Here is a 124,083-nt window from a genome sequence, read left to right on the forward strand (position 1 = left end):
AGACATAAAGCAACCAGTGAAAATAAGCAAGCAGAGCCATTTCAGGTAGAGTGGAGTGTGATGAAAATTGCCCCACAGTGTGACTGAGGGTTACTGGGGGTGTCCTCTCAAAGGAGATGACATTTGAGCTGAGCCTTGAGTGACAGGAAGGATGCAGCCATGGAAAGATCCCGGCACAGGGGAGCCCAGGCAGGAAGAACAAACAGCAAGGATGAAGGCCATGGGTCAGGTAGAGGTGGATGTGCAGTGTAATAATAGGGAAGAGCCCAGAGCGGCCCAGTGGCCCGAGTGAGGAAGCTAAGTGGAATGGGGATGAGGGAGAAGCCAGGTGTAGGGTCGTCCTAGGTTGATCTTTGTGGGACTTGGAGTTTTATCCTCAATGCACTGGGGAGCTGCTAGGCGGGAGGCAGTCATCCTAACCCTCCTTTGATGGGTTTTGTGACATGTAAAGTACATTGGGTACATCTATCCCATTCCCTGTTGCAGTAGCATCCACTAATAGCTGTGAGAATTTCCTGGGTGGTCAGCAGGCACCTTGCTGGAATTATGCCCCTTTCTGCAGGAGTGCACTCTGTAGGTCCATATGCCCCAGAGTATCTAGGAGCCTGGAGGAGGCAGGTTCCTATGGGGACATAGCTTCCTTCTGCCTTCCTGCTTCCCTTCTTTCCAGTGAGGGCAGCTTTTCAACCGCTCATGTGAATCTGGATTCCTGGCTCTGGTTCTGCTGCTAGAGACTAGGACCTAACCCACAGAGGTTCAGTGAAATGGTTAACACCAAGGCTGAACCCAACAATTCCATCCCTTCCCCTGGAACATTCCTGTCTTTACATCAGAAGTCATACATTCCAGGGAAACTGTAGTCTTGGCAGTCATGATGCTTGATCACGCTAGGAAACAGCCATCCATGCATCGATCCCGCACTCCTTGGCCTTTCTTTGTATAGGTTCTGTCGGGAGAGCCAAGACTGGCTAGTATCCTCCTTGTCCTACGGCAGTCACGTTGTAGATGGTGACTCAAGCCTGTGGGTCAGGAGAGCCCCCTGAGGTAGAAAGATGGGACTTCCCCAAAGGAGGTAAATGGGCTGTCATGCATAGGGAAGGTATTCTGAGCTCAGCTTTAACTTACAAGTGTCAATTGATGGGTTCTGGATGGTCCTATTAGATAGCTCTAGGCTTCTTTGGGTCTTGGTTTTCTTATCTGAGAAGTTCCTTCCATCACAAGAAAAAGGTCCACAATGCCTACAGAACACTCGAGGAGGAGCTCTAAGCCTGCAGGGACCATCCTCTGAGGCAACAGGCTTTGTCTTGGTCCAGAAACCCCAGTGACTCATTTCAGAATGTCTGTCATCCCCTCTTAGAGATGAGGACACTTGGTGTAAAGAGGAATTAAGAGTTGCCTAGGGTCAGAGTAGAGCAGGAGTGGGGCCCAGGTTCCATTGGCTTCACAGCAACTGAACTATTAAGCCTGAGAGACAAGGAAGGCACCATCACCTCTGTTTTGCTCTTCCTCAATGCTGTCTCCTCTCAGCTCCTTTTCTGCTGTGAAGCAGGTGAACCAAAGTGCAACTGCCAGTCAGCTTACCTGACCTCACAGCCTATCTTACCATGCTGAAGTGTGTGAGCCTATACAAGTAACTCAGCCCTTTTGTGCCTGGAGTTTCCATGTGTCAGAGCTTCTGGCAGCTGCCTGCCTCAAAGGGTTGCTGTGAAGATGAAGTGAGCTGATCTATACAAAGCATTTACAACTTGGCACAGTCCTTCTCGACTACAATTGCTTTTTTAATTACCATGACTTAGAATGATGTAACTTGTAACAATAAAACACTGGAGACAATGTAAGTAGTCAATAATAGGGAATCACTAAGTCAAGTAGGGTTTACCCATTTTAGTGGATAGCTTAGTAATTAAGATGGGGAGATTTTGGTGGAAAGGGAGATAAAGAGATTCAAAAACAAAATTGAAAGTCCAGAATTAGGCCAATGTGTATAGAATCAGCAGACGAATGACAACACAACTACAGAGTGACAGTAAAGGACAATGTCAGAGTAGATGTTTCCAGGGTAGGGGCGTGGTTCTGGAGGACAACTGCACACCCTATACCTGTTTCTGTCTCAGTGACTTCTCAGCAGTCATTCTTCATGCCCAGAACAGTGGCTATGCATACACACATCCAGTCCCCAACACAAGTGAGAAATGGGGACAGTGAAGCAGCTTGGAGTATGCACAGACTGTCAACAAAGCTACATGAATTCTGTGCTATCAATGACTTCAGGTGATCACAGCTTGGGTCAGAAGAGTTGTCCTTCTGGTGAAAAGTAGGTCATCCCTTTATTCTGGTGTTAATTCCAATGTGTTAGTCACTTTTTTATTGTTACAACAAAATACTGCCCCCTCCAAAAAAAAAAAACCACGTTTAAAAGGGTGGGTTTATTGACTCACAGTTTAAGGCGTTACATCAGAGCAGTGAGGCATGGCCGCAAGAGTGAGAGGCAACTCCCAACATAGTATTATCTATAGTCTAGAAACAGCTACTGAAGGCTGATGCTTAGCTTGCATTTTCCTTATTTAATCCAGGACCCTAGAACATGGCCTGCTGCCCTCTGCATTCAGGATGGGTCTTCCCTCCTAGTTAAACCTTTCTAGAAACATTCTCATACACACCCAGAGGTGTGTTTCCATGGTGATTCTAAATCCAGTCAGGTTGATTGGGAAGATTCGCCCTCACACTCAGATGGCCTCACTCTGAGACCATCACTGAAGGAAAATGAAGTTGAGGCAACAAGGCAACAACGTGAAGCTCCAATTTCCTTTGGAAAAAAAGGAAAACATGTTTTGTTGTCTCCCCCACAGTGCAATGGAAAAAATAAAATAACCAAGGGAAAAGTCACCCCACGCTTTCCTCAGAGCAGTGGGCTCTCCCCACTGTGGCACCATAAGGAAGTTGAAGGCTGAGTGAGCAAAACATGTTTTCCTTCAGCAGGACGCCTGTCGGAACAGTGGGAATCAATTATTGGGAAACAAAAATAAAACAAGCCTCAGTTGCAGTAAACACAACCTTCTTGCTGGGAGCAGGAAAACAAAGGCTGGGGTTGGGGTCAGTGTGGATGAGTGGGCAGGGGGAAGGAGGCAGGAGGCTGATCTTAGGGAGATCCTGGGTGAGACAGGTAACTTCTAGAGCAGTGATTCTCAACCTCCCTGATGCAGCCCTATAATTCAGTTCCCTATGTTATGGTGACCCCCAAACCATAAAATTATTTCATTCCTATTTCATAACTGCAGTTTTGCTACTGTTAAGAATTGTAACGTAAATACCTGATATACAGGATATTTGATATGCAACCCCAAAGGGGTCACGACCCACAGGTTGAGAACTGCAGTTCTAGATCTCAAGTTTACCTAATTGCAAATTCTCCTGTATACCTTACAGAATTAGGGACAAACATGCTATTTTGTTTACCATGTATATCCACCCATACCTGTGCACATGCCCACACAAACACGCGTGTGTATTCACACGCACAAACACATACACACCATCAAGTTAGAAAAAGCGGCATGTGGCTAAGACTTTTCAACCTAACTCATCACCTGCAGAGCTCTGTGCCTAATGGCAGTGGGGTCATTATTGTTCCTTCTTCCTAGCATGTGCAGTAGGTCTAGAAATGCCTCTACAGATGACAGTGTCTCCCAAAAGAAAAGACTGACATGGAACTTTGGCTGGTGTGTGGTAGGCCTGTGGCTCAGAACCCAGTGCCCCAAGCTATCCAGTGCTGTCTGAAGCTCCTACTGTGGGAATTTTCAGTGAGTTTCTGAACACAGATCCTGGTGGGGTTCATGAAAAAAGTTCCCTCCCCACACTCCTCAGGCAGAGTTTCTAAAGACACAAGATGATGACTGGACCAGTGCCTGGAGCTTTAATGATGTCTCCAGACAGGGCCCAGTTCATTTCTCTAAGTGTATGCTTTGTGAAAGGGAAGCACAGCAATTAATGACACCCGTGACAAGGGTTACATTTGCCTCTGCTGTCCTCCATGTATAAGCACACGATCACACGCATATAAGCTAATGAGGGTTTCACTAGAGTTGTTCTCACCATTGTTCCTGGCTGGCAGAGAAAGCTCACAGGCTCTCAAATGTATACATAAATCTGGGTTGTCCACTGGCTTATTAAAGTGCTCCCTTTTGAGCCACCGCTTCCTGGTGCACTGGGGAAGGTGACATTGCTACCTGTCTCCTGCAAACCCAGTCTTCAAGCAAATAGTTGACCCTGTGAAGACCTAAGTTCCCTGTCCCTGGGAGGATTCTGCCCTGGTGGCCATAACAAGTTCCTAGGCATGCTGCTGCCCCGGCTCTCTGCTGAGCATGCAGGATGTGCCTAGATCCTACCTCTAAGCATAATTACACATGTATCCAGTTATTGACCTTTGAGTTTTAATTTGGTGGCCACTTGAAGTTTCAGGGATATCCCTTAGGTCCCTGACTTTAGTGAACCCCACTGCTTCCCAGAATGAAGACTCTAATCCCAACCCAGAGACTCCTGCCTGGTGTAGCCTTGGAGTTTGTAGTTTAATCTTCCCAGTGTTGTGTGACAAAACTTTTACTGAGAAGATGCACACACATGTATACTCACCCCAGATAGGGAACCCACAACACACAAAAGATGTATGCCACCAAAGTCCAATTTGGTGAACCAATGCACTTTATTACCAGGAAATGGGTGAGGGGTCACTTACAGGAACAGAAATGAGTCAATCTGTACCACCAAAGCCCACCCCAGCACAGGTGATAGCTCACAAAGCTGGGAACTTAGAACATGCTGCACAGCCTGCAGGAAGCTCAGCAGGTTGGAGAGTGCCTTTTCCAGGTGCCTCAGTAGGTCTAAACCTCCTCCAGGCAGCTTGGCTGGTTTCTGCTTCTTCCAGGCAAGCTGGCCTCGTCTCAAGAGTCATCTTTGCAGCTTGGTTCAGAGACTCTCAGCTTTTATTGGTTACTCTGGCAGGGAGGGGCCTAGTGGGTCTGGTCAGTTTCAGGGACTTCCTGAAGTTATTTTGAGTGCTTTACCTTCCTACTTGAGGAATGTTCCCAAAGAACAGAATGTTCCAACCTTTGAGGAAAATGCTACACAACACCCAGAAAACTCTTCAAATAGGAAATGTGGATTCCTACATCAACTTGAGGGAGGGGACTGTGGCAGTGACCTTGTCAACCCTCATAATGCAAATCAACCTGTTCCTTTCTGTCTGCCCTCCACTCCCTGCTTGGTGGGAGGGTGAGGACAAAGGTGGGTACTGGTTTTCTTCTCTGAGTCTCAGAATATCCCTCTGAGCACAGTTCTTGGTGACCAGTTTGGGCCTAGAAGCCCATGTGCTGAAGACAGTCTGTAGCTTGCTCTATTGGGAGGTGGTGGGACCTCCAAGAGATGGGACCTATCAGGAGGTTTTCATGTCATTGAGAGTGTGCCCTTGTAGATAGAGGACACTTGGCTCTTCATTCCTTTCCCTCCCTGGCCATGAGGTGGTAGATGTTGCTCTGGCACACACTCCTGCCGTAACATTCCACAGGGCCAACATACCGTGGACCTGAACCACCAAATCATAAGCCCAGTCACCATCCTCCTTCTGAGTCAATTACCAGTGGTGGAAAGCTGACCTACACAGAAAACAACGGCCCTGCCTTCCAGAGCACAGTGGTGAGGATTTGCATGGCCTACAGAGAAAGGTCGTCAGCCCCTTCAGCAGATAGATGCCTGAGGTCAGATGTGTGACTTTCCTTTTAGTCAGCTTTAACAGATGCCACCATGGACACTTCCGCATGTGAGACACTGGCCTTGGGCTGGAAAGACAGTAGCAAGGGAACCTCAACCCTGTCTGCTAGGGCTGGCATTCTGAGGTGGACACAGGCCAGAGCCTGGTCTTTCTGTACCCCTTCCCAAAGCCTCATTCTCATAGTTCTGGCCACTCTGTGTCAACCACAGTCCAAAACTGTGAAGTGGAAAATTCCAGACACGAACAGTTCCTAGGTAAAATTAAGTAATTAATTAATGAAAAATGTATTGTGGTTCACTGTCATTGTTCTGTTGGATAAAATTAGTTGTGGTCACTCCTTTGTGTATGTGCCTAACGTGAAGATTTATCTCTATTGCAGGTGTGTGTAGGAAGAACGGTTTAGTATCGTGAGGTTTGGTGTTTTCTGTGAAAGCTCTTAGGGCCCAAGCTTCTGAGCAAAAGGTGAGTAAAGGGATGTGGTGCTTCAGAAAGGGGTGAGTATAAGGAAGGATGAGATGTGGGGTGATGGATGGGACAGAGTTGGAATGGTGTTGGGGAAGCATCCGGGAGGAGATGACCCTGGGCGCCTGGCACGTAGAGGGAACCATTCTATGTGAAAATTTAGGAAATAATTTTCCAAGGGATGGGGATAGCAGATACAAAGATCCTGGGGATGGAGGAGGCCGGCAGGACTGCAAAGAGAGGAGGCGGTCATGGCCTGAGCCTGGGGAGGAAGGGAATATGATGGGTCTCGTGCAGGGCCTTGGAGTATGGTGGGCAGACTATTCCCAAATCAGTCGTAGGGCTTTGAAAGGCAGTGAGTTCTGGCCGGCTGCACCAGGCAGGGAAAAGCCTGGGCTCTGGAGTAGTAAGTGACATGCTAGGGTCACAGAGTCACTGACTCTCACAATACAAGGTTTGTCATAGGTTTCTCCAGGGTTTGAATTCTGACAAAGTTCCAGAAAAATCACCTTTCAGGGTCAATAGTCTATGCTGAGCTGAATCTACCTGTACCCACAGAGAACTAGCTTGTCCTCCCTCCCTCCCTCCGTCCCCCTCCCTCCTCCCTCCTTCTTCCTCTTCTGCCTCTTCCCTTCCCCCTCTCTATCCTTCCGTTCTTCTCCCTCCCCTCCCCCTGTCCCTTCTTCCTTCTTGTTGGGATTGAACACAAACTTGTCAAGGGCTCTACCTCCTAGCCACACCCCCAGCCCTAATGCAAATCTGAATCCATCCTTTTCAGCTCCTTCTCTGGATCTTTCCATGGCTCCCAGAAATACTCCCCCACGCCCCAAAGCCCTACCCCACTTATCTCTATTTCCCCCTCTTCCTGCTCCTTGTCCCTTAGAGAGAGCAGGACCATCCACACATGGCGGTCCCATATCCTCACTGTCCCCTCTCCCACTGTGCTCTTTGTGATTACCCTTCAGTAGCAGCTGATGAGGCCTTGTCATACCCCAGCCCCCTTCACTGAGGTCCACCAGCCTCTGAAGTCTCTCAGCTGGGTCTTCCCCAAACACAGTGCTTACCACAGTGGGAGGAGGGAGAGGTTGGGGGCAGTTGGGATCAGTATTTATGAACAATATCTGCATGTGTGGCCTCTGTCAGTGCCCCCAGCAGACCCCTTGAGGTGGCCACCCTCTCATAAGAAGAGAAACTGAGTTCTTGCTCCAGGAACACAGCTAGCAAAGAGCCAGCGCTTGAAATAAGGAGCCCCATGTCAGCCCCACTGGCGTCTCCTGTGTCCCTCGGTTATCGTGTGGCCTGGCTTTAGCTTGTCCTAGCTCTGCCTTGACCTCGGAATGGCAGTGAGCCTGGAGAAGGGTGCCTGTGACTGACTCCCAGCCACTGTGTGAAGCTCTACCCCGAGACATTAGTAAGAAGCAGCTCCAAGCCAGGCCTGCCCTGGGAAGGGTTAATGTGGCCTCTTTGTCCCACAGTTGCCATGGGGACAGTTCCTGTCCTCCAGGAAGCAGGGAGAGCAGTTTCCTGTTTTGAAGAAGGCTTGAGTGCTGTTTTCCTCCAATAGGCCTGCCCAGAGAGGGACAGGAAGCCTAGGGCCTGGCTGCCCCTGCTGTGGGTGTGTGGTGGAGCCATGCCCACGCCTGGCCAGCCAGGAGGGGCGGTGTGTAGAAATGGAGCCTCGGGAAAAAGCCAACGTGGCCAACACCAGCACAAGGAAGAAAAAAAAAATGCCTGGCCGGAAGGGGGTGGCCACTTCCTCCACAGACCTTGAATCCCACCCAGTGATAAAAAAAAATCCCACCCAGTGATAAAAACTCCAAGCTGGACCTGCCCAGTCCCCAACCCCCTCCTGCCCAGAGCTCTGCCTGGAGATCAAGTAGAGGACCTACTGGACAAATGCTGAGGCTCTGCCTGCCCCTTGGGCCCCAATGCCTCTCGTATGCACACTGGATACTCCAGCGAAGGACCCCCCTTCCCATCTAGCCTGTTTGGTAGCCTTTCCTTGCAAGGTATCAAAACCTCCCCCCCTTCCCAGCATGTATTTGAGTCCCTATCACTGTAAGGCAGCACTTCTAGAGATCAGGTCTAACAGTTCCATGGTAGCCCTGCTTCTACGTCATGGGGGTCACCCCACTTCCCGGCATGCCCCTTCCTGACACACCAGCACCTCACAGTCATGTTGCTCCCTCCCCCAAACACTCCCGCTGCCCATCACTTGTAAGATAAAACCCCAGCTGTCTGGCACTGGAGTGCTTTTTTGGCGTGGCTCATGCTGTGGCCTCTCTGCCTTCCACTTCCATTTCCTAGGTGCTGGCTCCAGCCGGGGCCGTTACCTGGTGTGGCTACCCCACTCTACCTCCTAGGAAAAGCCATGTTGTGTGTAAAGCCCAGCCTAACGCTTCTTCCTCTCCTGCCCCTCAAACTCCATTCAGTCCCAGCTTTCAGCTCAACCCGAGTCACCAGTAGCTGATCCCAGCCTAAGCTGAGCACACCTTGAGTAAACCAGAGCCTGCAGAAGGTGCCACATTCCTCGTTGTTATTGTTCCATCGTACAGAGGTGAAAACTGAGGGCAGAGAGACAAAGGGACTTGGCCAGGTCCACAGAGCCCGTGGCTGTGGGGGCAGGGGGACTCCAAGTCTCCTGTTCCTCTCTGGGCCTAGATGAGCAAAGGGGTGAAGGGGTATCCCTTCCCCCGCTGAAACTTCTAGTGTACCCGCCAATATCTGCAGCACCAGAAGGAAGGGAGGCCTTGCTGAAACTGTCTCTGCTGGCGGTATCTGGCCTGCATTTGCCCTTTCTGGAGCTGAGAGGGCTGATGATTCCACAGCCTGCAGTTAGTGCAGCGGCTCTCACTGTTAATACTGTAACCCTTTAATGCAGCTCCTCATGCGTGGTGACCCCCAGCCGTAAAATTATTTTCACTGCTACTTCATACCTGTAATTTTTCTACTGTTATGAATCATAATGTAACTATCTGATATGTAGGATATCTAATACTCGACCCCTGTGAGAAGGTCGTTTGACAATCCCAAAGGGGTCGCAACCCACAGGTTGAGAACCACTGTGTTAGAGACTGTAGGGCCAGAGGAATTTCTATTTCATAGATACCTTTATTTCTGGTGACAAAAGGCATATCTCACAGAAAACCAGAAGCCCAGGGGGACCCTGCCATGGGACTAGGAGGTAGAGGAGGCTAGCAGTGGAGGCCTCCAGGGAAGGGCCTCTGTCTTGGCAGGAAATGAAGTTGATTGTCACCTCCTCTCAATGGGGACAGGAAGCAGAGCCCAGGCCAGGTCCTGTGTCTCCTGCTGGGGCTCCCATAGAGCCCTCTGCCTCCACCCCCAGCTCCACCCATTCTGATATTCAGAGGGTGCTCAACAAGTGCTCTTTTCTGTTCCCTGAGTGTTATGATTACAGTTCCTTCTTGTCTGTAAGCATTTATTAGACATCAATGATGTACTAGACATGTAAATGACCGTAGTCACTTACTGAGCACTGGATGGGGAAGCAGAGTGTCAGAATCAGGGTCCAAAGTCTCCTACTTACCAGCTAGCTGTGTGCCTTGGCTTCTGTGCTGTGACTGTCTCCTGGGTAACAAAAGGCTCTGAGTGCCTTCCTTTGGGGGTCACCGAAAGGCTTGCATCCGTCAATCTATACCAAGTATTTACAGAGTACACACAGCAATTACTCAGCAAATATTAGCTATTATGATTTTTCACTCAGGGAAACTGAGGCTCAGTATGTGGTCTGAGGTCGCCCAGAGGGTTCCTTTGCCTGTCTGGGAGGCTTGGAGATTGGTACTCCCCAATGTGTGGAAAGCCTGGTGTATGCTTATCTGTGGAGAATGGTCCCACCCTGCCTTAGCTTGGCACTATAGGGGCTGCAGGTGGTGACTTAGGCAGCTGGCCTTCAGAACTTGAGGTCTAGGCTGCCATTAACCTAGTCCTGTGCCGGGGTGTTAATAAGCCTCAGAATGTCCAAAGATGTAAAAAATGAAGACACTTGCTGCTGTGGAGAAGAGTGTGAGATGGGGATGGTGGGGCATTGAGGGGGAGAAGGGAGGCCCTGGGACCTTGAAGGGTCCAGTGAGGGAGCCTGGACTCAGAAGCCCAGGGAATCATCATGGCACAGTAGGGTCTGACGGCCACCTATTGTGGGGGATGGAGTTGTATGTTCACATTAGTGCCATGTCAGAGAGTGTCTGCTGCCTCAGTTACCCTGGAGCTCTGGTGGGCATGGAGTCCCCATAGCTTGCCCCAGGGCCAGGCTGGGTAGGCAGTCGGGTGTGTTTATAGGAGGCCAGGAGGGTGAGAGGGAGGGCCGGCCTAGGGTTCTGTCTCTGCTTCTGTCAGAGTGTCTTGAATGAAGCAGGCAGACAGCAAGTGGTGAGCATGAGCCTGGGAGCTCTACTAAGACCCAGCCCCACCCCAGGTCTGCAGCCTGGGTGCTCTCTGCCCAGTTTTCTCATCTGCACAGTGGGAGAGACACAGCTGGCCCTTTATGCTGCCATGGGAAGAAGCATGCAGGGTATGGACAGGTCCTCACAGAGCCATCAGCGCTAGTTACCTCTGCCGTGGCCTTCTCGCCTGGCGGGTACACTGGGTATCCACCCCAGGGTCTCCTATGTGAGCTCAGAGCTCACACCTGGCTGTTACTCAGATACTTCAGAGATATGAAGATGGCTCCTTTGGTGATATGAGGAGGCTCAGAAAGGAAGAGCCGGAGAGAGCAAGAAGAGACGCCTGCTGGGAAGAGTGAGCACCCTGCCTCTGTGGGTGTCTGCCTTCAAGGCATCACTGGTGGCCTGCCAAGCTGGTGGGGACAGGCTTGTGCCCTCACAAGGCAACTCAGGAGTGGCAGTCAATGTATGGGTGGGATTTAAGAACTGGCTGAAAACCTGAAAGCCGGGTGTGATGGTGCATGCTTTTAATGCCATCATTCAGGAGGCAGAGGCAGGTGGATCTCTGAGATCTAGGACAGCCTGGTCTACAGAGAGAAACCCTATCTCAAAAAACAAAACAAGAAAGAAGAGTTGACTAGACTATAAGGCTGAAGTCTCCATCTGTGAAATGGGGACACAATAACTAGGATTCTTGGCAAGACTGTACTCATTAAGGCTCAAACAATAGCCAAGATGATCATCACCCTGGGCAGGATGATTGCAAAGCCACAGACTCTGGGATTCATTTTCTCTTGTCAGGGAAAACAAAGGAGTTCAGGCTTTACCCTCACAGTCTATCACTCCACACCACCCTCTGCCTTCAGCTGAACAAGTTGAAGCCTGTGAGGCTTTGCCCACTGGCCTTGGGCCTGTGCTCACAGATCCACATCCAACAGTGTTGAGTTGGACTTAGCTAAGCAGAGCATCTAGGTATCTCCCTGCCCCCACCCTGAACCCCTTCTCACAAACCCCAGAGCAAAAGCAACACTAGAGACAGCTGAGTCACTGGAGCCTCTTTCTGCACTCCTGCTGAGGCTATGTGCTTGGTACTTTACTGCATATTCTAAAAAACAAGCTAACTTTTTTCTTTTTGCATCAAATATGGAAAAGATTTACCCACTCTTTCATCTTCACACATCTTCAAACTAGGTATCTCCTTACCCTCTCTACCATCAGCTCTGTCACCTCCCTCAAGTTGATTACTTCCATCTCCACCAGTCCATCAGCTCCACCATCTCCATCACTCATATCATCTTCACTGCCTCCATCACCTCGACCACCTCCACCATCTCAGCCAACCCCGTCACCATAAGGTCTCCATCACCTCCACCATCTCAGCCAACCCCATAACCATACTGTCTCCATCACCTCCACCATCTCAGCCAACCCTGTCACCATAAGGTCTCCATCACCTCCACCATCTCAGCCAACCCCATAACCATACTGTCTCCATCACCTCCACCATCTCAGCCAACCCCATCACCCATATTGTCTCTATCACCTCCACTACCTCCACCATCTCAGCCAACCCCATCACCATACTGTCTCCATCACCTCCACCATCTCAGCCAACCCCATCACCATACTGTTTCCATCACCTCCACCATCTCAGCCAACCCCATCACCCATACTGTCTCCATCACCTTGATCCAATCTACCACTTTTATCACATATACCCTCTCCATCACCCCAACCAACTCTACCACCCACCATTTCTGTCACCTCCACCATTACTTTAACTACTTCTACCATCTCTGCCTGTCTGTCACTACCAACTCCATCACTTGACCAAATATCTCCATCACCATCTGGAAAAACACCAAAAAAATCTCTGTCCTGTGTACCACCGCCGTCCTTTCCACCCTTTCATCATCTTGACTGTTTTACTGCCTCAACTCTGCAACTTCCATCACCTTTATGGTCTGTTTCATCTCCACTGCCTCTATCACCCCCAACTCCTTCACTTCTTGCCTGCTGATCCCCCTTCTCCGTTGTGCCACACACACGGAGGACCAGTCACCCGTCTTCACCAACAAGTCCACAAGCATTCCTGCCACCTGCACTGCCACCGCAGCCACTGTCTCTCCTGCTTCGCAGATACATTCTCTGTCTCCTTCACTTTTAAGATCATCTCTACCGCCCCCATCACCACCAACATCACCCCTATCACCAGCTAACCACGGTGCATGGATCCAAGTCTCCTAAGAACTTGTCTTAGTAACAAAATACAGTCAGGTATTTTCTTTGTTTAAAAAATTTATCATCTGTTTATTGTTAGCCTGTGGGGGGCGGGGGCAGGGTTGGGTGGGACTACAAACGAGCTATGGTGTACTAGTGGAGGCCAGAAGACAGCTTTTGGAGTCTGCCCTGTCCTTCCACCTTTACATGGGTTCCGGGGATTGGACTCCAGTTGCCAGGCTTACACAACAAGATCTCTATCCACTGAGCCATCTCGCTGACCTCAGCTATAAAATTTTATTCCAGAGTCGTAAGTATTTCTCTCCAAAACGCTGGAGGCTCAGGAGTCTGGTGTAGTGGCTCTGAGATGGAGAGGTCATTTGAAAGATTCATATTCACTTCTTAATTGTATAATTGGGGAAATTGAGGTCTAATCTAGGCCAAGCCCACAAACCTACTGGTTGGTCCTCCTCCAACATGCCTCATGCCTCCAGGTCTGCTTGAGTTATTTCCTTCACCTCTGCTGTGGTTGACCCCTCTCACTGGGAGCTTCTTCTGAGTTCCAGTCCCAAGTAACAGGGCTGTGTATGTCAGACAGGGTTCCCTCAGGGCAAAGGCATCTATGTGGCCATCAACCGGTCTTACTGAGGAGGTACTGGGCCCCTGTATTGTATGAATCAAGCCTCCTCAGCCATCAGATATCTCTTTCCAGCCACCTCGAAGAGGTGATGGTCAACTAGACAGTCATACTCTGTACCATTGGTTCTGACTTAGGCTTGCTCAGAAAGTCCTGGCAGTTGCTTTGATCCTGTGAGTCCGCTGAGGGCCCGGAAATGCGCATTTCACACACTCACGGTGGGTTCTGGCAGTGGAGAGCCTCAGCAGCTCTTCTTCACAGACAGGGTGCTTCACCATAGTGTTTGTCGTTTTAATTTGTCTTAAGTCCTGAACGAGCGCCCCTTCTGAGCTCCATGAGGACACGAACTTGTGGCTATCATGTTCCGTGTACAGCACAGCACCTAGCCCAGACTGAACATCCAAATCTGAAAATAAAGAGATAGATGGCTACTGTCTCTAAGCCTTGCACAGCTCTTTAGGTCTCCTTGATCATAGCCCCGGCCCCTTTAAGTGTGCGTGGGGACGCTGGGACCCTCGGTCTCTGACAGCACTGGAAAAAAAAAAAAAAAGAAAAGAAAAGGGAAAAAAAAAAGCCTTCCTCTCGGGAGCGGGAGGAAACATCTAGGAGGAGGCGGAGGCGCGGCCAGAGCCTGGAGCCCCGAGCTTGAGCGGACGCCCCGCCCAGCCCAAGCCCCGCGCCCAGCGCCCCTCGCCTTGCCGCGGAGTGCTGCGCCCGGGGCGGGCCGGGCCGGGGCGGGCGCGGGTGCGGTGGACTGGGCGGCAGTGGGACTCCGACAGACGGACCCGCACGGCACGCAGTGACCAGCCTCGGGCTCCTCGGTGGAAGATGCACAGAGCAGGTAAGAACCCGCGCCACCTTCCGCGCACTGGCGGCAGGAGCGGCAAGTGGAGCTTGTGGAATCGAGGGTCCCTTCTTTAGGAGCCCAAGAGTTGGGGTATCCTGTCCCTGGCACCCCGCCGTTGTCCTCCGAGGAAGGTCCCTTGGAAACAGAGGACAGCCCTCCCTCCAAAGAGACCTAGTCATACACCCTCCCCCCTCGGCTCCCCAGTCCTTCCTCTCTGTCCTCTGGGTCCCAGCAGGTCCTCGCTCGCCCTTTGGTGGCCGCGCCTGGTCCCCGGGCGCATCCACTATGCTTCCCCGACGCCAAAGTCTCTTCTGGTACTCTAGATCCGACACACCCCGCTCTACTATCAGACGCTGGGAGCTTTGTGGTTGAGCCTGGAAGCCCCCAGCCTCACCCCTCTTAAAACTCCCTGCCCCAGCTCCACTACCAGACCGAGGCCTGGAACCGAGAGGTTACTCCTTACCCAGGCGCATCGGGGCTCCCCCCCTCCCTCGCGTCCCATTCTGTGAATCAGACTTCACCAGGTCAGGGATTCCAAGAAACCCCAAAGTGTTCTCAAAGAAATTTAGCGATCTCTGTCGAGGAGTGCCATTTAGCAGATTGGGAAAGTGAGCCTCAGCCAGATGGGTGGTGCCTGGAATCTGAATTCCCAGCTGCGCGCCCGGGGAAGCCAGAAAGTTCTCAAAGCAGAGACTCTGCTAGAGAGTAATCCTTGCTAAGGAGACCCACCTGCTCCGAGCTGTGAATCCTGCTTTCTTTTGCTACTACCATTGTGCACAAGGGAAGCCCCCTCCCCACCCAGCACCCTGTCCAGTGCCACACTCCCAACACACATCCCCAAAGAAACAGGAAGCCACCATTTTGGCTGTCTTGGAACCATATCCTGCTGCTGTTTGTGGTGGTGGTGGTGGAGGTGGTGGTGGTGGTGGTGGTGGTGGTGGTGGTGGAGGTGGTGGAGGTGGTGGTGGTGGTGTGTGTGTGTGTTGGGGCTTTCTTCTTTTTTAAGATTGTTTTACTGAAAACAGTCATTGTCTTAGGAGCAAGGTACAGCTAGAGATACTGACTGGACTGGTCTTACAACAGACAGAGGAGTAGAGCAGCCAACACCCTGTGTCTGGGATTGGTGTTGCTGGGGGTACTGACACCTGGTAATTAATGTGGGTCACAGAATTGGGGGCCATGAGCAGGAGTTTCAGTTTATAGGAGTGGAGGGGACTGTAACAGAGTCCTGGCCTGACCACCCACTGCTCTCTGAGGAAGGTTGCCCTGTGTGGTACTGGTGCAGTTTGGACAGAGATAGGCTGGCTTTCCCTACCCTCCTAACAAAACCTCTTTGTAACAATGGCGAGAGCCAGCCCAGCTTCCCCACATTCTCCTGCAGGAGGCTGGAGCAGGCTCTCCTTCCCTAAGAGTCTAGAGGATAGAGGCAGTCAGAACAAATTTAGAGGTAGGTTTGGTTCCAGGAAGCCTTTTCAGTGGGCACGTCTAGATCTAGCTGCTCTGTAATGTGTTTCTGTAGACAGGATTCCCTTTTCAGTGTGGTAGTCTTCATGTGACTGGTGGATGTTGTGCCCCCCCCTCCCATCACCTGATCTCATAGCGCTAGGACTCTTGGGGCTGGACCTCAGAGCCACCATATGCTTACACGACCTTGAGCAAGTCCCTCAGTTTATCTGTCTGGCAAGTAAAGATCCATTCTGACTTGTTGCTATTAACTAACAATAAATTGAGCAGAACAGTGTCCATCATAGCAACCAACGAATACTAACTCATATTTCCCAGGAACTTACAATGAATTAGTTACAACTAAGATGCGTTCTTTCTGTCTGTTTAGTTAGTATCCAACTAACTAAATTGAGGAGTACTGACCTGTTCAGGGGCCGCCAAGGCAGGATTGAACACAGGCTGTTCAGTCTCAGAGCCTGTTTTTAAAAATCCAGGCCTGACTTGCTGATGCATAGGGATGCTTGCCTCTTGATTTTGTTGAGTGTTTTTTGTCTGTTAGTTTCCTTGAACTCACAATAGTCCCATGAAAAGGTGGATAGTTCTTCCTTTCCCCAAGAGGAAACTGTGGCTTCCAGAGGCAGGGAGATGTGTACCAGACCACACAGCTGTGTGTGGAAGGGCTTGTAACAGACCTCAGGTCTCTCCCTTCTCTGTCTCTCACTGTCTTCCTGGGAAGTGCCCTGTTGTGGATCACTGGACAAGCTTAACAGCAGCCTAATTAGAAACCAGCAGGATTAGCTTGGACTCTCCAGCAGGCACCTAGGAATGGATGTTAAATTAAGATGCATTGCAAGGTGAAATTGGGAGATAATTGCTCTTGTAACATATGGTCGAGAGTGCTCTTAGGGGAGTGGAGGGAGCGGCAGGTGAAACGGACTTGGGGATGGGAGTCAGACTGTCAAAAGATGTTGCAAGAAGCGCTCTGAATTGAAAGAACTGGAGAGATTAACTTTTTGGTTCAGTCCCTTCCCTCTACATGTGGAGAAACTGAGGCATGGGAAGGGGGAGGCTTGGCCAAGGTGACATCTCCAGTTAGTTAGTGACTTAGCCAGGAAGGGAGGTTAAGGCTCCTGGCTCCCTGTCCAGGGCTCCTTCCCAGACTTCATCTAACCTGACTCCTGTATGGTTGTGAGGAAGCAGCAAGCATGAATGTGTGAGTGACAGATATTTAATTAAAATAGAGAGAGAGAGAACATAGCAGCTAATACCAGGAGCGGGCTGCGAGTGATTTGTATCATCGAGCGCTATTGAAATAGTCTTCCTTCCTGTGCCCATCCCTTAGTTAGCATTTTGCCTAAAGGGTACTCTCTGCCTTCACACCATCCCCAGGTGTGGCAAATTACCAGGAGTCACCGCTTTTGGTGACTTGGATAGGGCTTATCACCTGTAGGGAGAGAGAAAGCGCCTAGGCACCCAAAAGGGTGCACCAGCCAGGTCCATGCTTGGCTCCACAAGCAGGAAGTCAAACTCAGCCCAGAGGAGCAATCCCAGCAATGGCTTCTCCTGTACCTCCCAGGCCCCAAAGCTCAGCACTGGGCTTATCCATGCCTCTGAGCTCTGCACACACTGTCACCTCTGCTTCACCAGCCAGGACGGAGGGCAAGAGCAAGCCAGGCTGTTCTCACATTCACCCTTGCATCCCTCTCGACCTCCTCAGTCCCTTTTGCTAGTCAGGGCGCCTGGGACCCCTCCTGGGTCCTGCTTCTCCCTGTCCACGACTTCCATCACACCCCACCATGTCCACCTGCACCAGGCCTGCCCTGAGGCCCAGATGCCATTGACATCTCTGCTAGGTGTGTGATGAGTAACTCACTTAGACTTGTGCACACTGAAATCCTGGGTCTCCCTTCTCAGCCCTGGCCATCTTGGTAAAGCTGCATGGCCTGGAAACTGTTCTCTCTTCCATACCGTGTCTGTTCCATGTGCACGTCCTCCCTCCCAATTCTGTTTCATGGTTGGAATCTGATTCCCTGTTGCCCCAGCCTGGTCCAGGTTCCATCACTACTGCCTGAGATACTGTAAGAGCCTCCTTAATAGACTCTCATGTGCCTCCCATCCATTTCAGTGTGTTTAACCTGCTTGTATAGCTCCTCATACTTAAGCCCTGCTGTTTGCCCTGTTCCTTAAGCCCTTGTGTAAAAGCCAGGGTATCCCTAAGCTTCATCTCTTGCCGCAACCCCACCTCCTGTTGTTCCCTTCCAAAAGTGCTGGCTTCCCTCCTGTCCCCTGGACACATTAGTGAGTCCCAGCTTCTCCCTTCTTTTCTACGTCTTTAATGTCCCCTCGGTGAGACCAGAGGGTTGTGTTGAAATGTCCAAGGAGTCTAGACGCGGAGCCCATACAGGATAGGAGAGAAGAGAAAATTGAGGGGCAACAGATTGGAGCCAGATAGTCACACTCTGGTCAGTACGCTGTGGTCAGACCCAGACCCTGCCTTTGGCACACACCTCACCTGACAAGCTGCTCCTAGTTTCTCTGCCTTAGTTTGCACGGATTTTTCCCTTCTCACTGACACTGGGGCTCCTGGGGACCCACTGTGGGAAAAGGAGAGACAGAGGGTTGGGTGGCTGCACTTGGACAGAGGAAACCTACGTTCTCCCCAGGGCTGCTCCGTACCCACTGAGTGACTTCACCCCAGCCAGCTGCCAGCGAGGGGCAAGACAAAGTGTCTTTGGTGCCGGCATCTCTTGATCTCTGAAGGGACACACAGAAGCGCCATGACTTCAGCACTGGTGCAGGAGCGATAGGCGCTGAGTGCTTGACATTCTTTGGGCTCCTGTGCGGAAGGCATTTTCTTGCAGGATCACGCCTCAGACCCTACCATAACCTTTCTCAAGGAACAGGCACCCACAGATCAATAGCTTGATTGGATGAAGGATGGTTTGGGAGTGGGGGCAACGCAGCCGGGTGACAGTCATTTTTCACAGCCTGTCCGTTCCTCAGTCATGTCTCTTGGTGCCCGTATGAAATGCCACCTGTTAAGGATGAGAAATGAGAGCCCCCATCCCCTGGGAATAAGTCATGCCAACATCTGACACTTGATGCTGTGAGCTGGTAGCTGCTATCAAGTAGTACACCAGGTAGGGCTGTGCCTCACCCCACAGCAACAGGCCTTCCTGTGTGAGCAGTTCCTCTCATGCAAGTGCCAGGCAAGATCTTATGTCTTCACAGCACCCCCAAGGGGAGCTACAAGCTGTCCCCATTTTACAGGTGGTAAAACCGAGGTTTAGCTCTACAGCTCCTAAGCAGTGAAGCCAGGGTTTGAACCCACCTTAGCTGTTACCTAACAGTGACTAATGGTCATCTTGTTAAACTATATGTATATATATTTTTTTCTAAAGTAGGAATCATCTGGGCTTGGTATCTCTGGTAGTTCTGACACTTGGTGTTGATGTGTATGAACTAGGGGTGGTTGGAGTTGGTGAAATTTGGTGAGGTCTTGATAGTGTTGTCTTTTTTCTCTCTTTCTTGCCTTCAGCCTCCTCCTCATCCCGTCATAGTAGCCTGCACTGGTGAGCAGACTACCTGTTAGACACTTTGGGGCATCACAGGGTCTGTGCAGTCTTAAATGTACCTCCCTGTACTGCAGATGATAGAGTTCTGACATTTGTGGGTTGTGATACTGCTGACTTTGGCTTCAGACACACTGACATTGATGTGTCCATGGGGCAGGGCCACAGAGTGGTCCAAATCAGAGCTTAGCTGCCACTACTGAGCCCCAGGCCAGTGGCTGGTGAATGGAGATGCCATTTCAAGGTCTTCTTGTGAAAGGAGAATGTCAACTTGCTCGGTCAAAATGACCATAGATGCTCCTTAATTTACATTGGAGTTACATTCCCATAAAGTCATCATAAGTTAGAAATACCCTGTCAGAAGTACATGTCACAAACTTAATCTCCCAGCCATGCTAGTTCAGTTGCGCTCAGAACCCCCACCTTTGCCTGCAGTTGGGTTGAATCATCCCCCACAAAACCTCTTTATACTCACAACCTGGGTGTCCAACGGAGCTCACTGGACACTGTGATGGAAGTGAGACACAGAGAGTTGTCTGAATTTTTTTTCAAACTATCGTAAAGTACAATTGTTAGGTTGAACTTCAACAAGTGTGTGTGTGTGTGTGTGTGTGTGTGTGTGTGTGTAAAACAGCCTCTAGTGTCATTCCTCAGCTGCCATCGACCTTGTCTTTTGAGTCAGAATCTCTCACTGGTGAAGAGCTTGACAAGTAGGCTATGCTGTCTGGACAATGAATCCTAGAAATCCACCTGTCTCTGCCTCCTCAGAGCTTCGATTCAAAGCTCACACTGCCAACATCTCTCCTTTTTTTAATGTGAACTCTGGGCATAGAACTTGGGTCTCCATGCTTGCATGGCAAACACTGTATCATCTGGGCTGCCTCCCCAGGCTCCCACTCTTCTGGAGACAGGTCTTATGTAACTGGCCTTGAACTCCTGATCTTTCTGCCTCTGTCTCTCAAGTTCTGAGATAACAGGCATGCCTACTGTGTCCTGTGATGTTTGGATATATGGAGCTGTGTAAAATATAGTGTGTTTTTTGTTGTTGCTGCTGCTGTTAGTTTGTTTTTGAGACAGGGTCTCACTAGGTAACCTTGTGGGCCTGGCTTTGAACTAACATATCTGCCTGCCTTTGAGCACTGGTATTAGATTAGATTGTGAAAGCGACTTTCACCTACTTTTATTTCACTTTGTTTTTTAAAATGTGGTTTCTCTGTGTTATCCAGGATGGATGCTGGACTCTTGAACTTAAATGATCTTCCTGCCTCAGGTTTTTTAGTAGGTGGGCTCTTGGGATGGGTCCCCATACCTGACATTTATTTTATAATATGTCTATAAGAAAATTAAAAATATGTATGGAGTTGGGCATGGTGTCACACTCCTGTAATATCAGATTAAGGAGACTGAGACAGGAGGATCATGAGTTTGAGATCAGCCTAGGCTACATATTAAGATTTTCACGTATATCACATACATGTATCATGTTTATCATATGTAATGACAGATGTGATGCTTGATTAGAACTGCGGTAGCTGCTAAAACACATAAGTGGGCTCAAAGGCTGAGGAAGAGGCTTGTTTGCTGAGGGAATTCCAGCCCTCTGCTGTGTCTTCTTCTGGGTCAGGAGCCAGCCTGACATCTGAAACTGCTGCCACACCTAGACCTCAGCAAGCATAGACTGAGGATGAAGCCTGTCTGGGGGCCGGGGGGACTCAAGCCCACTTGAATATACACTTCAGTTCTGAAGTGAAGGTATCAGCATGGAGTTACATGCCTGAAAAGTTCATTTTGTCGAAATATAGACTGAGGTGTGAGGACCAGGGAGGGAGATCTGGGAAACAGGCCCTACTAGTTGCTCAAGAGAGACACAGGACTTGAACCTCAGAAGCTGTGCCATTTGTCTGTTTCTTGTCTTAACACGTCCTACATCATTCTTAAAAACTTCCCAGGGCCTCACCTTCTTCCAGGGGCTCCCAATCATGACAGTTACTCCTGGCCAAGTCCTGATATGTGTGTGCTCTACACATCTTTTATCCACCAGTCTGCAGGCCTCAGTGTCCCTGAGGGACATAGCCTTTTGCAGCTACCCATGCTGTTATATACCATTTCCTTTCTTGCATGATATTTGGGGTGCTGACTGGACACTTTGAAAACATACAAACTTTCTCAGTTGAAGCTCCCAGCAGAGTCATGTGTCCTTGGTGTGTCATTCTTGGGAGGGATAAAATGATGGCAATTCAGCCATAGCATCCCAAAGAGCTACAGCCTCTCTGTTATTCTAACTCCCCAGCGGATTCTCTGCTGGAGCTGGTGAAAGCCTCTCATCTGTAGTGCTGGACACTTGGTTAGGGTGCTGATGAATACCAGCTCTGTCCAGTTCATCTTTTTCACATGGTGGCAGGACACACAGAGATCATTCAATAAGTAGTTTTTGGTGAATGAATGAGAAGATCTTGACACATTGTTCATGGCACTTGGGATTCTGTCCTCTGGTTCTTGTTAGCTGGACTGTGGAGGAAGCTCTGTTCCCCCACTCACAGAATGAACTGTTACTATTAGGTCAGGGGGTTTCTGGTTTTTTTCACAGGGTCTCTTGTAGCTCAGGCTGGCCTTGAACTCACTATGTTGCTGAGGATGGCCTTGAGCTTTTGATCCCCCAACCTCTACATCTCCAGTGCTGGCATTACAGGCTCATAGGGTGCTGGGCATAAAACTTAAGGCTTCTTGTACACTGGGTCAGCACTGTGTTACAGAGGCTTCGTCCTCAGCCCTGTTAAAGGATTTCGAGGATGTGGTAGAGGAGATGAAAGCCCAAGACAGGTTACAGAGCTGGGAGCGTTCCTCCATCCTCCGGTCACCAGGCTGTGTAAAAAGAGGCTGAGTAGAATTTAATTGTGTTGTTTTTTTTTCTTTTCTCTGTTTTTGCCCTTCAGATTCACCCAAACCACCAGTTGCTCCCAAGCCAAAGGTTACCACCAGTCCCTCTACGCCAGTAGCCAAGTTTCCCCGCTCACCCAGGCCTGACAGTTTCCCCAGTCCCAACTCCATGTCCAGGGGCCCCAAACCTCCCATCGCTCCTAAGCCCCGGCTGACTGGCCCCAGTGAGTATGGAGCTGGTGTGTACCTGAACAACAGCTTCAGCAAGTGCAGCAATGGGCGGCTGCTCTGCCAGGACCGGGGCCTGTATGATGGGCACCATTCCACCCTGAACTGCTCTGAGCTGGAGACCGATGCGGAATACATCATGGTCCCCAGGGCTCCACAGAGTGAGGATGCTCCCATGGATGGCGCTACTGGGGAGCAGGGCTTTGAGGAGGAAGTCCAGGAGCACGGTACAGAGCAGATGGAAACTGAGGGGGACATGGCAGTCCCAGGTGAAGAGGCACCAAGCAGAGACAGCGAGGAAGGCATGGGCCACACTCTGGAAGGTGAGGAAGACTGTGATCATGGTCCTGAGACAAACGAGACCCCGACACCCCCAGATGAAGGGGCACTCAGCAGAGAAAGTGAGGGAGGTGAGGAGGACTGTGACCGGGGCCCAGGAATGGAGGAGCAGTCCGTGAGTGAGGTGAAGGAGCACACATACAACCTTGATGACAGTGGCCCCTGGGATGAAGAGGAGCCCTTCCACAGAGAGAGTGTTCTCACACATGTCTGCTCTGAGTCCCCTGAAGCTCCGTGTTGGGAGCCAGGGCCCCCCGAGACTCCTGGAGAGGTAGAAGAGGATAATGAGGATGGATGTAACAGCACACAACCTGGGGAGCCCAACCCGGACACTGGACAGGACACAGAGGATACCATTGTGGGATCCCCTGAAAATGAGGAGGTGCCCCCAGAAGTCCAGGAGCAAGAGGTGGCAGCTGACAGCCCTGAGGTCTTTGAGGAGGACTGTGAAGATGCTGCAGAAGGAGGGGGCCAGGTAGACCAGGAGGAGCCACCTGGTTGCGATGAGGAAGCCGACAATAGAGAAACTGCACTACCCACCACGCAGGTGGGGGAGGACCCTGGAGAGGGTGGCGACCCTGTGCAGGAGGACCCTGCTGAAGAGAACTGCCAGATCATTCCCTTTGAGAGCGACAGCTTGGAGGAAGACTTTGCACCCACACTCACAGAAAGTCCCTATGAACTCTTCCCAACTGAGAGCACCTCCTTCTGCAATGGCATCTATTCTCTTTCCGAGTCATCCACGGGGCAGGAGCCAGTGTGTGGGATCTGCACAGAGGAGGTTCCTGGTACCCACCCTTCACTCAACCAGCAGGATTCCCTGCAGGATGGAGCTGGATGTGCGCCGCCTGTCCCTGATGTGGTGGTCATGCCAGAGGATGAGGATGCCATGGACGACGCACTCGACAGTCCCTACGTGATGGGGGTTGGCTTGCTGAACCTTGGAGAGGGAGCGCAGTCAGACACTCAGGCTGCGTCAGGCACTCGGAGTGGGTACAGTACATGGGAGGAAGGGGACTCTGAGGGTGGCCTGGCTCCTGTAGATAGGAAGAATATTGCCACAAGGGCCCGGCCCCACTCTGGGAAGGTGGCTGGTCATGTTCCAGAAACTGTTCTAGAAGAAACAGGACCAGAAGGCTGTTCATCAGCTGTGGGAACCAGAGACACCAGTGAGGAGGTGAAAAAGATGGGTATGTTGCCAGAGGGGAAGCCCCCTGAGTCTGGCCGGGCCTTGCCAGCCAAACCCAGAGCATTCACTCTGTACCCACGATCCTTCTCTGTGGAAGGCCGGGAGAGTCCCCTGTCCATGTTCCGGGAGCCAGAGGGGGCTGGGTTGGACAGCCACCGTGTGAGGAGGAAAGAAGACAACCTCTCTCTGCCAGGCGCCATTGGCTCTTCTGGAAGCTTCTCACAGCGCAGCCACCTGCCATCCAGTGGCACCTCCACGCCATCCTCCGTGGTTGACATCCCACCCCCTTTCGACCTGGCCTGCATCACGAAGAAACCCATCACTAAGAGCTCACCCTCACTCCTGATAGATGGCGACACCCTGGACAAGGCCTCCAAGAAGAAGAAGTCGTCCTTCAAGCGTCTCCTGGAGCTGACGTTCAGGAAGAAGGCAGAGAACAAGGTGCACATGGACATGAACATGTCGTCTTCCAGGTCCTCCTCCGAGTCCAGCTACCACGGCCCGGCCAGGGTCCTGGAACTCGACCGCAGAAGCCTCAGCAACTCCCCCCAGCTCAAGTGTCGCACCGGGAAGCTCCGGGCCTCTGACTCCCCTGCCTCCCTCATCTTCTACAGGGATGGCAAGAGAAAAGGCGTCCCCTTCAGTAGGACAGTGTCCAGGGTAGAGTCCTTCGAAGACCGCTCCCGGCCACCCTTCCTGCCCCTGCCACTCACCAAGCCGCGGTCCATTTCATTCCCCAACGCTGACACTTCGGACTATGAGAACATTCCAGCCATGAACTCGGACTATGAGAACATCCAGATCCCGCCTCGCAGGCCGACGCGGGCTGGAACTTTCACAAAGCTGTTTGAAGAGCAGAGCAGAGCCCTGTCTACTGCAAACGAAAATGATGGCTATGTGGACATGAGCAGCTTCAACGCCTTCGAGAGCAAGCAGCAGACTTCAGAGCAGGAAGCCGAGAGGTACGTGAGGGACAGGTCTTTTCTCAGAGTCTGGGCCTAACTGTCTGAGTCAGCTAAGGTACGGGAGCGGGATGGATATGCTTGGTAGGCCCTGCTTCTTTCTAGCTGTGTGACTTGGGGTGAGTGGCTCTACCTCTCTGGACAACTGTCATTTCACCTGTGAAATGGGGCTCATGTTTCGCACACTAGAGTGCTAGACTACAGTATAAAGCTGCTGATTATTAAGGAGACAGTTCTCATGTCTAAGGGAAATTGCTTTCACACACATACACACAAAGCAGCTAAGAGAGAAGGTTCTGGAAACTTGCCAAACTAAATATCTTTCACCATCAGGAAAATGCCCTAATTGATTGATACCTTCTTATTGTGTATACCTAGAACTAGAAAAGACAATTTATTTAAACTGTCCAAATAGCCCACAGTGCCTGGAGCTGAATTTCTAAACAGAAGTCTTGAATAGGTGCGTCTAGGCTGATTTAAAAAAGAAAAAAGAAAGAAAAAACACCGGATCACTTTGAAAGTGGGAGTGGAACACTCTGGAAATGGAGCAATAGTGGGTTTTCTGCCTCCTTTCCCTCCAGCCGAAAGCCCCTCCCTTACCTAGAGTGGCTGCAGCTCTAACAGGACACACTTCACCCTGTGTGCTTACGCCACTCTGGGGACAGCCATCAACTGTCCCCCAGGGCTCAGTTTAATAGAGGAGTCCCAGGCTTCTTTCTTGTGTGTGGGGCTAAACCAATCTGCCTGCCTGGTGACTGCTGCCAGGAATGTCTGGGGAGCTGTAAGGGAACCAGAAAGAGTCATGGCTGCTGCTGGCCTGGAGTAGACTGGGAAGGTTTACCACTTTGTTCCCAGGAGTATTCCATGTGGCTCCACATGGGCTCATCTTCTCCCAGGCTGAGTGAGGAGGGCTCTTTCAGTTCTTTCTGTGACTGGAGGTGAATGGCAGTAGACTCCAGCACTGGAGAGGTGCTGAGTTTAATGTAGACAGTGAGAGGGGTAGAGACTGGACCTGACTGGTTTGTTTCATTAATAATTATCACATGGCCCCAATTAGGTCCAGCCCTGTTTCCACCTCTTAGTACTGGTGAAAACAAGACCAAGTTTGAAATAGAAAATCTTCAGGCGTAATACGCAGTTGCCCAGCTAGCTGGTTCTTGACTTTCTCTAGCCCCTGGGAACTTACCGCTTCCCACATTCCCTTGCACCGTGAATAATAGAAAGTTTTGTTTTGATTTTTGTCTCTTTGTGTAGCCCTGACTGACCTAGAACTCACTATGTAGGTCAGGCTGGCCTCTAACTCAAGAGATCTGCCTGTCTCTGTCTCCTGGGTACTGGGATTAAAGGCGTACACCACCACTGCCTGTTTGTAACTGAGGCAAAAGCTGTGCCCCATTTCCTATCGCTACCCTGTTCACACCTTCTCTTCACTGGAGGCAGATAAGTTGGCTGCTTTCACCTTTGGGGTGACAGCCTTTCAAAGAGTAAGTCACACTTCTGTGGAATCACAATTGTATCGTTGAAGGAAGCTTCTGACACCACTGAGTTCTGCTATGGAAGAGAAAACCGAGGGTCTGAGAGGAAAAGGGATTTGCCTAAGATCTCACAACACGTTTGGGAAGCATCTACACTGGACTTCTTAACTCTTGACTTAAGAATTTGTAGTGAGCTATGCTAAGGGGAGCCAGGTTGTGTTGTGTAGAGCCCCACAGATAGCTCCTCCCCCTGTAGTGTGTCTAAATGATGCCCCATGGGGCTGTGCAGCGCACAGGCTCTTAGCCACATGCAAAGGCCATTGTCCTCTTCTGTTCTTTCTCCTCCCCCAGACATAAAAGGAAAGGTCCACAGTAGGGAGTAAAATATCCAAGAAATGCTAATGGTACTGGGTCTCGACTGTGCGCCGTGAGCCAGGCACTGCGCTGGCTGCTTTCCTTGTTGGCTTACATCTGGGGATGCAGCCAGGGCCTGGTCTGAAGGGTCTTGAACTATCATACTCTGAACTGCAGAAGCTCTCAAGCCTCTGTTCCACCAGGGACCTGACTGGGTGACTCTCAATGCCAGTCAGTCAGAGAGCTTAGTTCTCTTCCCTTCCTGTTGGGAGACAGATGAAAACAGGAGAAAATCCCTGCTCCAGGCACAGCAGGCCTGGACAGGTGAGAGGCCCAGGCTGGTGTGGGGCTTTTCCTGAATGGGGGTTGGGAGTGAGGCAGAGGGCACACAGAACACAGGTGCAGCTGGGTGCCTGGGGTTGGAGAGCAAATGAGGCAGGTCGAAGGGAGGCCCTTCCTCTGCCTTGTTTGGAGTGAGAGTCAGAAGGCAAGGTCGTTGCTGAGAGCTCTGAAGGAGATGATGGGCCGGACCCTCCCGAGATGCATCCTGACCAAGGTCCCGGGATGAGCCCTGTGCTTAGGAACTGGCTGTGTACCCCATTTGTCTCTATACAGAGGAAATTTTCTTGTTCAAGTCAGCTTATCTTCACCTATAAAAGGAGATAAAGAAAACTTGATGTGACTGTGTGGAGGCGTCGGGGTGTTGAGTAAATAGCAAGTACTAGGAAAATTAGATTTAAAAAACAAGTAAATTAGCTTAGGGGCAATCTGGCTTGAGATTGTTACTTGTGAGGCTGTGAACCTCAGGTGTGATTTCTGAATCAGGTCGAGGTTGGTCCTGGCCACTCTAGACTCGATTTACTACGGTCAGAGGAGTCAGGGCACCTGTTGCCTAGAACCAAAGCTGCTTTCCACTGAAAGTGTGTTCCTCCAAGAAACAGGGCTGACACTGGGCTGTGGTGGCACCATGCTTTTTATCCCAGAAGATGGATCTCTGTGAGTTCAAGGCCAGCCTGGTCTACAAAGTGAGTTCCAGGACAGGACAGACTCCAAAGCTACACAGAGAAATCCTGTCTCAAAAAAAGGAAGGAAGGAAGGAAGGAAGGAAGGAAGGAAGGAAGGAAGGAAGGAAGGAAGTTAGTTGACCTGGGGTTGACCTGGGTGTTTAGGATTAGGACATGGCTATAGACCTGAAGCTGGCCCGGACTGGGCCAGGGGCGATGAGGAAGTTTCCTCTTTGCAGTTGCTTCCTTCTAGCCCCAAGCACAAAGGGGACACTTGAGTAGAGAAGTAATAGGAGCCTCCTATTTTTTTCCCCCCGAGACAGGGTTTCTCTGTATTGTTTTGGAGGCTGTCCTAGAATTCTCTCTGTAGACCAGGCTGACCTCGAACTCACAGAGATCCGCCTGCCTCTGCCTCCTGAGTGCTGGGATTAAAGGCCTCCGAACACCCGGCTGTTTGCCAGCTCTTAATTTGAAATGTATCCCCAGTAGATACATTTTGTTTTCCTGAACAGACTCTCTTTCCAGCAGGATGCTGTGTGGCCTCAGTTGTCAGGAGTCTGTTGGAGACTTGCAGCTTTCCCACAGGACCTGTGGTTCACAGGCTGGGAACTGAGCTGGTTTTCTAGGGTGACATGGTACTTTTGAGCCTGGAAAAGAACTGTCCTTTGTTAAGTGACCAGTCTGAGATTATGGTCTCAGGTGCTTCCCATGCCAATGGAGGCTGATCTGACCCAACATGCATCATGGTCCCTTGTCCTAAACACCCCACTTCAGCCTGCCTGGTCTTCCTGCTTCTTATTTGGTCATGAGCTGGCTTCTTTTAGCCTTGTGCTTAGCACAGGTTGCTCCTCTGTGTCAACCTCAAGGTTTACTGTGGAAATATTCAAGGCACTAAAAAGCCCCAAGTTTGACAGTGACTGTCCTTGTGCCCACTCCCTAGGTCCTGCTGCATCCTTTCTGTAGTGTTGGCTGTCTCTTCTCCCTTTGTCCATCTGTCACACAGTGTTCTGCTTTGGGGATACTGACCATCCACACAGATACTGGCAAGTTGCTGCTGTGCATGTAGACTTCTCAGCCACGCCATCTTGTTTCTGTGGCCTTCCTGATGCTTGTCAGACTCATAACATTGAGTCTGAATCATGGTCAGGTGATCTGCAAGCATCTGCTGTTAAGTGGTGGATGTAGGATTTGAACTTGATTCCTGTCGACAATGTTTCTGCTCCTCCTGGTCCTGCATCAGTGTAGCCCCAAATAAACACACTGATGCTTACATTAATTAGAAACTGTTGGGCTAATGGCTCAGGCTTCTTACTGGCTAGCTCTCTCTTAATTATTAAACCATAACTATTAATCTATGTATTTCTACATGGCCTTATCTTACCAGATAACACTGACGTGTCTTATCTTCCCAGTAACTACATGGTATCTCCCCCGTGGTATCTCTCTGCCTCCTCTCCCTGGCATTCTCCTTGTCTGGAAGCCCTACCTGTATTTTCTGCCTGGCTACTAACCAATCAGTGTTTTATTCATCACCCAATAAGAAAAACATATATACAGAAGGACATTTCCCCTTCAGATTCCAGAGGTGCTGCATCTGCATCTGGGAGGGAGGATCAGGGTCCTTCCCTACGGGTGTGGCTGGTGCTCTCTCTCTCTTTCTCTGTCTGTCTGTCTGTCTGTCTGTCTGTCTCTGTCTCTGTCTGTCTCTCTGTCTGTCTGTCTCTCTCTCCCCACCCCCTTTCTGCCTATGTATGCCTTGGTGCTCAGGTCTCCTTTGCAAGGTCTTAGATTGGGGAATTTTGGCCATGGAGTGTAGTGCTATCTTCTCTGATGCTCCCAGGAAGGCCCAGGACTGCAGGTAACAGTACTAATCTAGAGCTGGGCAGCACTGTCTCTGACAACAGTACCAGGACCAGGGGTCATGATTCCATGATGACCCAGAGCCTGCTAATATGGTGATGGCCAGAGCCAGACTATATCTTGTTTCATGCAACTAGCCTGCACTCACCGGTCCCCACTTTCTGATGGGAAGACTGAGGCTTGCTGAACTGGATGTCCTCTGTCACATAGAGAGTAAGTGACCAAACCAGGATTGGAAGCCAGGCCTGACTCTCCATTCTGGGCTGTTTCTACTGCCGTTTGTTTTCCATGGTGAAAAGGCCACATTCTGGTGTTGCTAACCTGACACGTGCTGAGGGGCTCCCTGGAGAAAAGAGGGTGCTCCAGCTTCGTTCCCAATGCTACCCTTGCTCAGTGGTCTGGAGGACTCCAGACAATGCAGAGGAGAGATGTGCTTTCCTGTCTGGTGATGTGCTAATGATATGCCCAGACATCCTTCCTGGCTCTAGACCATGGTGGGGACCCTTGTCCTCTGGTGGCCACCTGTGCCTAAGGGACAACCAGGAGCTCTGGGCTTGGGTCCTGCTACCTGCGGGGATCTTCCCGATCACCAGGGGAGTTTTGGGAACAGGGTCTGTGTGTTTGGACATTCTGAGGGACAAGGCTCAATTCACCCTGATTCCCCTGCCACAGAGAGTGCCAGTCACACTCTAGTGGCAGGCAGGACCTTGCTGTGCTTCGTGTGGGCGAGGAGGCTTGGGACAAGCAGGGAGGGGCTGCCTTGATGGGTTAATGGGTGTCCATGTGAGAAGCAAGTTGTTTTTCACTAGATCCCATGATAAGTAATACGCAGGAGAAGGGTGGACCAAGGAAAAGGAGGAACTTGAAGAATAGCACAGAACAGTGAGATTTCCACATATGGACAGAGGACAGACAGGCAAGAACAATCAAGAAACATCAGACTCACTGGAAACAACTCATTTCTACTCAGAAGCAGCCTCAAGGCCTCTATTATGGAAAACACTCACCTTGATGGTAGACATGGTGAATGCAGAGAGGAGGCTGATGGAAAGGATTAAACTCAGATGTGTGCTTTCCCCGATGTCCAATTCCTATAGGGATTAGTGTGGTCACCCTACTACAAACACCTGTGGGACTCTAGTCCCTTCATCTCTCTCCAGGTTGTGGGGTAAAGCCACAGTGCCTGTGGTCTAGCTGGCAGAGGGACACTTGGAGGCCAGGAGATCCAGGAGGATATCAGTGTATCCAGTCCTGAAAGAGCAGCCTGTACCTGGGGCGACATCAGGTGACTCTTGGTAGAGGATCAGGATGGTGATGGACAGGGGAGGTCTGGGGGAAAGCAGAGCCTGGTCATGAGTCTGGAGGGCTGAGTGTGGCTGTGAGGTGGGGTGTCAGGTGTGTGGGACAGCTAGGGACGACTCTAAGACAGGCTGTACAACTGCGAGCACCTCGGCGCAGGAAAGCCAAGGCGAGCCTCACACAGGACAGTGCCACTTTGCTGGCGGGTGGGGCCTAGAGGAAAGAGACACTGCAGCTGTGTTAATCCAGGGCTGGTACTGTGGTCCCCTCACAAGAGATGAAGACGAAGCTCGATATGCTGTGGGAAGGGGAGGGTAGGAAAGGGACTCTGTCTCCGGGACATGTGCAGCCCCTCCTTCATCATCAGTCAATTCTGGTTTCCTGTAGATGGCTCCTGTCGTGTCCTCCTCTTCTCTTGTGAATCTCGGACAGTCTGTCCAGTACCAAATAAATGAGGCTTGGGTTTGTTTCCCATAAAAGACAGAGGAAGGAATCATAAGAGCTCAAGCCCTTTAACATGGAAGTTAAAAAAGAACAAGCCGAACAATAACCCTGAGGTTGCGGGAGGTGAGTCTGCAGGCCGACTGACCACGAAGTCTAGTGCAGAAGCCAGCAAGGCCTCTCCAGCCCCACCCAGCCATGCACCCCAGCATGCACTGCAGTAACTACAGACCACTTCCATCTTATATCCACAACCGGGGTTGCAGCCACTGCTGTTCCCTGTGTCCCGGTAAACAAAGGTGATTTGTAGCCTCAGTAAAAGTAGGCGAGAGTGGCGGCTTGGCCTCCTGCTGATGGCCCCATGGTGCTGAGAGCCATGTGGCAGGCCTTTGCATCTCCTAGCCTGGCGTACCTCAGCAGCCTTCCGCTATCATTATGTTTTTGACAAATGAACTCATGCAGCGCTTTCATTAAATTCCGTCGGAGGGACCTGGAACTGCCATAAAGATCATCAGAATCTCAAGACCAGCACGTGCGAGCACGCAGCCGTGTGGCTTGTTGAAATTGACTGATGAGAATATTCAGTTTTTAATTTTCTGACTTAAAATAAGACCATCTGCAGCTGTTTCTTTTAGCAATAATTTTTAATTAAATGCAATAAAATTTACAAGGAACGTCCCTAATAAGAAAATTGTGTCAGGAACACGCTTATTGGAACATCACTAGCGTGATATTAATCCCCTCCCCCTGACCATTTTTTTTCTCTATAATGTAGATGAAACCGTGATTGTTAATCACGACGTGATTTTCACTTCATAAAGTCAGGGCTTCCCTGTGGGAAGACGTGGGAATCATTCTAGCTAATAGCAGACAATTTCGTGGTAGGAGTCCGTTGGTAGAATGTGCAGAATGGTTGCCGTGACCAGCTGAGCCCCAGAGGAGGAAAGGGGCTTTGTTCCAGACTGTCTTTGTGTGACCCTCACTTGTCCCTACTTGCTCCATGGGACGAGCCTGTCCTGCACCAGGCCTATCCAGGAAGAAGCCACTGGTAGCTCGGGTATGCGTTCAGTGCCGTGCTGTTGCCACGACTGTTTGAGCTTTCAGGCAGCAGTGGGGAGACAGATTGGGACCTCACTTAGCAGAGCTGCTGCTGGCCCCCAGGAGAAGCAGGCCACAAATATGCATGCCATAGGCCAACAAGACCTTCCTAGCTTCTGAGAAAGAAAAAAGTGCTGTGCGCTAATTAGAGAGTGCTGTTGCCAGAGATGTTCCCAGCAATCAGGGAAGGCTTCTCTGAGGAGGTGATGCTTGAGGGGATACAGGGCAGTGGTCAGCTGTCCTCAAGGAAAGGGCACTCCAGGTGAAGGAACAGCAGGGATGGAGGACCTCCATCCTGAGATTGAGAAGGAAGGATGTTATCTGGACCCGGATGTGAGAAGCAGCAGGGAGAGTGGGGTTGGACAGACAGGACCTTGGATTTTTACCTGAGTGAGACATTTCTGCAGGGACATGAGGCTCTGCTGGCCTTTAGATTCGAGGTGACCCCTATGCATTCAAGGCTTGGCCCTCAACTTGCTGCTACTGGGAATGGTGTGGATTGTGTGTGTGTGTGTGTGTGTGTGTGTGTGTGCGCACGTGTGTGTGTACGCCCGTGCGTGCACGCGCTCACGCGCCCATGGTGGAAGTATACATGTGCCACGGCGTAGATACGGAGATCAAAGGACACCTTGGGTATCTCCTCACCTTCCATCTTGATAGGGACAGGGTCCTTCCTTGTTCACAGTCTGGCCTGTCAGCCTCCAGGGACTCCCCTGTCTCTGCTGCCTTCTTCCCTTCGGGGTGCTGGTATTACAGATGCCAGCACTACTGTATCCCCCTTTTACATGGGTTCCAAGGACCCAAACTTGGGTTGTCAGGCTTGCATGGTGAGTACTTATCCAGTGATGTCTGCCCAGCCCCAGTGGTGAGAATTGAAGTAGTGAGGCCAATAGGAGGTCTTCTCACACACAGGCTCTTCCTCTCTTTCCTCTTTTGTTCTCTGACCACAAGGTGAGTAGCTTTGCTCCACCTTGTACAAGGGCTGTGATTCCTGACTCACCATAGCAAAGGGGCCAATGAAGCATGAGTTAGACTTCCTGTGGTAGTTTGAAAGAAAATCGTCCCCAATGAGAATGGCACTATTGGGAGGTATGGTCTTGCTGGGGTAGGTGTGGTCTTGTTGGAGGAAGTGTGTCACTGTGGAGGCAGGTTTTGAGGTCTCATATATGCTCAAGTCATGCCCAGTACCTCAGACCACTTCCTGTTGCCTGCAAATCAGACTGTAGGAATCTCAGCTCTGTCTCCAGCACCATGTCTGCCTGCATGCTACCATATCATATGATGATTACATCATGATGATAATGGACTGAACCTTTGAAACTGTAAGCAAGCTACCTCAATTAAATGTTTTTCCTTTCTAAGAGTTGCCATGGTCATGGTGTCTCTTCACAGAAACAGAAATCCTAAGACACCTCCCAAAGCTGAGCCAGAGTAATTTCTGTCTTCAGAAATTGTTTCTCTCACTTGCCAATTACAGCAATGGAAGGCTGGCTCACAGAATCCAAAGCTGTCCCCATCATACTGACACTCAGGACTGTTTTACTGGGGATGTTCTGTTCAGTCAGGTTGACAGATCATTTGAAGCTACAGCAGAGCGTGTCTGCCAACCGGAGTGGATCTCTGCTCTCTGTAATGTGGACTGAAGCCTCGGGTCTGTCTTTGGCTGTGTTGTTTTGGCCTCAGGTGTCTCTTCTCCTGACTGCTCTGGAGTGAGTAGTTCTGAGTTGCTCTGAGTGACTTTATAAATGGTGTTGACTCAGCCACTCTGTCAGAGGAGGGGAAGGTGGTGAAAAAACTGGGAGGAGTCTGAAAAGGACTCTTCTGTAGGAAGCAGTTTCCTCTGTGAGCCGTGGAGAGCTAGGCAAGGCTTTAGAACAAGAGCGAGCCTACACAGTCAGTGTCCATGGAGAAACAGAAGCCTCCAAGAGAAGTGTCTGAATGACTGGGGGTTGAGGCATGGTGTCAAGGCCAGCTGATTCATCTTGTGTGGTATGATGGTGCTCTGTCCGACACAGCTGCATGCATGGCTCAGAGTGGTCCAGAACTCTGATTCTGGACTCCCTGGTGTAGAGGAACTCAGGGTGGCTGATGGAGTTTGATTGCCACTCGTGGCCCAATGGTGGTGGGCAGCACAGCCTGAGGAGAGAATGCACTCACATCGGCTCTGACCCTTCCTTTCATGGGACCGGAGCCCCACTTGTCCCTCCTGTTCTACTTCATCTCTGGGCTTCCAGAGTAGCTGTAGATGACACATGTCAAGCACTGTCTTGGGTTTCCAATGCCAGCCTGTGCTTTACAGGGGTACCTGCCGTACTTGTGAGCCTTGTAGAGCTCATGGTGCACCCTAACACTGTGGATGGCTCTGTATTAACTACCACCATGAGATACAGACTGTTTTGCATGTGTATGAACAGACGAGAAGTTGAGGCATGACATGGTCAAGTTAAGCAGCCAGAGTCACTTAGCTGATCCACAGTAGGGCCACAATCTTCCCCTGCAGTTCACAGCACCACACTCCTCCTTGTGTGGCAAGGACCCCACCCACTCCATGGGTGTCAATGCGTTCAACTTGTCCTGTTGGCAATAGCAGAGGAAGAAACTGAGGTTCTGCTAGTGGCAGGCTGTGTAAGGCAGCGAGTTCTGGAACCAGGACCAGAAGGGGCATGTCTAGAGGTCTAGGTTCCTCCCTCTTCCTGATTTACCTCCTCTGAAAGCTTGCCAGCTGGACCTGATGTTCATTTGCTTGGTGAAGGTAGGGAGCTGCAGTGGAGCTCCAGTCTTCAGAATGTCATCAGAATAAGGCAACTTACAACTACTGCACTCACTTGTTCCTATCTCTGGCAGAAGCTGAGGCTCAGTGTGTGCAGGTTCCTGGGTTCAAGTCCCAGTATAACCATCCCCCCAAATCCAAATACAGAGAGAGTAATTAACACCCACCATCACAGGGTTAAAGGCACAAGCTATGTGCAAAGCGACATTTCCTCAGAGTGGCTGGCCATGCTTGGGAAAAGCCCTTGGATAACCTATTACCCATGTCTTCTGTATCTTTCTACTTGGGGAAAGAGTGTCTGGCTCCTTGAGAATACCCAGAAGCCATGGCCTTTACAGGATGTAGGTGGCTCTGGGCCTAAGAGCCATGTCAGTTGTTGCAGAAAGTTTCCCTGGGCTTGGAGGCACAGCATGGGCCTCTAACCCTGTTCCTGTGGACGAATATCTTGGGCAGAGATTGTTTTCTGTGATGATGTGGCTGGTCTCCATGTAAACAGACCAGCTCTCCACATACACAGGGTTGGTCCAGAGCCCTGGCTAGAGCTCAGGGGGAATTTCTCCAGGTTAAGGCATGACCCAAGAATTTGAAATTCCAGACTTGCTTCCATGATCAATTAAGAAAACAAGTTACAAAACCCCAAGTCATGCCTTACAGTAATGCAGTAGAATCTACTCAAGGACCTTAGTGTAGGCAGAGTTTTCCCATCCCAGGAGCTGCTTCGGAATCACCATGCAGAGACTTATGTTTGGCCAATAGCTCAGGTTTATTACTAACTAGATCTTATATTTTTAGTTAATCTATATTCCTTATTTATGCTCTGCCATGTGGTGGTACCTTTATTAGCATGACACGTTCATCTCCTGCTCCTTCTGCACCTGGCTAGTGACTCCAGACTCTGCCCTTCTGTATCCCATCATTCCCAGTTTGGCTTTCCCGCCCAGCTTTATCCTGTTCAGCTATTGGCCATTCAGCATTGTTTATTAAGCCAATCACAGCGATGTATATTCACAGTGAACAGAAGGATTTTTCCACAGCATCTTAGTTTTTACTTTGATGTATTAGACATGTCCAGCTGGGCTATTCTGGGAGGTGATGAGCTCCCTGACTTGGTCAGGAATCAAGCAGAAAGCAAAAGATGTAGGAAGTCAGAGCATCATTGCCCTCCCCCCTCCATCCCTCCCTCCCCCTTCCCTCCCTCCCTCCCATACTAGGGATTGAATCCGGCGCTCACACATGCTAGGCAAGCACTCTGTTGCTGACATGAATCCCCAGCCCCCTTTTTTTCATCTAAGTTTTATTATTTAGTGTGTGTGTGTTGTATGTAAGAAACAGAGAGAGAGAGAGAGAGAGAGAGAGAGAGAGAGAGAGAGAGAGAGAGAGAGAGAGAGAGAGACTATGGAGCCAAGAGACAGTCTCTCAGTTCTCTTCTGCTACTGTAGGTCCTGGGGATTGAACTCATGTGGTCAGAATTGCAGAGCAAGTGCTTTTACTAGATGAGCACACTCCAAGTGCCCCTCTCCTGCCCTCCTTTCCTTTCAGTTTTTGAGATAAGATCTAAGTTGCATGGAAGAGCCTTGGACTCACTCTGTAGCCCAGGAAGACCAGTCCTCTTGTTCAGCTGCTGAGCATCTGGGACTACAGGCCTGCACCACCAGTTAGCAAGACCACACTGAATGGCCAGCGGGAGCGAGGGCTGCAGCACCGAAGTAGCTGCTAACAAGGGCTGTAGTCATGTGAACCTGTATATTGTGGGGCCGCCTGTGTGTTCCTTAGGGCCATGTAACTAGCTGAGCTCAAACCCTCTATGTCCTGTGTGTCCTTAGGTCGACTTACGTAACATCTCTGTGCCTCAATCTCTTCATTTGTGAAAAATGGAAAATGGTATTATCTTTGGAGTTGTTTTGAGGTTTGAACGCTTGCTGGGCGTTTCGAGAGTGTGGAAGCTGTGCTCTGTGCTCTCACTGCTGTGTCTGTGGGTGACACTCTTGGCAAACTGTTGTGACTCCTCCTGTGAGTTTGAGTAGCACAGCTGGAACACCCCATCTCATCTCAGAAGAGCAGGGTTGTCTTCCTTTAAGAAGAGCCACAAGCGGGGAGCACGGGGAGCACGTGTTTCCGTTATACTCACCAGGAATTCTTTCAGTGGCCTGCAGAGCCTGGCCTCCTGCCTTGTGTCTCTGCCTTGCATTCTGTTGGGGAGAACTCATAGGCGCAGCGGAGTGTAAGTCAGTGACAGGGGTATAATTCTCGCCTCGCCACCTGCTACAAGTGTGACAGCGAGGGTCAGCAGTGAGATGGCGCAGTGGGTGAGCACGGTGCTTGCGGCCAATCCCAGTGACCTCAGTTAGATCCCCAGAACCCACATGGTGGAACGGGAGAAACAACTCTCCAGGGTTGTTCTCTGACCTCCACACATGCCCTGTGACATGCGTCACCCAATAGTAAATAAATAAATAAATAAACTAAAAAAAGAGAGAATGAAAATAAAGTAATCCATGTGTAGGGGAAAGGCCATGCCCTGGCTGTGCCACCTACCGCTGTTTTAGCCGTCTTGAGTCACTGAGCTTCCTGGTAGTCCCAGTGTCCTGAGCCCATTTCATAGGTGAGAAAAGCAAGTCTCTGAGCTATCCCGTGGTGGAGAAGGCAGATGGGCAGACTGAATGCCCACAGCACTGAGCCATCCATCCCCTCTTTTTGCCCTGGGTTGTCTGAGTTACCTTTGCCATGGGGATGAGCAGAGGGTGGCCCAGGGACTTCCTTTCATGACTCTCAGACCTGGATAGTAAACCTAGAATGCTCAGAAAGTTGGAACCTTTGGGTGGCAGCACATCCCCGTGCACCTTACAGTTTGCAAAGCATGTCCACGTTACTCAGTTCTGCTGGCTCTGTGAGTCCTTGCTCAGGATTCCAGGGAGGTGCAAGCAGGGACAGACAGAGGACATTAGAGCCAGGAGTCTGTTTCTTATGGCAGGCTTCGGTTAGCAGCTCTCCCAGAATACCTCAGGCTCCTCACTGGACATGGGGTGACAGAAGCAACTGGGCTCTGTGGGGAAACTAGGGTTTGGTATGTGGATTAACAATATTGGTACAATTGTGCCTATGAAGAGGGACCCGAAGAAGTGAGGGTTACATAAGACTCCACAGGAGACAGCAGGAAGGACCTGAAGCTTCTGGAGTTCGGAGCAGGGTCACACTGCTTACAGGGGGCAGCCCTGGACTGAGAGCACAGGGCTGCAAGGCCCTGTGCCATGTGTCTTGACACTGGTTTCTGAGCAAGAACAGACCCTGGCTCTGACCTAGGGTGTGCAGGCCTCAGCCACACCTGGAACTGTCCTGGGTGGTCATGGAAGACAGAAGGATGATGTCAGTGCTGGGAGTGTCTGATCATGCCCCCTGAGGGAAGCCCCTCACAGATGATGCTCCATCTGGTTTCCAAGGAGGTCCCTGTTCCAAAGGCAAACTTCCTTGCTGGCCAGAGACCAGAGGTCAAGGCCAGTTCAGAGCTGCAGAGTGAGTCAGTCAAGTCTTGGGATCAAGAGTTCAGGCAGCTGCTTACTTTCTGCAATGAAGAGCCTTGACCCTCTGAAGGCCCCCACCTTTATTAAAGGATGTGACGAGGAGAACACAGAGCTACTCTGTGACCTGTCAGCATCCTTGCACACAGGAGTCTGAGGCCAGAGAGGGGAGAGAGCTGGGCTGCTCTGTAAATGCAGAGGGGAGGTGGGACAGCAGGGCGATGCATGGAGTTTGCCATCTGAAAGGGGGGTTTGGTCACTCCACAGGGGGCACACAGTCCTTTCCTCTCCTCCCCTAGGTTCTCATCCTGCCCACCTGTGTGTTCACGGAGTCTCTTCCCTACCCACCACTGATAGCTCATTCCTGTGTCCTTGGTATTCTCTGAGGAGGGTTTGGGGTCCATTTGGTACTAGGTTAAAGACCTTCACATCAACTGGTGTATTCTGAAGGCTGTATTGTGAGAGGCTTATGTCATCCCAGAGGGACACATCCTATACCTGTCAGACTTTGACCCCAAGTCTCTTGCCAAACATCAGTCCTCCCCTGGTGGGTTCAGTCTGCAGGAAGGGACAGTTGTAAATGCCTGATGGCATTCACTCAGCCAAAATCAGCCATGTTGCATGTCCTGAGAAGGGTGGGGAGTCCGAAGACTGTTCCTTCTGCAAGCACCTGCTGAAGCAGGATAGAGGAGCCACTTGGCAGAAAAGGCTGGCAGAGGCAGGGGGACAGGAAGAGGACCCAGGCTGGCGACCAGCCTGTGAGCCAGGTCCCTGGAAGCAAGGTGCAAGGAGAAGCAGAAGAAAACGGGCTTAGAGCGGGGATCTGGCACTCCTGGTGTGGGGAGCCGAGGCTAGGGTTGCAGCTGCAGTCCAGAGCGTTTCACTGCAGGCTCTGCCCTGAAAAGACAGGAAGCTGTGGCACTGAGGGCTCTTTATGCCTCCTGCAAGAACAGATCTGACCCTTTTCCTTGCTCTGCACCCTGGGCAGGGAAAGTGGTCAGGCATGAAGGAATGTATTCCTAGAGGCATCCCCAGACTTCCTACTGGCATTTGAGCTACTCCCAGGGCACTTGAGAATCTGGTGAGACTGATGGTGAGGTTTTGCAAATGTGAGGAGCACCAGTGTGCATGAGGACAGATGCCCAGTGGCAGATTGTCCCATGCAGGGACAGACTGGGGAAACAGAGAGCCCCAGCTCAAGGCCTGCCTGGAGGAGGAGAGGCTGGGGATGCCCAACATGTCACCTGCCAGACCTACCCCAGCGTCCACTACCTTCTGCCCTTCTGTATAGAATGATTGACTTGTCCTGGCCTTTTCCAGCCTCCGCAGGAACACGAGTGATTAACTATGAGCCTTTCAACCCCCGACAGTTGCAGAAAGTGGAGGGCCGAGGAAGACAATGTCCTCAGAGCCTGGGGCCTGGCGGGCCTCCCAGTTATCCCAGGAGAGGGGACTGCTCACCCCAAGGCTGCCTCATCAAGTTGCATTTAACCCACAGTGCCTTGGTGACAGGCATGTATTAGCCTTCTTTGAGTGGGCCAATTAGAGCTAATGGCTGGGGGCAGGGTGGTGCTGAAGGGGTCTTGGCCTCAGAACCAGCCTTTTCCTGCATTTTGTAGCCTCCCCTGAGTCTTAACCTTCGTCCCGCCTGCCCCTTTGCTCTGAAGGCCTGCTGCTTTTCATTCATGTGCAGCCCATGCCCCTGAAATGGAGGCAGTGATTTTCTGAAGTGACCAATTATCATCATTCATAAGGTGTTATTTCTGGTCCACTATTTGGTTTTAGGCTGAGAAACTTGGGTCTCCCTCTGAGAGGCAGGATTGGCCCTGTTTTACATCAAGACACTGCAGCTCTCTGCTGCTTGTCCAGTAACCCTTCCTGCTCGGCCCCACTCCCTCAATTCTGTTTTCCAATTTACACAATGGAGTGTTTGGCCGTGTAGCCCTAAGGGCCATGCTGACTGAGTCTTGGGTGGCACACTTTCTTCCAGTTGCTGCAGCTTACCACCTTTAATGGCTTAAAACAGTGTTCATTTCCCTCTCTTGGTTCTGTAGCTGGGAAACCATGTGGCTTAGCTGGGTACACTGCATAGGGTCTCTCACTGGACTGGTGTCAAGGTGTCAGAGAGCAGAGCATGGATTCTGGGATTACAGATGTGAGCCACCAGGTCAAGTAAATTCTCAGTTTTAAAGACCTGTGGTTGGTCTGGCCTATCCAACTGTGTGGGTCCCAGAGGAGCCTCTACTGCTATACCACTGAGGCCAAAGATTCACATCCAGCTTTAGAGGAAAATATAACAGTCTAAAAGGTCTCTCTTTGTACTGGTCTCCCTGCATCAAGACTCATCTGAATCCTGTTATTTAAGTCACGAAGACCAGGCCCACGTGAGCTGCTGGGCCTAAGCCATGCTGGACCTAATTCCTGTCTCCCAAAGGGAGTGATGGCCAGTCACCGATGTTTTAGTTCAAACAAAGAGAATGTGGAAGACAGTGTGGTCAGATGGTCCAGGTGTAGTCAAACTTTTACGTGAGATTCCCGATCCTGCACCCCACCCCAAACGGTGGGGAGCAGCCTCCCATGAACCCAATCCTGCTTCACCTCTGCAACCAGTGTTAGCTCTAAGCAGACTGCTCACAGGCTGTCTTGTCCTGGGACAGTTTGCTTGCTCCGTGTCAAATGGCCCTAACTTCACTGACACACAGAGAAAGAATGCAGGCAGAGGGGAATCGGATGTTTGATTTGTAGAGGTTTTGTTGTACCAAGGAGGCCTGCCTTTCCAGGACCTCCCCTCCTGCTCAATACTGGAGTGGGAAGCACAGACCTCGGGGATATTCTATGTTACTTCCTAACTGGCCAGAAGAATTCATCATACTGAGTCTTGGTCTCTTTGGTGAGGAAATGACCATGTGACTGTGGAACTTGAGGGCACCCCATGAGGACCAGATGTGACAGTCACAGAGGGGAGGGCATCTGTGGACCCGATATTGCTTACTGTTAGTGGCTATGGCTTGGGCCCTGAGATGCTATCTGAGTCCTGGGAGGCTGGTTGCTATGAGGACAGGTCCTCCTCTGGAGCATCCTGTGATAATCTGATTAACATCAAGATGTGGAGGAGTGGGCATAGATAGCCCAAGGCCACGGCTGAGATAGTCCAGTAGGGGTGAGGCACCAAGTCAGCCCATTTGGTGCAGAAAACATTTGAAATGCTTTATAATAGGTCATGTGTAGACTGGCAAGATGGCTCAGTAGGTAAAGGCAGTTGTGTGTAAACCTGATGCCCAAAGTTTAATCCCAGATCCTGTAAGGTAGGTGATGAGAATTGCCTCCCAGAGTTGTCCTCTGACCTCTGTATGTCCATGTGTATGCCATGGAGCTCACACCATGAAGCTGTACAACCCTACTTCTTAGGTATATACATCCTTTCCCTTTTTTTCTAGACACTATTGGAGGCACACTGGATATTCTTTCTGGAGCCGACCCTGTCCCTATAGAACTCCTTCTTCAATAGGCCACATAGTTCTGCCCCGCTCTTTTTAGAGACTGCATGGAGTCTAGCATCTCCTTAACTACCCATGGCTATCAACTTGTTTCCAGGCTTACACTGTCTTAAAACACCTCCATTAAAGTTTTCCAGCGTATTTGTACACATTTAAAAGTATGTTTGGATTGGGACTGGTGGTTACTAGGGGAAGCTGGGACATGGATCACAAGTCCTGCCTGGGCTACAGAGTGAGTTAAGGCCAGCCTGAGCTACAGAGTAGGGAATTGCCTCAGAACTTTAAATGAAACAAATTTTAAAAACCCTAAAGGGACTGAGGATGTAGTGTCTCAGGGATGGATGTTTTACCTAGCATTTCTGAAGCACTGGATTCTGCCCCCAATACCTAGCAAAGTGTATTTGGAGCTGAACATGAAAAGCAACTACACCCACCATGAGTTCTTGTAGAGTATGATACATGGGACATTTAACATGGTCATGGCTGTGCCATGCACCCAGGGTCTTCACTTGTTTATTTCACTCGACTCTTTTGCCCACCAGAGTTAGTGAACTCACCACGACTGCCGTTCTTGCTTGTCAGCTTGACACATCTGGGAAGAGGGAAGCTTAGCTGAAAAATCATCCCCAATAGATTGGTCTATGAGACATTTTGTTGACTGCTAATAAAGGACAAGGGCCCTGCCCACTGGGCTGTATAAGGAAGTACACTGAGCAGAAGCAGCTTTTCTCCGTGGCCCTGCTTCTGTTCCTGCCTCCAGACTCCTGTCTTGGATTCCCTCCTTGGCTTCCCTCAGTGATAAAATAAAATAAACCCTTTCATCTCCAAGTTGTTTTTGGTCTGAGTGTTTTATCACAGCCACGGAAAGGCAAACTAGGACACTTTCTGAGTTAGCAAACATTCTGCAGAGACTGACTGTAGTGAGTTTTGCAGACGAATCAGCAATGGGTAACTGCATAAGGCAAGGATACACACAGTTTCTTCCAGTAAAGGCTCCACTTATGCTGGTGCCCCATAAAATTCTAATGGGGCTAAAAAGTTTCTCCCTGGTTATATCATGAGTGTCCTAACATGGCATATCCCTCCTGTGTCTGAGGCCATGCGGGTGTGAACAGTGCATACTGCTGCCCAGAGCACAATGCTTAGAGTGGCATCTGTGGCTACCTCCTGGTTTGTATGTTTTCTGGACTGTCAGAGTGAAATTCTACAAGTTGGCTGTGGCACAGTGCCATGACAACCAGCATAGCCTCGGGTACGCACTGAGTAATGCATTTCCTAGAACTCATGCACACATTTTCGTGACCCTTTGCCAAGTTCAGCTTAGTGCCAGGTTTTCTCACATCTCATGTCTTCATATAGATGTGGTTTTGCTATTCTTCAGAGCACTCAAGTGAGCCTCTGCCTGTCCTGTGCTTGGGCGGTCTCCACAAGCGAGACAGCGGCTGAAGGTGACCCACGTTGACATGTTGCTTCTTGGACCGATGACAAGAGATCACCCGAAGCTCAGTTGGGGCCTCCTGGGGCCTTCGTTTGCTACACAAAGATCACTCATATGCAGAAAGACAGGGTGGACCTTGGTGGCTCGCACCTTTAATCCCAGCACTGGGGAGGCAGAAGCAGGTGGGTCTCTGTGTGTTCAAGGCCAGCCTAGTCTACAAAGCAAGTTATAGATTAGACAGGGCTACATATTAAGACCATGTGTCCCCACCCACAAAGAGAAATGAAAGAAAAAGAAGAAAAAGACAATGACGACAGGGGAATTGTCACTGTGAGGCACGACCACGTGTGTGCCAGGTGGCCGGTCTCCATTTCTGGGCTGCCTCTGTTACCGCAGGGTTGGCGTGTGCTTAAGGATGCCAAGGCTGCTGGATTAAACCCTGCCCTGCCTTGGCTTGTGTGGAATCATGGGAGACTGGTGAGCAGAGATGGATTGTGTGAATAATTCATAATTTAGAGACACAGAAAGGATGCAGGAAGGAGATAAGCAGGCTTAGTTAAGGGGCGAGCTTTCTTAAAGATAAGATTTCAGAAAGATAGGAGAAAAGTCACACCAAAGGACATGGCTAGAACTGTCCTTCCCCCTTAGCTAAGAAGGGCACTCATGGGGGAGGAGTACTGAGAGCAATGCTGTCCTGGGCCAGATCAAGGGACCCCTCTTCCCACATGCTCATGCCTGGTGTGGGGGTTAGAGGTTCCCTGCTTAGTCCTCCAGGGTGCCAGGCTCCGGAGCATGCTTTCTACAGCCCTCCTTGGAAGAGCACCAATGACGCTGAAAGCCAGATGTCTGCTCAGGCCTCTGCTCCGCAGGGTGCTCAGCTGAGAGCTAGCGTGGGGCGTGCTTTTGTCTAGGGGGTCTCTGCTCCAGCTGCAGTTTTGTGGGACCTGGGGGACTGTAGCTACACACTCGAGGGCAACAAGCCAGGTTGTCCTCAGAGCAACCCATGGTATTCCCAGCTAGACCCTCCACCCCTATGGCAAGGCCCCAGAACTCAGGATGGCATCCCCAGCCTTGACTATCTGACCCCTGGCAGAACAACAGCCCTGGACTGGAATGGCTTTCCTGAGCGACAGGAATGTGTGAGCCCTGTCCCACCCCAGAAACAGAAGCAAGCTTGAAGGCAGAGGCTTTAGCTGCTGTACAACCCCTCAAACCTGTGAGGATATACCCTCCCTTCCTAAGCTACTCTTCCAAGGAGGGGGGCTGGGGCAGGGGGCTCTAGAGCCACCCTGAAGGCTTTCCTCACTCGTCCATTCTTCAGCCTCTCTGCACCCCTCAGTCTCTCAGAACCAAGCAGTGGACATCATCTCGTTCCTTTGCACACCCCGAGCATCTACGTCAATGTCTCCCTAAGGCTATACTTTGAACCAAGAGCCTGGGTTCCCTTCTGTGTGTCCCACACTCCCCAAAATGCACAGCAGGCCCATAGCTTTGCAAGCTCTACTATCCTCTTTGGTCTGTGGCAGTGGGTGTATTCTCATGTCACCATTCCCTGCTAGACCATAAACTCCTCAGGCAGAGATCTGCCTTCTTTCCTTTAGACTCTCAGGTGCCTTGCCTGTTGAACACTGTGTTGGAGGCAGGGGGTGGATGTCAAAGTCGGATTCCTCCATCCATGGGGCAGTGGGCTGATTGCTCCTGCAATGCCCTGGGTCAATTCCCCACACACACACACACACTGTGCATACAGAAAACAGGGCACTGTGTGTGTGTGTGTGTGTGTGTGTGTGTGTGTGTGTGTGTGTGTATGGTATATTTATCAAACAAAGCTTCATGCTCCTTTTTAATTTGAAAATCCCGAGAGTTGAATACTTGGTACTTCTTCAAGAATGAGAGTCTAAATTGGTGACTTTCCTTCTTGGGTTTCACAGCTCACTTGATTGGTTTTCTTATTGTTTTAGTCTGTGGCCCTGGATGACGGGAGGGGTCTTTGTGCCAAACTTATCCCAGGACTTGGCCACAGCAGAACCCCATAAATAGGGAGCTGAACTGCACTGTGCACAGCAACATGGTGCCTGGGTCCCCACAGCTTGGAAAGCATCCTTTGTATTTATTCATGGGGGTTTCCCTGGCAGGCTTGCCATACTGAGCTCAGGAACCCACTGTGCTGGTGCTGTGCTCTTTGCTTATATGCATTGAAACCTAGTATCCTCTGATGGGGGAAGTCCTGTGTATATGTCAATAAAGCACTGTTGGCCAATAGGGAAACAAGATAGGTGGGACTAGGAATCAAGGAGGACTCTGGATAGGAGAAACACAGGAAGTCAAGATGTAACTGCTATAGGGATAATCTTTTGAGCTATAACCCTTGCTGGTAGCCTTTCGGGTGGTGCTCAGAGTGCAGGGCTGTCTTACTTTTAGCCTGTTGGTTGGCATCCTGTGGCCACTGAGTGTCTCAGAGTTTCTGCTTTCATGTTTGAGGACTGTAAAGAGAAGACTTTTTCTTGAGAGAAGCCTTCCCGCCAGCCTGATTCCAGAGCCGCATGAGTCCCAAATAAACAAACAGGAGGCTATATTAATTATGAAGCTGTTGGCCTTGCTTGTTTCTTACTGGCTAACTCTGACTTAAGTGTTTATCCCATAATTGTTAATCTAAGTATTTCTCTTACCGGAGAAATTTCCGGGCTTCTTATCCCTATGGCAGTTGCTTCCCTATTGGCCAACAGTGCTTTATTGACATATACACAGGCCTTCCGCCATCAGTCTCCTCTCTAGACGACCTCCTGGGGGGCGATGCTGAGTTCCCCACTACCAACTGTCCTCTGCCTGGGACTCTGCAGCAGGCCTGGCCTGCAGAATACCACCCACCAGCCATGTAGCCCTGTTTGCTGGGAAGCCAGGCTCTGGTCCTTCTGCCATCCCCCAAAGTAGCAGTCTGATGATCAGAGGGAACAGAAACCCAGAAGTGGGTCTATCCCTATCTGCATGTGTGCAAAAGACATTCTAACTTCCTGTCTTCACAGCAGCCCCTGCCAGACAGCCAGAGAAGCTGGGGCCCAGAAAAGAGATGTAGGTTGCCCAGTTCAGGGAGCAGGATTTGAACCTAGTCCCCTGGTCTGTCCAGGTATAGCACTCCTTAATTCTTAATATGCCTTTGGAAAAGATCTATCAAAGATATTCGTTTCCAGACCCCACCATGAACACTGGCTCCCTGGATCTGGTGTGTGACTCAGAAATCTGTATTTGCAATAGACCTTCTCAGTATTCTCTGTCACTCCCAGAGAGATCCCCCTGCTGTAGGTAACTTCCTTAACTAGATTCAAAGTCACGTCATTCAATGCACCCTGTTGCTCACTCTGAGAATCTGGGAGGGAAGCATCCCGGGTGCTTGGGTGACATTCCTGTATCTATGGAAGCTCCCCTTGGAGACAGCTAAACGCTGTAGGGAGGTGCAGGCTGTTGTTAGGCAAGCAGGATTTATATGGCTTGTCGATAGTTTACAGGCTGTGTAACTTGGGTCTGAGAGTTTCCTGTTTCTGTGAGTTTTCTCATCTGTGAGAGGAAGGCTCTCGGGGAGCAGGGTTGGCAGTATGAATGAGGAGTGACACAGAGACCCAGATTGTCCCCAGGAGGCTGATGTGTATTGGTCTCTGTCTCTTAGGAATTCTTGACTGAGGACTGAGTCTGGCCAGATGCCATAGCCTGTGACCCACATCTCGTAACGTTCTTTGCTGAAGCAAGGGTGTCCTCCTCAGTTGTGGAGAGGCAGCAGGACAATGTCCTAAGTACAGGTTTCCTGGGCACAGTAGATACCAGAAAAGTCCTTACTTCTTCCAGAATGGCCTGGAGCTTCCAGGTCTGTCTGGTTTTTTTTTTTTTTGTTTGTTTGTTTTTGTTGTTGTTGTTTTGTTTTGCTTTCCTGTCCCTCAGACACCCAGTTCAGAATCCCCCTGTTTCCCCACCCAATCTCTTGCCCCTTCCTTCCATTGGAAGATTGTGAAGGCAGAAGGACTGTGTAGTTGTGTCCTGTGGAGGGGCTGGATTACAGGCTAAGTTTGGTCCAGCTGCACTCTGCTGGATATGCCTTCCCTTCCATCCTCTGCTCCAGGGGTTTGAATGGAGAGGAGGAAGTGGTTGGCCTGGAGACTGAGTGCAGCATGTGGTGCTGGGCCCGAGGCTCAGCTCGCTGGATGTTTCACCTCCAAACAGCCCAGTTCTTCAGCATGGCGGGGATTAACTCTTGTTCTCCACACACAGGACAGTTGCCATTGTAATTTTATACAGCGGTTCCTCTTCCATCCCCAAAAGGTTCTAGAGGTTTCTTCATACGAGGAGGTTTAGGAAGAGGTGAAGAGGTTGATAGAAGAGATTCTACTAACTGCAGCAGGGATTTATCAGGACAGAGGCTCAGAGGCACAGGGGTGCCTGATGGCAGGCTTTTACCAGAGAGCCTGGTAAAGGTTTTGGTCCCATGGTGTCACTTAGGACAGAGTGCAGAGATGTGCTGTGGTCCGGTTGACAGCTGGAAATCTGCCTGAAGACATCTCCTGTTCACATCCCAGATTTCTGAGAGAGGGTGTCCAAGCCTGGGGCTGAGGGTTCTGCAGACAGAAGACAGATGTGGCAGGATAAGGCATATCTGGGGAAGTGGCAGCCCACTGCGCAGAGGGGGATATGGGCTGAAGCGGGTCTGGGGAAGTGGTGTCCAGAGGGTAAAAGAGGGTGGGGATGGGACCGGGCTTGAGGTGGGAAGCCAGGGCCATCATCCCTTTGTCCATGTTCAGGCACCTTTCTGTCAGGGAAGCTCTCCCGACTCATGCTTTGGGCTCGTTCACACAGCTTTCTCTTGAGTCATTCGCCAGGACTGAACTGGTTTTCTCAGATGGACCTGGGTGTGTGGTGTGATCCTCAGAGCGAGGAGAATGTTTCGCGTGGGATTTGGGGTCCTCCTAGTTGGGTGGAAAGATGGGACCAGGCAGCAAGGCTGGGGGGAGGGGCAGGGCTCTTGGGTTCTGTTTTTCAGCTCATTGCCTTTCTTCTAGCACTTTCTTTCATCACCAGCCAGAGTGCTCTCTATGGGATGGGTGGTTTCCCCAGCCTTGCATTGTCATGGTCTGTCCTGGGTGTGTGGGGCGAGGACCCTGCCAGCTGGCACATTGGCTGAATTCTCAGAACCCATATTTCAAAGTAATTACTGACCAAAAAAGCAGCTTAGCCACACAGTTCATAACTACTTCCAGATGCCCAGCCTTGGGAGTCCCAGGAACGCTCCCAGGATTCCTTTGGGTATAGGGAGAGTGACCCAACATTGTCTGGGTGCTGTTCTGGGTGCTGTCCAGGGTGCCCTGGGGCTCAGGCAGAGAATAGGAGTTACCTGTCACAGGAGGCAGCTTCTAGCTGGTCTGTGTCCTGGTTTAGTTTATGCTGGCCTCTCTGACTCATCTCACTCCTTGTTGGGGACGATGGCGCCTGTAGTTTATTCCAGCTAGGAGAATCAGCAGAAATGCCATGTATGAAGGTGTTCAAAAGTTGTAAAGTACCATGCAATTCCTAGACTGTAAGGAATCTTGTTTGGGTCTAAGAGAAGTCAAAGAGGAGCAGACTTAGAGAACTACCTCAAATCCATATCATGTCATTGGTGACATAGGAATCAGCCCATGTTCAACCCACAGAGTCACAGGAGTAATGACACCAAGCAGGTGAGTGGTGGCCAGAACTAGAGCCTAGGAGCTCTCTAGGGCCCTGTATTCACAGGGTACTCAAGAGGACTCAAGCTGGGCAGGGAAGGCGAGGTTGGTGGTTGGTTTGAGGATTCTGGCCGTACCTACACACCAGCACATAGACCTGAGCTTTCTCCCAGCTTTCCTGCACATGTCCCATTAGCTCCTGGTATTGCAAGGCAGGGCAGGGGCTCCAGGCTCCAGGCTCCAGGCTCCATTAGAGGTAGAAGCAGAGGAACAGAGCAGGGAAATGTAGTTGTCCAAGGTCACTGGGTGAGTACAGCAAAGAGCCTCCCCCGACTAACCCAGTCCATGAGCTTCTCTGAGGTTAGAGGTCCATCCTCAGATAAATGAATCTCTAGAGGAAGATGGCCTGGAGACCCAAGTCTATGATGAACAGAGCTCGCACTTAACACTTAAAACCCGAAATTCTAGCGAGCACCAAGCCCTTGACTAACTCCTCATGGTGACCCAGTAAGCAAGGCAGGCAAGTGCTGACACCGCCGAGGTGGGGAAGCTTGCCCAAGATCACATGCCTAGAACATGGTAGAAACCAGGCTTTGGACACACAGTTGGGCTATCCCCACAGTGGTCTAAGCTGTTGCTGTCCCCTGCCAGAGGTCACAGCTGCAGGCAGTGTAAACACAACACCAGAGCATATAGAGTTGGGCGGTATTTGTCTGGTTCCCTGGATAGGCCTGGGATGAGGAGTGGCCATCTGGAGCCCCAGCCAGCCATTGTGTGCTGGACTCTGTCAGGCAGCTGGGTGTAGCCCCAGGGCTGCCAGGCTAGTCCCCAGGGAGGAAGTGTCAGTGTTTACAGGAAATGCAGGACAAGGCCTGGGAGGTGGAGGAGGGGAAGGTAGCCAGCCACCCTGAGCTCTGGAGGTACATTTGGGCCCTGCTGCGGCCCAGGGTGGGGTGCCTCTCTTTCATATCAAGGACAAGACTTTTTATTGTTCTGGGAGTAAAAGTCCACCTCCCAAACAGCCCAGCCCCTCTCCCACACCTCTTGCTTCCAAGAGGACAGTGCCCTAGTTTCTCAGAGAGCACCCATGTCTCACTCCCACGGTGGACCCTCCTGGGAGCTATGATCTGCCATCTGTGCCCCTGGTGTTGTATCTTGCCTTCCTCGCCTGTTTAGGGGGCAGCAAGGCGAGGCCAGCTCTGTGTAACCCCAGCACCTGAGGGTTGAGGTTGTCTTCATGCCCCAGAAGTTCCCTAAGATGGGTATGAGTGTGGAAACTTTCTTTAAAAAAAATGAAACAAAACAAAAAATCCCCGAAAACCTAAAACAGGCCCAGTGGCTGTTACACACAGGCTTTCCTAAAACCCGATGTAAATGCCACAATGCCTTAGCTGCTGGGACATACCCAGTGCTGTATTGTAAGAGAAATGACGCTGGGAATGGCGGTCAGAACAGAGTGCTTGCCTAAGCATTCAGGAAACCCCGGGTTAGAACCCTAACAGAGCACGATGACAAAGTCCTGTAATACTAGCACTGGGTGGAGGCAGGAGGATCAGAAATTCAAGGCCATCCTTAGCTACTAAGCAAGTTTAAGGCCAGCCTGGGCAATATGATAGCCTCTCTAAAGTCAAAAGTAATGTTAAAAGAGGAAAACAAGCATCATGTTTGAAGCCAGACTTGAATTTAGCTCTGGCGACTTAGTTTCCCACACTCCGTTCATGTCCCTCTTCTTTCCTGAACCCACAGCGCTGTGCCCCACCTGGACCTCAGCCAGCCTCCAACCTGTTCCCTTTGTAGCTGCTCTCCAGGTTTCCAGACTCAGAGTGCTAGAACATAGTGTTACCATGGAAACCAAGGCTGCCTTTTAGGGTTCTTAGTTTTGTTAATGAAAGAATTTAGAAATAAATTCAAAAGGAAGTCCAAGGATAATTTTACTAGAGTTTAGGATAAAAACACAGCATAGGTGACATGGGGATCCTGTAACTGCCAAAGAGAGATGGAGAAGTCATGTCATTCAAGGTAGACATGGGACAGTAGTAAACAGTATGTTAAGAAAAGGAAAAAACACTCCTGTGAGTGGAAGCGGGCTGAGGAGGGAGACCTCCCAAACAAACCCACAGGATGTGTGGTCTTTTAATACGGCCCGCCCACTTCCCTTCCAGTTTGTGTTTTGTGGACTTGGTTTTGCACATGCTCTGTTCCTTAGATGATGCCAGAGTAAGGAAGGGCATCCAGTCTTCCTCGGCAAACTACCTCTTCCACGTCCTAATCTTGATTTGGATTTTTGTTTGTTTTGCTTTGTTTTTTGTTGTTGTTCCTATTCTGTCACAGGGTCCAGAATTTAACAGGATCAGTGAGTGTCCAGGACACATCCTCCCTTGGCTACAGAGGCAGGGGCCTGAATTGCACACAGTCCCTCCCTCCCCCTCGCCAGCATCTCATCCCAGCTGGACTGGGTACTCTCCTTTCTGTGCCTTTAGTTGCTCTCCTCGGGAGTGTCCTCCTTTGATTAAGCCAGGCTTTTACTAGGCATCACATCCCCCTAGTCATTCCTGGACCAGGTATTGGGGGAGGGGCGGGGGATGAGGGGGTGCTCTCCTGAGCTGCAGCTTCACTTTGCTGTCTGCTCCCCAGGAGGCCCTGAGTTCGGGGTGCAGCTTATTTGCCTATGCAGTGGGTGCAGGAGTATCTGGGGGCACAGTGCAGGAAGCTGTGTGCTGCCATGAGTTGGTTAAAGTTAACAGGTATCTATGGAGCATCTGGTGGGTGCAGGGGACTGTGGGATTTGAACACCAGGCACTAGCAAGACAGATTTCAGAGCCTTTGTGAGAAGGAAGGCTGAAAGAACCTAAGAATGCTCTGCGTGAGGGTTACTGTGGAACTCAGGCCTGCTGAGAGGAGTAGAATTTGGCAGATCAGGGAGAGGTGATTGGTAGGTTTAAAGTTTTTGCCACGTGGTGGGTTACTGTAAAGAAAGGGATAACTCAAAACAAGCTAACCTGCAGCACCTGGTCCCATGAGCTGGGCAGTGCTCAAGTTAATCAGCATAATCTGGGGAAGGAGGGTTACCTGGAGGAGGTGGTGAGCTAGACCTGGTGGGTGGGAGGAGTTGGGTCAGCAAACAGTTCCCAAGGTCTGGTCACCATTCTCAGGGGCAGAACAATAAGTCTTAGGACAAGAGCTTGTGCCCTGCTGAAGTCACCTTACCAACTGGGCTGGGCCCGAGTATCAACATATTCAGGCTTGCTGGGTCAGTGTGGTAGACCCACGTCTACGAGGCCACGCGACAGCCACGTGCGGCTCTGTGTTCGTGCGTGTCAGACCCATGCCCAGGTAGATGCCCTCTTTGTGCCAGTTGTTTTGTGGATGCTGTGCACCTCCTGGGTTGTCATATCTCGCAGGATGGGCAACCTACCTAGGGCATCGTCTCTTGTCCAAGACAGAAGAGACAACAATTGGCCATGAGAAGGGGCGTGGGCCTGACTGCAAGTCATCTGCACCACTTACATCTGACAGGTAGCTAGCAGGGCGCTGGCACCGTGCAGCAGGGGCCTGGCATGGAGCAGCCAGGGCAGATGAGTGCCCTGAACAGAGCCTTAGTGTCCCCAGATGTCAGATGGGAGGGCTCTGCTGCGGGGAGGACTTTGACAGGGGAGGGCTCTAAAAAGGAAGTCTCTGAGGAGGGGACGGTTCAATGAGGGGAGGACCCTGAGAGGGAAGGAGGGCTCTAAGGGGTCTCTGAAGTCATGCCCTCCCTTGAGATTCAGCTCACCCTCTCATGAGTGCTTTTCACCTGAAACATTTTTATGCAGCTCTGGCTAGATAGGCATATTTAAAAGATGTGCAAATCAACATCGTTAAATCATGTTGGAATTTATTTTTGAAGATTCCTTTTATATATATGTAATGTCATCATTTATTAAAGATTAGTGTATATATACATCCTGAGATGCTGTAGTTGTTTATTTTTACATAAGGTTTAATCTTGGCTGCCTGGCACAGGTCACCTGGTACCTGGGAGTACTCAGAATGCAGTTCTTCCCTGTCCCAGACTTCTGCTTGCTTTATTGGCAGGCTGTGATGATGCAGGAAGTCATCACATGTTGTGACTATGTGTTTCTCTTATAAAGCTGTTTCAGCCAATGGCCAGGCAGAATGTACCTAGGCGGGAATTCCAAACAAAGATAGAGAGAAGGAAGTAGGGTTGGAGAGACACATGTAGCCACTGGGAAAGCAAGATGCCAGGGTATCACCAGTAAGCTACAACTACGTGGTGATACACAGATTAATAGAAATGAGTTAATTTATAAGAGAGAGCTAGCCAGTAAGAAGCCTAAGCCATTGACCAAACAATTATAACCCATATTAAGCCTCAGAATGGTTATTTCATAAATGCCTGTGGGGACCTCATGGGCAGAGAGAAACCAGTCCAGTGGGACAGAGAAAATCCTCCTGCCTACATCTGGCGACCAATGTGGGGCACATACATAAAGCCTTAAAAAAAGCTTAATAGGGGCTTCTAGACCCACAAAAAAAAAAAAAAAAGAAGAAAGTCGAGTGCAGCTTCTTGGTAGCTGCAGTTTTTCAGAAGACTCTTTGCTGGTGGCAATAAGATGTGCAATTCCTGTAAGATATGGCTTCTTCCTGCTGTGGCATTAGGGCTTGAGCTGAACATGGTAGATTCCTGCCGCAGTGCACAGAGACATCTCCAGGTCGCACAGCACACTGCATGGCAGATTTAGCTTTTACTCAGACAAAAAAGGTTTTTGGGCAGAGTTGTGCACACTGCTTCCCAGAGCTGGTGGTGAACGTACCTCCACCATGTTGGAAGGCCGAGGGAGGCAGAGACAGCATCCAGGGCTGCCACCACCATGCCACTTAGCATTTTCAAAATGCTCCTGATCAAAAAAGGATTACAGATATACAATAGGACAGATACAGACAGAAAAGACCTCTAAACGGGTCACAGTATGTTTCAATGATGTACATAGGCTTGGGAGAGAGAGAGAAAAGGGTAGAGGTACTCACAGATTAAAGGAGTAATTTAAGATAATAAAATGAGGTCCTTAAAAAATAAGTAAAGTAATATAAGCTGTGTAAAGGTGGAAAATATACTGGGAGTCTGGGTTATGCATATTATTGTGATTTCTTTTAATTTTTGACTGCAGAAAGACATTTGATTCTGGAGGCTGCTAAGCTAAGATATATATATCTTAAACATTTCTTGACTTAAAAATTTGAGTCTAAGGATATGTTGTTTTGGAAAAGAGGTTCTGTTTTGGTTTCCACAGACAGTGAGAACCTGTGGATTCCTTCCATGTTAATGTGATTTGATAGAACAAGACCCCTGAAAGGTCTCTGTGAACCCTAAAAGTATTTTATCCAACAAACAACAGAAAGCGGTTTGGAGAAAACTACACCCAAATTCCCAAAATGATTGTTTGTAAATGTTTGTTTTTATTTAAATTGGGGTTGGTTATAAATGGTTAATGTTCACAGTCAATCTCTTTCTAAAAAGCGGAGATATAATATAGAAATAAACACTTTACATTAGTATAGATTTTGGTTAATTCATGCAAATTTAAGGTCAATTTTGTTATATGTATGTATATTTCTACTCTTGTTTGAGGTATTATTGTGTTTATGCAGCTCATTTAAAAATGCAATGTATAATTAAAATATAGATTAATAGTCATCTATAATTATGTTAGTTTTTCTAGATATACAAGATATATTTTATATGGATAGGTATTCTTCAAAACCTTCCAAAGACCCCAGAAGGATATAACATTATCTAAGTAAACAGGAAGTGCATTGTAAGCAACTTTCAAAACTCTAGAATTGACAGCGACATCTTGTTGCCTGAATAGTCACCCAAAGTCCTTTTGTAACGCTGGGGGAGCCATCTTCAGCCTGTAGTATCTGACAGACTTTTCAGTGAAGCGGGAATTTTGAAGTTTGTGCTGACAAAGTTCATCAATTGCTTTCTTCTGTGTCCTGTAGAATGTCTGGCAGTTTCCTCTGTGAAGTGGGAGCCCTAAAGGAATGTGTTGTGGGGGAGGGGTGGGCTTTCTGGCCTCCACAGTGACCCAATAGCCACCCCTCTCCTGGCTCCTAGAGGCTTCAGATGCTGTGCAGTGTCCTTCCATCTCAGACCACAGGATCCTCTCCAGCTGCCAGAGCAAGAGGAATAGCTCACACCCTTCCTGCTTCTTTGTGCTTGGATTATTCTAAAATGATAGACTAGTGTGTCTGTATTTCCTCCTGCTTTGGTTCGGGGCCAGTGGCGAAAGCTGGGCAGGACAGCAGGACCTCCAGGCTCCCAGTTTGAGCACTGGGAAGGCAAATCCTTAACAGGTGTTCCCTGCCTCTGTATCTGATTTATGCAAGGTGTTCCCCTGCCTCTGAATCTGGTCCATGCAAGGTATTCCCCTGCTTCTGTATCTGTTCCATGCCAGATGTTCCCTGCTTCTGTATCTGAAGTTTAGAAAGGTGAGTAGGCTCTGTGGGAGGGCAGGAATTTATCCATGGAGATGTAGCTCCACAGAAGCAACACTCCCCGAGAGCCCCAGAAGAAGCAATGAGAACCTCTTGGACAGTGCCTAGTTCACAACACCTCCCAGCTTGCTCCTCACTCTATGCCTGGTGGAGGGGCTGAAGAGTCAGGTCAGTTAACTGGACGAGGACAGTCACCAAACACAAGTCTGCTGGGCAAACTGCCATGGGGGACATAGAAAGACATCACATACCCCTGATGCCTCTCTTAATGGTGCCGATGACTGTTATAGAAACATGTAACTACAGTCACATAACCTGACACAACACCACAGGAGAAATTGTCTGTTGTCTTACGATGGAGGAAACAAGGGCCCAGAGAGGGTAAGCAGCCCACACAATGTCACCTAGCAAGCTGGCAGCAAAGGGTGGGAGGGAGTAGGGGACTAGATGCCAGTCTGTCAGTGTAAGAGCTCTGTCTGCCTCATGGTTTATCTGGTTACCCTGAAGCAGAATGAAATAGACATTCTCTGAGCCGTTCATGTCTGCACATCTCTGCTGCCAATACTCATACAAACCCTGGGTTGGGAGTATCATTACCATTCCCATTTTACAGACTAGGAAACTGGGGTCCTCCAGCTGCTAAGTGGCAGAATCAGGTCAGGCCTGAGGCAGGAACAGTCTATAGCATGTGCTGTGACCTCCACCCTAGGCATCTAGTCCCACTGGAGAAGAGAAGAGTCCGCTCCAAGAGGCTTTCATTCTGCAGCATGGACCTTAACAGGTGCTGCTGATGCTGAGAGCACTGTGGCTGGCCGCATCTCTATGGATAAACACGGTCTCCCACTGAGCCAACTTAGAGGCCAGGCCCAGGTACCAACAGTACAGCCGCTTAAGGATCTGAAATGGATGCCCCATCTACCGCCCACAACAGGAACCTGAGCTAAATGTGTCTGTCAGTTTTCATCACTGGAACAAAACACCTGAGTGAATCTCCTTACATAGAAAAGGTTTGTTTTAGCTCACAATTTTGGAACTTTCATCCATCATCAGTTGGGCCCATTGAGTTGAGCCTGTGGTGGAACTTCCATACACACGATGGCAGACCCAAGCTGCTCCCTTCACAATCAGAGACAGAGGGGAAACAGGAGGGAGAGGAAGAGGGTGCCAGGGTCCCATTGTCTTCTTCAAGAGGACATCCCATCCCCATTAGGGTAACTCCATTTCTCCTGGACTCTTCTCCTAAAAGTTACAGCACCACCAGCTATGGTTGTACACGTCTTTAATCCCATCTCTTGAGAGGCAGAGGCAGGTGGATCTCTGTGAGTTCGAGGCTAGCCTGGTCTACAAAGTGAGTTTGAGGATATCCAGGACTACACAGAGAAACCCTGTCTCCAGGAAAAAACGTTCCAGCACCTTCTAGTAGCACCAGCCTGGGAGCCCTAGGCCTCTGGGGACACTTATCTGATGAGGTCAGAGGGTGCTGTTTGCCCAGGCTGAAGCCCACGGCATGGCTGGATCAGCAAACTCACAGCTCTGACTTGTGGATTGTTCTAGAATGTTACCTCTTTAGATCAGTCTGTCATTTTGTGAGTTCTGTAGAACTTTAAAACATTTTATGTTACCAGACTTTGAGCCTCATCAATTATCTAAAAATAAAACTTTAATGGCCACAATCATGATTGCCCTCCCACCTTGACCAAAAGAGGCTGCAGGATTTGAATGGGGTAACAGAAGGCTGAGCTGGGCCCAATGGTCAGAAAATTCCTGGGAAATCCCTTTAATGTGAAAGACCAACCACGATAAGCGTTTTCCAGGATGGAAAGGAACCTGGAAATGTATGCAAAACCATGAGAAGATAGTCCTGTGGTCCCTAAAAATTTGTAACAGAGTTGACATGTGCCTGGCAGTCTCACAAGTATATGTTCACCTAGAGAAAACACACACAGCTGCTTCAGAACTGGTATACCAGCACTCCCAGACGCCTTAGTAACAATGGCACAGTCCAGAGATTTCAGATTATGGTCTGTCTATTTGATGGAATATTATTTAGCCATGCAAAGGAATGAAGTGTTGATGTCTACAATAGCGTGAGTGGAGCCTCAGTGCACCTCACTAAGTGAGAAAAGCCAGACAAAAGTCCTCATATTGTGGATCCCATTGACATGAGGTTTAAAATAGAGAAAGTAGGCTAGAGGTTGCCAGGACCTCCTGCACACAGTTAAAGGGCATGGGGGGTGATGAAAATTTCATCTCACTAGACATGGTGGCAGGTGAGTAGCCCTCTGAGCACACTAAAAAGCACTGAGTCGTGCTTGGTGCAAGGGTAAAATTCATGGTCTGTGAGTCACGGCTCAGAAGAGCTTTCCTAAGTGGAAAACAATCCCTCCAACCTCTAGTGCTGTGTTGGAGATGTCACAGGTCAGGGAGCAAGACGGCTTGTTTTTACTTAGCAAGAAATGGAAACCGAGTTTTTTAAAAAGCCGCTCCTTGGAGCTCTTTCTGGGAAATGCTACAAGGCTATCTACCCTTTGGCTGACCCCAGATGTAAGGGGTGTTCTCCCCAGGAGGGACAGAGCAGAGTTCTCTGCAGATGGGAGGCATGATCAACCCAGCATGTTCCGTCCACCCTCCATCTCCATTATACAGATGGAAACTGAAGCCCAGCATGGCAGTCACAAAGCTGAGTGTGCCCCGACTTGATGGCGAGCCCACCTCAAGACTCTTTCCACCTCATCTGATTCCCTCTGTGCTTAGTCCCACTCAGAGCAGCAGGAGGCGACAGATCTCAGTGGCTTGTTTGAGGGGGCAGGACACAGAGAAATTTGTTCTCCATAAAAGAGGCGACTTGGGCAGGCCCTAGAGGGATTGTCTACATGCTGAGAAAGTGTTGTCCTCTGGGGGGGGGGGCATGGACAGACATACGGTGACGGGGGATGGACAGTGGTCAGAAGTGAAGGCCAAATGTTTGGAAATCCCAGTTTTATCCCCCTCCCTCTGTTCTGGCCTCTCCTTGGCTCTCCCAGCTGTTCTGCTAATTGCAATCATCACATTTGCTAGCTGTGTCTATCTCAATTTTTCCAGCCTGCAGAGTACTCTGCCTCAGCCCCCTCCCCTCCCTGACAGGCTGGCCTCAGTCACGCTTGTCCAGCTCCAGCTGGGGTGGACTGTGGGCTCAAGCTCACACTAGCAGTTCCCAAGAGGGAATGCTCTCTGATAAGTTACGAGGCCCTTTAGACTGTGTTGTTGGAGATGGAAGTTAATGGTCAGAGTTGGAGAGCGTTTGTGGCCCGGAGGAGACATGTCTTTTTACGACTCCAGGCTGCTGGAAAGGCTCCGGGCTCATTTGTCGGGTCGATTAAGGTAACAGCTCTGGGCAGCTTGTCATGCTCTCTTTAAGCCTGAAATGACACAGAGGAAGGATACAGCTTGGAAGTTAGAAGCCAGCTCTTCACAGGCTAAGAAGGACTCCTCTCATGCTAGAAACCCGCCATCTTTTCTCCCTGGTGCTCCTGTGTGACCCTACAGTGCCTGTGGACCCCAGCCTGACACACTACAAACAAGTCGTGTGCAGCTTTCTGTCACTGTAATCAAACACCTGACAAACACCTCAAGGAGGGAAAGGGTGACTGTGGCTCATGCTTTCAGTCTGTCATGGAGGGGAGGGTGTCATGTAACAGCTCATGACAGCTCAGAATTCCCCAGGCTGGCAGCAGTCTCCCCCTCTGTCCCCCCAGGCCTCCAGGCTCTGTCATGGAGCTGCCCGCATCCACGGTGGTTCTAGTTCTATGCAGATCCTCTCTGGAAGGCTTCAGACACAACCAACAGTGTGTGCTGCAAATCTCCTAGGCCTTTCCAAGCCCAATCCATCAGACAATGAGGCTGATCTCACCTTGAGTGACTCACCCAAGGTCTCAGGGAGACGCCCCTCTTCCTGATGCGTGGGTTCCAGGCCTCTCAGTCACTGAACTTGACCCGACCACCCGACCTTCCTACACCGTTCCACCCAGCATTGAGTTACTCTAGAGATGGGAGCCACCTAGAGCGCCACACCAGAGAGCAGATGAGGTGGCGGCCAGTGCGGGGAGTGGACCTGCAGCGGTTTCTTTATTCTAACGGGCTAGGTTGATCAAGGCATCCATCTGCAGCTGCCAGGCTGTGGGGATGGCATCCTAGCATTGGTGAGTGTCCCCACTCCGCTGAGGACCTTGTGCAGTTTCTTCATTAGTCCTCAGAACCCCTGAACCCCTGCATCACCTCCCACCCTTTTTGAGGCTGAAAATAGAAAAACAAGATACAGAAGGGAGTAACTTGCTTGAAGTGGTAGAGCCAGGGCTCCAGACAAGCTGGCAGCTGTTCATTCCACACCCCCTCTCATGTGTTACCATGTGTGTGGAGGCCAGAACTCAGCGAGGGTGTCTTCTCTCTCTCTCTTTTTATTTTTTTCACATAGGGTAGCCAAAGCTGGGCTGGAACTTGCTATGTAGACCAGGATGGTCTTCAGTTCAAAAGACCCACCTGCCTCTGCCCCCTGGGTGCTGTGATTAAGGTGCACACCACCACCTTGGCCCCTGGGTCTTCCTCTATTGCTCTCTATGTTAGTTCTTTTTCAACACAGGTTCTTTCACTAGACATGAAACGTGTCCACTTGGCCAGGCTGGCTGGCCAGTAAGCGCCAGGGTTGCCTGTCTTTGCCACCACCCCATCTTTCCAGTGCTGGCTTGTGGATGTGTGCCACTGTGCCCAGCTTTTACCTGGGTGCTGGGGACCCGAGCTCAGGCCTTCATGCTTGCATGGCAGACACTTTACCCACCGCCCCCCAGCTCTGGCCACTGTCTTAGTCAGCATGATCGTGAGGGACAGGCTGAGCTGTGGGAGCCAGTCTAAACAATGTCAGGACGCTTACAGAGTGTTCAGCAAAGGGCAGTGTGACCAAAGTGGATTTCAAGGTCCCTCTCACCAGTGGGTGAAAAACAGACAGGTGGGCAGTGAGGATGGAATCAGATGTCTCAGACCTTGAGGCAGGAGGTGGTCTGGCCCACGGGTGGTGTGATGGAGGCACTCGTGGACTCAGGGAACCTGTGGAGAGGTGAATGTGGGAGGGACTTGAAGCCTGTGCAGCTGGCTGGAAACTTTCCCCTCTTCCCCAGTATGTTCTACAAAAGGCCCGCCCTTGCCCTATGCTTCTTTATGAGGGTCCAGAAGCTCTGCTGACCACTCCTGTTGATGACCAGTGGTCCTGGGCAGGCATAACACGTTCCTGCTAGGCAGCCATAGCCACTTCTCTAAGAGGAAGTGCCTCAGACTCCCTGCCACCTACTTGAGGGACAGATACAAACAGTTACATCAGGTGGCTCTGAAAGGCCAGGTCTGGGCTCAGCCACATTGCTGTGTGTGCTTTCTTATGCCACTGTCACCCACAGTGACAGATACAGAGAGACTCCAACATATAACAGACTTAGTCTGGCATATTTTTTTTTTCTATGCCATAGCAGGAAGCTCAGAGCTTGCGGCAAGAGACGCTCTCTGCTGTCATAGTTCAAAAGAAGAGGCCCACATCTAATATTTTGAAATGAAGTACAGAAAGTCTGACCTGTTGGGAGGAAGCCTCGGTTTAGCTTGCTTTGGTCTTAGCCTGACAGGGACCTGGGCTTGTCTTTGGCAGCACATGTGAAGGAACCAGGGCCACAGAGAGCCTGGCTTGTCTTATGAACTGAAGGGGAGTTGCTGTGACCAGGCTGGGGAAGGGAGTGTGCACTGTTCATTAGGGGCTTGTGAAATGGGCCGGACAAGCAACTCTAACCCTCTCCCTTGCTCTGCTTAGCGCCTACACGGAGCCCTACAAGGTCTGTCCCATCTCAGCGGCTCCCAGAGAGGACCTCACATCAGACGAAGAACAAGGAAGCTCAGAGGAGGAGGATGGTGCTTCAAGAGACTCCAGCCTCACACACAAGGTAGGGCACCCTCAGGTGAGGGGCTGGCGAAAGGTTCGGGCAGAGGTGTGGAAATGGAGAGAATGGGAAAGACTGTCCCCCGACCCCCTGCTGTAGCCACCTCTCAGTCACCAGGTAGTGGTTGGAGACACTTCCTGTGTATGGGGAAGTTTAGGGCCTCCCAAAGTCATTGTGGGTGCTGCGTGCTCTGAATCACAGACCCAGATTCTAGTGTGTCAGGGCCTCGGTTTCCTCGCCTGTGAGGTGTGAATCAGGAGCACGGGGAGAGTGTTGTTGACCAAAAACAGAGCCTAGGGCACTGGCTGGTTTTGCCTCCTGAGCAGCAAGCCTTTGGCAGGAGGAAGTGATAGAGAAGCTGTTTGGAAGGGACACAGAGTGACCCTGTCCTGGTGGAGACCAGAGCTACTCATGACTTGGCACATCAGTGTAGATGGAAGCAAAGCCACTTTCCACCAAGTGATCGCAGTGGCTGCACCTGCCCTCTGTGCCACACTCGAGTCTTCCCAGGCCCCCTAGGAACCACGAACTTGGACTTGGATGTCTGCAGGAGCCATGATTGTCTAGCCACCTTTCCCAGAAGCCTTTCCTGCATCTGTCTCCCCTTTCTTCCCACCATCCCCAGTGGCCAGAGAAGATGGTACTGTAGAAGCTGTGCTCTCACCAAGCTTCTGGAAAGCGAACTGTCTTTCATTTTGTAGCCAGGCTTTGGCTTTAAAAAAAATCCACTTGTGTCTCTGAACAGTTTCCCCGAAGTTACCAACCAAACTGTGTAGGGTCCCCGAGAAGGAGTATTCCATACTGTCTCACTGCCCTGCCTCCTCCTGCCCTGCTGCTTTTGTTAAGGCCCTCCTGCTTTCCCCTCCATCACCCTGGCCATCAACAGGTCCTCCCAGTCCCTCCCGTCTTCGTACTTCTCCTCCTGCTCCTTCCCTGCCTCTGTCTGTCCTCCTGCTGCTGAGCTGCAGTGTGGTCCCGGAGGGGACACATAACTAGCACTGCCAACTCCCTCCATGCTTTACAGTTGAAGACAGGCTCAGAGTGATCAAGACTGGCCCAAGTCACACTGCTGGTAGTTGAAGGACTTGGGGACCCAAACAGAAGCCTGGCTGGTTAGCATCTTTCTCGGTCCACACCTTCTTCTCCCTAAAAGAATTCCCCAGTCAGGCTTTTGGCTTTCCAAGGTACCTCTGGTATCGTGGGGGTCCCGAAGCAGAAAGAGACCAATGATAAGGATTTGGAACTGGTAGCTGTCACTCAGGCCACTTGCTGCTCCTCCTCTAGCTATGTCACCTTGGCCCATCAACTTCCGCATCTCTAAAATGGGAATGTTGCTGGAGCTATAGGAGGGTCCCCCAAATAGATATGAGAGTGTGACCACAGACCATGGTGGGGACAGGGGTGCAGTTGTCATCTGAATCCAAGAAACAAGGAGGAAAGAGGGTCAGAAGAGGGAAGAACAGGGAAGAGAGGTACAGGAGGAGAGAGAGGGGATGGAGGATAGGAAGACAGAGGGGCTGGCCTGCTTGGGACCACTGTGAAACAGTGAAATCCCAAGGCCCTGGGCATTGATGGGCACTGAAGGCAGGAAGCAGGGCAACATGTGACCAAGAGTTGGTTCAAACCCAGCACTGCCACTTGCCAGCTAGATGACTGACAACTTCTTAACTGCTGTGTCCCTTAGTTTCCTGTCCATGAATTTGAACTAACCATTGTGGCTGCTGCAGTGTGGCTACACAGGCGGGGCTGGTTAGAACACAGAGGTCAGAGCTCAGGAGTGTGACACTGTGGATCAGGACAGTTAAGACAGTGACAGTTGCCAAGGTCAAGTGACCCCTGGCTGATCTGGCTGGGGTTATACCAGGTAGAGCCAATGGGCAGCCGAGGCCGGGCCGAGTCAGCCAGGAGCATCCTGTTATTCTGAGAGCTGAAGGGCTGGGCTCTTTCAGAAGCCCTCTTCCCTCTGCAGAACCTCCTCATCTGCGAGCATCCCGACCTTCGGCTGCTGTGGTTTGTGAGGCTTACGGGATGATGCACCAGAGTGTTAATCACCTTTAAAACCAGGCTTTCCTGGATTGGTGAAATGGCCTGGTGGATAATTTCCTCGTCAGACTGTTGGATCCTTGGTTCCCATGTAAACACAGTGGCATGCATCCATAACCCCAGTATCAGGGCCAGGCAGCAGAGACAGCCTGGCTTTCAGCGAGAGAGTCCGTCTCACAAACAAGGTGGAGAGTGACCAGGAAGATACTCAGGGTTGACTTCTGACCTCTGCTCACAAGTACGCACATGCAGCCATGGAGCACATGTGTACACAGGAAGGACAGACAAACAATTGAACACATTTCCCTTGCACAACACGTCGATAGCATCACTACAGACAGGAGTCAGTGCCCTGAGGTCCTGAACCAAACCCCTCTCCCACTCTCATAGGACTCTCAGAGACCTGTTCCTCATTCTCCCATGTCCATCACTCTGAATGGCAATAGCATGTACTGTTTGCAGGACTACTTTTGCAGAAATTGGATCAAATTGTCAGGATCTTGAAATGGCTCATTTGATTTTTTTTCTATAGTACCTCAGAGGACTTCCCCCTGAATCACACATTTTCCTTACTGCATAGTATTCCACTATTCAGATGTGCTGGCCCTCTCTGGCCACCGCACTGCAGGGACATTTACAGCGTCTGATTTGTTTGCTATTCTCTTGACAGCATCATGGTAACTTGCTCTCTCACCTCCTCATACCCAAGGGCAGGATTTTTCTGGGTTGGGGTATGACTCAGGGTGCTTGTCTCCTGTGCTCGAGGCCCTCGGGTCCATCCCCAGCACCACAAACAAAATGCTTTCCTTTGGGGAAGCTCTCATGAGCTAAACATGTGCCTGATCTCCACACATGCTGCTGTGCTGCCCCCAGAGTCCATGCAGCCCACTCCGGCCACCTCCAAGTTCCCGAAGGCAAGATAGAAACAGACCTCCCAGCCCTGACTCCCTCTGAAGAGACGTGAACAAGCAGTTAGTAGGAGCTCCTGTGGAGGTCCTAGGAACGGTTTGGGAGTACAGTGGTGAGCTCCTTGCTTTCCAGATGTTTGGAGGCAGGAGCAGGACAGGAAGCCACGTTCAACTGGTCCACCCCCGTGTCTGGCCTCACCCTCTCTTACTCAGACACACAAAGGGTGTAGGTTGAAGGAAAGGAGGAGAGAGGAAGAAAGGAAAAGCGAGAAGGGCTTAAAAATAGCTCTGCTGTAAAAGGCATTCAGAGGCCACAGGCTGGCGCACCCCTCCTGCCCAACAATGAGTGTGCTTTGTAGGCTAATGGGGACTTTTCAGGCAAAATACCAGCTCCCAGGAGACCAGTGCCCAGCCAGTAGCCGGCGCCTCCCCACTCCTCCTCCCCACTCCTCCTCCCCACACCTCCTCCCCACAGGCTACATCTAGCCACACTTCTCCTCAGGCTAGGTCCACAGGCCCTCTCCTGCCCACTCCTCGGCTCCTGCCAGGCTGACCTTGGCCCCAGCCCTTCTGTTTGTAATTTCACCTTTACACCTTCCCCACGTTCATGGCCAGTTGAACCTGGTGTGTTCCCATAAGTCCTCACATAGACTTGGAGCTCAGGTGCGCACCTGCTGGGTACTTACTCCTGCACGTGGCACCGTCAGCCCCCACTCATTGTCCTCACTCACCGTCCTCTACCACAGCATGCTTAGTGAACGCTCTGCACTTGCTGGCTGCCAGCACCCTGCCCAAGGCTGACTGGTGGCGGCCTGGGGGAGCTTCCCGCTACTTAGTTCTGTAAGACATGAACCAGGTAAACCGTGGTATCGGGACAGGAGCTCCTGGGTAGCGATTTGGCGTCTTTAGGGAGAAGGGAGAAACTTGATTTTTTTTCCTTTCTTTCAGTTTAAGGAAAGTGTTATGATACAAGGCACAACACCAATCATATTCATTTATGTGTGTGGTGCTAGGGACTGAATCCAGGGCCCTGCACCTGCTGGCCGCGTCCTCTGCCTCTGGGCTGTGTCCCCCAGGCTTAGCCTCCTAAGCATGTATAGTGGGCTAAGTGCACCTGTCTGTGTAGCTTCCCCACCATTCATTTGCAGAGCTTCTGCACCTTCCCAAACAGATACTCCTTCCTCATTAGATTCTCCTTCTCCAGCCCCTGGCTCACACTCCACTGCTTACTTTCGACGTGATTTTACCCTCTAGGATCCGTGAATGTGAGGAGTGGACGGTGCTGCCTCTTGTGACTACTAGCCTGGCTTTTTTTCACAGGGTCCAACCATGTGATAGGTCCTCAGAAGTCTAGCTAGACTACCTTCCGTCTGTACAATGGGTGGCTTCTGCCTTCTGAGCCACCTGTGATGCAGCTGTGAACAGTCTCTCATAGCCCTGGAGTCAGAGTCTGTATCCAGAAGTGGGATTGCTCCACTGTGTGATAATTCTGTTTTTGCTTTTCATTCAGTTTTTTTTTTTTTGCATCTTCTTGCATTCCCACCTACGGTGCAGAGGATTCCAGTCTCATTCCTGAAGAAGGGAGCCTCTGAGCGCCACTTGATGCCGTAGGCCTATGGAGAGGCGTGGTCAGAACACGTGGTGCTAGGGAAGGAGATGTTCAGGGTCTCCCCGAAGTCCTCACGTGTGCCCATCTCCCTGGCCTCCACATGCACTCTGTACACCCCCACCCCTCTCTGATCCAGGCCTTGTCTCCTGGACCACACAAGCCCCCTTGCTCAGTGCCAGTCCCCAGCCTTTGGAGGTCCTCTCCCATGGGCTTCACTGGCACTGTCCAGTCCCCTTTCATTTCTCCAGCTGTCCTCCTTTGTCCCTGTATATATGGGACGTTTCCCAAATCCTGGTCCCAATCCAGTGCCTTCTTGCACCCTGTGTCCTTAACTTCACAGCCTTCCAGACCCGCAGCTGTGGAGACACAGCACATCACAAACTGAGCTCACTCCCTGCCCACCGGCTCTCTCTTTCTCTCATGTTTCTCGTGTGAATGGTAAAGGTTGACTCCTGGCGTGTCACGTTGTCATTACTTTGTCCCAGCTACATACCAAATAAAGTCAAGCAGTGCCCAGCCTTTGACCGGGCACAGTGAGGATACAGAACCAAGTGCTGCCTGCCCTGCAGCCACCCCGGGACCTTTGCACTTGCCATTTCCTCCACTTTCTGCCCTCTGTGCAAAACGTCACCTCCTGCTGTTCTTGCTGCAGCATTCCTGCCCATTTCCTGATCCCGGAATTGTGTCCCTGTATCTCCATTCACGTGTGTGAATTTGGCCTTTCCCTGTTAGAGCAGCCCCAGGAGGGCAGGTACCACGTGGCCTGGTACGTAAGAAGCAGTTGGTATCTTTAGATAAACAGATGAGTAACTGAATACATTAGCCTCCTTCCCTGCACTTGATGAAGGCACGCCTCTAAGCATGACAAGTTATAGAGGGAAGGTGCCAAATAGCTCCCTCCATTCAGCTGCTGAGGCTAGGATCTCTTGGCTCCCAGGAACCTGTAAGGAGGATATGGCCCATGCTACAGCAACAGGGACACTATTAGGCAGTGTGGGCAAGGGGTAAGGTGCTTAGTTTTGAGGATCCAGGAGGAGTCCTGGGGTCCAGAGGTTTGTGTGAGTCACATACCAGTGTCGAGCTTAGAGGCAGACAAGGCAGGGATCTGGGCACTAGGATGCTGAAGTTCCCCTACCTAGTGGCCCCAGGGGTTTGTTTGAGCCTCAGGTCCCTTCTTCCTGGTGTTGAATAGAGGTCTACTTAGTACTCGGTGTTCATAGGAAGCACCCAAAACCCCTAAGTGCCTCTTAAACAACCAGCACCCCAGATCCCACCCCAGGCCTCAGTCAGATGGCACAATGCCATGATGCCAGCTGTCCCTGTGCATTCTCTGAAGACCAGCCTCGGCAGCACCCTCTGCCCTGGGAGATGCCAGTGAAGATGCTAATGGGATTCCCAGCCTCAGTGGAGCTGGAGAACACCACCCATTTCCCCCCTTGACAACTTTTAACTAAGCTTGGCATGCCCATCTTACCAACTTGTCCATGTGAGGTATCTCCCAATCCAGCAATGGCTCTGTGAGGTACGATAGTAGGGTCAGCCCTGGTGCTATGTGTGTGCTGAGCATAACTGGGGAGTGTTTGAGTCTTGAGTTAGGGTATGCAGGTGGTAGAGGAGTGGGGGTGGGGTGGGAGTAGGGGGAGGAGCTGTCCTTGTGAGAGAGTGGATCATGGTTACATGAGGTCTTGGTTACAGCTTCTATTGCTATGTAGCAAAAGCAACTTGGGGAGGGAAGCATTTATTTCCATTTACAGCTCACAGTACATCACCCAGGGAAGTCCAGGCAGGAACCTGGAGGCAGAAGCTAATACAGAAGACATGGAGGATGCTGCTTACTGGCTTGTTCCCCATGACTTGCTCAGCCTGCTTTGTTATACAACCCAAGACCACCAGCCCAGGGATGGCATCACCCACAGTAGGCTGAGCCCTCCTACAACACTCATTAATCAAGAAAATGTACCACTGGCTTACCCACAGGCCAATATGCTATGGATGTTTTCTCAATTGAAGCTCCCCCTTCCCAAATGACTCTAGCTTGTGTCAAGTTGATATAGAACTAGCCAGCATGCATGGGAAGGTGAACAGGTGATCTTGCAGTCCAGACATGTACTGGCTTTTGAAGTCATGATGAACCTTCTAGAGCCTAAGTGAGATGTAAGGACAAGGCAGCTGTGACCGGGCTCCTCCTGCTGCCTGCATGCGAGCTTGCAAGTTAGTCACAGCTGCTGCTGTCCTGGATGCCAGAAGGTGGCACACTGGAAGGAGAATTTAGAAGCTCTTGTTTCATAATCATGCTAACAACATTTAACACGGGGCTGGAGAGATGGCTCAGAGGTTAAGAGCACTGGCTGCTCTTCCAGAGGTCCTGAGTTCAATTCCCAGCAACCACATGGTGGCTCACAACCATCTATAATGAGATCTGGTGCCCTCTTCTGGTGTATAGACATACAAGCTGGCAGAATACTGTATACATAAAAACAAATCCTAAAAAATAAAAACAAAACATTTAACCTGAGGCTTACCCTCTTAGTGTCCATTCTGTGATGAAGGAGTACAGAAAATATGGGAGACACACAATGGAATATGGGGTGGCAAGATGGCTCAGCAGGTAAGAGCACTTGCTGCCAAGCCCTGGGTGGAAAGAGAAAATTGTCTCCCCCAGTTGTTTGACCTACACACACACACACACACACACACACACACACACACACACACACACACACACACACTGGAATATTATTCAGTCTTTAAGAAGGAAATCCTGCTGCTTCTAGGAATGGATGAGTCAGAGGACATTTGGCCTCTGGCACAGAAGGGCCATTCTGCAGGATTCCACTTATACGTGGCATCTTGTCCAGCTTGTGGAAGTGGCGAGTAGAAGGCAGTTTCCCAAGGGCTGGGTAAAGGAGAGGTGGCAGCTGCAGCTTGATTAGTGTAGGCATCACTGACCCTGGAGAGTCTTGTGTCTCCCAAAAAGGCACTGAAGCCCAACCAGAGCTCACTTCAGTGTCTTCAACAGCTCAGAGGTGACATCTGGAGTAAAGAGAGGTCAGGTCGTCGCTACCTTGGGCACAGAGTTCCAAGACAGCACTTTGCCAATATAGGTCCATCACAAACCACAGCCAGGCCCAGAGCTCCCTCCCAGAGTTTGCAGGCGGCCTCCTCCCTCCCTCTCCACTGGGTCATAGGAAGCTATGCTGTCCCTTCTCCTTCACTGCCCTGCAGGCCCTTGTTCCTCTTCAACATCCCTATCCCTCTCCATGTGACACCAGAACATCAGTAGGGAAGACCAGCAAGTCATTTCCCTAGTGTCTCTCTGAATTTTCTATTATATTGAAGGCTTTGCTGCCAGATCCAACTCTCAGGGAGGACCATGATGTCCCAGAGCAGGAATGCTGGGGAACTTGGGGACAGAAACTCCTGGAGTCATCTGGCTGCCTGAGCATTGTCCCTTGTCAGGCATGACCTTGAAACATTTCTGAAGCCCCATGACAGACCCTCCACTTGCTGAAGACCTGCGGAATGTCCACAGATATGTGCTCTTTGTGCTCTGGGTGTGGCTGTCGTGTGCCTGACCAGGTTGTCATGAGAAAGTTCAGGGCAGGTGCCTCTTTGCTGCTATACCTCACCTGGGCCTTAATGTCAGCATCATGGGGGTCCTTGGGATGTTGAGGGGAAGCTTGTATTGTTTCTGGACATACCTGGGCCATCTGAAGAGACAGGTTCCCGCCGGGGCTCCCTAGCCTGTGTCACAATATAATGCCAGTCAGGCTCTCCTTCTGGAGTTCTGTGCTCTCTAGAAGGACATGTCTGTTGTATCTTATGCCATTCCTGTGGAAAAACCTCTAGCATAGCACCTCCCTCTTAATAACGGAGGCCCCCATGAATCTTGTTGTCATGGGCTGTTTCCTATCCTTACTTACACATCAGAATGTAAAACTTGAGGGCATTTTAAGGCATAGGCTACTGCTAGGGACCAGTTGGATGAGCATTTGCCTAGATTTGATTCCTAGTACCACATAAGCCAGATGTGGTGTCACACACCTGTAATCCCAGCACTGGGGAGGTGGAGGTAGGGGGGGTCAGAAGTTCAATGTCGTCTTCAACTGCATAATGAGTTTGAGGCCAGCCTGGGCTACAAGACCGTCTTGTAATTCCATCTTGCAATTCACTTAAAAATAGCAATGCTCTGCCAGGCAGTGGTGGCACTGGGGAGGCAGAGGCAGGAGGATCTCTGTAAGTTTGAGACCAGCCTGGTCTACAAAGTTACACAGAGAAACCCTGTCTCAACCCCCCCCCCCCCCAAAAGGAAAGTTTATGACTTACTGTCTGTTCTGTGAGTCAAGAGAACAGAAGCCAGTGTGAAGAAAAGTGGCTGGATTTACGTCTTTCTCGGTGCTAGTTGCATCTGCTGAGGGAAAGGTGACTAGGCTTGCCTGGCTCCCACCACGCTTGTTCACTGCTATCATAGTCCTGACTAGCTTCAGGGAGGCGCTTCCAGGCTCCCACAGGCGGCAGATTAGGAAAAGGAGGATCCAAGGGCTCTTAATGCTCCCTGCTCTGACAGCTGCAGAAACCAAGGTATAGAGACAGAGCCGGCACTCTGAACTCTTCCTAGGACCTGCTGTTTAATGAGATTCCCTGGTGGAAGGACAGACCCTGAGTATCTGAGCCTGATAGCGGCTGATTTGTCTGGGAGTGGGGAGAAAGGATAGTTCTAGCCGGTCCTGGGCAGGGGTCGGCAGCTGTCTTGTGTCAACACTCACAGTCGGACTATGGGCAATGCCGTGTGAAGGCCCTCATGCCCCAATCCGATGCTCTTGGGGAGGAACCCTGTTCCCAGAAGCGTGTCTCTTGACACTGCCTTCAGCCTCCAAGTTCACTTCCTGGTTAAATAAACATCTGTGTTAAATGGCCCAGTTGGGCCCCACCCAAAGGTGGCTTCGGAGGAGAAGCTGGGGCACTGAGTCTGGCAGGCCTCCCCAGTGAAGACACATCCATCATCGTGGACTGCTGAAGCAGAGTGGCCTGTGTGTCCCACCCTGAGTCTGCCCGTCTGGCAGGAGGGACGTGCAGACCCGTCCGTGCCAGGGCCCTCCCAGAAGTCTGTCCCCGATGCTCTGAGATCCTAACAATGGTGATGACGACAACTTCAAAAGTCTGGGACGAGTGAAACCGCTTCCATCCATCACCGTGTCCCTGCAGTGAGGGGTACACACCTTGTTTTTCATATGACGCAACCAAGGCGTGACCATGGTCCATGATCACATGGTTGCCCACAGTCTTGGGGAAGAACCAGGCACTAGTCTCCACAGCTCTGTGGCGGCCACCCTGAAGGTCAGGGATTAGAAGCTGAGTCTAAGGACACTAGCCTGGTCAATCCTGGAATTCCAGTCCCAGTCAGGTGCCACACAGGAACACTTGCCGCCTAGAGTGAACACAGGTGATTACAGTTCGCTGAGTACAGATGGTCCCCCACTTACAGAGTAGTGGACTGACCCGAGGTGTTTTGACTTTACAATGGACTTATTGGGACATCAAAAGCATTATTTTGTTCAGTTTTGTTGGAAACAGTGTCTCCCTATGTTTCCCAGGCTGGCCCCAAACTCCTAGGCTCAAGCAATCTTCTTCTTCTGATTAGGACTACAGGTACCTGCTACTACACCTGGCTTAAATACATCCTGACTTAACCATATCCTGGACTTAAGGTGGGCTTACTAGATACAACCTGGGTGTCAGAAAAACATGTGTGCTTAGCCATGCTGGCTCTTTGTCAGGGTGTTTACACTGGAGCTGAGCCTACGATAGAATCTTGGTTATGCAAAGGATAGGATTCATTGGTGCCTCAGTTTCCACATCTGTAAAAGGAGATGACTGAAGTAGCTGGATTCAGGGAGTTAACCAGTGTACATAGGTCAGAGTTGTGCTTAGCCATTCCTGAGTATCCCTGCCTGGGAGCTCGTCTGCCATTCAGTATATATCATTGTCCCTGTTGAGGCTCAGAGAGGAGAAATAATGCCCACAGCACAAGGGCCTGAAGAGGCAGGGCCCAGGATTTGAATCCAGGTCTTCTAACACCAGAACAGTGGCTCTCAACACTGTGTGTGTGTGACAGGTGAATTATTGCCGTGGGGAGATTGAAGTCAGTTTGACTCTCTGTCCTCATTTTATAAGGGACACATGACAGCTTTAAGTCTCTTGCCTACAAAATACCTCTGTCTGTGGATGTTTTGCTGTGGTTCCCCTAGGCTGTGTGTGGAGCCCTGCCCTGACTAGGGCATCCTCCCTTGTGAGGGTTTCCCACCTGCTGGATGATGTTGGAGTATCTGCCTTGTAAGCCCCACACTGGTTCTGCAGATGCAGATTGGATGTGGGTCCGTTGGGTTCCCATAGGAGGGAAGAGGGGATCAAGGACCAGAGGCTTCCTGGGGTCTCTTAGCTCTCTCTCTGTCTTCACACTCCAGCTGGAGGCTACTGTGTGCCACAGAAAGGAGACTGACCTAGGCCAACCTCTTCCCTGATAGGATGACGGCCGCGACTTAAACTTCCAGGAAGTCATTAGGGACCAGCAGCTGGGGAAAGGCTGTGTTTATTTGGCACCTAATCTATGCCAGACACCGTATCTGATTTTATCAGCATGGGATGTCTGTCTGCCTGGCAGTGTCTGAAGATATTTAAGGTGTCACTCGGGATTGGGGTATTGCTGTCTTCCTGCAGACAGAAGCCATGCCATTGTTAATTATCCAAAGACACATAGGAAAGTGCCTATGGCAAAAACCAGCGCCATGACCCAAGACCAGACAATGACTGCTGGTGTTCTCTAGGTTAGGAGCTGTGATGATTAATACTGTGGACCGTACAGGGTCTAGAATCACCTAGAGATAGAGACAAACTTGTCAGGGAGTTTCTAGATTGGGCTAATTGAGTTGGGAAGACCCACTCTAGCTACAAGAGCCATTATCCCATGGTCTCATGTCTTGGACTGAATAAAAAGGAGAAAGTGAGCTGAACTCCAGCACTCTTCTCTCTCTCCTCCTTGGCCATAGATACAATGTGACCAGCTGTTGTGTGTCCCCCACAATGGTGGACTGACTCCTTGAACTATGAGCCAAAATAAACCCTTTCTTCTTAAGTTGCTCTTGTCAGGCATTTTGTGACAGCAATGAGAAAAGTAACAGATGCATGTAGATACTATGCGAGGTTGTGACCACTGAACAGAGCCCTGAAAGAGTCAGAAAGTGGGGTGGGAACATGTAGGGAAAGACACTGCAAGAATGGGGAAATTGTGCAGGGACCCCCAACCAAGAGGGCATCACCAGGACAAATGTGTGGGATTGGTGGGCTTTTCTTGTATTTCAGTGAAAAGACAGGCGCAGGTGCTTGTGTTAGATACTTGCGTTGCTGTGTGTTTTACAGAAACGAAACTGAAGCCCAAAGGAATTGGGTGTCCTATTCAATGAGCGAGAGCCAGAGGCAGGAAGCCACTCAGCTGTGGAACTGTGTGTTAACTGTACACTGTGTCTGCTGTAGGCAGGCCTCTAGTCTCTCACTTGCTGATTCAACAAGGGGTCCCTGGGATTAGAAGGAGCGTTTATAGGCTGCTCTGTCTGCACAGGGGAAACTGAGGCTTGCTCCTAGAAAGCCACCTGTATAGGATTGTCCCCAAGGGCAGGAGTGGTACTGAAACTGGAAGCCAGGGCCCTAGCTGAGTGAGCTCTACCTCTCCATGCCACCTGTCTCCAGCCACACCTGTGTGTTCCCTATAGTCACTCTCTGCTTCATCTTTTTGCCTCTGGACCAATTGTCAGCCACATCAACCGTTACTGGTAGGCATCAGGTTGGGGGACACATGGTGGAACTTGTGGCAGAAGCCCTTGGCATCTGTCCCCATCCTTCCTTCCTGTTTGTGGACAGTCAGTGTGTTCCCACATCCCCTGGATGCAGAAGCCAGAGCTTGGCGGGCTAAACAGCTTCCCTGCTGCAGGTCAGCAACAGAGAGAATGAGTTCCCACCATCACTTACTGGCTCTCCTGTTCAGTCTTTCACACAGAGGGGCTGCTATATGCCAAGCACTAGTCAGAGGTGGAGATAACTCACGGTCCTTTCCTTCAGGAGAGACAGAACCATCTCTCATGGGTAGCAGCAACAAGAGGAGAGGGCCCAGAAAACACCCTCTTGTGAAGTGGTACCTTAGGCTCCATGGAGGAGGCCAAGCCATGGCTGAGTCCTGTGGCTTCTTTTCTTTGAGGTGCTGGGAACAAAGCTCAGACACATAACTCAGTCCTTGACTTGTTGAACCAGGGTCTCATTATGCAACCCAGACTGGTCTGGGGCTCATGGTCCTCCTGCCTCTGTCTCCTGAGTGGCAGGCTTGTAGGTGTGCACCACTGTGCCCAGCTACTATGGCTGAATCTTAAGCATGTTTGGGAGCTGGGCGGAGAGAAGAGGAAGAGTGTATGCAAAACTGGGCAAAAGAGGACTCACTGGTACAGACACAACAGGTCATCAGGACCGGTGGGATGGCGAGCTGGATGCCAAGGTCATGCCACCATGATAGGGACGTTTATTGAGCACTGTGTCGGGTACTATGCAGGGCATCTGTCTGGCAGCCTTCTGGGGTAGATACTCCTCATACCCACAGGTATAGATGAGGAAGCCGAGGTTCGGTGAGGATAAGTCACTTGCTGAAGGTCATACTGGTCGTGACAAACACACAGCCCCACCTCTGACAGCATGGTCATTTTCAGGGCTGCCTTCTTAGCCGCTTACTCTGCTTTTCACTGTCGTCCTCCCCACAGGTTGAGGGACAGTCCAGAGCCCTTGTCATCGCTCAGGAGCTGCTGTCTTCAGAGAAAGCGTGAGTGCTCCAGAAGCTGCCCATGGCTTGTACACAAAGCCTTGCCCCTCCCGGCTTGTCCAGAAGGGAGTTAATGCAGCACCATCCCTCTTTCCTTCCACAGATATGTGCAGATGCTGCAGCACTTAAGCCTGGTGAGTTCATCATTTTGATTGTCTCTAACTAATTGTTCGTTTACGGGGCTGGACTCGGAGAGGCAGAAATCAAGGAGCAGACAGGGGTGACTACATTAACAGGCTTGGTGGCTGAGTCTCTGAGCCAGGCTTTTCAGGGAAGTCTAGTCTGCTGATGGATGTACTTGGCAGGATGACTTCCTGCCTGGGTGGGGTGGGAGCTCTGGCAGGGGGCACTGGGAGGGGGGTTGGTGATAGATGGGGATACGTGGAGCAGTCTGTGTGTTTATTTCTGTGGTGCTGGGGATAGAACCTAGGGCTTGTAGCATGCCAGGTGAGCGTTCCACCACAGCCATGCCCAAACTCCATGCATGTACCCTATATTTGGGTCCTTATATGGATTATGATGTGTCTGCACAGTGACGGTTGCTCAGGGAATCGAGAGGCTTTCTTAGTCACCTTGGTCTCCTCCTCCCTAGGAGATCTCTGGTGACAGGTGAAGGAAGAAATCATTGAGGGTACAGGGGAATGGCCATGATTATGGAGAATCTGGGAGGGCTTCCCTAAGGAGGTGGCTGCGATTCAGACTGAGTCACAGGGAGGGTTGCATGAAGCAAAGATGAGGGAACTGGGTGTTTAGGCCATATGGCAGCTCTCCCATGTCCCTAAGGGTTCCCAGCTCCATAGCAGTTCAGCTCTGATACTTGATTCCTTGGCTTTATCTGTTTAGACCACATAGAATGTCAGAACCACCAGTGGTCACTGGTGGGCATTTGGCAGGAAGTAACTGGGTCCAGGTCACACAGTGATGGAGCCAAGGCAGACATGCATTTCCTAACACGTATCCACTATTGTCATGTATGATCCACTCCTCAGAGCAGAAGACCAGAGGGCCATCTCCCAGTGTCCTGCCCCAAACCAGGCCTCCGGGTGAACCAGTTAGAGATCATGCTGCTGTGGTGTCCCTGTGTGAGCAGGGAACAGCCAGGTCTCTGAGTAGAGGACAGAACAGTCCTCTGGTTTAGCAGGGACAGCTGTTTGGGATTCCAATTCTGTGTGTGTGTGTGTGTGTGTGTGTGTGTGTGTGTGTGTGTGTGTGTGTGTGTGTGTGTGTGTGTGTTGTTAAAGCTGAAGTTCCCAGGGCTGAAGTGTCCCAGTCTTCCTCCCTTTGCTCTGAAAGTGACTCAGCATGGTGGACAAGAATGGACCCCTGAATTCTGCTCCCTCACTGGCTGGCTCCTGCCTGATAGCCAGCCCCACATGGGCTGGGCGCTCTTGATTAGTGAGACATCAGTGTGAGTTTGCAGTGCTTTCTGCTAGGTGGCGAGAGGCTAAAGCTGCTGGCAATCCACTGTGCCATCCTGGGCAGGGGAGAGCCAGTAAATCAGTTCAGTTGCTTCCTGGAAGTGTTCTGCTGAGCAATGATCACATCAGAGCCGTGTGCACAGAGGTGGCAGAAGCCTTGTCACAGGGCTCCAAGTCAGGGATGCTGGTCTCACAGTAGATCACAGACATCAGGATGTAACTCCCCAGCTCAGGGGTCCATCCCACTCTCTAAAATTGGCAAGTTCTCCCTCAGACCTCTCTACTCTACTGGAAATGTCCCCACCGCCACCGTCCTGTGGGGAGGGGAGTGGGCTTCCGTTTCTCAGGCTTGCGATTAAACCTCATGCTTGCCAAATGGTCAGTAGAGCTAATGTGGATGAGGTTGAAAATTCAGGTCATCCAGGTTGACTCCTGCCCCTTGGGGACTTGGTTCTGGAAGCCCATTGACTGGGAATTGGTTTTGGATTTTTGAATGTTTGTGAAGAAAGACAGAGAAGATTGTGAGTCTTTAAAGACCAGTGTGATCCACAAAGCCTAGACCATTGTTTTGCTGGGCCCTGACAAAGGTGCCCCCTTCTATCCAGCCATAAGCCTATCATCAAAGCTTCCACCCTCCTGCACATCCCCTCCTACCCGGATAGATGACTCTTGTCACTCCTCTCCACAGCACCAAATACAGTTCACCCATAGCCATTCACCACCGTTCACTCACTACTCGGTTATCTATCAGCCATCTAACCATTGGCTTCCTACTCCATACCATGTACTCATCATTCCATCCTTCCTTTATCCATATATAAGTCTACATACACACCCTTCCTTCCTTTCCCTATCTATCCACCCATCCATCCACATACCCATCTCTCCCTTTATCTATTTATCTATGAATTCAACCACCCTCCCCCCTTCCCCATCCATTGATCAGTCTATCTTCCTGTGGATTCATTCATTCTCCCTGAATCCCCCATTCTCATTCTCTCCCCACCCCAATTCACTCTGAAATATCATAGGCTACTTGTTACCACTGTTACTGAAATAGGCCTTGGAGCCCCAAAGATGAAAAAGGCCCCAAATTTACTCATTTACTCTTGAGTAGGTGTGTGTGTGTGTGTGTGTGTGTGTGTGACCTACATTCACGTATGTATGCTTGCATGTGTCTATGTGCATATACATGTGTATAGGCCTAAAGTTCAGTCATTTTCCATCTTTTATTTATTGAGACAAATTCTCTCACTGAACCCAAAGCTTACCAATTCTGGCTAGTCTTGGTAGCTGATTTTCCCCAGGGAATCCCTTGTTTTGTGTTTCTCAAGTGCTAGGATTGCAGGTGACAATGGCAGCTGCTCGGTTTTAATGTGGGTTCTAGGCTGTACCAGGAACACTTTACCCATGAGCCATTTCCCCAGACTAACAGGTCTCATTTTTGTGAAAAGAGAGAATGGAGGTAGTGAGAAAGCATACTTATGTCACTCAGCATAAATAGAATTTGCACAGCTGTATTTTTGTGAAGGATCTACAGGAGCATCATGGGAAGAAGCTTTCCACTTTGGAATCCAGGAAGGCTTACAGTAGAAGTGCCACAAAGGTGGACTTGGAGGGAGAGAGTCTATCAGATGCAGAAGGTGGGGTGTCGATGTAAGTTTTCTGGCCTGGCAGGGGTCCCACTGCCCTGGAGCCCCAAATAAACACACATATGCTATATTAATTATAAATCTGTTGGCCAACAACTAGGGCTATTTATTAGCCAGCTCTTTCTTAATTATTAACCTATTTCTATCAATCTATGTATTGTCATGAGACTATGGCTTACCCGGTAATGCCCTGGCATGTTGTTACTCTTTGGCAACATCATGACTCTGCTAGGGACGGCCTACCTTTCCCAAAATTCTCCTTGTCTCCTAGTCCCGCCTATCTTCCTGCCTCATTGGCCAAACAATGTTTTATTCATCAACCAGTAAGAGAAAAATATGCAGAAGAACATCCCCCATCAGTGGGGTGGTTGGCCTGGGTAGGATCATGGATCCTGAAGCTGTGTGATATGGGGACCGAATGGTCAATCATCTGTGGTTAAATGTGACTGTTTCACAGAGTCAGGAGGTCAAACAAGGGGTCGGGAAAAGGACCCAAACCTAAGATGAGCAGGTTGCAAAGCCCCTACAATGCCAGCTGAGGGCTTGTGCTTTTCCTTGTGTTTGGTGAATTGGTGTTTTGAATAGCACTGGTCTCTGGTCACCTCTGGTCACTGGTCTCTGGGTTTTTGTTTTTGTTTAAAACAAATTTTTACCTATTAGAAGTTTATACTTCCTTCCAGGGGTCCCTCCTCTGGACAGAGGCTCTCCAGACTGCCAATGGGGGGATAAATGAGGAGTGGCTTCTGTCAGGTCCCCAGGAAGAAGTCCTGGCACCCGGAAGAACTAGTGTCTGGCCCATCAACCCCTTAGCACCACCTTCTACAGTACCCTGGCACCACAGCTTTTTCTCTGCCTTCTGGATGCCCTTAAAGTGCTGTGGGTACCCTGCAGCCTCTGTCTGCGTTTCCATTGCTCACAGCTTCCACTGCTGGATTGTCAGTGTCCTCTCTGCGTTTCGGTCTCACCCCAGATGTCACCAGGGAACAAGCGTGTTCAGGACTCTGTGATGTTGAGTAGCATGCTGCTATGCTCACAGACCCTCAGTGAAGTCCCCATGCCGTCTCACTCACAGACCCTCAGTGAAGCCCCCATGTCATTTTGCTTTCAGACTCTTGCTTTCTCAAGGCTTTGTGGGGGACTCATCTCTGCTTAGCAACATCTGGCCCCTAACCCAGAAGATTCAAAGACCGACAGTACCTTGATGGCTGGGGACTGCACTCTCCTGAAGGTGTCCTCTCTCACACATCTGGTGGCAGATGGTAGCTACTCTCTGGGGCCTCCGCTGGGCCTGTGGCCAGCAAACCTACCTATGGCCTCTCCCTGTAGTCTCCAAATAGGCTAGTCTAGGCTTCCTCCCAGCCAGTGGCTGGGTGCCAAGCGTGATTGTCCCAAGAGAAAGCTGGGAGGAAGTGCGTGCCATTTTTATGACCCAGGCGTGGAAGTCACGTAGCGCCACTTCCACCGTACTCCACTAGTGGAGACAGTTATAGAGGTCCGCCCAAGTTCAAGGGCAAGGAATATAATCTCTACCGCTCAGTGGGAGGATTATCAAGCACACATTTCATAAATATCCTGTAGGAGATACTGTTGTGGTCATTTTTTGGAAAACATAACTCAGCATAGACGCCTTTTAAAAATGACATTGTGTCTCTTAGGAACTGTGTTTGACTTCTGGCAACAAAACCTCAAACACGGCAGCTTAAATAGCATAGGGGTTATCCTCATGAGGAGCAAATCCAGAAGCAATGTTGAGGGCTCCTCTACATCTCAGAAACTGGATGAATTTCCAGGGTTCCTCGTGAAGTTGGACAGCCGCTGTGGCCCCAGCCTTCATACCCTTATCTCAGGCAGAGAGAAAGAGAAAGGGAGAAAAGCTAAAGTTTCTGACTCCTGGATGAAGATGGTTCCCTTGAAGAGGCCTAGGGTACCACTGGGCAGCTTCTTCCCCTCGCTTGTCACTGTTAACTTCAGGGGAAGCCAGAACAGAAGGAGTTAGTTGACAAAGCCAAGTGCAACTCAATGGCTCTGCTTCTCTGTGTTCATTCAGGTGGGGAGAGGGCAGTAAGCACCCCAAAAAGCCCTTCATGTCCCCAGTCAGCTTCTGCTCTATGTACATAGAAACTGGGTAGGCGAAAAAGTTCCTGCAGGGCAGGGCTTGGGCAGCTTCTGCTCCCCTCAGCATTTGACAGCAGCCAGTCAGCAGCATACAGGCAGGACCAGAAGCAGGTGGACACCCTAGTGCTATTCTTTTGCAGGCCTCAGGTCACAACTCTGGTGTAGACCTAGGAAGTGGGGGCTGTGTCTTAAAGAAAATAGCAGGTTTCAGGCCAGGGAGATTATGGGTCAGTGGTTAAGAGCACTTGTTGCTCTTGCAGAGGACCCTGGGTTCAATTCCCAACACCCACATAGGGGTTCATAACTGTCTGTAACACTAATTCCCGAGGATCCTGTGCCCTCTTCTGGCCTCCTTTAGCACTATGTGCACATAGTACACAGACTACAAGTATTCATACACTAAACAGAAATCTTGAGAGGAGAGGAAGGAAGGAGGGAGAGAGAGAGAGAGAGAGAGAGAGAGAGAGAGAGAGAGAGAGAGAGAGAGAGAGAGAGAGAGAGAGAGAGAGAGAGAGAGAGAGAGAGAGAGAGAGAGAGATTGAGATTGAGATTGCAGGGGATGTAGCCTGACTCTGGGGACAATGAGCATCACATACCTAACCTATAATGTAACAGTGGGGATTTCTCAGCCATGGCAGCAGCTCAGGTATTGGAATTCCCCAGCTCACATCAGTGGCTGGTGTGATAGTTCCTGACCCAGTATATCTAAGCCCCTTTAACCTTAAGGTCACCGCTACTGCTGCTGCTGCCACTACCACCACTATGGTTGGTCACCCCCTCTGTGCCTTCCAACTGCCACTCTGCTGACATGCTTGCAGGCAGTGTGCAGCTCCAGGTCCTGCTGCCAATCCTGCAGCTCCATCTCTTCTGCTGCCATTGAAGCCCAAGGATGCCTTCAGAGATCCACCATTTCTGGGACTTGGCCTCACAGTGCACTCTTCTGTGGCTATGGGGGCTACTGCTGGCTGGGCACTGCCCCTCTCTGCCTTACGGGTGGGGAATCATAGGAGGGCATGCCAGTAACCTGTTTCTGTAGGCAGAGAGGTGTTTGCACCAATCACAGCAGACCATCATGTAAACGGAGCATTGTGTTGTCACCAGTCACCAGTCACACAGTACTGTTGTTCCTTTCTCACCAGCCACAGGACGCTGTAAACCCAGGAGAGGTTCTCACCCCCTGGTGTGGTAGGAAATGGTTTGGGGTCCAATAGTATTCATGAGGCTTGGGATTGGAAAAGTCCTTAGTAAACTTTAAGACACAAACTAAAACTGTTGCGGCTGTGGCTGCAAGTTCAGGATCTCAGCTTCTGTAGCCACAAGCATCCCATGACTTCCCCGTGGTGTCTGTAGAGTGCTTGGTGCTTGGTAGACCGGCAGTTTGACTGACAGTCCTCTGCTCTAGGTAGCCAGGACACTGGAAAGAGCCCACTGCCCATCAGGGAGTCGGATAGTCCATTTCGTTTGCTTATAAGGAAATAAACATCAGTATCACTTAACATATAAACTTGTTGCAAGCATTAATAGTATTAAGCATGCTTAGTGTGCTTTTGCTAATGCTCACTTCTTGCCCAGCACCCCAAGGTCAGGGAGGCTCCCCTTACCTGTCTCATCCCCATGGTGGTAGCTTAGTAGAGGGCTTCTGAGCACAGCTGCCTCCTTTTCCCCACACTGCCCCGCAGCCACAGCAGTGGCAGGAGACTCTCCAAGGGCAGGCAGCCAGGCCTCCCTCTCCTGTGCTGTCCCACACTTCATCACATTGTCCCTGGTACCTTCCTGCCTGGCAGTTCCCCGCCGCACACATCTGTAGACCTGTTACAGTAGGTTTTCATCTCATAGGCTTCAGAATGCTTTCTAGCTTGAGTCCTCATTCATAACACAGTATTGTTTGGCTTCCTCCTGTTTGTGGTTCCCCAGACTCCTGCTGCTGCTGGTTTCCTGGTTTCTGTGGTAGGAAGATGCATTTCTCCGGCACTGTGACACACTGGAACCTGTGTTATAGCCTCGTATAAGGCTCCCATAGGCTGTGGCCTACTCCATTTGTGCCTATGGTTTGTCCTCTGCCCTCATCTCTTTTCTGGCACTGTGTTACCTGAGCCCTCTGAGGTCAGGGCATTTATGAATTTATTTCTCTTGCTGGGCATCTGTCCCGTGTCTGTCTCAAGGAGAGCAGGCAGCCTGAGAGGAAGCAATGCCTAGAAGGAACCCTATGAACACAGAGTGGGGACACACTGAAGTATCCAGCTCAGACTTCCAGGTGTAGGGGAAGGAGTCTCAGGGAAGGTGTGTGCAGTAGCCAGGGAAGGAAGACTTGCTGAGTGGTTAGCATGTGCACGGGTCCAAAGGCCAGCTGGGTCTAGCATGTTTGGGAATTGAGAGAAATTCAGCCAGGTGGAGGGTGTTATGAAAACTAAGAAAGCTGAGGCCAGCAGGGAAGGGGGAAAGTAGACAGCCCCTCAACATACGAGGCTTGATCCCAAGTATCTGAGAGGCTGCTGGTGTCTCTAGAAAGAAGAGCTGTGGCATGCTAAGGACTGTGTTCCCTTGGTGACCAGCTGTGGCATAGTAGGGGAATGGGGCTCTGCAATGGCCATGTGAACAGAGCAGACACTGTATGAGGTGAAGGACTCCAGAAGACCCAGGCATAGGTGGGCACCAGGCATGTCTGGAGAAGTGAGCATGGTCTCCCCATGGAAGACATGGGTGAGGCAGGGTTAGAGTATCCTGGGCAGGATGGGGTTTTTGACAGAGGCCACAAGGAGATATTTTATTAAGGATTTGTGGGTCCTCCCAGTATGCCCCAAACTTGAACACTGTCCCCTCTCCCAGGTAGTGGGAACTGCAGTATAACTGCACCTGTAACCTGGACAGGGCTGACCTCTCAGAGTGCTCAAGTCAAACTCAGGGTCTTCAGGGCTCTGGGCTCAGCATGGTTATGAGTTTATTTATCAGAATGTGGCACTGTCTGTCCCACCCATCCTCTGTCTGTTCACCCAGTCAGCTCCTCCTCAGGCAGTCAGTGTCCAAGGTGACAGGCACAGCAGGGTCGGTGACTGCTGTGTGCCAACTCTTCACACATCATCCATTTTACTGCACAGTGTATTACTTAAGAGGTAAAAGAGTACAGGCCCAGACACTGCATCTCAGAGAAGGTGAGTGACTTTCTCTGGGTCACACAGCTGGGGTGAAGTAACTCCAGGCTGTTTTGACATCAGAGCCCTGGGGGGGGGAGGAGGGGGGAGGAAGAGGGGTCACTGTAATCTGGAGGAGTGATGTCTGGGAAGACTTTGTGAGGAAATGGGCCTTGCCTAGCAGAAAGTAGGGACAAACCTTACAGAGGGGGGGCAGCTCCTGAGGTGAGGGTATTGAGACATTGGTCCACCTATCTTCATGTCATGTGTCAGGTTGTGAAAGGAACTCAGTGCCCTGATGACTCAAGTGGGCTGGCATAGGGAAGGATGCCCAGGTGGGTTGGGTGGCAGTGGGAAATTCTGGGGACCAAAGGTTAACCCAGACAACCTCCTCAACTGACTATGGCTGTCCCCTACTTATCTTGCCTCCCTGCCTGTGGACCCCATTAGAAAAGTTTTGTTATTTTCATCGTCCTCGCTGTTTTGAGACAGGATCTCACTGTGTTGCTCAAGCTGTCGTTGAAATCATGATCCTCCTACCTCTGCCTCCCCAAGGCATAATGAGCTCTCTGACATCTTGGGGGTACACATTTTGGTTTATGGAGACTATGATTGCTCTTCCCGTGGTTAGCAAGGAATGAAGCAGGAGCCACGGGGAGTCCCATGGAGAAGGCTTGGGCCTGGGCAGGTGTTACTGTCTTCTGTGTATTAATGCTGCCCTTCCTTCATGACCCTGATCTCTGAGGAAGTAGATAACTCTTGGAGGGTTTGGAATAAAGGTTTAAAAAAAAGTAGGGCATTCCAACTTGGTCCCCATCCCCCAGAGGACTCAGAAAATTGTTTGCCTTTAAAAATATTCTTGTAGCTTGCCTGTAGTTAGTGGACTAATCTTTTTTTTTTTTTTTTTTTTTTTTTTTTGGTTTTACGAGACAGTGTTTCTCTGTATTGTTTTGGAGGCTGTCGGTCCAGCCCGGCCTCGAACTAACAGAGATCTGCCTGCCTCAGCCTTCCCAGTGCTGGGATTAAAGGCGTGCACCACGACTGTCCGGCTAGTGGACTAATCTTAACAAAAGAGCTCATATATGTGTGCAAGAGAGGCAAACACTACTTGCATCATCCCAGAAGATTCCTGTCCCTGCCCATGATAGAGATCACTGGGGTGTGTGCATTAGCGCTCCTACTCATCTAGTTTGTATTTTCTGTAAATGTGCCTGTTCTGGGCATTTCATTTAAATGGAATCTTAAGCTATGGTCTTTGTAGTTGGCATCTTCCCTCTAGTGTATGCTGTCAAGGCTCACCCATCTTTGCATGTATTTGGTCCTTCATTCATTTGAGACTGAGTAGTATTCCTTTGTAGCGGTACCAGTCTGTTTATGCCTTCCCCAGAGGATGGATATTTGGGTTCTTGCTGGTTGTATGGAATGGTAGGCTGCAGGAAGCATGTGTATCTGTAGTTCTCTGGGGCTTACACCTAGGAGTGTAACTGCTGGGTCTCATGGTGACTCTTACCTTTTGAAGAGGCTACATGATTTTTCCTAGAGTCTATTTTCATTCACCCTGGGTAAAGAGGGCAACAGTAGACCAAAGAACTTATTTCATAACCCAAGTCCTCAAGTCCTGCTTGATGAACCAGTGAGTTTATTGGAGTTACTTACAGGAACATGGCTGCCTCAAGGTCAGCTGCATCACTAAAAATCCCCACCGGGCACAGGCTTGTTCATCTTGCCAACAGCTTTAGCACTGAAGAGTCTCCTCTCCCTGGCAATCATTTACAGCTTCCATGTGGCTTACATAGCCTTGGCTCTGCTCTCTTGAGTGTCCTGAGTCTTGTTTCTTGAGTTTTAAGAGAGGTATGAGGCAGGGGGTGCCTCGGAGCAGGACATGCCTCGGTGCAGGGGTGCTGAGGTACAGGGGATGCCTCTGGGCAGGGGATGCAGGTCCACACCCTTACCTCATCCCTCCAGGGCTCCTTGTAGCACTAGCTACTGTGAGCCTGTGACAGCTAGCCTGGCTGGTGTGGAACATGTCTTTGTGTTTGGTTTTGCCTGTTTCCCTAAGGACACATGGTGCCGAGTGTCTTTTCTTGTGCTTCTTGACCATCTGTCCATGACTCTTTGGAGGCCTGTCTTCTCAAGCCCTTTTCTCAGTGTTCTGCTGGGTCCTTTTTCTTGTAACCCTGTAAATAAGTCTCCTTTCAAACATGTGATTTACAAACATTTTCTCTCATTATTTGGGTCTTCTATACTCCCTGTTCAGGTTCTGTCCGTCTGTCTGTCCGTCTGTCCTTTCTTCCATCCATCCAGCCATCCACTCATCCATTCATCCATCCTTTTTTCCTTCCATCCAGCCATTAGGTGGACCCAGTATCTTATGTATGCTAGGCAAGTGGTCTGTCACTTAGCTACATCCCAGCCCCATTCTTACTCTCTTGATACTATCCTCTGAAACACAAAAGTTTTCTTTTGCTTAATTTTGATGTTATCATACTTTATCTGTCTTTTTGGAGCCTCCTCAGGAAGTTAGACCCACTGCTGTGTGTTGTTTGAAAGTTGAATGGTTTTGTTCTGATGTCCTTGGAGCTGGCTTTCTTTCGTGTGGTATAAAGAACTCAGACTTCAATTTCCACATGTGGCCATCTGCTGCCAGGAACCTTGTAGGAGTGAGCTCACCTGGTGACTCTCCCACCCCCTTATTGACAACCACTTGATAGAAGGAAAAAGGGCTGGGCTTCTGGGCCCTCCGTGATGCTCCATTGATCTGTGTGTCTATCTTTACAACTGATAGTAAGTTTAGAAGTCAACAAACATGAGTCTCAGAGCTGGGTGTGGTGGTGCACACCTCTAATCTCAGCACTCGGGAGACCAAAGCAGGAGGCTTGCTAATATTGGACAAGACAGAGCTACATAAAGAAACCCTGTTTTAACAGCAATAGCAAAAGCATGTACCCCCAATATTTCTTCTCCTAGATTGTCTTAGTTGACATGAGTCCATGAGTTTTAAGATTGGTTCAGCATTTTCTGACTGTAAAATGGAAACTGGGATGCTGACAGAGACTGAGACAAACCTGTGTCAGACGAGGGAGAGTAAAGTGGTCACGAGTGAGGGAGAGTTATTTCTGTAAACTCTTAAGTTCTGGCTCATTTCTTTCATCGGTGTTCTCTGTTTTCAGAGTTCAAGTTTTGAGCTGTTTTTGTTCAATTTATTTTTAAATATTTCATTCTTTTTTATATCATTTGCATTTTAAATGATTTTCTTGACATTTTATTTAAAAAAAAACAAGAATAACTTGGTGAACTTTAAAGCTATTCCCCTTATGCTCACATACCTCTCACTACAGAGCATAATTCCTCATGGTTTTCTGCACTGCTAGTGCTTTTGGTGGCCCGCTTAGAAGGATGGCCTGCTCCACAGAAGATTTTCTTCAAGATGTCCAGTGTCTTCCGGTGATTGGTTAGGCCAAGTGAACCTATGGTCCCAATACAACTTCCAGCTTGTTTAGACCCTATTTACATAGCTGAGGACAGTGTGAGGTTAGCCACGTGGGATCGTGGGATTCCAGAGTCCAACAGAGACATCCACCTCTGGCTTGCACTAGGTCCCCATTCTGGTCCATGCCATACATGTCTCCTTATCACAAACTCTTTGTGAGCAGGATTGCATGTTTCCCACTTCCCCCTGTCCTTGGAGCTTGCTGCAGATCAAGCACTCAGAATGTATAGGCAATGTTTGCTGAGTGCTTAAGATGAGGTTTCTTGCATGCCTAACTCTCTGAGGATGGATACGAAGACCCCTGTGGTGATGCTCAGCGATGGAGGCAGCAGAAACCTTTTCACAGGAGATGGCCAGGCAGCAGGACTCCCTGGTTCCATTTAGAACAGGTGTGAGTGGATTGTGACCGTCTTGCTGATGACTGTACCATCCTGTAGATGGCCATCTTGTCCTGCAGGAGACTACCCTGCCCATTGGGACTGAGGCAGTCAATAAGGATGAATTACCAGGCAGGAAAGGATTACTGAGCACTTAACACTGAATCTCCCCAGAGGATGCTGTCCTTGCTGCTGTCTGTCTGCCATTGCTGTTTTTCTTTTTCTCCTTCCCTCTTTGCTCTCCAGACACTCTCTCCTTGTCCTCTATCCTCTTTGTCCCCACTCTGTGATGTTTTGGGATGTGAGCCTCACAATGCCAGGATCCACAGACTCATTCTCCTTTCCTGATAAATATTAGTTGTGTAGTTCCCCAAAGGAAATGAATCTCTTCCCACACTGAAGGTGTTCTGGACTCCAGAAACAGTTGACAACAAACCATGTGCGAGCCTGTGCTCTAAACAATGACATAACTGTGGGGTCTCTCAGTCTGCAGGGGACACATTCCAAGTCTCCAGTGGTTGCCTGTCCATGCTGCTTGTTCCTGTACTTGTGCCACATGATGTCATAGTTACCATGAGTTGCCAACTTAACACATCTGGGAAGACGGAACCTCAGTTGAGGAATCGCCTCCTTCCGATTGGCCTATAGGCCAGTCTATGTGGCATTGTATTGATTAATGATTGATGGGGGAGGACACAGCCCGCTGTGGGAATTGGGCAGGGGGTCAGGGGTGTATACGAAAGCAGTCTGAGAACGCCATGAGGAGCAAGCCAGAAAGTGTCACTCTCCATGGCCTCTGCTTAAGTTCCTGCCTCCAGGTTGAGTCCCTGCTATAGTTTTCCTGGATGATGGACTGTGAGCTGTAAGTTGAAAGAAACTCTCTCCTTCCCAAATTGCTTTTGGTCGTGGCTTCATCACAGTAAACTAGAACAAGTGACAAAGCCTGGTCCTCAAATCATGCCTGGCGAGAGGTAGCAGCAGCTAATACTGACATAATGAGAAAAGTTGAGTTTCCCTCTGACCCCTCTTTCTTCTGCTGCTGTGAGTGAGCTAAGGGAAGAAAATGGCAAAGGTGGGTGTCAGGCTCCTTACCTTGGACTAGGTAAGAGGAGAAGTCAGGAGTGGGACTGATCACAGGTGGCCCTACTCCTCTTTGGCCTTTGAGTTTTCACTTTGGTACTCTTGAACTTTGGGGTCACAGACACCTGCTGTGACTTTTCCTTTTAGTGTGTATGTGGTGGGGGGAGTCCCATGTAGCCTAGACTGGCCTCAAACTCTGTGTAGTCCAGGATAACCCTGAACTTATGATCTACTCTGTCTTTTATTTTTAAAATCATACTTTCGTTTGTGTGTCTGTGTGTGTGAGTGTGTATGTGTTTATACATACTCATGTCACTGTAACATATGAGGTCATAGAACAGCTCATGGGAGTCGGTTTTCTTCTTCCAGTCTGTGGATTTCAGGGATTGAACTCATCCTACTTGACAGCAAGCGTCTTAGCCCACTAAGCCATTTCATTGACCCTGCTGTGGGTTTTTGAAGCAACATAATGCTTGAGCGTCTTCCAAGGTGGAGAACTAGAAAGCAAGGACTTGGTATTTCCTTAGCAAAGGACTCACCAACTGATTCCCTGTCTTGTAAACCGTGGGCACTGGCCAAGTCACCACAGCACGACGCTGTTCTGTGTGAACAATAGTGAAGTCAGCCCTGTAGCAAATGGGTGCAAGCTGGCCTTCCTGATCTACAGGTGACAGAGTGGAGCCAATGACACTGGCCACAGCTCTTGTAGCTGCCTCTGTTCAGGTCAGGGCTCTGGAGTCTCAAGCCCCTACCCCGTGTGTAATAGGCCTCTGGGGTTTCAGGATTTCCATGGAGCCGTCCTGAGGGCCTTGGAGGACATAGAGCAAGAGGGCAGAGAGCCACTGGCCCAAGAGGAGCTGCGGCAGGGCCTGCGGGAGCTCCCAGCTATCTGTGACCTTCACCAGGGCATCCTGGAGAACCTGGAGCAGAGGCTGGGGGATTGGTGAGCAGCCTGGGGTCCCAACCCCATTTATGCCACCTGGGGTGGGGGCCGACAATAACCTCCACAAATACAAAATGCTGTCTCTGGGTGACAAACGGGGCTGAGCAAGAGGTGGTAAGTTGTGTACCCCAAGCGAGGCAGCCTCCAGAACCCTTTCCTCTCACCCTTTGTTGGTCCCAAGGCTGGCTTTTCACTGTCTGTCCTCTCCCTAGCAGTGGGGAGGGCCAACAGCAGGTGGCTGACATCTTCCTGGCCCGTGAGCAGGAATTTGAATACCATGCCGCGCACATCCTGCAGTTTGATAGGTACCTGGGGCTGCTTGCTGAGAGTTGCCTGCTCTCACCTCGGCTGGCCACCACTGTCCGGGAATTTGAGGTGGGTACCCAGGTCTTCAGAGACCCTGCTCTAAGGATGTTGTGGGGCCCAGACAGGGGCACATGGAAAAACTTAAGAGAAGGACTGAGCTGGGCAGCAGATCGGGAGACCCAGTGGGGAGACTGGAAAGGCCATCCCACAGGAGGGGAACCCAGGACAGAATGACACCTAGCAGTGAATGGCTAGGCCATGGGAAAACTCTTAGAGCTAGTTCTTCCATTTCTATCAACCAAGCTGGGTTCCAGCCAGAGGGAAACCAAGGAAATGGCTAGCACTGGTTACAAACTGGAAGCCTAGCTCCTGGGTGGGCAACGGGGTGCTCATCTCTGTTACTAATGTTGGGGCAGAGTAGGGGGCCTCAGAGAAGTGAGTTACTGACTATGACCATGAGCCTGGAGGGCTGGTCCAAGAGGGCTTCCTGGTGGACGGCAGCCTGGGTCTGACGATGTTAGAGATGGCAGCTGGTCAGGAAGCAGGATGAAGTGTGCCTGTGGGTGGTGGGGTCTCTGATGGCTTCTCTCCTCCCCTCTCATAAGCAGCAGAGTTCCCAAGGGGGCGGCCAGAACATGAAGCATCGTATGCTACGTGTAGTCCAGCGCCTCTTCCAGTACCAAGTGTTGCTTACTGGTGAGCCACTAGGGTGGACTGAGGTGGGGTAACGTGGGAGTAAGGACTTCATGCATCTACGCATATGTGGGGACAACAGCACAGCTCCAGATCCCCAGGGTCCCACAGATGCACATGCACTGCCACTGCCACACCCCTCCTGCCGCCTTGGAAACCTTGCTTCAGTGGCTCCTCCCGGCCCCAAACACAGAAACCTAGTGACACTCTCACGTGCATTATTTAACTCAGCTGACGTCTTGCAAAAGCTCCCTTCTTAGGTCCCCTTACAGTGAGAATAGTGGGCCTTTCCCACCTCAGGCCTGCTGACACCCTGTGGCTTTGCTGCATGCTACTTCTGTTTTTAATAATTTATTTTTAATTTGATGTGCATTGGTGTGAGGGTGTCAGAGCTCCTAGAACTTGAGTTACAGACAGTTGTGAGCTGCTGTGTGGGTGCTGGGAAATCAGCCTGGGTCCTCTGGATAAACAGTCAGTGCTCTTAACCCCTGAGCCATCTCTCCAGCCCCTACATACTACTTCTTGAGGCCTGTCCTCTCAGCCCTGCAACATGCTGTCCAGCCTCCTTCTCACCTTCTACCTTTTTGCCAGTCTGGCTGCGTCTTTGGCCTACCAGTGTGTCTTTGCTCTGTTCTATTGCTGTGAAGAAACACTATGACCAAGACAACTCTTGTAAGAGGGGGCTTGCTTATGGTTTCAGAGGCTTAGACTATTATCATGGTAGGGAGCATGAGGCAAGCATGGCAGGTGTGGTGATGAAGTAGCTGAGAGCTAGATACTGATCTGCAGGCAGGCGGGCAGGCAGAGAGACACTTGGCCTGGTGTGGACCTTTGAACCCTCAAAGCCCACCTCTAGCAACACACTTCCTCCAACAAGGCCACACCTCCTAATCTTTCTAATCCTTCTCACATAATGCCACTCCCTGGTGACAGAGCATTGAAACATAAGAGCCTATGGGGAACATTATTCAAACCATCTCACGACCTGACCTCATAGGGCCCAGGCCTAGGCCTTCCATCTTCCCTTCCCTCTCTGCCTTGTAGATACCCTTGCCTCTGTGCTGAGCTCCACACTCACTGGCCACAGCCTCCCACAGAAACTCAGGCCCTATCCTGTTTCTGAGGCCCCCATGAGTGTCTGTCTGACTCCTTTGCAGGGTAGGGCACATGCACTTTGAGGGGTCACAAGGAAATTGTGCTGGGGTTGAGGTCTAAAGAGTCTACTCATTCAATTCAAGAAGCAGCCATTGTGCACTGCCTGAGTACCAGACCTGTGTCGGGTGTTGGTAATGGCAGCAAATGACAGTTAAAATGGAGAGATGGGCCAGGTAGTGGTGGTGCCCGCCTTGAATCCCAGCACTTGGGAGCAGAGGTAGGCGGATCTCTGTGAGTTCAAGGCCAGCCTGGTCTACAGAGCGAGTTCAAAGACAGGGTCCAAAGCTACACAGAGAAACCCTGTCTTGGAAAGAAAAAGAAGAGGAGGAGAGAAGGAGGAGGAGGAGGAGGAGGAGGAAGAGGAGAAGGAAGAGGGAGAGAGGGAGAGGGAGAGGGAGAGATAAGACACTAAGACAAGCAGCCATGGGCTTAGGATATGCCAGGCCCTGGTTCCAATCCTAGTACCAATGATTTTATATCCAAGTATGCAAATATGTATTGAAATATATGTGTTGAGAATGCCATCAAAGAAGCAAATAGATTACAGGATTAGGAAATGAGGCTGATGTGTTAGATATGACAGAGAAGGCTTCTCCAAGAAGGTGACATAAAATAAGGATGTGAGCAAAGAAAGGACATAAGCTATCTGAAGCTCTAGAGGAGATTACAAGGAGAGGGGTCCTAGGGTAGGAACATGTTCAAGGGGTAGCAAGACTGCCTGTATGGCAAGACTTCAAGGAGCAAGGCAGAAGATGGGTAGCAGGGTTAGTACCATATCAAGAGGTAATGTCCCCCACCCTATAATATAGACCCAGAGAAGGCCCAGCTGGGTGTATTCTGCATATGACACTCCTGGGGTATCTGCCAGACTCCTCAAGTCTTTTGAGATAACCTCTAGCATCCTTAGTTGTGGGAGTCTGAGAGCTCTATCCAGCAGGGGAAGAGAAGTTCTGAGAGCTGGGTGATCTAGTAAAAATGCTTAAGATGTTCACTGCTCCCTTAGTCCCACCATGCTCCCTCCTGGGATGGTGCCTCAGTCCCTACCAGGATGGATCCACTGTTGTATAGTCACACTGTAATATAGTGCCGTGTGGCCGGTCATGTCTTGTAACCTGGTAGTGGTGGCCAGGATGCTAAGGGAGTCCTAGTCTCGGGGTGGGCTGATATAGTGAGAAGATGGACATCCTTTCTTGTGGAGCTCTTTCCTCTCTAGAGAGGGGAGGTCACTGGAGGACAGGAGGCCGCCTTACTGCTAGAACTGACTATTGTCTTCCCCTTTCCCTCTAGACTATTTAAACAACCTGTGCCCGGACTCAGCCGAGTATGACAACACTCAGAGTAAGTCTGGAGAGACCCTGGAGGAAGCTACATCTCTTTGTTTAGTCTCCTATCCACCAACCCTCAGGCCTACACCAGTGTCCAGTGTAGACATGGAGCAGGCTGCTCTGGGTGTTTTCTGCCTATGACACCCCTGGGTTATCTGCCAAGATTCCCCAAGTCTCTTGAGATAGCCTCTACCATCCTTAGCTGTGGAGTCTGGGGGCTCTGGCCAGCAGAGGAAGAGAAGGTCATGGAGTTAGGTGAACTAAGAAAGATGCATTAAGATGGTCACTGTTCCTTTAGTCCTACCATGCTCCCTCCTGGGCTGGTGCCTCAGGCCCTACCAGGGTGGACCTACTGTAATATAGTCAGCAGCCAGGGAAACTGAGGAAGTCATGGAAGAGCTGGGGTTAGGCTCATGCCCTCATGCTATAGTGAGAAAAACTGGTGCCTCTCCACCTTCCTGGCTCACCTCAGGGGAGGCAGAGTAGGCCCACAGCCAAAGAAGAGGCAAGGGCCATGGAAGCTGGACTAGACCTCATAAAGCTGCCATCTGTCCTTTGTTCTCCAGGTGCGCTGACTCTCATCTCCAAGGTGACAGACCGTGCCAATGAAAGCATGGAGCAAGGGGTAAGTCCAGCATGGCAGCTTCTCTGGGGTAGAGACTCCCGGGACCTGCTTCATCCTGCTCATCTGCCTTGGGATACCCCACTGTCTGTCTCCTGGGGCTCTGCAAAGAGCCTTGGGTTCTGGCCTGACATTTGCAGTATGACCAGTGTGTTCCTCTTTGGACCTCTAGTTCCATTTGAACTGTGAGGGGTTAAAGAGTTGTACAGACTTGAGAAACAGTGCCACTTTCCACAGCCTCAGTAACTAACATGCTCCACTCCTAGGAACACCTCATATCCAAAGTCAGAATCACTGGTCCTCTGGGTGCCTGAGCTCTGCGTGCACATCCGGTTGTGATGGCATGTGTCCTCTTTGTTGGACATTGGTCGGGTGTTTTCTGGTGTCTGCTAAGGATATCAGGCTCTCTTTCACATCCCAGCTCTACCTGAGTAGTTGTTATGATCATCTGTATCCACATATTCATCAGGCTCTTAACATACTAGAGCCATGCATTGAAAATGAGCCAGAAATTGAGTCTTAATCTAATGGGAAAATTCATCAATCCATTAATCCAGCCTTTCACCGGCATAGGAGGGGTGATAATAGTATGCATGCCAGGGCATTGCTCAGCGGCTCTGCTACAGCAGATGCACAGAGAACTCACACAGAATAGGAAATGGAATCTGGGGACATTGCCTATAAGTCAGGCCATGAGCTCCTCAGAGCAGTGACCATGGGTGCAAATAACCATGGTGAGAGAGGAGGGGCTGAGGTTTCAGGGGATGCAGTATCCTGACGCTGGGGCTAGAGGAGGTAGCATCACTTCTGACAAGAGGACAAGCTGTGGAGAGCCCTGCAAGCATGTGCACATTGATGAAAGGACCAGGGCAGAGGCTGGGGATGGGAGAGCCACTGTGTCTGCTAGGTCTAGATCTGGGAGCAGATGCTAGAGCTGGCTAGGGTGGGCAGCTGAGGTGGAAGCTGAAGGTAACAGGCTTGAAAACAAAGGTCAGTGTCTGGGGCTGCTTCCAGGAGGATCACGGCCATCACAGTCATCTGGTCTTCTTCTCTCCCGCCATGAGGACGTCATACCCCACTCTTTGTCACTTTGCCATCCTGTGCATGCAGTGAGGCTCCCTCAGTGCAACTGAAAGATAGAGGTGCCTTGGGGGCCAGGACCCTGTTGCTGTAGCAGCTGGTGGTGGTCTCCATATCCTGCTTCAGGAAGTCCTACTTCTAAGTTGACATGAATGTGTCTCCTCCCCTGCCCAAGGAGAGATGAGATCCCATGCACAGCACCCAAAGGAGGGAAGGGGCAGCCAACCACACCTGACTCAAGGTGAGGCGGTTGCTGTGGTGGGAGGCATAGGAAAGATGCTTTAGGGGAGGCCCCCCTATGTTTTCTGGTCTGACTAGGGGCTCTGCTTGTGACACAGTTAGAGGACCCAGATAAGCCTGACCCAGAGCTGAGCTCAGGGGCTGAGCATTCCTAAGACTAGGCTGAAGCTCTGCCGCCATCAGACCAGGCCTCATCACCTCCTGCTTTGAGGAGCCTTTGGGTCCCTCCTGGCTCTGGACTGGCTCTGTCCATCCATTTTCATCTAGCATCCAGGGCAGTCCTATTGATAGTAACATTAAGATGCCTGATGGTACTGCCACTCAGTTTGCAAAGCATCAGTGCTTGTATGTGACTTTCAGAGTTTGGGAATACTTACAGACTTTGAAGAAAGGGAGGCTTCCTGGAGGAGACAGTGTTGGTGTAGAACTGAGGCTTTGGGCACATGACTGCCACTGTTCACTCTGACATGCATGAGATGGCTGGATTTGAACTCAGTGTCTTTCAAAACTAAATTCATTCTAAGTGGTATATAGAAACATGAATGCAGCACCTGTTAAGGTTTACCATGCGCACACTGCGTAACATCTAAACCTGGCTGTACATACCCACCTCCTTGCATTTGGCATTTCCTTGTGGTGCAGTGTTCCATGCCTGTAGGTGTCTTAAGCACAGGGTACCAGTGTCCCCACATTCACTACATAGTATAGTGGCTCAGCACAGCTGCCTGCCCCTGTCTAACTGTGACTCAGTTCCCAATGAGCAACTCCCTCCCAACTCCCTTTTCCTGGTCCCATAACACTGTACTAATCTCCCACGAGACAGCTTCCCCCAAAGTCCCCACCAGAGGTCAGGAGATGTTTGTCTCTCTGTGGCTGACTTTTCACTTAACATAATGATCTCCAATTCCTTTTCTTGTTTAAATGACAGGATTGTGTTCCTTTTCAGGCGGGATCATACTCTCTTTTGTGTACAGATGGAGTTTTCTTTTCTCCGTATCTGTAGATAAGCTGGGTATGCTTACATTTCTCTGCTGCTGAGAGCGATGCTGCAGTAACCAGGGGAGTGAGTGTGGATATCTGTGTGACGTGCCCGTTCTGATTCCTTTAGATGTATCGGATTGCTGAATCATACAGTAGTTTTAGTGGTTTGACCAAACTCTATGCTAGTTGCCATAAGGCTGATCTCACCGGCACCCTGCAGGGGTCTCTTGTCTCCACACCCTCACCAGCACTTGAGTCTTTCCCCTCCTGTTCAGTACTTCTCTTTCCTATGAGGGGGGTGGTGTCTCATGGGTGTGGCTTGTATTTCCCAATGATGAGTGAGTGACACTGAACCTTTTGCATACATCAGTCAGCCATTTGTATGTTGTCTTTGCAGAAGTCCATTCATAGCCTTAGTCATCTGTTGTTACTGCTGCTGCTGTTCTGTTTTGTTCTGAGATCTGCCAGCCTCAGCCTCCCATGTACTGGGATTAAAGGCATATGCTACTTCTCCCAGCCCTTAGACCATCTTTAAATTGTGCACTGACCACAAAGGGCTGGTATTTGTGGGTACATGAGAAGGAGATCACAGACTCTGTCTTGCCATGGCATGACATGACCCTGGTCCCCTGACTGAGATCGTGTGTTCCCTGCCTTTTCTGCAGTCTCTGAAGGAAAGTCCTTGTGCACTGCTTCACTGTGCCTACACTGTATACACTGAAGTAGTACAAAGAGACACATTGCCTTTTCCTTTAATGATGGCCTCCTGAATGGTCTGGAATCTTATGAAGTAGTACAAAGAGACACATTGCCTTTTCCTTTAATGATGGCCTCCTGAATGGTCTGGAATCTTAGTAGAAGTGTCTCTTCCCTCTCAATGATGGATGCAGCCCATCCTCATACATAACACAGACCAATCGTTTATGTCAGTACCATTTCATGGATATTTATTTTAGATCACACAGAAGAGTAAATTAAAACAATTTTTAAACCTGCAATGTTAGAAATGGGAGAAGTCCTTTGGCAAGGATTGCCCTAGAGTGCTCTTTCAGTGACATGCCTGTCACCCTTTGAGTGTGTAGGTGGTTTGCTGGTTTGTTCATTCTTCTCTCCAAGAATCCCTGGATGGGAAAGAGCTCGGGGGTAGGGTATTTGCCTAGAAACCAAGCCTACTGTGCTGCAGGCTCTCGTTTCTAACTGTTAGGCGCTCCTGGTTAACAGGATGAAGAAAAAGACATGTGTCTACTGACCTAGGCATAGACTCATGGGCAGATATTCCCATTCCTAATCAGCCTATCTACTCGAATTATTATCACCTGGGCGGTCCTAGTCCTTTGCCTTACTTATTAAAAGCCCTCACTACATAAGAACCTGCTTTCCACCGGGCGGTGGTGGCACACGCCTTTAATCCCAGCACTCGGGAGGCAGAGGCAGGCGGATCTCTGTGAGTTCAAGGCCGGGCTGGTCCGACAGCCTCCAAAACAATACAGAGAAACCCTGTCTCTGTCTCGTAAAACCAAAAAAAAAAAAAAAAAAAAAAAAAAAAGAACCTGCTTTCCACCATCCCCATGTAGTTAATTGTGAAGTTTACCTTTACTTTTAAAAAATATTTTTCCTGGGTATAAAAGCTGGTTTGGTCATTTTTTCTCTCTCTCAGTATCTTGAAGATGGTGCACCATTGTCTTCTGACTCACACAGTCTCCTAAGAATGCTGTTATGTGCTATATTTGCCCTCTGTGTTGTGTGTCCTTCCCTTTTGAAAGCCTGTGATATCTTCTCTGTTGGCTGGGCACAGTAACTCATGAATATAATCCCAGAAGTCAAGAGTATGAGACAGGAGGATTGCTGCAAGTTCAAGGCCAGCCTGAGCTATATGGCAAGAGTGTGACTCTGACATGAAGGGTCTGGGGTATGCTGGGCCTGTCAGTCCTAGCTTCTTGCTTTGATGGGAGCTTTATTGGTCATTCATTTAATTTGGAAAAGTCTCTTGGATACTCTATTCTCACCACCCTCCAATTCACTCACACACACTCTCTCTCTCTGTCTCTCTCTCTCCCCCTTTCCCTCTTTCGTGCGTAAGCATACATGTATAGAAGTATACATGTTCACAGATGCACATGGAGGTCAGTGTTGGTATCTGCCTCATCTACTCTCCACTTTCTTTCCTTCTTTTTTAGTTCTTTGAGGATTTCGTACAACCTATTTTGATCATATTCAGCCCCTTCCTCCAGAGCCAATCCGCCTCCCCTCCCCACTCTAATCTGTGCTCTCCCTCCCATTTGGCCCATTTGATGTTACCCATACATAAACTCTTGAGTGTGTGGATTTCCACTGGAACATGGTGGACGTACTGGGAATCATACCCTTAAAGAAAACTGACTCTCCATCCTCCAGTAGCTATCAGTTGCCAATAGCGTCTCAGTTAGAGTTGGACTTTGTACCCTCCTCCCCTCACTCTGTGCTGGCTTGGGGTTTTGCACACAGACTGCTATGAGCTCATCTTCGCAAATGCCCTGTTGAGTCTGGAAAACACAGGTTTCTTGTAGCCAGCCACTGCCTCTGGCTCTTACAGTCTTCTTGCCCCTTCTTCCACATTGATCCCTGAGCCTTTTGAGGCAGGAGTGTGGTACAGGCATCCCACATAGGGATGAGCACCTGCAGTCTCTCCTTCTCTACACCCTGACCAGTTGTGGGTGTCTGTTGCTAAAAGCAGCTTCTCTGGTGAAGGTTGAGAGATGCACTAATCTATGGGATTTACAATAAGACACCAGGCATCAGTTTAATATGATGTCCATTTAGCAGAATGACAGTGGTAGGGCCTCAGCTAGGGTCTATGACCTGTCTAGCCATGAACTCTTGGCCTCAGTGATGGGACCAGGTATGGGTTTCATTTTGCAGAGTGGAAAAATCCAATTTTTTCAGGCAGGTTCTATCTATGTAGCTGTGACTGTCTTGGAACTCACTATGCATACTAGGGTGGCCTCGAACTCAGGGATCCACCTGCTTCTGCATAAAGACATGTGTCCTCTGCTGAGCCGTCTTTCCAGCCCATCCCCACAACCCAACTTTGTTTTGGATGTGGGCCCTCATGATTTAAAAAAAAAATAGCATATCTTTTATTTGTTATTTGATAACTTCATACACATAAAAATGTATTTTGATCATATCTGCCCCAAACTCCCTTCTGTTCCTCTCAAGCATCTCCAGTATATATCTCCCTTAGTATCCTTTTCTTTTATTACTGCAACTCACCTAATCCAATTAGTTCTGTCTACTGCAATGTTGACTGATCTTGTTGGCTTGATTTTAGGCAGATCTTATGCAGGTGACCATAGCTGCTATAAATGCAATGGCTATATCTTGTCTAGAAGATGGCATGTCACCACACTCCTCCACATCATATTGTCCTTATATTCTCCCTCCCCCAACTTCCATAGTGTTCTCTGAGCCTTTTATCGATGGTTAAACACTTAGTCATCATTTATACTCAGCACTTTGACAGTTAGGAGTCTGACCACTGCAGAAAATAGCTTCTCTGGATTGAGGGCAGCACACACACATACACACACACACACACACATGCATATACATATATATATATATCTCATAAATATTAGAATGCACTTTGACAACATGTCCAATTATCAAGGCAACAGTAGTGATTCCCTCCTAGGGCCTATCACCTCCCTAGCCATGGGCTTTTGACTAGGGGTACAGTGACAGACATGACTTTCCTCCTGTGGACACGCAATCCCAAAGTGATTGGTTGCTCCCATAACCTTCATGCCACTATTGCACCAGTGGGCACATCTTGCCTGGAAGGTCAGTATTGTAGCATGCAGAGTTTGTAAATGAGTAATACTATTGATAGCTTTCCTCCCCCAGCAACCTGCATAGCCATATAAAAGCTAGTCACCTGGAAGGAAGCTTTCAGGTCAGTTCCAGCTTGGTTTCTTCATGCCCTACAGCCAAAGTGTTCTTGTGACTTTTGGTTGAATACCAGACGCTATGAATATAAACTCTGTGGAGGCTGTGGAGAACAGCATTCGCATATTATTTTGGTTGCGCTATGTGTGGAAAGTGGCCTGTTGATTCAGTCCAGTCGTAGGTTATGATGGGTCTGGGTACTTGTCTGACCTCCATCCTTGTCAGCCTTCATCTCCCTCCAGGTCTGGTGCGTCTGCAGGGCTCAAAGTGCTGCCTCTCACATTCAGCTCCATTCCCAGTTTCCAGAAATCTCTGCAGGCGGGGAGGTCCTCTCCCCATGTGTGCCTCCTCTGAGGGAGGGCATGCTTGGCTGCCTAGTGGCAACCCCACTGTGGCAGCCCCATTCTTCCTTGAACCTGAGGCTGGGCCTGGACAAGTCTTCGCCTATTCTCTGGGCTAGTCAGCCTCACAGACACCTGGAAGAGCTTAGCTGGGTCCTACCCACAGTGTCTGTAGTTTCCTTAGCCTGAATTGTGTGTGCTACCAGCCCACACTTGACCTTCACAAACTCAAGAACATTTCAAGTGCCTTCCCCTTTAAAAACAATCTCTTTACATTTATTGTGTTCATACATTTGAAGGTTGGAGAACCAACAGATTTCTTTTTCCAAGTGGGTTCTGAGAGATTGAACTCAGGTCATCGGGCCTGGCAGCAAGTGCCCTCACCCACTGAGCCATCTCTCGCTGGTCCTACAGTCTTGTTACTTCCATCTACCAGCCTCCTCTTTCTTCTGATGTGGCCAAAGGTGTGACAGTCCCTTCATCTTTCATCTCTGAGAAATCCCGGACTGAAACCCCCCTGCTGCCTGCCATTGCTAGGAGCTTGGATTTGGGCTGGGCTTTTCTGTGCTCTGTTTTCTTCCTCTGAAGTGGAAGCAATGTCCCCTTACAGAAGATACACAGCGCCTGGTAGGGGAGTGGAAGGGTGACCATCTCCTGTTCCTACCCACAGGAAAACCTGCAGAAGCTGGTCCACATCGAGTACAGTGTGCGGGGCCAAGGGGACCTCCTCCAGCCAGGAAGGGTGAGTGCTGCCTGGGCAAGGACAAGGGCCAACTTGACTCTGATAAGCCCATTGTTCAGCTGGGCTGGCCCCAGACGGGCCTGGCTGCAGGTGTTGTTTAGGAGGGGTGAGGGACATGGTGCACCGCCCTAGAGCTTGTCTGCACCCCTCCTTGCATGATACCCTGTCAGGGCAGTTAAAGAAACAGTGCCAGTCAGTTCTGCTCACCATACCTGCCCTGGGGTAGCTCTCCAGTGAGGGAAAACATGTACCGAGGGTTTTTACTTACAAGTTGCCAGCAGAGATCAGAGCAGCTCTCAAAAGCGAGCCCCAAGAAAGCAGCATAAAAATAGCATTCTCAACAAAACAGGGCTGGGTGACACTTGGGAGTGGAGCACATGCTTAGTATATGCTAGGTCTGGGGTCTACGCCCAGAAAGGGGGGGTGGGACGGAGATTGATTTATTTACTTTTTAGCTTCCAGATGGAAAACATACAACTCAGCTCAAAAAAAAAATAGCTAGAAGTGTGATCGTTGCCAGCTGGGATGAGGGATTGAGCCACATAGGCAGGATGCTGCTTGTCTAGGATCTGTGAAATCTCATATGCAGTTCTGAGAGTCTGTACCCTGAGATCCTTCCTAAGTCTGTGTTTGTATCCTTCAGAAGGGCGGGGCTGGAGTTACAATTCACAGGTCCAGATGTTCAGCAAATCTTCAAGAGCCGTGTTCTGAATGTACCCTTTGTAGTGCCGTTTAGGGAGAGGGTCATGGTTGGCACACGTACTTGGTGGCTAGAGCAGTGTGGAGTTTGGTGCTGCATGAAAACACTGCCCAGCGTGGGTTCCTGAGCCCAGAGTCTCCATAAGCTGTTCCTGGATACTCAGACAGCTATGGTGACTGTCTCCTACACAGACCCTCTTGACTTCTGAGGTTGGCTTCTCTCCTCACAGGAGTTCCTGAAGGAGGGAACACTGATGAGAGTGAGAGGGAAAAGCCGGCACCCCCGGCACCTGTTCCTGGTAAGTAAGCTCTGGCTGTAAGCCAGGCCCCACTGTCGGCTTTTTAGGGCCAACAGAGGAGCTAGGATAGTCTTAGCTCCTTAGCAACAAAATAAAACAAAAAACATTGCTATTTGAATCGATGGTGGTGATGCTGCCAAAATGAATAGCTCAATGCCTACCTTAAACAGCTCAAACTAGGGCTCTCTTACAGTGCTATAACTAACCTCTCAGGCACTTTCCATGGTGTGTGAGGCAGCAGAGTGGTGAGGGGAATCCACTTATCTAGGTCTCCCAGCAGGTTGGTGGCCACGGCCCAGAGGATACCCAGGGTTGTAGCTCTGATCTGCCACTCTGTGCAGGTGAGCACACATGACATGACATGTCTGAGGACACACAGCCATACTGTGAACATTAGGGAGTAGCCAAGACCCAGGGTCTCGTGTTACAAGTAGCTCTTTTCCCCAGCCTAGTACCCCAAGACACTGCACATTCTGTGTTGACTGCCTCTAGAGCAAGTGTCTTTAACAATCAGGCTTTAAAGAAGAAAGACAGGATCTGCCTCCCAGTTCTGGAGGTACTAGCCCTTGATGGGATGCCCCGAAACTTTGGGCCTGTGGCCAAATAGCACAAGGCAGAGCCATCAGTTACCTCATGGCTAGGAAGCAAGGCAGGAAGGGGAAGGGGCTGGGTTCCCACAGTCTCCTGAAGGTCATGCCCCAATGACCCAACTTCCTCTCCCTAGGCCCCACCCCTAAAGGTTCCATTCCTCCCAACAGTGCCATCCTGTGGACCACGCCTTCAACAGAGAGGCCATTAGGGAATCCCCAAAAGCCAAACTGTAGGCCTGCTGTTTGCTGGGTATCTATGTTTCCTCACTATTGTGACACTCACTACTGTTCTTGTGACCGTCAGCAAGGCTGCCTTCAGCTGCCTCCCCACACTGCCAGAGTTTGTTTTATGTAGTATGATGGTGCTACAGCTTAGAGCTCTATGCTTCTAGTATTCACCAAGCAACACCTCAGTGCCGGGACAGGAGCACAAAGATCACTTACAGCCTTGCTGTCAGCCTTCAGAATGTGATAGGAGGGAAGCACACAGACTGATGGCCAAGAATCATGAGATGACGTAGAGGGGGTCTAGGAAACAGATAAGAATCGGTGGCAGAGAGGCAGGCATTGAAGGGAAGAACGGAAGCTACAGCTAGAGCAGCAGCTAGATGATGCACCAAGGGCCTTGTATGTTTCCTGAACAGGCTGCCTCAGTTAAACCCTGAACAAGGAGGTTCCCAGTGTTAAACTGAGCCATCTCACTGGCCCCTACCTTATTTCTTTCTTTTTATAAAGGCGTAGTCTCACTATGTAGCCCTGACTGGTTTGGAACTTGCCGTATAGATCAGAGTGACCTGCCTCTGTCTCCTGAGTGCTGGTATTAAAGGCATGGACCGCTTCACCAGCCTCCACCTCCTTTCTTAACCATTTTATTTATAGAGTTCCATGCATCAGTCTTAAGTTACATGTTCGTGTTTGTTGACTAGTGTATACCATTGTGTAATTGCCACTCGGATCAGGATTGAGAACATTTGTAACACTTCCAGAAAGCTTCACTAATACTAGCAATCAGTCTTCCCCACTTTCAAGTGACCCAGGTACCCACTAGCCTGATTGCTGTCACTCTGGGTTGGACCTTCATAAAGGTAGTGGGCATGTATTCACATGTCTGGCTCCCCTGACCCCAACATGCCTATGATTTGGCCACGTAGCTAGAGTCTGGCAATGTATTCCCTTTGGGCTGCTGTGTGATATTCCACAGCCTGACTGAACCACAGGCTCTTTGTCCATCAGCTATCAAAGACATTTGGTTTGTTTCACCTTTGCGGCTATTTCACGTAAAACTACTCTAACACTTGGTACCAGGGCATTAGCAAATGGGCCAAGTCCTCTTGAGTGACCTCATAGGAGTCGAATTGTGGTGATGGGTTCACAGTATGGTTTTTCTCTTTGGCGGAGTGTCACTGAGGATTACTAGGTACCTGCACCCCAGAGCCCAGGGACCTACTGTGTATTGAGCTTGCTGCAGTCTTCAGGGCTAGGACTGGTGTGACTGAGTACCTTCTCTGCAGATGAACGACACGCTCCTCTACACACATCCCCAGAAGGATGGGAAGTACCGTCTAAAGAGCTCACTGCCAGTGGCCAACATGAAGGTAGATATCTAAAGCCAGGTACCCTGGGGCTAGAGCCAGCAGTGGTGGGAAGGTCATCACAAGGGAAATGCTGGAGAGATGGATCCAACTTTGTTCCCCTCCACTGAGGACCAAGGTCCCAAGATACAGTATTGAGTGGAGACCGTGGCAGGTTTAAGCATGGGGTTGCCCTGCTACTACTAGGGGCCTATGGTATACTCTCAGAGTGGATGGTGCTCGGAGAGGGAAGGGTCACTTCACCAGGAGGACAGTAAATGCAGAAACCACTTGGAGGGAACAAACAAACAGGTTTGGGTTATATTGTTAAAGGTGGTAAGATATACATACCACATAACCCTCTGCACCATCGTAAAGGCAGAGCTCAGCAGCATGAACCAGTGCTGAGCCAGCAACACCACTCAATTCTAGAACCTTCCTGTCTTCCCAAACAATCCTTTAAACAAACACTGACTCCCATCCCTACTCCCAGACCCTAGTGCCCACCATTTGTTCTATTTTTTCTTTTCTTTTTCTTTTTTGTTTTTGTTTTTTTCTGAGACAGGGTTTCTTTGTGTAGCTTTGGCTGTCCTAGAAGTCACTCTGTAGACCAGACTGTCCTCATGCTCACAGAGATGCACCTGCCTCTGCCTCCTAACTGCTGGGATTAAAGGTGTGTGCCACCGCCCAGCTTCTCTTCTTCCTTTCCAGGCATACACATTTGCTCCCTCACATGCTCAAGCTCCTCCCTCCCTCTCTCCCTCCCTCCCTCCCTCCCTCCCTCCTTCTCTCTCTCTCTCTCTCTCTCTCTCTCTCTCTCTCTCTCTTCTCTCTCTCTCTCTCTCTCCCCCTCTCTCTCTCGTGTTCCCCATTCATCCATCACTGAAAGACCTCTCTGCTTCTGTATGTGCAGTGTGTGGACCAGCATGGTTTATCTTGGTCTCAAGCATGAGGATGTGTGGGTGCTTTGGGGAATTCTTGGGACAGAGAACATTTTGGAAAGTTAATTTGGATGCTATCTGAGGATGGTGTCTGAGAAGGGGATATCAAGGAGAGACAGCAGAGCATCAGGTAAGCATCCCTGTAGGTCAGAACACTGTCCACCCGCTACCAGTGGACAAAGCTGTCTGTGCTAACCCCCCCCCCCACACACATACACTGAAGTAGATGCTGTTGGTTTTCCTGGCAGGTCAGCCGCCCCGTGATGGACAAAGTACCCTATGCTCTGAAGATCGAAACTCCTGAGTCCTGCCTGACACTGTCTGCAAGGTATGGGGAGCAGGTGCAACAAGCCTTAAGGATGGTCATTAGGGAAGCAGAGGCAGGGGGATGGTGTTACTCTTATCCTGGTGTCCTTTCTCTCCCCATTTTCAGTGTTTCTTGACTGCTATGTGGTTGCAGACACCTGCAGAATATAATTTAAAGAAAAATGCTAGCACTGAGGCATTATCACAAAGGAGTCAGTGTGGTGATAATTCCAATCCTCAGAAGGCTGAGGAGGGAAGATAAAGACACTGTCTCAATAGCCAAAACCAGGGGCAGCAGAATTGGGTCAGCAGGTACAATGATTGCCACACAAACATGGGGACCTGAGTGTGGTCACCAGAACCCATGTAAAAAGCCAGGTGTGGTGATGCATGTTGGTCATCCATTTACTGGGCAGGCAGAGATGGGAGAATCCCATGGGCAAGTCAGTGTATTAGAATAAACAAGCTCCAGGTTTAGTGAGAAACCCTGTCTCAAAAAATAGAGGGGTTACAGGAATGGCCCAGAGGTTAAAGAGCACTTGTTCCTCTGGAGGCCATGGGTTCAGTCCCCAGAAGCCCTTTGGCAGCTCACAACCATCTGTAACTCCAGTTACAATACCACCATGGGCACTGAATATGAATGTTTCATTTAGATAAATACAGGCAAACGTGCATAAAAATAGACAAATCTTTAAAATAAAGATAAAATGAAGAATGATTGAGGAAGATACATGACATTATGACATTGACCTCTGACATCCACATTCATGTGTGCACTCATAGTTATGTACACACACACAGAGAGAGAGAGAGAGAGAGAGAGAGAGAGAGAGAGAGAGAGAGAGAGAGAGAGAGAAAACAACAACTGAGAGGTGGGCCTTAGCTCAGTGGTACAGCACCTGCCTGACAGACTCAAAGCTCAGGTGCATCCTCAGCCACACCAAACCATACATAAACCCTGGTTCCTACGCCCAGAGGACTGTATGCCCTATGAAAGTATCTCATCAAAAAATTTATAGATGATTGGCTCAGTATGAGAGTCTCAGGTGACTCAGATGTGTTGTGCTCTGTGGGCTGTGTTGTCAGCCGTGGCACTTTTCCTCTCTATAGGCCAAAAGGGAAGTGATGAGTGAACACCCATCACCCTCCATTCTGTTCTTGGGGGGGGGGGGTCTCAGTATGTGGGAGGATGCTATAATTAAAACACTATGAACTAATTGTTGGATAAAAAAATCTGCTCCTCGCAGTCTAGGAGCTGGGACATGCAAGGCCAACGTGTCAATCGATTTGGGGTCTGGTGAAGCCCCATGTTTGTGGGTGGTATCTTCTTGCTTAATCCTATAGGATAGAAGGGACAGAGGAGGCCCCACAATGGGGAGGGAAGACTTCCTGGAGGAGGTGATTCCTGGAGTGGCCCCTAGCCCCTCTACTCTGTTTAATGCAATCGGGGACTTCAGGGCTCAGCGTATAGTTTCTGTGTGCCCAGCCATGATAGGGTGGTGACAGACCACAATGATTGTGTCCTCCTGATTGTTGTTCTGCTGTCTGTCTGGCTTGTAGCCTGGAGTACCAGCTACCATTGATTGACAGGTATGCTTTCCTGGTAGCCCAGACACTGGAGGAGAGCTGCATGTGCCCCTTAAACAGTGTGACCCTGGCTGTCTACCATACCCGTTTGCTCTCTGAATGGCAAGCCAAAGTGGTCCCTTTTTCCTGCTTGAGCTTTTCTGGGCTGTGGAAAGCTCCTGTACAGGGTGAGGGTGACACCTAGTGGACACTGAGAATTTCCACCCAGTTTCCTTCTGGGTGGTCTTCAGCTTTCTGATTAGAGAGGGGTTTGGTCACTGGGCAAGAGACCCAGAGGCTGCTGAGCAAGGACTCAGCAAGAGAGAGGGTGCCAGGCAGAGCCATGGTACTGTGGCTCACCCAGCCTGTGCCTACAGCTCCTGCGCTGAGAGGGACGAGTGGCACTACTGTCTAAGCAGAGCCCTCCCGGAGGACTACAAAACCCAGGCTCTGGCTGCCTTCCACCACAGTGTGGAGGTGAGTGAGGGGCGCCCCGGGGTTCCGTGGGTGGGCCGTGCTGTAGGCTACTTACAGCCGGAGGACAGGCGCGTCCTGTCCTGGGGGCCTTGGCAATGCCCCCGTCCCATCCCCTCTTGCATGCTCCCTTCAGAGCATGGCACCACGGTTCAACCCGGGGCAGTCTGAAAGCAGACCAGGGCATGCAGGAGACTTTACTCAGAGTTAGGGAGAAAGGGGGCCTCGCTTCCCCAGCTGTCCCCCTGGCTCCCTACTGACTGTGGTTGCTGGCTGCCACAGATCCGGGAGAGGCTGGGAATCAGCCTCGGGGAGAGGCTCCCCACCCTGGTGCCCGTCACGCATGCCATGATGTGCATGAACTGCGGATGCGACTTCTCGATCACCGTGAGGCGCCACCACTGCCACGCCTGTGGCAAGGTGAGTGGCAGACTGGGCAAGGGTGTGCTTGGGAAGGGGAGGACATGTCCCTGCCCATGGGGCTCAGGGAACCAGAACAAGAGGAGTTCAAGGCCACCCTGAGAAGCAGAGCTTGTTCTTGTCCGTTTCACTGAGATCCGATCATGGCCAGTCCCAGGCCCCTTCTGCTCCCACCACACCAATGTTAACACCCTGGGGCTCACCATTATGGTTGCTCAGAGACACTCTGTAGCCCAGTCTGGAAAAGCAGGGGTCCACATGGTGCAGAGCAGCTGGGAACCTTGGACTCCCAGGAGGAGGTGAAGGGTGAGGCTGAGAGCCCATGCTGAGAGGGTAACTCACAACTTACATGTGTGATCCTAACATGGCCCCAGATTGTGTGCCGGAACTGTTCTCGAAACAAGTACCCACTGAAGTGCCTCAAGAACCGGATGGCTAAGGTTTGTGATGGCTGCTTCCGGGAGCTGAAGCTGAGAAACGGGCCTGTCCCGGGCACCATGAGAGGTAACTCCACAAGGCCCTTGACTTCCATCAGGCCTGATGGCTTCTCCCCAAGTTCTCATGTCACCTCTATGGTACCCTGCTTGAACTTGCTTTCTCCTGAAGAAAGGAGAGAAGGTTCTGCATAAAGGCAGCCCCTGAGGAAACTGAGATTCAACCTGGGCTCCATGGGAACTTGATAGCTGCTGTGTTCCTGTGAAGTCCCAGAGAAGGCAGAGCTGCTGTGACTGTCCACTAGGGATGGCCCTCTCAGGGTATTCCTTAGGCCTATGTTCTCTGGAATTCTTTTTTTTTAATGACATATTGTTGGGCGGTGGTGGCATATGCCTTTAATACCAGCACTTGAGAGGCAGAGGCAAGCAGATCTCAGTGAGTTCAAGGCCAGCCTGGTCTACAGAGTAAGTCCAGGATAGCCGGACTGTTACACAGAGAAACCCTGTCTCGAAAAACCTAAAAAAAAAAAAAAGAAAAGAAAAGAAAAGAAAAATGTATATATGTCTGTGTATGAATATGTGCATGTGGATGCAGGTGCCCAAAGAGGCCAGAAGAGGGCATCAGATCTCCTAGAGCTGAAGTTACAGGCATCTGTGAGCCACCTGATGTGGGTGCTAGGAACTAAACTCAGGTCCACTGCAAGAACAGTATGAGGCTTTTACCACTGAGCCATCTCTCCAGCTCCCTGGGGGACTCCTGGGCATATCCCATGGATATGTTGTCTTTGGAATCTTTTAACATGTTTGTGAGGCTGCTAGGAAGGGTTTGTGAGTCAGGGAAGGACAGAGAGCCCCTTAGAAGCTGGCCCTTGAGACTTGACACTTAAGTAACAAACTGTGCCCAGAATTATCAGGGAGGAGGGACAGCAGATGTATCTTGGGCCTTCCTGAGGCCACACCAAGGTGTTCAGGGGAAGCATAGTCCTGCTAGTGGATCCAGAACAACTGTCCAGTATCCTGGGAAAGTGGCCCACACCCCCAAGAGCCTATGTACAGCATTAGCAGGGAGGAGTGTGCCAGCCACCCTGGTCCCTTGGAGGCACCTGAGCCAGCATTCCAGAGACCCTTGCCCTGGCTTCTCACCTCTACAGAACGTCCAGTCAGCATGAGCTTCCCGCTGTCCTCATCGCGCTTCTCCTCCGGCAGCACCTTCTCCTCCGTCTTCCACAGCATTAGCCCTTCAACTTTCAAGAAGCAGAAGAAAGTCCCTTCGGCCTTGGCAGAGGTAAGGCATGCATGGGAGACAGTGACTTGGGAGCGTCTTGTCCTCTGGAGGCAGGCTCAGATCCTCCTGTGTCCAGCCTGGCCAGACTTTCTAGACAAGGAGAACTCCCAGGAAAGAACTCAGTATCGAGCCTAGGTGGTGCCATCCTGTCTTCAGAAGACCTCTGGGGCTGCAGAGGAGTTTGGGAGGCATCTTTGTGGCCCTCTTGTCTTTCTGCTACCCCATAGCATAGAATTAGTGTCCATGGGGTCTGCTCAGGTTACTGGTGAGTTGCAGTCATGGTTAATTGTCCCATGTCAGCATTTGTGAACCCTGTGTGTTCCCAGGCTGGGGGAATCGGATATCACAGGTATGAGCCTCCCTGAGGCTATGGAATTCTGCAAGAAACCTCAAAACTGGCTAAATACAGGTCTATCCTGCAGGTAGGAACCTCCAGCAGTGTGTGCCCATTGGTAGAGCCTTCCCAAGAGGCACACCCAGCTGCATTCAAGTTCCCATTTATCTTCATCATCATGCAAGCAGTGGGTGTGAAGATTGTTAGGCAGTGCTTCTCAACCTTCCTAATGCTGCGAACCTTTAATACAGTTGTGGTGACCCCCAACCATAAAATTATTTTGTTGCTATTCATAACTGTATGAATCAATATAAATATGTGAGATGCAAAATATCTGATATGTGACTCTCCCCAAGGAGTCATGACCTACAGGTTGAGAACCACTATGTTAGGGAGTGCTCTTTTAGCCATTAACTTATTCCATTTGCAAACTAAAGATCTTGGAAATATGGCTAGGACATAGCTTAATGGTAAAGAGTCCTCCTATTAATAGTATGTAAAGTTCTGATCACTCCCCAAAAATCTTGAAAATAATATGTACATGTTATTAAAAAAGCTATAAAATATACAAAACAATACACAATAGAAATGAGTTTCTCTACCTCTCCAGTCATGACCAAAATTCTTATGAATCCTTCAAGAAATGTTCACATGTTCATAATACAGAAATGTGCTCACAGATCGTTGTTTACTTCTGCCAGCCTCTTGATCCAGTACAGGATCCAGGAGAGGAGCACCCACAGCTCCACTCCCAGCATCCCCTCTTATTGCTAGGGCTCAGTCTCTGTAACATTTCTTCCCAGGGAGATGTTGAGGAAAACTCTGTGAAAACCTAAGTATTTAGGTCTCAGGAGGCTACAGAATCAGATCTGTGGAGATGCTCCATCAGATCTGTGAAGGTGCTCCATCAGATTGTAGAGATGATCCATTGGATCTGTGGAAGTGCTCCATCAGATCTGTGAAGGTGCTCCATCAGATTGTAGAGATGCTCCATCAGATCTGTGAAGGTGCTCCATCAGATTGTAGAGATGCTCCATCAGATCTGTGGAAGTGCTCCATCAGATCTGTGGAAGTGCTCCATCAGATCTGTGGAAGTGCTCCATCAGATCTGTGGAAGTACTCCATCAGATTGTAGAGATGCTCCATCAGATCTGTGAAGGTGCTACATCAGATTGTAGAAATGCTCCATTGGATCTGTGGAAGTGCTCCATCAGATCTGTGAAGGTGCTCCATCAGATTGTAGAGATGCTCCATCAGATCTGTGAAGGTGCTCCATCAGATTGTAGAGATGCTCCATCAGATCTGTGAAGGTGCTCCATCAGATCTGTGAAGGTGCTCCATCAGATCTGTGAAGATGCTCCATCAGATTGTAGAGATGCTCCATCAGATCTGTGGAAGTGCTCCATCAGGGCAGGTGGGATGAGAGCCCAGGCAGGAATTAGGAGTCTCATGCCCAGCACCAGGACAAAATTAAACCCAGCTTCCTTTCCAGCCTGAGCTAGTTGTAGATTCTAGGCTCTAACCCCTGAGTGTTTGCTGAAGGCCCAAGTGTTAGCCTCCTTTAAGCTGAGGAGGGACTGAACTTCAGGAAATCCTTGGTTCCTCTGGACTTCAGTTCCCCTATCTGTAAAATGAGAACCAGAGAAAATTATCCCTAAACTTGGCCATGTTGCTCTCCAGCTCACTCACTCTAAGTCAGGCACCGTACCTGTCAGGATGTCTCACGGTTTTTACTAATAAGAAAATGGAGGCCCACAGGAGGTCAGTAAATTGCCTGGTGATATCCATTGTTACTACTGGAGTCTGATGGGAACCCTGGATTGCAGCCCTCCAAGCCAAACTGGAAGTCTCTTGTTTTCTTTGCTTTCTGATGCTGGTGGTGGAACCTAGGGCTTGAGGCTCACACAGTGTGCCAGAGCCCCATTCAGTGTTAGTCACTGCCAGAGCCCATGCAGCAGGTTGTCATCTAAACACTGGCAGCAGTATGACACAATAGTGCTGCATCTGCTCCACCAGGCAGAAGACCCCCTTTCCCCGTTAGGTAATAGGTACAAGATCCCTTCTTAAGTGTGAAGACCCAAGCTGAAGGTGGACAAATCCATCTCGTGCCCTGGGAAGGCATAGGATCCCAGTAGGGGCAGCCCTCCTGGACACAGCTTTAGACTTTACATCTGCTTCTTAGACCCTGAAGCAGCTTTGCTGGCCCCAAGAGCCCAGAGATCTGATCAGCTTTCAAACTCCTCCACCGAGAGTCTGCTGGGCCATTTTGTCATTTACCTGCTTTGTCTCCCCACCAGGTGGCTGCGTCAGGAGAGGGCTCGGCCATCAGTGGCTACTTGAGCCGCTGTAAGAGTGGCAAACGGCGCTGGAAGAAACTCTGGCTAGTCATCAAGGGCAAAGTGCTCTACACCTACCTGGCCAGTGAGGTAGCATCCTTTCTGTGGCTATTCTCTCAGGGAGGCCTGTGTTAAGTATGACAATGGGGGTGGCGGTGGGGACCAGCCAGCTAGGGTCTCCATGTGTCTACAGGCATGAGTTCTGGATACTGGGACCTCTTCTGATGGTAATCAAGGTTTTATGTTGGAGTGTGGCTTGAGCACACACAGAGTACTTAAATGCCACAGACTCAGCAGCCAGGACAAGGTCACAAGAGAAAACTCGAATCTTGGGGGCTTGGGACAGCATGCGGCAGCTCAGAGAAAACTGCTCCCTTTGTGCGTGTCCATTGCTTTCACTAAAATAACTGAGGTCTCCAGTGACACTTCTAAATAAAAGCACATTGCTACTTTTATAGGACATGTTGGTTCTAGTGTCTAAGATACAAGCAGGAGCTGGGGATGCAGCTCCGTTGTTAGAATACTTGCTCAGCATGTAGGAAGCCTGGGGTTCAGGACTCAGCACTGCATAGCCTAGGTGTGGTGGCACAAGCACAGAGGCAGGAAAGGCAGGAGAAACAGGAGTTCAAGGCCATCCTCAGCTACATGGCGAATTCAAAGCCAGCCTGGACAATATGAGCTCCTATCTCAAAAATAAAATGCAAACAAGCAAGAGAGCCCTTAAGCCCAGCCTGCTCCCAGGGTAGACAGATGTGGGCTACAGTGGTGTCATCTTGCTGGCTAGTCACACAGAGGCTGAATGGGCTGGACAATAAGGTGGTTTCCAACTCCACGTCCTACCACCGTGGAGCTACCATAAGCCAAATCCGCTTTACAATCGAGACTTAAATGTGTCCTGACCATCACATACTCATCAGCCTAGGGCTGGACCTTCCCTGATGACCTGCCTCCCTCTCAACAGACCTTCAGCTGTGGTGGTCACTGTGTGTCTCATCCTCAGACACCAGACCAGCAGAGGAGCAGGCAGAGAGAGGGGACCTTTGTTCATCTGTCTACAGTGGGACTTTCTGCATGGGTGACAGGGACTCACCTTCCCACACTGAAAGTTGGAGCACAGCTCAAAGCAGCCACATCCTAAGAAGGCATGTCACCGAGCTGAGCACAGTGCTGCATGCCAATGGATCCTGGCCCTTAGGAAGCTGAGGCAGGGGAATTAGCATGAGTCCCAGGCCAGCCTGGACTACAATATAAGATTTTGTCTCAAGAGGAAAAAAACAAGCCAGCCAGGGTATTTTGTAATCTGTCAGGTTAGGGGAAGTCTAGCTTGGTGAGACTTGCATCTGAGCAGAAGGTTGAGATCTGCCAGGTGCTTTCTCCAGGCAGTAACCTTTGGTAGCAGGTGCATGGTTTATCCCTTTCGCCCCTGTGCTGCTGCCCTTCTGCTGGGCTGGATTAACTCTCTCGGGTGTGTTTTATTATGATGTCTTCACTATTTAGAAACATGCACTTTTCATCCCCATAAAAATCTACTTTCTTCATATGGAAAAACCTTGGGTTTTCCATTGAGCACTGTATTTCCAGTGCCCTGTGTGTTCTCATCATAGCCTAGACAGTGGAGGGCTCTTGATGAGACACCTTAAACAAAGGCTCAGTTAAATGTGTACCGAATGTGCGAATGTGTGTTGCCTTCCTACACCACCAGTATGAAGGAAGAATACTGGAAGGCTGTGAGTTCAAATCCTGGCTCTTTCTCCATGCTAACTGTGTGATCCCATTGCTTTCTCTGTCTATGGTAGGGAGTTTAAAAGATAATGGCACTGAATATATCTAGCCCATGTTTGCTGTCAGAACCTGTTAAGTCCCTTTCCTTTCCTGGACTGGTCCTGGCTGGAAGCAAGGGTGATCAGAGTCTGCCCAAACCAGAGATGCTCTGCCAGTGGAGGCAAGGATCAATGCTAGGGGCTGATATAATGCGGGTTTTTTAAATCTTTTATTTATTATTTGACAATTTCACATCTGCATACAATGTCTCTTGATCTTATCCACTCCACACTTCCCCAACATCCTGTAACATGTCCCCTCCACCTTCGTGTGTGTGTGTGTGTGTGTGTGTGTGTGTGTGTGTGTGTGTGTGTGTGTGTGTGTTGTATGACACATTGAATCTAGTTAGCGTCACCTGTTGGATGCTATGTGACCTTGTTGGCTCGACCCTGTGCAGGAGACCATAGCTGCAGGGTGTTCATGATACAGTGGCCATGTCTTGTCCAGAAGAGTGTTTCATAGCACTCCTCTGCATCCTTCAGCTCCTTCATTCTTTCTCTCCCCATCCTTTTATGATGTTCCCTGAGCCTAGGGGGATGGAGGATTATGGGTATGGTTAACATCAGGTTTCCTTTCTGTCCCTTGCAGGACAAGGTGGCCATGGAGAGCATCCCTCTGCTGGGTTTCACTATTGCTCCAGAAAAGGAGGCAGGCAGCAATCAAGCAGGACCTGTCTTTCACCTTTACCACAAGAAAACCCTATTTTATAGCTTCAAAGCCGAGGACAGCAATTCTGCTCAGAGGTACTAGCAGCGACTAGTCCTGATCTCTTTTTCTGTCTTACAGAGAAACGCAGTGCCATTCTGCATTGTTCTATTCAGGCCCAGGGGGTTCTGGTACAACTTGAGGCCTGCATGTTTTGGGCCTTGAGAGTTAGACTCTCATGATTCCTTTATCTGGGCGGGCATTGGTTCAGTCAACTTTCACACTATCCCAGGCTGTTTTCTAAATACAGGAACTGTGTCTGGGAAATAGATAAAAATATAGCATAATCCTTGGTTTCAGGCTAGCAGGAATCTAGTCCAGTCACATGGACACCAGTGCTGTCTTCTGTTTTACAGGTGGATAGAGGCCATGGAAGATGCCAGTGTGTTATAGCAGTCACCAGGCACATGGACTCACAACAAACAAACTCGTACATTAACGTGTGAACCCTTCCAGAAGTTACTTTTGGTCTCAGTTCATCTGGATGCACGTGGGGGTTCTGTGTGGGGCTTGACTTTTCCCCTCACAGATGGAACCCTAAGGGATATTTATGGACTTCTTCTTTTCTGCCTCCATGTTTCCCATCCCTCATCACAAACTGTGTACCCTTATCTAAACGTGAGTTAAAATTTAGTACCTTGAAGACATAGAAACAAAGAGAAAAAGACATTTAGCAATGTGGGCTTTTTAGTAGAAACCGGCTTTTCCTGGTTTTACTCCTGGTGAATAGGACCACTTTCCGCTTTCTGCAATGTCCATACGGTGCCTCAGGTGATGTGGGAATCAGCCAGAAAGGAACAGCTGCTCCTTGAAGCACTTCACCATCCTGCCTAGCTGTAGCCTCCTGTGCGTCTTCAGAGAGATGGACGGGAGTTGGCTGCAGACGGGTCCAGGGACTCACCTGCTGTGGAAAGTTGACTGCTGCAGCCTTGCTGTGACTTGCCAGCTAAGCAGGAGGGGTGCATCTTCCCTCCTGAGGTCCTGCCGCTTGTACTGGCACAGCTTAGCGACACACCAGGGCTGCCTCCTACAGCAGCACAGATCCCTCCCGGATGGGAGATCTCCATCTGCTTTGATTTCTGTGTTCCTTCCTGTGTACACACTGTGTACACTGACCACACTGCTGACGAGTTTGCCCTCAGTAACACATGTCCTCAAGCTGCATCACCAGCTTACTTTCTGGAAGAAGGAGGGACGTCAGAAAGTGGTCTGAGAGATAGGTGGCTTGGCCAGTGCAGAAGCGCTGTGTGGCTGGGAAACACTCTGCACACCTAGGCTGAGCCACCTCGAAGCTGGGAGATGCTTTGCATACCCAAGGCAGAGAGTGTCACCTCCTTCAGGGCACCTGAGGCGGAGCCTCCTCCCACTGGCCAGTTCTTTATGCTGGATGGATTTTACACACTGTAGAGAGGAGGGACAGGATTCCTCCTCATTCTCACACAATTGAAAAAAAAAAGAGCAATTGTCATCATTTCCTGAAATCTCTTATTGCCTTCCCCCTACCAGAAGGATTTTTGTAAAAAGTACCATTTCAAGGACTTATTTACATTAAGTATGTTCAGGGATTTCTTTTTCTAATTTGCAGTCAGCGTATAATTAATAATTCAAGTAGGATGGACCCACAGGTGTTCCTGTTAACTTCTGAGAGTGTCGCCCTAGGATCCTTGCCAGAGTCATTCACATGTGACTGGGCAGACGAGACCCATGAACCTTTTACAAAGTGGAGCAGGACTCGAGTACAGTAGTCCCCTTGGCTACCATTTCATTTTCTGTGATTTCAATTGCCAGAGCTCAACTCTGGACTGAAAATATTAAATGGAAAATTCCAGAAATAAAAGTGTGTAAGTTTCCAATCATTTTTTACTGTAGTACTAGTGTTCCACTTTGTTAGTTAGTAACTTCCCGTGAGCCTGATTGGTGCATTACACATTGTCAAGAGTACCCATGTGTGCACAGGAACAGCACGGTGTGTGAAACCCAGTGCTGCTGGCATCTTGGGTGCTCACTTGGGCTGCTGTCCAGGCAGTGGGTGTATCCCTGACCTGCCTGGTACCGTTGCCCAGAGTCATTTTCAGTTCCAAGTATGATAGGCAGTATGTCTGAAAGTCATCTAAGGGCCTCTGTTCTTTTATCCTACTTATTCTATTTTTTTTTTTTTTTGGTTTTTCGAGACAGGGTTTCTCTGTATTGTTTTGGAGGCTGTTGGTCTAGCCTGGCCTCGAACTCACAGAGATCCACCTGCCTCTGCCTCCCGAGTGCTGGGATTAAAGGCGTGCGCCACCACTGCCCGGCTCTACTTATTCTATTCTGTTTGTTTGTTTGTTTATTTAGTGCTGACTGTGGAACCCAGGGCCTCACACATGTTAGGCCAGGACCCTGAGGCTGACCCACCTGGCAAATTTTCCCTGTAATATTTGCTACTGGTACTCAAGTAGGGTTTTTATTTCTGTGTGAATACTTACCTTGATTTAAAAAAATACCTGGATTATTCCATAAAATGTAGCAGACGGCCACCAAGACAGTCCCCAGCTCCTAAGTGACTGGGCCAGGCCCTGCCTGTTTGGACCTTTGTGGTCTCTTCCTTCCACAGTTCTCTGTGTCCTGGTTTCAGGCTAGCATCTCCTGACCACTCTCAGTGGCCCTCGCGTCCTTCTCTTTGCCCAGCCCATTCCACACATCCGTGTTACCTGTCTGTCCACTGGGTCTGTCCGGAATTACTGGGGATGAAGCCACCTCACCAGATCCGAGGGCATGCCTGTCCCCTGGGTCCAGATGCTGCAGAAACAACTGGCTGTGATGCCACACAATCTGTCTGAAGCTCTTGCAAGCATAGAGCAACCCTGCACTGCAAAAGCATGTCCCAGCAGCGGCTGTGCCGTAGCCCAGGAAGTGAAGAACACAGACCCCGGACACTTGCCGGAGCAGCTGGGAGGCTGCTCCTCTCTTCCATCACAGAAGACCTAGGCAGTATCAAGCAAGCTGGGGAGACAGGCACACACTGAACATTAACAAAAGTCCATCCACAGGCCCTGCTCAGACACGATGAAGTCAATCGCCAGAAGACCGTCGTCTCAGGACAGTGACAAGACAGTGGGTGGTAGTGAGGCTGGCGTCCCTATCCACCAGGTGCCTCTCCCTCCATCTTCAATGCCCCGAAGAACCTTTCAAGTGTGATCTTGCCTGTTTCACGAGGGCTTTTGGGTGAGGAGGGTGGTGGCCTCGTGGATTCCCACATACTGCAGTTGCTGACGGCTCTGTTTGTCTGAAGAAGCAGGAAGTGTACCTATCACTAAATCACACCAGAAACAGTAGTGCTGGCAGAGGTGCATGCAGTCTGTCCTAACAAGAATTCTGACATGTCAGAAATACGCTCTGGGTTTTCCTGGTAGTGATAAACCTCCAGAGACAAGCCCTGCCTGGCATGGTCCAGGGGAAGCCCGGGAGGAAGGTGATGCTGACCCATCTCAGAGCATGGCCACTCAGGAAGGTGTGAGGGCCAGCAGCCAAGGATGGCTGGTTACTCTGTATCTTTCTTTATCCAGCTTCTCACTGATCTGGTCATGCAAATGTTACTATGCAGGGAAGTCCTAGTGCTGTTCTGGCTTCTGTGAGTTCCCAGGTCACTGAGGTGTTCTGTGAGCAAGTACACTGTTCTGTGTGCCAGAGCAGCATGCCTCGGAGGAGATGTCACAGATCTGCAATGGGTCAAGTGTGCCTGAGAGAACCAACCAAAGCAGGAAGCTGCTGGGGGACTGCCTCAGGATTCATATGGAAGTCTCTAGCCTGTATCATGTCTTCTACAAGCATGCTTGACCTGAAGTGGCCTGGGCATCCTCTGGTGGCACACACAGGACCAACCTTGGGGTTACCTCTCTGGTAGGTCAGTACACAATGCAGCCCACACATTTGGCTTCTCCAAGTGCCTCAGAGGTTTTGCCTATCAGTAGGATGGACGGAAAACAGAAAGAGGAAGAAGGGCAGTATCTAACTGCCTGGGAGCCCTGAGTGAAATCTTAGCTGTCTTTGGCAGCACCGGCAGTGGGACAGCACCTTTGCCAGCAGTGTATATTCAGATCCACAGAAGGTGAGATCCAATGGGGGCTGGAAAACGATGCTGCAGGGCAGGAGAGCTCTCAGTTGTTTCAGGCAAGACTGCAAGGCACTTTTCAGAAAATCCATCATGCAGGGGGAATGTAGCTCAGTTAGTAGACTGCTTGCCTAGTTTTCATGAAGCCCTGGATTTGATCCCCAGGACAGCAAAACTGGGTGCAGCAGCACGTGCTTATAATCCCAGCACTCAAGAGGTCGAGGCAGGAGGATCATCCTTGGCTACAGAGCAAGTCTGAGACTAGCCTATGCTACATGAGACCCTGTCTCAAAAACAAACACAGACTCCTGTTTCAACATGCTAGTGTATCTACAGTTGATATAGGAGAACCAAGGTGTTACTGAGACACTCCCTGTGGCCCCCTGACCACTGACATGATATCCTGGTGATCACGGGAAGTTTCTTGTACAGACTTAAGTGCCATCAGACTGGAAAGGGTGTAGTGTCTCCAGAACAGAATATTGGTAGGCAGACTCACCCTGTTCTGATTGCCTCTCTTGGGCACTGTTAGAATTGATGAACATGGCCAGTGGGGAAAGGAGAGGTGACCTCTCCACAGGAGCATTGAAGAGGCTGCTATGGAGTAAAATCCATAGGAAGATTGCCAGCAAGGGTGCCGCAGCTGAGTGACATGTTTTTCACCTGACACCCAGTATGCATGCACAGATACACATGTGTGTGCATGTGCTCCTTCTTTCTCTGAAGGAAAAAGAACATGGCTGTATGCCTCCACTGTCCATCAGGACTAATCCAGTAATTTTTAAATTATATGTACAATGCATGTGTATTTGTAAGATATATGTGGGTGTGCATGTGAGTGCGTTGTTAGGGACTGAACCTTGAAGCCTTGTGCACATCAGGCAAGTGTTCCATCAGTACCATTCTCTCTAGCTCCCCAGCCCACCCCAAAGGCTTTTTAAAAGGCAGTAAAAGCTTTAATTGTCCAGTTTGGCCTTGACTTTGTGATCTTCCTGCCTTAGTCTCCTAGGTAGTAGCTAGGATTGCAGGTCTGCATCAACAGCCTTGGCTATGAGCTGCTATGATTATTGATATAAAATGTATTGATACTGTAGACTGTGGTCATCACATTTTTGGGCTGGATATATAATTGGTCAGTAGATGCTCATCCCCAGCAACCCCCCAAAATTTCCAGGCTTATCTTTTAAATGGTTTCATATAACAGTTTGGGGAAATTTTTTTAAATTTATAATAAAGCTACACAAAGGTTCTTTTGATCAGGAGACATATTCTTCAGTAATCCAGGGAAATTCCTAAACTTTATAAATAATAAAAAATTATCCAGAGGGAGATGGAAAGTGGAAAGAGGGGGGGGGAAGAACTGAGACAGGGGAGAAACAGAAGAGGGCAAGAAAGGAGATGCCTTGATAAAGGGAGCCAGTAAAGGTTTGGAGAGAGGTCTGGCACAGAGGAAATGGTAGGGGATCCACAGGGATAACCTCAGCTAAGAATATAGGCAGTGGTGGAGAGGCTCCTTTGATGCCCTTTCCCTATAATGAGATTGATGACCACCTTGGTTACCATTCCTAGAGCCTTGACCCAGTAGTTGATCGAAGCAGAAACAGGCACCCACAGCTAAACACTGAGCCATACTCCTGGAATCCAGTTGCAGAGAGGGAGGAGAGATGAGAAAATAAATCAAGATGAAACTGGAGATACCTACAGAAACAGTTGACCTGACCTAATGAGAACAGGCAGACCCTAGTCGTTAAGTGGGGGAACCAGCATTGTACCAAACCAAGCCCTCTGAATGTGGGTACCAGCTAGGAGGCCAAGGCAGTCTATGGAACTTCTAACAGTGGAGCCAGGGTTTATTCCTAGCTCACAAATGGACTTTGGGAGCCCTTTCCTTATGGAGGGATACTATTGCAGTCCAGATATGGAAATGAGAGCCAGGGCCCTCCCCCCAAATGATGTGATGGACTTTGATGATTCCCCGTGGAGGGTCTCACTATCCCTGGGGAGTGGGTGGTGGGTGGGCTGGGGGGGTTGGTGGGAAACATGGGAGGATGGGAGGGCGAGGGAATGGGGGGATGGATATATAAATAAGAATGAAAAAAATTATCCAGGAGGTGAGAGTTGCAAATCTTAAAATAATGTTTTGAGCCAGGCACAGTGGTGCTGTATGTAGTTCCAGCACTTGGGAGGCCAAGGAAGAGGCATCACCAGATGGCTATTCAAATAGAAGCTGTGACCTGCCTAAGTAGCCTTGACAGAGGCTGACTCTGACTCTGATAGAAACATGAAGGTGGGGATAGTTTTCTCAGAGTCTTCAAGGGCAGAAATAACTATTAGTAAGTGTTTTACTTGCCAGCACGTGACTTTGGGGACGTCATCATCTTTTGGCCTTTCCAGCTGTAAAAACAGGACAATACCTTAGGCTTCAGAAGAGTGTTGTAAGATGAAGCAGCATAAACATGCCAGGAACATGCAGTCTGCTATTCATTCTGTTTCTAATTCCATGTTCTTAACAATAATCCTAACAACAGCTACACAAGCTTTATGTTTATTTTGCAAGCATGCAATAATTATCCAAGCGACATGAAGAGAAGTCTGATGAAATGATCACTACATAGTAATAAAGCATAAGCCATTACAGGAAAGCCGACATTCCTACATACTTATGAAAGGTAATTATTAAGCCTTCTCTCTAAGAAAATACAGAGCTATCAGCTTTACATTACAAGAAAGAGAAAGCACTTTCTTCCTGAAGCGCTGGGGGGCAGGGAGGGAACCTGGGTTCCTTTACTTGCTAGGCAAGCCCCCTGTCACTGAGCTGCCTATACTACCTGCTGCCTATACTACCACAAAAGCAGTATGTTGAAAAGCAGTGTCTGCTTCTTAACAGTAACTTAATTGATGGTCATTGTCAGGATTTTCATTTAGATGCAGATGTAAAATAACATTGAATGGTAGGTGTTCATTGTGTGTTAGGGTCAACGATGAAACACCAGTTACAGTTCCTGTTCTTAAGGCCACAGATGAGTCGATCACTGACCACAAGTTGTACTGGTACCATGAAAAAGACCTGCTCAGGGGACCATTGAGTCAGAGAAGGACTCACCCACAGAGCCCTGTGCTGGGAGCCAAAAGACCCAGGCTCACATCCTAACTCAGGAACATCACTGGACCTTGGTAAAGATGGGATAGCATGGAGACGGTTGTTGTGTCCCACATTGCTGTTGGAAAGCCTCCATATTCACACACCACCACCATGGCTGAGAGACAGAGTACATTTTTCCAGGGCCCAGAGTGTGCAGTCTCAGATAACCTTCATTCAAGAGTGTGCTGCCTCACGTATCTCTCCCAGAGCCCCAGTCCATGAAAGAACAATCTACTGGTCAGAATTTAAAAAAAAATGTTCTAAAACTACATTTTTAAAGGTTAAGCAATTTTCTTTTAGGCTGGGGATGTAGCTCAATTGGAAGGGTGCTTGCCTAGTATACGTTAAGCCCTGGGTTCCATCCCATGCTGGCTAGTTTTTATGTCTTCTTAACCCAAGCTAGTGTCCTTTGTGAGAACCGCAATTGAGAAACGCCTGTATAAGACTGGGAAGTAGGCAAGCCTGGAGGGCATTTTCTTAATTAGTGACTGATGTGGAAAGGCCTAGCCCATTGGGATAGTGCCACCCCTAGGCTAGTAGTCATGAGTTCCATTACAAAGCAGGCTTAGCAAGCCAGTAAGCAGCCTTCCTGCATGGCTTCTGCACCAGCTCCTGCCACCAGGTGCTTGCTGTTTGGGTTTCCTCCCAGACTGCCTTTGATGATGGTCTGAGATACACAAGTGTAAGCAAAATAAAACCTCTCCTTCCCAAATTGCTTTTGGTATTGGTGTTTCATCCCAGTAAGAGAAATCCTAGGACACATCCAAAGTATCTAAACTGGACATGGTGGTGCACTCTTGTATTTCAGAGGAGGACCAGAAGTTCAAGGCTATCCTTAGCTACACAGCACATTTTGAGACCAATTTAGGACATATTTTTTTAAATGTACCTTTCATAAATTTTGGCAGTGAGGTGACTGATTAAGCCTGGGATACATCAGTGTCATCTGTGGTGCCCAAGAGACGTACTGTTGCCAGCTCCAGCAGACACTGACCTGACACTGCTTCAGAAGGAGCCTGGCAGTTCTGGAGTATACCCTGGTAGAAAACCTATTAAAGGCTGGTAATTAATGTTAATGGCTTTGCAAAGATGAAGCAGTGGTGAAGAACGCAGCAGTCAGGTCTATCTGTGTGAGTTGAGACCAGTTTTTTGTTGTTTTGAGACAGGGTCTCCCTACACAGCTCTGACTGTCCTGGAACTATGTAGACCAGGCTGGCCTTGACCTCAGAGATTGGACTGCCTTTGCCTCCCAAGTGCAGGAGTGCACCATCACACCTTTTTTAAAATATGGAGTTCCAGGCCAGTTAGAGCTACATAGTGAGACCTTGTTTCTAATTAAAAGCACTACAAATTCAAATGTGGATGATCAGTAACAGAGACCTCGAAGGTAAGCTTATCATCAATATAATCCTCTTTACAAGGTGCCATTTTGTATGTGACTCTAAAACATATTAAAATGTTACAAAGCCTTGCTGAACTCAGCCAGCAAACTGTTACCTGCTAACAATGTATCTGTGCAGATGTCCATGTGTTATTTTCAAGAGAAAAGCTGCTACAATTTACCCCAAAAGCTACTTAATACTACTGCAAATGTAGCCAGTAGAAGCCTGGCTACTTCTCCTAGTAGTAGCTTCAAAAGCACCGTTAAGAACCCTGGTTTTGCTTACTGAGCATAGAGCATTGGGCTGGTTACTTAACGTGGGCCCAGTCCCTGTGTCTAAGTGTTAGTTTAAGAATGGTGCATTTGCGGAACAGTGGTGGTGCAGGCCTTTGATCCCAGCATTCGGGAGGCAGAGACAGGTGGATCTCTGTGAGTTCGAGACCAGCCTGGCCAACAGAGCAAGTTCCAGGACAGGTTCCAAAGCTATAGAGAAATCTTGTCTGGAAAAACCGAAAAGAAAAACTATGAGCCAAGATGTGTGCATTATGGTTTATTTGTAAACCTTGTACAACTGTTATGTTCCTCCCAAAACTTCACTTAATGTGAATTTTTACATATCTGTAAATAATATTCAGCATTACACACTTAAATTCTTGGAAAAATATATAACTGAACATTCCATATTTACAAGGACTTTACAAAGGACTTATATGTGGGCTACCTCAGGCATGTTACTGAGTTCTCTGGTTCTACAAATGAGGAAAATTTCTTTGCCATTTTATCGGATCCCATGGAGGCTCCTTTCAGCTCCAGGGTCTGTGGGGCACAAAGAT

At 49.9% G+C, this 124,083-nt stretch overlaps 1 protein-coding gene across 2 annotated transcripts; it reads left to right on the top strand.

Annotated features, from left to right (window-relative positions):
- The first annotated feature begins 14,160 nt into the window (after positions 1–14,160).
- Positions 14,161–116,477, top strand: Fgd5 (FYVE, RhoGEF and PH domain containing 5). 2 transcript variants are annotated; one of them, XM_040737969.1, is made up of 21 exons: positions 14,161–14,324; positions 22,282–24,943; positions 61,701–61,830; positions 75,186–75,244; positions 75,348–75,378; positions 89,287–89,447; positions 89,660–89,822; positions 90,362–90,449; positions 92,889–92,939; positions 93,493–93,551; positions 100,788–100,859; positions 101,789–101,857; positions 103,959–104,042; positions 105,208–105,287; positions 107,209–107,308; positions 107,588–107,725; positions 108,100–108,229; positions 109,311–109,444; positions 112,076–112,204; positions 114,524–114,678; positions 114,997–116,477. In XM_040737969.1, the coding sequence occupies exons 1-21, from the start codon at positions 14,312–14,314 to the stop codon at positions 115,031–115,033; spliced, it is 4,545 nt and encodes a 1,514-aa protein (XP_040593903.1). In that variant the 5' UTR covers positions 14,161–14,311; the 3' UTR covers positions 115,034–116,477. The 2 variants fall into 2 exon arrangements, with proteins under 2 accessions (XP_040593903.1, XP_040593904.1); XM_040737970.1 differs by having other exon boundaries at positions 89,663–89,822.
- The last annotated feature ends 7,606 nt before the right edge of the window (positions 116,478–124,083 follow it).

Source organism: Mesocricetus auratus, unplaced genomic scaffold (assembly GCF_017639785.1).
Source record: "Mesocricetus auratus isolate SY011 unplaced genomic scaffold, BCM_Maur_2.0 Super-Scaffold_100676, whole genome shotgun sequence".
Classification (NCBI taxonomy): Eukaryota; Metazoa; Chordata; class Mammalia; order Rodentia; family Cricetidae; genus Mesocricetus; species Mesocricetus auratus.

What these genes read in the sequence shown, in the direction of transcription:
- Fgd5 (XM_040737969.1), top strand. An exon ending in ACTGCCACGCCTGTGGCAAG is followed by an intron (nt 107,726 to 108,099) that starts GTGAGTGGCAGA and finishes ACATGGCCCCAG; the next exon opens with ATTGTGTGCCGGAACTGTTC. An exon ending in TGTCCCGGGCACCATGAGAG is followed by an intron (nt 108,230 to 109,310) that starts GTAACTCCACAA and finishes TCACCTCTACAG; the next exon opens with AACGTCCAGTCAGCATGAGC.